Source organism: Rhinichthys klamathensis, unplaced genomic scaffold (assembly GCF_029890125.1).
Source record: "Rhinichthys klamathensis goyatoka isolate OS25496 unplaced genomic scaffold, OSU_Roscu_1.1 h1tg000040l_1, whole genome shotgun sequence".
In the NCBI taxonomy this organism is placed as follows: Eukaryota; Metazoa; Chordata; class Actinopteri; order Cypriniformes; family Leuciscidae; genus Rhinichthys; species Rhinichthys klamathensis.
Window position 1 is genome coordinate 9,400,105 of NW_026606587.1, and position 144,179 is coordinate 9,544,283.

The following is a 144,179-nucleotide window of genomic DNA, read 5'->3' on the forward strand; positions in this document are numbered from 1 at the left end:
GCTTATAAAACAATAAATATCTTACTTGTTGTAACTTGTACCTGTAATTTTGAGTTCAGCTGAATGGATAGAATTGAATGCGTTTTCGAGCCCATGTACTGTGTTTAAATTGAGATCAAGAGAATTATCTGGAGGTTGGGCCGTGAAATATGTATGGTGACTGTCATCACTGTAAATTTTTTTGCCAATTGTCACTGTGTGTTATGCAGGAGTGAGGATCTGTATAGGTTCCGTCTGCGGTTGCGCTGTCTTAGAATGTGGTCAAAAAGACTCCGGTTACTCTCTCAAGCCTGCTGTCATGACAGAAGACGGATTTTGAACAAAGCTCTGTTTGTTCTGAGATGGGCCGCAAAGATGCATTGTGCTCATACAGATGCAGTGGAGAGGAGAAGAAGTAATTTCATACTCTATCAGAGTTTTTACCAGGTGAGAAATGTGTACAACAGCCTAATACTCTATAATACACTATACCCTTGTGATAATGTATTTTATAAACAATGGCAGAGTTTCCTGAGAATATCCCTCAGAAATTTACAACAAAGTTGACTATGATAACTATGATGAACTACAGTGTTTGGATGGTCAAAAGGCATAATTCCTCGTGGGGCCCTATCATACACTCCGGTACACTGCAGCCCCAGGCGCGACGCAAGTGTCTTTTGATAGTTTCAGCCCGACGCAGTTATCATTTTCACGTCCTGCGCCACATTGTTTAAATAGCAAATGCAGTTGCGCCTATTTGTGCGCCCATGGGTGCGCTGGTCTGAAAACGAGGTGTGTTCAGGCTCATTGTTGGCGCGTTGCTATTTTGAGGCAACTGAATTAGACTGCGCCATTGACCAACTGAAACCTGGTCTAAAGTCAATGGCGCTTGGCGCAATATATATATATTTTTATTTAAAGGGTGCATTAGTAATATGCGCATATAGGCGGGTCCACAACGCGTCTACACTCTGCTTATTACACACACAGGGATGTGCAGCAGCACACAAACAAGCCAAATATTAGGATATATAAGGATTACAATGTAAAAGATTTATATTGTGTAGATAAAGATATGGTGGAATCCGGCTTGTCCCGTAGATGGTCTGCTTGCGCACTTTAACCTCGTGCACAAGCAGATCCGTTTCCTCGCTAGAGAAGCGTTAATTTTTTCCCCTTGCAAATTCCGCCATGTAAATAGCAATCCGCCATGGCGCTAATGCTACTGGCTTTTAAAGGGAATGGGATATGAGACTCTTATTGGTTTATTGCACATTACACTCAAAACACACCCATTAATCATTAAGAGAATAGGGACAACCCTTTTAGACCATGCGCCGGGCGCGCAGACTAGCAAAATTGGTTCACTTGCACCATGCGCTTTAGACCATGCGCTTAGATCGATAAAATATGGCCCATGGTGTTAGACAGTATTTTAAACGAACCATTTCAACTTCATATCTTAAAGTTAATAGCACATTCTGTTACAGTGGAAGAATCACTATGAGAGCAACACAGATGCTTTAAGAAAACGACTCATTCAGCCCAGCAGAACTATGTTTCTGATGACCACATGTTCCACCTGGAGGAACCCACGTTTGCTCAGAACAGCTGTGATTCATTATCAGTAAGAATCATCCCATAATCTGGGTCATATCTACAGTTACCTCACTATGAATAAGAGTTAATAGGGATGCCTGAGTTACCATCTTGGACAGGAATAAGGGTTTCTCTTTGCTAGCTATCATGAGTTTCATCTAAGTTGTGCATAACGTAGGTCCTGGCTGGTTTCTTACCTCTTTTTAGAAGCACCACTCTCCTTTTCTTAAGCACATGTAAGTATCTAGTTGTGTATTTAAGTGTGTCTGTATGTGCTTTACACCCTGCAGTCTATCTGTACTGTATAAGCACTGGCTGCTGTGGAGGCAGGTGTGTTTAAAACGGTTCTCTAGGAGACAGCAGGAGTGGTGGGCATGTGTGTGTTGGGTCAGACGACTCCGGAGCAAAGTCTGGACCCTGTGGATATTAACCTGGCAGAGAAAACAGCTGGCCACAGATCAGTACAGGTACAGATATTCTCTCAATGCTATATCCATGTCTGTGTCATGCTAGTGCAGTATATATTTTTTCAGTCTCCCGAATGTTTCAGTCTCTTTTTAGAATTTGCTATAACTTATCTAAATATCTCATAATGTTTCCCCTAGATATCAATGAGATCTCTGTCTTTCTTTAGAATGCATTTGTTAGCATCAGCATGGAAGAAATGGAAGATCCGTTACCATCAGAAGAAGCTGGAGAAGTTGAAGCAGTCCACTCAGATAAGCAACCTTCTTCACTCCTTCCATCGTTGGCAGAAAAGAGCAGAATCCCATCAAAGAGAGAGAGAAAAACAGTTAGTTTTGAGCCGGTAAGGGTCAATCTGCCTCTCACATCATCACCCTCATGTCATTCACTGCATGACTGATTTTCTGCCATGGAACACCAAAAACAAATGTGCTTTTAGGGGTACAAAAGTTTGTCACTGGGACAATACACTTAGTACACTTGTAGTTCGGTTCGCTTGGTTCATTTGGTCCCAACCAAAAAAATATATATATATATATATTCCTGGTCCATTTAGCGTTCACATTGGCATTTTTAACACCAAACCTTAATGCATAGGGATACATTCACAACCTGATTGGTCTGCTTTTATGGCGTATATCTTGAGACGGAACTTACCGAACATCCAAAACAATGCAGTGTGCCGGGCTAAATGCGTTCACTGTATGTGCGTAGCATACATATGATGGTATTTTGACCAGCTGAGCAACATCATGACTGTGACGAGAAAAAACAGGTATGCTTGAGGATTCTGTCCTTTTTAGCGTCGCATCTTGTGACATCATGTCCTGTTTTTGGTTCATTTGCATGTCTTTGTTATTGTTGCGTTTATATTTAATTCAAACTGCACCACAGGCTCCACAAACAGCAACAAAAACAAACTGGGCTAACCCGCTCCACGAAACATGACAAACAGTTCCAGCCAATCACCAACAAGAAGGACTTGGGGGCGGGGTTTGGGGGTTTAGTGCGCGGATGAGGAGGAGGGAGGGTCTAGCTAGCCTCCGTTTTGTTTGACAATACTTTAAACGTCAACAAGAAGTGACGTCACCCGACATCGCTTAGAGAACCTTTAAATAACAAAAAAAATATTGCGCCATGGACTTTAGACCAGGTTTCAGTTGGTCAATGGCACAGTTTATTTCAGTTGCCTCAAAATAGCAACGCGACAACAATGCGCCTGAACACACCTCGTTTTCAGACCAGCATGCCCATGGGCGCACAAATAGGCGCAAATGCATTTGCTATTTAAACAACGTGGCGCAGGACGTGAAAATGATAACTGCGTCGGGCTGAAACTAGTAAAAAAACACTTGCTGCATTGCGCCGGTGTATGATAGTGCCCCTATTGTTTATCCTGGAAAGCTCTCTGTGGGAGATTCCGACCAGGAGGGACTTTTTGTCTCAGGTGTAGGGATCTTTCACCCCCGACCGGAGATTTGGAACCGGTGGGTCTGGCCCCTGAGGGTGATCAGCTCCCAGAATCTGGTCTCTCAACTGAGGTTGTTGAGGCCATTTTTAATGCTAGAGCTCCCTCTACAAGGAAATTGTATTGGTAATTGCCTGGTTGGTTCACTCCTTGAGTTCCTACAGGAGCATCTTTCAGCAGGGTTGGCCCTGGCTACACTTACATTTTACATGGCTGCTATTTCGGCTTGGCACATTCACGTTGATGGAGATTCCCCTGGTATCTCATTTCTTGCACCTGAGGACCGCGAGTTCCTTCCTGGGAACTTGCTATAGTCTTAGAAGGCTCATCACCAAAAAAAAAAAAAAAATACTTACCCCAAACTTTTGAACACTAGTTTCTTTATAGGGTGTTGCTATGTGGTTGCTAAACTGTTCCATGTTGTGGCACTGATTCTCTGTGTGCTTATGGCAGGTGTTTATCAGCGTGGAGAACACTGGTTCACCGCAGTGCGTTGCTTCTGCATTACTGTTATCACAGAAAGGCTCTGACACTCAAGACATGCTTACAGCAGTGGAGCAGATCTCTACAGCTACACTGTCTTCAAAAGGAGTTCCTCATCCACCAGTTTCATACAAGACAGAAAAACACAGGTTAGATCATTTTACGAGTATGATTATGTGTTTAAGATCTGTGCTATCAGCTATCTGTGATATACATATCTTTCAAAAGTTGAAGGTTAGTTAGATTTGAAAGAAATCCACTTATGCTCACCAAGGCTGCATTTATTTGATAAAAATACAGTAAACAGTAATATTGTGATATATTATTACAACTTAAAATAACTGTTTGAATATATTTTAAAAATGATTATCCACCAGCCTTCAGTGTTACATGATAATGATTCTTCAGAGATCATCCTAATATGCTGATTTGGTCCTCAAGAAACAGTTCTTATTATTACCAATGTTGAAAATCTGTTTGGATTTTAGGTTGTACGATGAAAGTGTTCAAATGGAAAACACGATTTTCAGCGCTAGAACTATCATCCATGCTACTTCTCCACAACACTCTTCATAAGTGGACAGAGATATTAGTGAAACAACAGTTGGCACAGTATGCTAAACTCCTCTTTTTCTCTTTCTCTGTAGCTATATTTCTCTCTCTACCTTTCCCTGCTCAATTCTTAAATTTCTCTTTGAGATCTCACAGATCAGCTCAAGATAGAGCTGTTCAGCGGGCTGTTCTTGTGGAGTGGTACAGACACACTCAGGCTGTTTTCTCTGATGCAGTTCTGCTCTTCACAGCCAAACTGGCTCATCTTCATCCATCCTCATCTTCCTCACCCTGTTCTGTATCCACTGCATTACCTCAGGTACAAGACTCAGAGCTAGCTAGCTGCCCATTGCGTGGATTTTGTTTGTTTTGTTTAAATTAGCATTTTTCCAGCTAGCAGACCCAGACCATAGCAGAACTCTTAAAACTTAGACCAAGACTTTTTAAATCAGACTGGAGGTCTCAAAAGCACCATAATACTGCTAATATTGTAGTATCATTGACAAAAAAGGTGATTTGATTTATTGTCAAACGTTTTGCTCTTTAGCTGAGTAATTCCTAGGGAACATGCTGTAAGTAATCAGTTGGAAAAGTATAGGTTTTGTATTCTCAGTAAGCATATTGTGATTTATTTTTTCTTTTCATCATAAATGTTTAATCGTTCAAAAAGGGTTCTCTGGTAGAATGTAAAAACTGCACAGCAGAAGATGATAGTTTGGAGCGAAGTGTGTTGACACCTAGAGAGCAACACTGCCCTCTACAGGCCACAGAATCACAGCACAGCCACATGTCATGGACCGCATCAGAGGAGCACAGATCATTTATCAGGTTAGCTACACAATTTAATTTTAATTTTTAAAATAATTTTAGTACAAAGTTTAAATTAAAGACAAAAGACCATTCTACTTTGGTTCTTTTTTTCCCCGCAGTAAAATCTCTGAGGAATATAAAGACCCAGGAGATGAGAGAATGGCTCATAGTTGTTTCTGGAGCTCCTATGATCACTGCAGACTTTGCAGATCAAAGGTGGTATTGTTCAATCAATCAATCAATTGCAATTTATATTGTTTATACATAAATCTTTTGTTTATAACATTTCCCTGATATTTAACATGCACTTTGTATTAAATCTAGTAATATTTATTTATTTTGCGGTTTAGCAAAATAAATCGGTTTTGCGGTTTAGCAAACCGCTAAATTTACTTGAGAAACTAAATATTAGGAGTTTAGATTTTTATGGCTTTTTATTCTTTGTTATAACTTGAGTATTGATTCTTTCCACCAAAATGTTAATAATTTTACAGGATCCCATAATATGAATCATGTTTTTGGATCATTCTGGTGGTAAATTTACATTTAATACTTCATAGTATAACAGTTCTGATCCAGAGTCAGCTTTGCTTCTGCTGTTGTATTAGTATGGGACCAAACTGAGTAAATTCAGCAGTCAGTTCTATTCATATTAAATCTGCTACTTTTTCATTCTTCCTTAGGTTGTGCTACTAAGAGCCCTCGGCAGGATGATGCATCCTGATCTGAGTCTGCCTTTTTCCCAGTGGAGGAGTCTAGTGCACACTAACAGAGAGATGAGGCTACGGGGGGATCTCTGTAGAAAAAGCAGGAGATGTAAAGACCTGACTGTGGCATTCAGGGTGTGGAGAGCTCATACACAAATACACTGCAGGGCTGTCCGGCACTGGGTAAATTAAATCTTAATCAACAAAATCATTTATATTGGTCCACTGGCAGGAATGCTGTTCCATAGTAACTATGCCAACTTTGAAAAAATGGCTTCACAATGGTAAAAATTGGTATTTTATGTTTTCACACATTGTTCCCTTTCGAAGTGGAACTTTAACACGGCGTCATGGAGTTATGGGTAATGCCCTCTGCCCCACTGGTGTCTGAACACATCTACACAGCAACACGCCAATTTAATTGGGTGACGGCAGTCTATGACGTCATGAGCAGAGCAGCCATGATGAGTATAAGAGGGCGCCTGCAAAATACATCAGCAGCTTTTTTGTCTTCAGGAGCTGTTTGTTTATGAGCACATGGAGAATAATGGCAAGTGGGAGCAAGAGTTTTCGACAGTGTGTTCCTTCGTGTATACGCTTTCTTACACTCGAGGACTCTCAAGGGAGCTGGATGTGCACTGTGACAAGTTCACAGTAAGAAGGCTCCTTTCACGTTTGTCAATCTTTTTGAGGGGAGGGGGACAATCGCCTGCGCCTCGTGGGTCAGGGCCTGCAGCTGCTAAGGCAGCGTTCATAGGTTGAACCGGCTGAGGAGTTTGGGGAAGCAGGAACTATTAGTATTTTCCAGACCCCTCAAGCTTGTTCAAGCGATCTGCTGGAACCAGAGGCTGTGCGGATTCCTCCTGATCCAGCAGAAAGCATGTTGCTGGCAACCTCCAGTTCTGAGGAACTGAATGTGGTTGGGGAAGAACATGTTGATGTTTCAGTTGAATCTGCTCCACCCACCAGCCCTGCAAACATGAAATTATTGGATGTGATGGCACAGGTTAAACGCACAGGTTAAACTTGGCCTGGTCACGTGAGAAATGGCAAGTTGCTTGTGGTTGTTTGGACAAGCGCTTTCTAGTGGGCCATGAGCGACCCTTAGCAAGGGTGCGCAAGCTTCCAATAGTTCCAAAAGGTTTGAACCGAGGTAATCAGTGCATTGGATAGCTGAATGCATGTCTCGTCCTTGCATACCTCTTTCACGTAAGAAGGTTCTTTGTCTGGTATTAGGAGCAGCCCTGAAGGTTGTAGCCTGTGAGGCTGGTTTGGGAAGTCAGCATTTTGCATGCTACCTTTGAGGAACTGCTCTAATGTTCCTTAGGATAGAGCAAACGGGATGGGTTTACTATAATATCATTTTCCCCTCCTCTTCATTACCTCCCTCAACTTGTGGTGACTGTGTTGGTGTTGCTCTCTTTGGAATGTGTTATCAAGACGCATTGACAAGCTTGCTCCCTGGTGGCACCCTCGGGTTGGAGCCCTGGTGATAATACATTTTTGTGCCCACTATATTATGCTCTGCTTTCAGTTTCATTTTTTCCCACTACAGCGAATTAAAGGAATAGGCTTCCCCTTGAAGGAAGAGCAAGTTGAACGGAACTGTGGCATTCACATCTCCCTATCTACCTCCCTAACTATTACTGCGTTCTGAAGTAGGTTTTTTGCTTTCCTTTGGATAGGTGCTCTAATAAAACTAATTGATAGCTATAATGGGGTGTGTGCTACGCTCCCCAATGACATTGGGGTTTTTAAGTAGGGACTGAGCTCCCCTGTGGCAGAGTGGTAGGAGTTATTGGGCACATTGCATTATGCCCTGCTTTATTTCCCTCCCTTTTTGGCAAAGTACAGAAGTAGGCTTCCCTCTCGGAGGAGCAGCAGCTCTAAGCAGCCTTTCTTGCTCTTTGTGACAGTTGCTTTTAAGTACCATTAAGGTAGAGCAGGGTGAATAGAACCATGCTTCAATTACCAACCTCCCCAACTATTATTGGGTTCTGAAGCAAGGATATCGCTCCTCTTTGAATGGGTGTTCGACCATGGCGACAGTACTAATGAGTAGAGGTGTTTTGCTTGTAGGCATCCCTCCCTGTTATCTGCCATGAAATACATGTTGTGTACCTTTATTAAAGGAAGGGTTCAGCTGTTCTTCTTAGAGTCTGGGTGATAGGATTAGTGGGCACACTCCATTATGCCCTGCTCTCATTCTCCCTCCTTTCCTAAGCAGAAGCAAGGACCCTGAAAGGGCAACAATAGGGAAGGTTGTAGCCTGGAAGGTTCATTACGAAAGTTTTAGCACTTGGCAGGCTCCTTTTCTTAATCTGCTCTTAAGATTCACCTTAGGGTAGAGCAGGGTGGACAGAACTATGGACAGTTCTCGAGATTCCCAATGTTTCGTGGATCCCCCTCTCCAATTAATGTTGGACCCATCAGGTAGGGATATCAATCCCCTTTTTGGAGGATGCTCTACTATGGTCATTAGCATCAATGCTAATGATGGGAGGACGTTTGCCTGAGGGTGTCCCTCCTTGTTATCTGTCACATACTATGGCCTGGTGCCAAATAGACTTGAGGCGCTAGCTGTAGCTGACCTCAGAGTACCTTTACTCAAGGCATGGTATGAGCTGCTCTTCCCCTGTTGCATTGTTGTCGTTAAGTAAGGCCTAGCTCCCCTTCAAATTCCTTGGGTCTAGAGTCTATGTAATGAGGATTACTGGGCTCACTGCATTATGTCTTACTTCATTTCCCTCCATCCTGAGTATAGGGGACTCTCCCCTGTAGGGGCAGTTGTAGTAAAATAGTCATTAAGACTAATTACTAAGGGTTTTGAGCACATTCCATGTTCCCTTTCTTCAGCTGCCCTCGTGATACCAATGAGGTAGAGTAGAGAGTATAAAGGATGGAGTTTTGATAGGTATTCCCAGATTCCTCAGTTTTGTTTATTCCCTCTCCAACTATTTTGTTATGGCAGCACTCTGATCAGATGAGTTCATAGAAGTGTTTTCTGGAGAAAATCTTTGCTCTCCCATGTGACTGTAGAGCTTAAGCTCCCCTGCGGTTTCCCTATATGTTGAGTTGAGATGGCGAGAGCCTTTGCACTATGTCCCTCGTGTTATGATTCTTTCTGATGAAGAGAGGGTTATAGTCTCCACCTTGGAAGTAGTGGTAGACCGAAGGTAGGTCGTAGTTGAGTACTCAGTTTGGTAAACTACTCCCTAGCGGCTTTAAGCATTGACATAACTAGCAATTATTAGAGCTTTTGTTTGCTCTTGTGGCATTTAAGTTTTTTTTTTTACCTGCCCTGCAAGGAAGGGAGGGAGGTTGTAAAGGCCAGGACTGCCCTTGCAATAGAGCACAGAAGCTGATATACCTTCTCTTGCTATAAGAGAAATTGAGCTGAGGGAATGGCTCCATTAAGCAGTCTATGAGTCGCATTTGTGCCCTGGGGGTTGAACCCCTTGACTCCAGCTAGGTGATCTGTAGTGTCAATCTATTCTATGCCCTCTATGGATTGCATCGGGTTGCCTGCATGTCTCCTTCAGACAAAAGAGTAGATGACGTATTTTGCAGGCACCCTCTTATACTCATGGGCGCTCTGCTCATGATTTCATAGACTGCCGTCAGCCAATAAAAAGACATGTTTGGTACATGTTCAGACACCAGTGACGCTGAGGGCGTTTCCCATAGCGTCAAAACTCCAGAACAACAAGTCTCGTAACCCTTCTTAGAGAACCATGGTTACATATGTAACCTGAGACGTTTTCTTTAAGCCAAAGCCATAGTCCATATATACATAAAATAGTTCACCCAAAAATGAGTATTGAGTATGAGTATACCTCCATGTTGTTCCAATTATGTATAACTGTCTTTCTTCTGTGGAAACCAAAGTAGATATTATGCAATATATAGTCTTGGTTCTTTTTCATGCAGTGACCAGAAAAGGGTGTCAAGATCCAAAACTGAAATGTATATAATATAAAGTGGTCCATACATATATTTGACGTCTTCAGAAGCCATACAATAGCTAAAAAATTATATGTGATGCAGTGGAGGAAAATTTTTTAACAACAACCTTTTGACTTGTTCCTGACACAAAGCGATATTGTATGACATCAGAAGAATAAAAATGTAACTTATGAGTCATATAGCCTACTTTTATGATACTTGTATGATGTTTTTATTATAGTTTGAACTTAACAGCCCCAGTTTCCACCCTCTTTAAATGTATCATACAAAAACACCTTTTGCACGGAAGAGAAAAGTCATTTAGGTTTGGTACAAAATGAACAAAATTTAAATTTTGGGTGAACTAAGTATTAAACTATGTTGATGAGCAATGAGAAAAGTAGGTTTGTTGATTTTTGTACACATTTTTTTTTTTTACAGGAGAGGAGGGTGATTTTTCACACTGTCATTCAATGGAAATTAATGGTTTCGCAGAGATGCAGGAAACGCATGTTGGAACAACACGCAACGCTTACCCATGACACCAATCTACTCAGACACTGCTTCTGTACATGGACCAGAATGGTAAAAAATTAAGTAGAAAATGTATGTTATGAATCTGCCCCAGACTCTAAATATCAATATAGTAAAAAAAAACTCCATCTGCATTGGGAGGATTGTTATTTTATTTCCTTTTATATTTAAAGCAGTGGTTCTCAACCTGTTTTACCCCAGGCCCCGAGAAAGAAAAAAACATTCTTAATATAAAACACCATAAACAATTCTCCAATAATGGGAAAATTTTTCCATTTTAGCTTCTCTTTAAAACCTTCTATTTTATCAATAAAATCATAATATGCGCATATTAAAGCTATTCTATCTCTGACTAAACACTTAAAAACACAATATCATCAATCTTTTTGTCCTTTTCAATTGTCCTCTTTCTTGATATACAAATTGCCATTTTACCTTTTCATAATTACCCAAATTGGTTCAAAATTGTACTTATATTTAAGTTTTCTACAAAAAAAACTATTGAAAAGTTTCAAAAAACTCTTTCAGCATGTTTAGTAAAGAAAGTAGCAGCAAAAGGCTAAGTAGCAAAAATAAATGTACTATTAAAAAAATTATAGATATTGGCTTCCTCATATATCCAGATTTTCCAAGACCTTGGGAACCCCAGTTCTTTAAAGGAAACAAACTTGATGAAGGGGTAAATAATATGTATGTATAAAAAGAATTTTAATAAAAATGGTCATTGTTTTACCAAGTTAAAATATACCATTATTACTCATAATGGATCCTTTTTACTTGCTTGTGCTGCTATCACGTGCTATCGGAAATTTCCTACTTCCCACTTCTGAAGTTGTAATTACGAGCTTTGTTGTCAGAAAGAACAGGAATCATGGAGGACACCAGGTTTATTCTAGCCTATTTATTGAGAATCTTATTTAAGCCAAAATGATATTTTGCGTCCCGTTAATTGACAACCATATAAACATTGACCACACTATCTAGATAGTCAGCTTGCTAACAATTCTGGAATTTCAGTCAAAAACAGGCTGTTTTCGTGGTGAATAAAACATACAATATTCTTCAAATGTGTATTAACATATGTAAATATGCACTACTTTAAATACAAGACAAGGATGATGTATAGTAGCTGTTGTGGAAAAAAACGAATAAAGAATAACAGTCACAGCAGCAATTTTTTTTAGCAAAAGATTGCTAAAGTTTATGGCATGCCCAACTCGGGAACTTGTGTATCAATATTATCCCAGAGTTCCCCAGTGGTAAATACAAATTTAGAGTTCATGTCCAATTTTTAACTAGGAAACTCGTATTTATGATAATTCTGATAGCATGTGATGGCAGCATTAATACATGTTCTTATTCAAGTCCCTTTGAGGCAAATCAGTTCACTTCATGGCCACCATGGTAATGAGCCCTGGCTTATTTTTTGTATAGGTATAGCCAAACTAGTACAGCTCATCTACTTGATTGATTCAAATTAATGATAGATTACATTTTAAGAAATATTTCTCAAATTAGAAACAAAATTTGGCAAAAGAATATCAGATAAGTTTGTTTCTTTAGCTTAAATCATTCTAACAACTTGTTAGAATGTCAATATTGTCAATATTAGAGAAGTATAAAGAGTTGTGAATGTTTCATGTTGATAAATCATATTTAAATCTTTGACTGTGGACAAATGCAGCTTATATCTGCGAGCTGTTTTTCTATGCGTGTTATAGGTCGTGGGGCCGCACTGCGAGCAGCAGAAGTGTGCTGTTGAACAGATGGAGAGACACAGACTGAACTTGAGCTTCTCCACGTGGGTAACATGTGTAAGCCAGCAGCAGACTGCCAGAGCCGTTTATATCCGCACATTACAGAACAGGTACACGTCATATCTCTGACAGCCTGAATGTATTTTTGGCTGTTTTATGGTGGTTATCAGATATCACTATGATATTTTAAAGCAGTTGTGTTTAATTTATGCACCACTACCATTGCAAATATTGGTGATACATCGTTGTATCAGTCAGACTGATAAATCAACCAATATTTTACTTTTACAATATCAACAACCATGGCTGTATTAAAAAAAAAGTATAAAAATAATGTAATAGGGAAATTTCAGTAAATATTGTATAAAACAAGCAGGGTTATTGTTGACTACAACTAAAGCAGTAAAAAAACCAACATACCCATTGCCTGAAATAAATAAACAGTAAAAAAAAATAAAAAAACTTAAACCCTTACTTAAAAATAAGTTTATTTAATAAAATTCGGGAGGAGCACGTTCAGGTAATCCAACCAATCAGCGCAAGAGATACCTGACAAAACAACAATAATTATTACAACTTTATCTGAAATAAAAATGAAAACAAAATGTAGAAATAAAAGATAATTCAAAATATTAACAAAAACTACATTAGTATGTTAATGATATACTAAACAAGTGTTCATTGTATTTTTATATTATTATTATTATTATTATTTATTAATATACTATTAATTATATATGAATGACAGCATTGGTCATTGAAATGGTCAACCACTTGTTTTAACCTTAAATTATATATTTTGCTTTGTTTTATCTATCTGCAACATGGAAGGTGATGTGAAGCTCAATGTGAAGTGCATGTTAATGATAGTGTGTGTCTGTTTCTGTGCGTTTAAGAGTGTTTGGGGCATGGCTGAGGTGTGTGCAGGTCTGTAAGCAGAGGCAGGCGTCAGCTCTGTTCTTTTCACACTACAGACTCTTGCGTGTCTGTTTCTGTCAGTGGAGAATCATCTGTGCTCAGCAGCAGCTCTCCAACAGCATACGACAACACAGACTCCACCTTAGAGTCAAAGTCATCTTACAGCAGTGGAGAAAACATGAAAACTGTGAGTCTAAACCATCATTGAATTAAGCCATATTTCTATCAATGATTTTTTTTCTTGCTTTTCTGTTATACTGTAGTTAATTATTTCACTTAAAAGGCCTGTATATATTTAATATGTATACATAATGCAAAAAAGTATGCATATTGCCTTATAATGAGCATTGAAATGCAATATATGTTGAGTGTATGCATTATAACATAACAAATAACTATTAATAAACCAATAAAAGCACATGCATGTTCTTTTGATTTAGATCGGGCCCATCGACAGGCTCTTCTGTGTGAGTATGATGAGAGGAGGAAGATTGTCATGAAGAGAAGAACATTTCTCATGTGGAGCCAGGCAGAAAAATATTTCAGAAGATCTCAGCATTATCACCAAAGAGTCTTAAAACACAGGTTTGTGTGTGTGGAAATGGAAAAAAGAACAGTATATCATAAGGATTTTTCATCGGCTGATTCTATAACTATATATACTGTATATATGAGCTATGAGTGTGATATACATATACATATTTTTGAACTTTCTATTCATCAAATAATCCTGAAAAAAGTATCCTAGTTTTCAAAAATAAATTACTAAAATATATAATATATATAATATATATATATATATATATATATATATATATATATATATATATAAAAAGAAGCACAACTGTTTTCAACATTGATAATAATAAGAAATATTTCTTGAGCAGCAAATTAGCATATAAGAATGATTTATGAAGTCAAGTCAAGTCATCTTCATTTATATAGCGCTTTTAACAATGGAGATTGTTTCAAAGCAGCTTTACAGAGATAAACATACAATTTACGGTAACAGAGATTATGAAGGATCATGTGACACTGAAGACTGGAGTAATGATGCTAAAAATTCAACTTTGCATCACAGGAATAAATTATATTTTAAAACACATTAAAATAGAAAACAGTTATTTAAATTTTGAATTGTATTTCACAATATTACTGTTCTTACTGTATTTTTTCGGATCAAATACTGTAAATGCAGAATTGGTCGGCATAAGATATATATAAACCAATAATGAGTGATTATTATCCAAATGTGTCACAACAGGTCAGAGGAGATGAAGAGCAGGGGATCTATTTGTAGCAATATTACTTAATTTTACACAGAAACAAAGGAGATAATTCAAACTCAAGGAATTTGACAGCTTTGTAAAACAAAGACAACACAAAACAAAGAGAGAACCAAACTGAGGGTTTAAGCGGGCGTTTACGCGACACCACTTTCTAAAAACTCAAAACTGTTTATGCGTTTTGGCCGTTCATTTGCACGACAACGCCATTTTGGGGGCCTGAAAAAGCAAAGGTTTCAAAGCAGTTTAAAGTGCAACTTTTTGAAAACAAATACATTAATTGTCTCAGTGTAAACTACAAAAAAGAACATTTGTGAAAACAGTGACATCATGCGCATGCCTATTACGTGTTTAGTCTATGCGCGTAGTCGTGTTTCTTTACAAAGTGACATCGCCAACAACTGGCCTGGCGTGAATAATACAGCGTTTTGTATTGTTTTCACGGATCCATGGGAACGGTGATCGTTTTGACAACAGTGTCGTCTGTACACGAATAACACAAAGGAAAAACGTTGATGTGTAAACGTACCCTAAATACACAAGACAAAGAGAACTGAACAAGAAACAGGTGGTGAACATAATCAGTAACTAAGGGAACAAATGAGAACTAAACAGGAAATGGAAAACCAGGAAAAACAGAACAAAATCACCTTAAAGCTAAGAATCTCTGAACACAAACAACCAAAACCATGACAGTATGTTTATTATTATCTATAATAATCATAATAATAATTGCCAAATGTTTTTGGGCTGAATGTCAGTAAGGAAGTAAAAAAATAAACAAATAAATTAACAATTTTGATGGGGATTTTTGGGGAAGTTGTTTTTCCCCAATAGTTGAATTGAACTATTGAGGTTGATTATGCCAATATAAGCGCAAACATTGTTAAATGCTGCTAAAAACCTTTCTATGGTGAAGTCATTAAAGATTTTGTTCTCTTCTACCTCCAGATATTTCTCTCAGTGGCTTCATGAGTTCAGCATGCTGTGCATAAGCAGAGAACTGGAGGAGGTCAGGACGCAGAGAATACAGCAGAGAGCTTTCTGTCTCTGGCAGCTCAAAGAGGGGAAGCTCAAAGAGGCTCAACTGGTGATGCATCGGTGGAGACAGCACATCTCACGAGCCAGAAAGCAGAGAAACATCATGCAGACCATGAAGAACATGTTCCTGTGTTGGAAAGCAGCTTTCAGACAGAGTGTCAGGAGCAGAGAACACTGTACACAGAGACAGCAGAGGAGGTGAGATTGGGACACCAAAGGTGAATACAGAAAAAAATATAATCTAATAGATAATAGTTGATTAGCCTGTTGATTAGCTACTTAATATAAGAATTGCAAAATGGTTTTGTATTACAAGGTTTCTGAAATGTTATGTTTAAATATGTAAGTGCTACATAAGTGGAGATTTGTGGCTCTGAAAGAAGGCTTGTGGAAGCAAAATATCCCAAAATAACCAGTGCATGAAAAAACAAAACAGATTTTGTCTATATAGTGTCTTGCCTTAAAGAGGTAGTTCACCCAAACATGAATACTCATCATTTACCCTCGTGTTATTCAATCCCATATGACTTTCTTTCTTCCATGAAACACAAAATGAAATATTTAGCAGAATGTCAAAGCTGCTGGTTTACAGATGAGAAAACACACACACACACACACACACACACACACACACACACACACACACACACACACACAAGCAGTCAATGTGACGTGTGCTGGAGAAAGTCCAAAAATGAAACAAGACGCATTAGAGGCAATTACTTTTTTTTTATGGTCGTTTTGTGATGTACATACATACAGTCATTTTTGAAGCTTGACAGACCCAAGTTACATCATTCTTTTTGTAAAACTGTTTGCAAAAACGTTTTTTTTTTTTTTTTTAAACCTGCTAGCTAACAATGCATGTGATATCAACCTCTGCCTCAACAAACCGGCAAAAGCACCCCAAAATAATAATAAAAATACCGAAAAGCATTTCTGTGCTGTCATTTGCATTGCATTTGTATGCGCATGCCAGGCTTTTGGCTTTATCAGGACTTGTTCTCCATGTAGGGTTCTGCTGGCATGGTCCAGACACACAGTATCAGAGCAAAGACTGAGGTACAGAGAGGCCTGGTTCCAGTACAGCAGTGAGATGAGACTGTTGGCTGCTGTATTCATGCAGTGGAGAAGAGCTCTGATCCAGGGTCAGCAGAAGAAGTGTACAATGGAGAGCCAGCTCATCATCTATCAGAGAAGAGCTTTTCATCGCTGGAGAACTGCTGCCACAGAATGTAGAGCGATTCAAACATTGAACAACAGATTACTTCACAAGGTTTGATTCAGTTCTTTAATTCGTTTTCTATATTTTATCAGTCATTTGGCTGATTGATCTCATGTAATTTAAAAAATGAGGTCTAGGAAATTGCAGTATTGGCCTATTTTTTTTATTTATTTTTTATTTCATCACCTAAAATAAAGCTAATATTAAATAAAATAAAATGTAAAAGTTTTTACATTTTTTTTGAAAAATAAGAAACCCTTGGCAACTAGCTAAAAAAAATTTAATATAATTTTTTTTTAGCTAGTTGCCAAGGATTTCTTATTTTCATTTAGCTTAAGTTGAAGTGCTAACATAACTAAAAAAAAAAAAAAAAAAAAAAAAAAAAAAAATCTAATTCAAAATAATAACAAAAAATATAATAGTATATAAATTATAATACAATAACACTGCATTCAAATGGCAAAAAAGGGTATCTAATTAAAAATAATTTATTATAAATTATATTACAAATATTTATTACAAATATTTGAAAAAATGAAGTTACAATTAATTAATTTATTATTATTATTTAAATAAAACATTTTAAAAGAAGTCTAGACACCTTTATTTATATAGTGCTTTATACAATACAGATTGTTTCAAAGCAATTTTACAGTGATAAACATGGAATTAATGAGCAGTGATGCTAACTAAATTCAATTCTGCTGTGAAGCAGCTCTAAAAAGACAATAGTGTCATTATTCAGTTGAAATCAGTTCAGTGTTAATTCAGTTTGGTTCAATATCCGTGTAAAGTTTATCAATTATGGAATGAGTTCGACTCAGCTATAAAGAAGCCCTGGAGAAAACAGTGATGACATCATCCAGCTCAATTCAGCTCTCGTCCAATAGTGTCAGTGCAGTCAAATTAATGATATTGCTGAATATTAAGTGCTTTCATTTATTTTAATTTTGTGTATTTACTTCTCTTTACAGTGGTTCAAGCATTGGACACATAGCAGGGATTTGTTGAAAGTTGCAGACATGTTTTGTGTGAAGAAGGAAAGAAGTGAAGCCCGGTTAGCTCTAAGGACATGGTCACTGTGGGCCAAAGGTAAACTGTTAGGCCTATTTCTACACCTTTGCCTTCCAGATACTATTAAATAATATAGAAATCTTGAAGTGATACAAGCGATTAAATAAGCTGTTTGGGTCAGTCACCTCATGCAAATATAATGTGAACTTCAATATAATTGTAATAATATTTTTTTGGACACTTAAAGGGGTAGTTTACTTTAAAATGAAAATTAGCCCATGATTTACTCACCCTCAAGCCATCCTAGGTGTATATGACATTCTTCTTTCAGACGATTACAATCAGAGTTTTATTAATAAACACCCTGACGCTTCCGAGCTTTATAATGGCAGTGAATTGCAAACAACAGATTGAAGCTCAAAAAAGTGCATCTATCCATCATAAAAGTGCTCCACACGGCTCAGAGGGGTTAATAAAGGCCTTCTGAAGCAAAACGATGAGTTTGATTACGAAAAATATTCATATTTAGAACTTTATTACCCCTCCCCTCCCCCACCCCGGAGCCCTGTGAAGTTTGTTTATGATGGATAGATGCACTTTTTTGAACTTCGTACTGATGGTTGCAATTCACTGCCATTATCAAGCTTGGAAGAGCCAGGATATTTTTTAATATAACGTCTGAAAGAAGAATGTCATATACACCTAGGATGGCTTGAGGGTGAGTAAATCATGGGCTAATTTTCATTTTAAAGTGAACTACCCCTTTAAGCCACACTTAAATATGTCTGAATGTCACAATATCAAACAATGTGACAATTTTTTTGTAAAGAAGAAACATTATATTTGAAATAATAAAACAATAGAACTTATCAAAAATGTTGTGACACTTTGTGGTTGTCAAGTGGTAGTGGAAGTGTTTATAGTTAATGTGATGAACTTCACCTATGGTTTCTATGATAGGACGTTTGTGTGAATATAGCCACTAAAAATCACCAAAACAACAGTAAAGTCATTGTAAAAATTACACAGAAATGAGTTAGTGCTGAGAAAAGTTCCTGTAGCTCTTGTTTTATGTTTTGTATTTAATGCAATAACATTAACAAGTGTCAAAATGCGTTTCCCCCCACCAGATCATAAAGCTCGGAGGCAGATGGGGGAGGCTGTGAGTCTCTGGCTAGAGGGAAGAGGAGTATCTAGAAGTTTCCATCATTGGGTCAGAGTGTACCAACAATATCAGAAAGCTTCTCAACACAGACAGACACAGCTTTCACACAGGTAAAAACTATATTGGTTTTAAGTAAAAGATAAATAAAACAGACTCACACAACAATAACAAGTTCACATTGGCTACACAAAATCCTAAAAACTCAAGCCACAGTAATATGATACATTTAGAGCTAGATTGTGAAACATTGTGTGAAGACAAACAAAGCGTTTTATGTTTGTATTTTTTTGAGAAATGAGCTGCGACTGTTTTTGAATGTTGGTAATGAATATCTGGCTAATAATTAGTGATATTTTCATGAGCCATATCAGAGCTGTGGAGAGAAGAGTTCATGGACTGACCCATCTGTACTGGACCTGTTGGAAAAACCAAACTGAAGCATCATTGCTGTATACACAACAAGTTAGTGATCAACATGAATGAACATTAATTATTATGATTGCTTGACAAAATCTGTCTGTTATTGAACTGCCAAGCAACCAGGGCCAGACCGTCCTATAGGCGACACAGTTGGCTGTCTGGGGCCCCAACTTTTAATCACCAAACAACAAATAACTGACAAAAAAATCCAAGTGACAATCAATACAGTATAAATAAACAACAAAAAAGTAGAGGTAATCTGTATAATTTATTCATGTTGCGTGTGGCATCTCTGGTATATCGTGTATGGGTACTGTTTTATTATCCTCAATTTCCAAAGCTTCCTCATAAGTGGTCAAGTTATTGGAAATGTACAAAATACTGTAGGTCACAGAAAGGATTGCTTTGCAGCTATTACAGATTCTTTTTGTGTTTCAAGCACGTTTGGATGGCAGAGGCAGCACTTCTGGTGCCAAAGATCTGCAAAAATGTGGGCAATTAACCCTGTAAAGCCTGACATTTAAATTATAATCAGAAAAAAAAAAATCTCTTTTTGAAATGGAACAGTGTAACAATGTTCAAAGCTCAGGGAAGGAGGCTGGAACCGGCAAATGATCAACGTAACTTTAATAATAATAAACATAAACATAAACAACAAAAGGAAAGTAAAGCACGTCCCCACGCTGTCTCATGTTAAAGTATGGTAGTTGTGTTATCGTTTATCCTATGGTAGTTGTGTTATTGTTATCGTATTCTTTCTGCGTCTTGCATCGTCTCACCATTACATTAGTAAAATACTATATTTAATATAATTAAATGTTTAGTTTTATGATTAAATCTCTGTAGTTTTTATTGTGGGGGGTGGGCAAAACATATAATGCAATAAAATGTAATGATGATTGCGAGATTCCTAAAAAGTTTTATGTATCATATTTGAATTTTTACATTTGACATCATTTTAACAAATGAATGAAAAAAAAAAAAAATCATAATAATCAAGTAAACGTAAGTTGCTTCAGATCAGTCGGTGTTCATCTTGAAATATTGCTAAAAATATAACAGTTATTCTTATGTTTACTTCATAAAAATCTGTAAAACATGAACCCAGAAAAGACGCATTTACCTCAACCTGAAGAGAGACATTTTTAGCATTACTAAAAGGCCTTGCTGCAGTGAGGCTATGAAAGCGACTAGTGAGTAGATGGTGTGATGATATTTAACGTCCCTGACAACTTCTGTAGTCCCATTTAGCCACTTGTTAGCAACCACCTTTTTCAAGCGAAGTAAAGACGTTTTAAAAAATCACAAGGCTTTTCGCTGTGTTATAACATAGAATAAATGTGAACATATCTTGAGGTATCTAAATATCTTAGACATTTAACCAAAAACCCATAGAAAAGGCTAAAATGCCAGAAACCGGAGATGCTAAAATGCTAACTCATGCAGGAATTTAGCCTAAAATACGCCATCCCTGCAGCAAAAAGTGGACATGTTATTTGTCAACAAACTATGTACTGTGTGCTTAGTTTTAGTGATTTCTTTTTCAGTGTAATTGTAACGTTTGTAGTGGCTATGTTCTAATATTGTCAGTATTGGTGGGGCCCATGTTCTTGCCCAGGGCCCACAAGCCCGTGCAAGCAACCAGCAAGAACACAAGCCTCCAACAACCAGAGTCTCTTTGTTTTTACTTTAATTTGAGAACATTACCATGACAAAATATTTTTTTTAACTTTCTCCTTATCTTTATGGTGCAGAATGAGCACTCTGTGCTGCAAAAAGCCTGGCTTACCTGGAGAAAGAGACGCATCAGGAACAGAGTGTCAGCTGATCACTCAGCCACCTTTAACAGCATGCTATTAGCCCAGGTAAAGCAGACACAGTCCACAACCCTTTGAAATCTCACCATATTTGCACAAGATAAACAGGGTCACTATACACTTAGTATCTCTAATAGCTAATAGGTCACTGTAATCTGGTCTGTGCTTAATCAACCCAGTGTGCCTATGAATAAACGCATAAACATTGACTTTCACCCTTATCGTTCACACTGTCTTATCAGTGTGTAGCAATGTGGAGCAAAATTTGAGCTTTTAGATGGAGAAATGGGTCATAGAGACTCAATGCAGAGCTTATCATCTAAGGCTCCCTTGAGGAAAAGTAGTGCGTTTAATTGTATTGAATATCCACGAGTAGTGTACTTTAAATCTTAAAAAATATTTTTTTTTTTTAAGATCTGTACTTACATATAATATTATTTTACTGAAATAAAAGACCACTGAAATGACTGTTTCGTAACACACATAAGCACACTTTTAAAAAGTGCACTTTGTAATAATGTCAAATGAAAGGTCCTTAAAGTACATTTTAAATTGTATTTTAATCATCTTTTTGTCTTGCTTTAAAGAAGTACACTTATGTTGATGTGTTGACTAACATACTAAAGCACATGTAATTCCTTAATTTTAATTTTTACCAGTGTGCTGTTCAAAATTACATTCAAGTAAATCAGTGAAGGGAACACGTGGCACACAAATGACACCATTACCTAAGATTAACCCATACAAACAACTCAGATTGATAATAATGTTTTTTTTTCCTACTCTGTTTTATTGGAAGGTTTTGCAAGTGTGGTGGCAGCGAGCCCATGGATCAGCCTTTGAGCCCTAACCAGTTCTGTTTGTTTACAAGCAGAGTATTAAAAGATGGAAACCAGCCAATGCGGATCATAGCAGACTGCAGTAACTCCAGACATCACAACAACACCTCCAAAATAATTCAGTAACACTTTAACAACACATTTACATTTCTATCATTTCATTCTGTGATGTAAAATTCTCCTAAATATTTATTAACCACCCCCATCCACATTTGAATAAAAAAAGATGTTATTGTATTGATCAACCCTAGTGAAACCTATAGCAAAATGTATTTAAAATACATTTATTTCATACTAAGTATACTACAAATCCATTAACATATTTACTGACATAGCGCTTGAGACTTACTGATATAAATATTATAATTAAACTTTATTTGGAGTAGTTTATTGCACAATGCACATTTCTTAATATTAAGCCTACAATGTGTTTTAATATCACTATTAGTAAGGATAGTATGATCTCTGTATAATGTCAGTTTTTAAATGCAAGATATTTGAAGTGTACCTAAAGTATACTAGCAATATACTTGAAGTTCCCCTGTGGTGAAAATTGAGATTTTGTCGTTGTTTATATGTCTATGTGGTGTTTTTAATATGATTTAAAACAAACCATGTGCAAATTCATGTCAACACCATTGCTGAGTATTTTCTCTTTAAAACTGCAGTGAACCAAAGAAAGTCTCAAAAACCTGGTTTGAGATCGCTGGTGTTTCTGACGTCACAAACTACCTTGTTGTAACCAATCACGAGTCGACAACGTGATCATGATCAAGTGGATCTCTGAGCCGGTCTGAGTTAGTGGAGGCAGGGCTCATTTGCATATTCATAGAACTGTGTAAACTAAATGATGCTAGGGTGTAGTTACATTCAAGCTATTTTAAGGCATGAATCATTTTTTTAAGGAAAAAAACTTTTAAATATGTCTTTTTGGTGGTCAAAGATGAGTTTTAAGGGTCAAGTCATCTGCATTTATATAGCGCTTTTAACAATGTAGATTTTTCCAAAGCTGCTTTACAGTGATAATAGGAAATTAAAGTAACAGAGATTGTTTGGGCTTTATGACAGCTCTAGAATAAAGTTATTTTCCAGCTAAAGTTAGTTTTAATTGATTCACTTCCGTCACAAACGATCATTAGTTATTAGCTTAGGGGCCGCTAACACAACACCGTTTTAACAGAAAACTCTTAAAGGGATACTCCACTTTTTTTGGAAGTAGGCTCATTTTACAACTCCCCCAGAGTTAAAATGTTGAGTTTTACCGTTTTTGAATCCATTCAGCCAATCTCCGGTTCTGGCGGTACCACTTTTAGCATAGCTTAGCATACATCATTGAAGTGGACAAGACCATTAGCATTTCTAAAAAAAAAATGACCAAAAAGTTTCGATATTTTTCCTGCCGTACCATGAGAGCAGCAGGGCGTAATGATTTGACGCAGCGCCTGAAAATAGTATTTTCAGCCTAGAAAATCGCAACTTTACATTTTCCGTCGGTCTTAGTGCACGATGTAACTACAGAAGAGTCAAGTTTTAAATAGGAATAATATCGAAACTCTTTGGTCATTTTTTTTTTGAGAAATGCTAATGGTCTTGTCCACTTCAATGATGTATGCTAAGCTATGCTAAAAGTGGTACCGCCAGAACCGGAGATCGGCTGAATGGATTCAAAAACTGTAAAACTCAACAGTTTAACTCTGGGGGAGTTTTAAAATGAGCCTATTTGCAAAAAAAGTAGAGTATCCCTTTAAGTTCTCTCTACGCAAACTTTAAAAACTCAAACCTGTGAGAACGCTGATGGCGTGCACATGCGTTATTAAGAGTTCATTCTATAGGTATGTGTGTTTGAATATATGTGCGCAGGCATGTAGTCCTTGCCTAAAAAAACAACCCTCAACAAACCACCTGTCTGGCCTTGAAATTTATTATACAAAATTGTATCGCTTCGGCGTAGCCACGTGAACCGGAATTATCCCGACAACGATTATCTGTACAGAGGTAAAAGGAGGGAGGCCTTCGCAGGGGAGGGACTAGTTAACACTTCAGGACTGCGTTGTCGTCGTGTCCAGACGCAGGTCCTTCATCAGATCTGGATACGGCCTGGATACGGCGGACTGCGGTAAACCTTGGGATAAACAGAGAGACTAATATTAGCGTAGACGCCATCCTTCTTATGATGTAACAAGTACATCAGGATTTATGGGAAGTGTTCCCGGTTCTCGGTAGCCTAACATTGAATTATAGAAGTCTATAGTGACCTTATTGACTATAGGCTATAGGTTAATTAAATTATTGACTATAGATGGACTTTAAGTATATACACTACTTCCGGATAACTGAAGTGTATTAAAGGTGCTGTATGTAAGTTTTTGACTGTACTAAAGCAACAAAAATACCATAATTTGTTTACAGATATTTAGGAAACATGCTGAGTTCACATACTCTTTTCTCTGGAAAACACTTCCGCAGCCAGTTATTTTACTTTGAAATGTGCGTTCCGTGTCGGAATGTCTGTTTTTGTTTTGGTCTGTGTGATCTCCCCCACTGCCAGTTTACCCAATAGTATTTCGACACCCCAGGATGCCAGTTGGCAGGAAGCACGGCATATTACAGCCAGCAAACAAACTGGGTCAGAGATCGCAGATTCTACCCGACCTAAAAAGCCTCCCCAACCGCTAGCTGTCAATCTCACATACAAAATGAGTTGTTCCAATTTAGCAGACTTTAAGTAAAAAGTACAATTGCATTTATAATTAGCTTAAAATAAATGTATTTCAAATACATTTTAGTATATTTATTTTTTACTAGGGTATACTTTGATCTAAAGCCAAACAGGGTATTTCCCCCCAGACCTATTGCATTATCCACCAAGTCCACAGCATCTAAAAGTAACATCCTCCTTAAAAAAAACTGCATGATTTGAGATTTCATTCATCTCTGTAGCACAAACGGTGCGTAAAAAAAATTCAAATTGGTTTGTTAGTGACTCCAAGAACCCCTATAGCATATTAGTCACTCTTTCAGCTACTGTTAGACATTTAAAACGTTCTAAAAAAAAATACTAATTGGGACACAGTTCACTAAACGTTCTCATTTTCTACTAGATAAAACACTTTCAAGTACTTTGACATTCTGCCTGGTCAGTGCGCTTCACTCTGTTTCTTCTGGAAATATCTATCAACACCTGCGCACTAATATCAGAGTTCCCAGAAGTTTCACGAGAAGTGCCAGCGGTTCAGAGGGTTCACTTATGTAACGGCCCTATAGTGAGCATATAGAATGAGTGTCAGGTTACTGACTCCTCCTCCTCTCCTCATGTGGAATGAGCACTCAGTGGAAGAACAGTCTTTCATTTTCTCAGTGGTTTTTAGAAAATGGCACTTAGCTTGCCAAGGTACTATACCTTCTTTGTCCAATAAAACTTTTACTAAACTTAAAAGGAGTAACCATTTTCCATGATTACTGGATTTAAAAAAAAAAAAAAAAAAAATTTATAGAGATATTTCAAACCTTTTAAAAGGATAGTTCGCACAAAATTAAAAAATTCTGTCGTCATTTACTCACCCAAGTTGTTCTAAACCAGTATGAGTTTCTGTGTTTCGAAGATATATGGAAGAATGTGGTTAACCTTTCTTGTCCCCATCGACTTCCATAGCATTTTTATTTTCATACTGTGGAAATCAATGGGATCCATCAACTGTTTGGTTAACCACATTCTTCAAAACATCTTATTTTGTGTTCAATGGAACAAAGAAACTCATACTGGTTTAGAACAAATTGAGGGTGAGTAAATGATGACAGAATTCTTATTTTTTGGTGATCTAGCCATTAAAATACAAATATAACTAAAGAATATATATATATATATATATATATATATATATTTGGGTAACAATTTATTTTTGTGTTTTTGTTATACATGTTACATTATTAACCCTTGTCCTTGTTACATTGTATTAAAATATTAACAGTAAATTGTGCATACTGTAACTTACAAGCAACTAACTCTAAATCAAATCCTAACCCGTTCGTTCATTAATATCACTCAGTACTTAATTGCAGAATTACAATGTATAGGACACCGATATTTGCTTTAGAATTTTCCATGATTTTATTTACTTTATTATTTTTCATGATATTTACAGGCCTGCAAATCACTTTAAAAATAACCTGATGTTTTCAGGTTTTCTACGAAAGTGGAAAACCTGTTGCAAAACATAACACTGTAATTAGTCATGACTCATTACTCATGCTTGATTGTTCATTTTAAAATATGAGGACGTTTTTTAGAAGGAATTTTTTTTTTATTGGAAATATTTATTGCAGAATACAAGTGTAACAGCTATAGAAAAACTCTATCAATGTGTTTAAAACTTAAAAAATGTCTGAATTTGGATACTAACTTAAAAACACCACAAGGTTTAATTGATTTTTCCTCATAGACAGAGAAAACAAGACATTCAAAATGCAAACTGCACCAATGAGAAATGCTAAAAATAAAATGCACATAAAAAATGAACATGTCTAATGTTTAAAGCTGCAGTCCGTAGCTTTTCCTCTTTGTCGCCATCTCTCTGTTTGAAATCTGTAACTGCAGTGATTCGCGGAATTATCATCTTTACGTGCGTTGTAAATCGTCATGAAACAGCGCGGATGAACACAGTGCTTTGAGGCGAGTGCTGCTGTCAGTCACCGCGCTGTGTGGATACTGGCATAGAATCACAGATTCACTTTTTGAAAGTTTGACCAACAATTTTCATAAGAAAATGTCTTCTGAACAAGTAAGTAACATCCATTTTTGTTCTGACCAACTAAGGGGGAAAAAGCATTCGACATGATAAGCTTCGTTAGATTTAATCAACGCGATTTACAGCAACCGTGCAAATTATAGCCTACTTTGTTCTCAAATTGTTCATGTTAACAACATCAGCATTGCGTGACTAATGTTAAATTTAATGTTTTATGGTTACCTGTGTAGTTCAGAATTCATATTCTCCATAATAGCAAAACGAGAAAGGCACAACAAAGGAAACTCCATAACTGTGTGAATTAAGAAAACGTACTGTTACACGATTGAACTATTGAAATGTCTTACTTGTTCAGCAGAAAAAAGCCGTCTCTTCTTCCGTTTTGAATCCCTTCAAAACACGGAGTTCACACACTTTTCAAAAGCCCCGCCGATGTTTAAATCCTTGTGTTCGCATGAGACGGTTTCTTTCTCTTTCTCTAGCCACCTTAAATCCGAAGTACGAAGTCTTTTGGGTTTTATAACTGCTGAATCTCCAGTTGACACTGATGATTGTTGTTTGGATCTTTCTGGATGCCATAAGTTTAATTATGTAAAGTGCTGCGAGAAAAGCCTATACATCTAAACATCTCGTCACGCGCAGTATAGCCGGCTAGCCGAAACTCCTTCTTTATGTGTACGGGTGTGACGTAATGACGCAAAGACATGCTCGAATTTCCCGCGGAAACCCACCAGTACCACTGGAATTAAAATCATTATTACAAGCTAACCGTTTTGAATCTAGCTATGGCAAGCAGATAGTTTTGACCACTGGCAGAATAAGTTTTTTTTAATATAATTATTTTGGATTATCTTTAACTTAAAAAAGCTACGGACTGGAGCTTTAAGCAATGACATTTCCGCATGCCTACTCAAGCAAAAGCGAGGTCAAGTTCATGCTGTTGGCTTCCTTCCAACAACTGTCATGTTTCAACAACTGTCATGTTTGATCATCTGAATATGAGATAAGACAATGCACGTGGATTCGAATGTGTGCATGCCTTCATGTTTAACATAACATCTGCTGATGGCAGCGCACCCAATCCTTTATCCTCTTCTAAATCTTCACCTTTATCAATAATCCAACAGTGGCATGGACTTTGAGATATAGGTGAACTCCAAAAATAAAACATGTGAATCATAGGCAAACAAATCAAGTGATAATGATAATGTCAAACTTGGACAAGTTTGCACAGGGGGAAGAGCGCAAGTTTATTGAGTTTTCTTTTGGCAGCACAGAAATGATCATACTTCTCAAATGGTAAAAAAAAGGCCAAATAGGGGGGAAAAATATTCAAAAGTGATTCACAAATCACTACTGTCACAAACCAATTACTCCACTAGTATTAATTCACACATGATAGAAGACTAAAAGAGGGAATTATATTCATTACAACTATACGGAGACCTGCATATGACATGTAGACAAAAATATAGGTCTATATATTGTGGCCACGAATTAAGAACTCATCCTCTCATTTTAGGAAATCGTGGCCCCAAGTTTTAAGTATATTGTGCATACGATATAATAACCCGTTCCCTCGTTTTACTAAAATGTGCGCCTGGTATAATAATTTGTTCCCTCGATTTAGTAAATTGTGGCCATGTTGTAAAAATTTGTTCCCTCAAGGGAACGAATTAGTAAAACATGCTGACACATTAGTAAGTTCTAGGAACAAATTGTACATTCGTGGCCATGATATATGTATATTTTTTGTCCACATGTCTATGGCTCTGTACATTTAAACGTTCACTCCCAATTCTCATTATCGTAACATGGCAAAAATTGTATACAATTTAAATTGTAAATTATTTGTATATCATGGTTGTAATTGTTTTTGTACTACAGTAATGAACATCAAAAGAATAACATCCAAATGCAATACGATGATTATTTAGACTGAATTGTCATTGAAAAAAAGAAGACAAAAAAATTCAAAATCTTTAGGTATAGTTCACCTAAAAATGATTGATCAGTGACCAAAATGTTCAAATTTAAAAAAGTACTGTACATAAAGACATCAAAGTTTTAATCTGAGTCTTATGAAGAGGCACGACCGCTTTATATGATGAACAGATTTAACTTAGGCATTTATTTAGACAAAAACATTGATCAACTTATATACATATAGCACATCAAATTTGGTCAATGGCCATACTTGATGCATGAGAACAAACCTCATTGTTTTGCTGAAGGTCAAATGTGCAAACAAACTTCACTGGTTCTTGTACATCAAACATACACATTTGAGCTTCTGTTGGCCATATTTGATGTGCTTAGTGTATGCATGTTGCTCAAATGCTTATATGTGGATAAAAGCCTAAATTAGATCTGTTTAAAATATAAAGTGATTGTATCTCATATAATATACTTTGCATCTTAATGTACATTTCAAAGCTTGAAAATGATGGTTGCTTGGACTTTTAATGGGTGCAAAAAAGATGAGCTAAAATCTTATGGTTGGGTTTTTTGGGATTAGTTTTTTCTCTTGAATTCAGAGAGACAAATCACCTGTTTGACATAGGATCCACCTAAGTGAAATACAGTAGCCAAATACTGTATTTGTGTCCACATATTTGACCTGACTTACAAGAGTTCATTTCATATATTGAACACATGCAGTTTCCAAAACAATTTATAAATAGTTAAAAATATAAGAAAATGGCACTCAAAACAGCCAACTCTAGTCCCTTTAAAGATTAAGGCAAATCATCTTGTGTAGTGCTACGTTTGCAAAAAAAAAACAATTCCTATATATTGACTGTGATGACAAATTAAACTCTGAAAATGACTAAAAGTACTGTGTCGTCACAGTTAAGTACTCGGTGTGTGCGTTGTGAGGTCTCTGGATCAGATAGCAGCGCATGCAGACTTTTTGAGTTCTGTGGTGCTACAATTCCCTTCCCTCATCCTGAGTTACTTGAGGAGAGTCCAGAAGCACAAACATGTCTTCAATCACTTGCCACAGGCAGCTGTCTAGCGGGAAGTCGTTGTCCACGAGGTTGACGAGGTAATAGTTGTCGTGGATGTACTTAATGATCATGCGTGAGGGCGATTCGTCCTCGTACAACTTCGCCCATTGTTCGATCCACAGTGCGAAAGCCTCGTCCTGCGGGAACAGAAAGAATTGAGCTCGGTTCTAATCTATTTTATCTTTTACTACAGCACATAATCACTCTTATCATTGAGACAATAGCGGTGAGTGTGCCTGTAAGCGTGCCAAGGTTGTCTAAACTGGGACAGTGAGAATGTAAGGTCAATTTCCGAAGTGTCACACATGGATGAGCAAGCCGTTTAAACACCTCATTCAGGACATAATCGGTTTAAAAGCAAAGTAAAATTTGCATTGTTAGGTGGTTGCTAGGGTGTTCAAGATGATTACTAGGTTGATAAATCATCACCTTCCAAGACATAAAGCTGACTGGATCCACCACGGTGGGCTGAACGATCTCTCTGCCTGGGAATATCCCCCATGTCACAGCGTTGGGCTGCATGTCAGGGGCATTTGTGATATTCCTACCCTAAAAAGAGGAGAAGACATTTCAAATTGCCAATATTAAAACCTGGAGATTATATAATGTAATCTGGCTCTTGTAGTTGTACAGGTGTTTTACCTGAACGTTGACAATATGGTAGTTCACACGAGGTTCATATTTCTTCAGCACTTGCAGAAGTGCAGTAACATTTTCACTTGATGTGAAAAACTCCAAATATGCCTGTTGATTGCAAGAGGTAAAAATAAACACGCTGAAAGAACTATTTCCAAAAGTCAGCCAATTAACGAATGAAAAAAACAACAAAATAAACCCACAAATCACCAAGTGCACAGTTCCCACAGCATAACTAGACCTGGTAAACTATGAATTTGTACTTGGAATATATTTAATTGATTTTACTTTGATATTTACTGTTATCATTTTAATTTTATTTTAGTAATTTTGTTGTGTTTTTATCTTTTTTTTTAATATGCATAACTTTTATCAAGGTTTAATTAATTATTATATTTTTAGGTCTGTCAATGTTAACGCGTAAATGCATGCGAATCAAAATCCTTAACACATTAAATTAATGTATAATTTTAATATATAACAAAAATTAATAAGTACAAGCCTTCTTTATATATATATATATATATATATACACAATTGCTCTTTCATGGTTATTATCATTAACTTAAACTAAAATATGTATGTAAAAAAAGTGTTACTTGAAATAAAGTAAATGTTAACTGAAGTAAACTAATGTACAGTGTATTTATACAGTATATATATATATACTGTATATATAAATATTTATACACTGTATATTATTTTACTTCAGTTAATATTTACTTTTATATATATTTTAGTTTTAGTTAACGATAATAACCATGAAAGAGCAATTGTAATGAAACATGTTTTGATGTTTTGAATTAAATTTAAATGAGATTGTATAGTTTGTTCCTCACACAACGTCACTGTTAAGGCCTGTTCACACCGGGACGAATTTCGCACGCGATATTCGCCGGCGTTTAACGCCTCGTGACTAAACAAAGGGCGCCAATGTGCACACCGACACGAAAAACGCCACGCGTAAAAGCGTCATTTTTTAAAAAACGCCTCTGGTTCGTTTTTTTAGTTTGACGCGCCGCGTCAAAAACTATCCGACCAATGAGATTGGCGCTTTTGCTCACGTGTCTGGAGCGTCTGAAGTTACAGTAAAACACAACTTGGGGGCGCTCAAACACAAAACGGTCTTGCCGAGCACACATACGTAACGGCGAAGAAGATATACGCCAAGTAGCGTCTACACTGCCGGGAAGAAATAAGACGAGGAAGATGCAAGGCAAGATGAATGTAGAGCTGCTGGTCTCGTTGGTGTCGGAACATAAAGAACTATATGACAAACGCGACAGTGACTACAACAATCTTGATAAAAGAGAATGTTATGGAGTGGTATTGCAGAGCAAATGGGCGCCATCTAATGTCAGGGAATGAATTGGCATGTTCACTCGGCTCATCGTTAGCGAAAATCGCTTGGGTGTGAACACAAAAAACGCGTTGAAAAACACTGCCGAATAACACGCGCCGATATTCGTCCCGGTGTGTACGAGCCTTTATGGTCAGTTAATTTCAGTTTTCATGAACTTCTAGTTTTTCATGTGTTCCTTTGTTTAGATTCCCGCCACTCTTTTGGTTACCGTTATTAGCTAGTTTGTGTTCACCTCGTTATCTTTAGTATACAAGTTTCTATGTGTTCCCTTTGAGTTGGTCCGGTCACATTTCGGTTAAGTGTGTGTCTCCTGCTACCTGTTTGGATTTGTATCTATTTGGATTCGTATATTAAACCTTGTATTGGAACTTTATTCGTCTTTGTCTTCATCAATCTGCCGACACACACGCGTTACATGTGATAGGACCGCAAATGGATTTTACAGTGAAGTTTGCTGCGGTGGCTCAAATGAGTCGACTTTTTTGTGTTTGCCGATCAGTTCTTTCGTCTTGCCATCACCTGCCCCTACGACGACGAGACCCTGAAGTCGTTGTTCTGGATCGGGGCAAATTACCACAATCCTGTTGACCTCCCAGACACCACCGGATTAAACTGGAGAGAAGCCATCATCCGGTGTCTTTGAGAGCGTCTATCCCCAGTCCAGAACACAGATGGACCCAGACCCTAAATCACCACATGCGGCCACGGAAATATCGCGCCGCCGGATTGCGTCAACCAGAACCCGAGGACAAGTGGACAGCCTTGACCCTCGCCCCGGAAGAGGAGTTCCCCAGTGAGTATGACCAGGGGTGTGAGCCCACGACATCGGTGGCTGAGGGTATACTGGTGGAATTAGAAACTGAGGACTGGCAGATGGATTTCCATACGGAGAAATCGTCGCCCACCCTATCCCACCTCATCCCACCTCTTTTCTCATTCTTCACTGCTGTTTTTAGACAGCAGAATAGTCTGTTTAGACTGGGACTTATCAGTATTCTCAGAGCCCCCATCGCCGTTTCTAAACAGCGCAGAGATTTGCATGGACTATACATTACCTTTAACCCTTCTAAGTCTCCATCAGCCTCCATCGCCAACCTTCTCAGCCAGTCCTGCAGCCCGACTTCTGCTGGAGGTTTGCAGCCCCTCGCCATCTCCTGGAACGCCTAGCCAGGACGTTGAGCCTCAGGTCCAACAACTTGTCAACTCGGTGGCTCCGCCCTGGCTCCTCCCACCTTCGGCTCCACCAGACCCCCTCGGCCTCTCGCCTCAACCGGGTTCCCTCGTCCCAGTAGCTCCCCCTTGGTCAGTCGTCACACCACCATGGACTTGCGGATATCCAGCTATGCTCCGTTCCTCCACCCCTACGGCTACAGCCGCTGCTCCTTCCCTTTGGACTTGCTTCGGTCCGCGGTCACACGGCATCGTCTCAGTCCTCGGGTACTCTGGCTTCTCCTCCAACTGTCATCGCCACAACTTCGCCTAGGCCAGCGATGTCACTTTGCTATATCGGCTCTCCATCTGCGTCCTGGGATCCATCGGCTCCGCCACCGTTGGCCGTTTCCCAGATGTCAAAAGTCAGATGACCTCGTCTCCACCGTGGGCTGTCGTCACTGCCAGGCTCTGAGTCCGCGCCATCAGCCGTCCACCAACGCTGCCTGGGGATTGTCGTCTTCCCATCAGCACTCCTCTGGCGACGCCTCCTGTCACCACACCTTTGTCCACCTCCAAAACCCCCTCCATCCCTCCCTCACCTCATCTGCTTTCACGGAGCAAGGTCGCGCCTTGTCGGAGGGGGGTGTAGTGTCACTGTTATGTCCAGTTAATTTCAGTTTTCATGGACTTTTTCATGTCACATGTGTTCTATTGTTTAGATTCCCGCCACTCTTTAGTTTCTATGGTTGCTGTTAGTTAGTTTGGTTTAGTGGTGTTCACCTCGTTATCTTTAGTATATAAGTTCCTATGTGTTCCCTTTGAGTTGGTCCGGCCACGTTTCGGTTAAGTGTGTGTCTCCTGCTACCTGTTTGGATTTGTATATTAAACCTTGTATTGGAACTTTGTCTTCGTCTTCATCAGTCTGCCGACGCACAGGAGTTACACACAAGTCACACAGACTACATTTATGGTAATTTCTTCGAGCTCAACAAATCTATTACCTTTTCCCCTTTCATTTTATGGAAAAGAGCAGTTTGCTCATTCTTGAAAATATCTTATTTTACATTCCACACTGTTAAATAGTGTTTTGCTGACCTTTTGAAAGACGTATCCCCCTGGAGGGCCCCAGCCTACAATGGGGTCGGATGAGGCTTTACCGTTAATGTTGGGTTGAGAGTTAATGGTGAGAACACCCCTGCGGTTCACCTTCTCCAACTCATCCTTCAACAGGTTGGTCTCTGTAGCCAGAGGGTCGTCGTTCCAAGGCAGACACATGATCTACAAAAAACATTAAGATATAAATATTACATGCAATATTGTAGTAGTATTTATTTATAACTTGCAGCATATTTATGACACATACATAACTCAATTGATAACATGAGGAAATGCCTTTATTTTTTGATAATCCAGTGAATTAAATGTAACAGAATAATTTAGATTATTTTCACTTTTGATTTGGAACTTGACCACAAACCAAAGTCTGGTTAGTGACAAAATACTCGTATAAATTAAAATCGTAAAACCAATTAACCAATATTACAAAACAGATGTTCTGTCTGTAACTTTGTTTGCTGATAAGTACTTGTTGAATTCTATATTCATAAGAAAAGTGTACCTAGTTGTGACATTGTTTGGCAACCACAATTAACTTTCCTTTGTGTTGTTCCAATCAAAAACAAGTTCTTGCTTATCTTGACTTGTTCAGAACACACTGTGCTCTGCATTTGTGTACTACTCTGTGTTCCTTCACATAAACCAGTCATACCCACACAAATACATCTACCACAGTATAGCAGAACTCTACTGGTACTTTTACCATCATACTGCCCAGCCGAACATGGTTGTATACTGATCCTGGCTGTACCACTCTACCTTGTGTCCATTGCAATTGGTTTGCCCCGTGATGTAGTTGGTGAAGACTTCATAAACACTCTCCTCGCTCATTAGTTCCTCACCCCACATCTGCAGCAGGGCCTCTTTAGGAGACTTACTCTTCAGGTAGAACAGGTAGTAGTCTGTCAGCTCGCCAAAGGCTGGTGAGGAGGAGTTACCCCTGATGGCGACACGTTAATTAACATTTTTGGTCTCTACATCTTGGACGATCCACATAAAGCCCAGAAATGAGGGAGGAAACATGTTATGTACCATCTTCCGTTGGGGAAATCATCCCAGTCCTGTGTTCTGTAGATGTAGCTTTTGGGTCGGGAAGCCCAGAATATCGGCCTGACGTCTTCTTCCTTACGCTTTGGATGGGCGCTGATGGCCCAGGGCAGAGGTCGCCTAAAGTTCACATAATATCAGTGTAAATAGGTGAACCTCAGTCAGAAACAAGTCTTTATTTTACCCCCAAATTAAAAAAAGAAAAGAAAAAAGAATTAGAAATGATATATAGTATATGAGTCTCTTTACATTGAGTCTCTTCTAAAGTGAAGGTTTTTTTTCCATGTTTTTGTCCTAACCAGCCGTGCCGGCAATACATGACAATTCTATGTGAATGTGCACATTTTTCTTCCTGGGTAATCATGATTGAATCATGATTTTTTTTGGTTTCAAACAGCGATCACGATCCTCCCACGATTCTGTACTGACAACTAAACAAAATAACATGTAATTTACTCTGAAAATATATTAATTGCTGCAGTTTATTTAAAATGTTTAATGAATCTGAATGAATTATTTAAAAAAACAATTGGTTTGAATGAATGATTCAATGACTCATAAGTACATCACTTTCATTACTCGATGAATCAGCATTTTTGGAACTAATCTCTTGAATGAATGATTCAAAGACAAATCACTGAATCATGTAATCATGTAATCACATGGAAGCGCCATGTTGCTTTCAAAAGGTGATTTACTCTATTTTGATTGCCTCAGTAGACATCAGTGTTTATATCCGAACTATAAACTATTATCCCATTTCTTCTGTTATAGGCCTAATATGAATATTTGTAGCACAGAAATAACAATACTGTGTGGTTGAAAAGGACTGTTTGTGAAGCTGTTTCATACATGACAACTGCTTTCTCTGGGTCAACGGCAGCGGCGATGCAGATTTGATTGTTCCTGTGTGATTTTGTCAAAGGTTTAATACACACAGGCAAATTGTTGTCATTAAGGAATGAGATTGCATGGGTGTTTGATTTGAGATTTCAATCTTTTAATAATTAATCGTTCAGCTCTATGCCAAATACAGTTTAACTTCCAGGAAAAAACGATTATGCATAATGCAGGACTTTTTATTATAAGCAAACCGTCACACACTGGGACTCTTATTTTGAAATGTTTATTCTTTACTACTTTTAGCTGCTCTTGTAAAAAGATTTAGATAGAATATGCAATCTATGTAAAGTTAACGCTTTGCATAAATGTGCAGTATTTATTGAATGAGGGCCTTATCACAATTCCTATTTTTCTGTCCCCATATAAAACCTAAAATGATACTTTAGTTATACCATTTAAGATATTTAAGACTTTTTATGACCTTGAATATGATTAAACTGGACCCTGATTACACCTGCTGCTGTTATATAAAATCAATACAGCACTCAAGTCCATCACAATCCATAATCACCTGAGAGCCATTATCACCTTCAGCATTTGCTGTAATATCACCAAAGCACAATGGGTTGGAAAGGAATGAAAAAACCCCCAAAACAAACAGGAGCAGTTTCTTAGAATTAAGGTACATTTCAAAGCCACTCACCGTGGATCCTCTACCCATAAGCCTAGCTGTCTGAGAACTTCCATGGTGGCCACCTCTCTGTTGAGTGTGTAAAAGTGCAGGCCTGGGACCTCTCCACTGGCCAGCAGAACCTTACACATCTCCACCGCCTGCTGGATGCCATAGTTCCGAATGGCGGCGTCGTTTTCTTTGATGGGCTCAATCACCTGCTTGATCTCCTCTGGCACTTCAAGTTTGGAGAGTTTGACCAGCTGACGGAGTGAGTGGTACCCCTGTGCAAACAACGGAAATTCCAATTTTAAAGAATGCACAAAAAAGCACAATAAAAGTCTGTACAAAATCTTCTGAAAACATATGATAGTTTTGTGTGTTAGAAATTTGACACTGAAATCGAATATGTTATACCCTCCACAACATTTTATAGAAATCTGGTGATGTGACGAGTCTGAATAATTGCTTGTGTGAAGATTCTTCAAAACATCTATTATTAAACATTTATTATTTTACGTGACAGGTGGTTAGAGATGAATGTAAACAGTGCGTCGCATTCAACGCATTTTCGTAAACGATTACATCGAGGCATCCCTAGTTCACACCTTGTCAAAATTACTAGAAGACAACCCAGACATTGTACTTTAAGCTGTTCACATCCTCTGACTCAAAATTAAGCATTTCTATGGCAACATTATTAATGCCAATAATGAATCTGTGTAATTTGAGTAATCCATAGACAAAACCATACAAACAAGTAACTGTCGTTAAGCAAATGCCTTATTAATAAACTCATAAATACTTAAAAAATAGTTTATTAAGCAGGACATTAGATAGTTGTTCAACTCTTTTCTAGTTGCATTGGGCTGGATTGTATGTCTATTGTTTATTTTCAGATCATTCTCTTAACAAAAGTTAACAATTAACAAAAGTCTCTTATAGGAATCATTAAACAGAAATATTACAAAATAACTACTTAACTACATTTCACTGCTGAAGCTGCTGCCATTTTGAGTTTTGACATTACAGAGTAAAAGTCAGAGCTCTCCAATAATTCAGAGTTTACGATTTGTGATTACAAGTAACGTGACCATTTTTTCCTGACATGGCATGCACACACCTCAACATAAGAATGAATAAATGACAGAAATTAGATTTTTAAGAGTCAAATGAGCTAAGTGAAGTACTGTAAAACATACAGAAAACATTTCACAGTGGTGCTGCTGGCCTGATAACTTTTTTTTTTAATTGTACAAAAATGTGGTGCAATAAATACATTAATCACATCATTGCATAAATTAAATTGGTCTTTTGCAATGATATGACATCATATGGCAGTTTATGCAGCAGCGTTTGGCTGGTGCAGTGGTTGGTCAGTTTATGTGTTTATGTACCTGAATAGGGAAGATTCCTGGGAGAATGGGGCAGGTGATGCCAATGGCCCGACAGTCTTTGGTAAATTTAAGGAAGGTTTCTGCCCTGAAAAAAAGCTGGGTGACGATGAAGTGAGCACCAGCATCAACCTTCTCCTTCAAGTGCCTGAGGTCATCTTCATAGCTCTCAGCCTCTGGGTGACCCGTGGGGTAACCTATCATTACATTTGAGAGGGGTTTGAGCTGGTGAATTTTAGAGTTCCATGCAAAAATCACAATGTACAAATGTACACAACTAGAACCAGAAATCTAGAAAATTGCTGCACGAAAACCATGTGTTGTTGTAAAGTATTCTGAGTGGTTGCAAGCTAGGTGGTTACTGGCTCAGGACCCTACTTCAATGTAAGCATATGGTACTTTATCATCAACCAGGAGAAAATCTGGGAACAATGGTAATTTGCCTTAGCAAACACCATTAATTGCTTGTCTGTCTAAAGCTCACCTGCAACACAGATATCAAAATAGTCATCGAATTCACAGCGAATGTGCTTGACCAGATCTGTAGCATAGTTGAAACCTCCATTTTCCTCCACCCAATCCTCCCCAATAGGATCTGCAAAAGACAATTCGGGTCAAATCGGGTTCACTCTACCGAACATCCAAAACAAGCCTGTGTGCAGGGCTAAATGTGCTCGCTGTATGTGTGTAGTGTGTAGACAGCAGTCTTGGTCCGCTGGTTTGGTGCACACCAGTGTTCGAATGGCAGCGTTCACACTTATTCAAGTGAACTGCGCAAAAAGAGCAATCGCACCAGGGTTCGTTTTAATCGGAAAAAAATATGGCAAGTGTGAAGGCACCCAAAATACCTAATTTTGGCCAAATTCTACAGCAGTACTGCATGTATCCTTCATCGGGAAGGCAAACCTAGTTTCACAGACAAACACAGTGGGGGAAAAAGAATCCAAGATGGCAGACGGACTAGAGAGAAAAGATTATTATAAGCTATATACTTAAATCTCATTCAGTATTGAAAAGTTCACTAGTTTTAACATAGGTAGGACATAAATTTAATTAAAAATTGTCTATTTTACCAAATATCGTACATACATTACTGTAAAACTGATGCTGCCATTCAAAAGTAAATTAAGTCACTCACTTATGAGGATCCGTAACAGTTACGATGCTACTTTAGAGAGCAGTTGAATATGTAGACAGCATGACCTTTTACTAGGTTTTGAAACTTTTTTGGGGGGGTGGAATCAAAATGTGTTGTTTGAACCTATAAATAAGTAACTCATAGATTTCAAATGAGTCAGTGTTCATACCTCCTCTGAGGGCCATGATATTCTTTAGGCCTAGCCGCTTGGCTTTATTTAAATGGGCTGATATTTTCTCTTTCGTCTGATTACAGCATGTCAAATGCAGGACACTCTCCAGGCCGCAATAATTGACTGCTGTGCTTGCTATCATCATGGAAGACGTTTCTTTATCTGAGCCCGGATCTCCAGCGGGATGCCAAGTGATGTCAATGAAGAGAGGACCTCCAGAACCCATTCGGTCAAATCTAAGACACAAAGAACAGAAATATAAGAAATATCATGAAAATTTGGAAGGAAAATATGATTGATTTTCAAATGTGTCACAATGGTGTATATATATGTAATGATATATATATATATATATGGACCTGTTTTTTTTGGAGATTCACCCAATTACAAAAACATAAAAAGTAGATCAGCATTTTTTTGCTTTCCTACCTAGAGATAAGATTGACTGCTCCAGAAGTTGTGCGGGGTGGGAAGAACTCTAGTGAGAACCAGTGGTCCCCAGACTCGATCCGCCGTTTCATCTTGTCCCGCAGCCGGTCAGTGCGGTCGGCGTCCAGAACAGGGGTTGAGCACCTGGAGCTCTCTTTGGAGCTCTCTCCACTGTTACTGGCCCCGCTAGAGTCGCTCTTAGAGGACTGCCAACCTATGTCAGCTCTTTGGTTCACCATGTTTCCTGTACTAAGTGCTGAACGTCACCCCAAAAAAAACAGAAAACACGATCACTGACTATGTTCAGAATGGAATACTAGGTGCACAAAATTACTGTATTCTACTAATGAAAAAAATAATAAGTGAAAAGGTATTCACTATATTATAAAAAAAATCTTTAAACGGTATTATACATCATCCTGCAAATAAAAAAAATGGGTATTTTGTATTTTTTTTATTACATTTTGTAAAAATGTCTTAACATTCGGCAGTCCGATCATATGAGTTAAAGGAGAACTCCGGCGCAAAATGAACCTTTGGTCTTAATAAAACATTGGTACTTAGTCAACCGTTCTCTGAGATTTGTTTTCATGATAATCGAATGTAAAGAGTTTTATCTCTAAAAACTGTTTAGCGTATAACGCTAGTAATGGGGGCATATAATTAGTAAAACGAAAACGCTAGTTTATACCACTAACAAGGCTCAAAATAGCCCCACACGAACACAGTAACATAGTGAGGGTCTCTACATGCAAAACGAAGCATTGAGAACTTTGTAAGTGTACAGACCGTTTAATAAGAAGATAAAGATAAAGACAGTCCACTTCGTGTATACAGACAGGAGCCATCTTTGGAAAACAGTCTCGACTAATCAAACCACGAACGACGTGCTAAGTGAGCTGAACTGTATGAATGGCGTTCGTGGTTTGATTAGTCGAGACTGTTTTCCAAAGATGGCTCCTGTCTGTATACACGAAGTGGACTGTCTTTATCTTCTTATTAAACGGTCTGTACACTTACAAAATTCTCAATGCTTCGTTTTGCATGTAGAGACCCTCATTATGTTACTGTGTTCGTGTGGGGCTATTTTGAGCCTTGTTAGTGGTATAAACTAGCGATTTCTTTTTACTAATTATATGCCCCCATTACCAGCGTTATACGCTAAACAGTTTTTAGAGATACAACTCTTTACATTCGATTATCATGAAAACAAATCTCAGAGAACGGTTGACTAAGTACCAATGTTTTATTAGACCAAAGGTTCATTTTGCGCCGGAGTTCTCCTTTAAGAGAGAGATGTGTAAAAAATTGCATATGTAATGACTTCACAGTGGAAATGAAAAGTCGGGCCCACTGTATTGTGGGATATACAGTATCCAGAACACTGTTACTGTGCACATGACTCTTGAATCTTTAAATTGTGTAAAATTATGTAACATTATTTCAGTAACATGTACGTAGTTGAAGAGATAAAAAGCACATTATCATTATAATATAAACTTTTAATTTAAAGTTTACTACTCAAACATGTATTACTGACAGCTAAAATACTTAGTACCATATGAAGGTGATGCGTTACGTTCATGTCTTTCTCAAATATTTATGGCATACACGACTCATGACAGCAGGCATATTTGTAGTAATTGCTCACGATCTTTCCTTTATCATAAACATGAATGGATAGCAGTACGTTAAGTTTAATAAAAAAGATATGATGATCCTAATAGCTAACTTCAATGGATTAAATTTTGCCCATAACGGGTCTCATTTGACATAATAATGAAGACATGCTTATGCAAAAAGTTGTGTTTCAAGGCATGGTTTTAAAGCAGGCAATCAATGCATGCAGCAAACATCGTTTTATATGACATAACTCATTTCAGAAATTATTTGTGCATCTTTTGGTATTGTGCGAAAGGGTGGTCTAGACATGCGGGTCCGCGCGACTGCAGCCTATAAATAGCCTAACCGAAAGCGAAACATTCATGCCGGCTCTGTAAACGTGTAAAGAAGTCTTTGCTTCATTACCTTCAACCTTTTCCCGATCCCCTAGGAGTTATGAGTGGATAGTACAGTTCCAGTGCTCTGGCTCAACAGCGTGTGCGAACACAGCATGGACGACAAAGAGGATGGTGTTATGGTGGACCACGCCCATTTCACACTAGTCACGCCCACTTCTGTCCACAGGATCGTCCTATTGGCTGCAGTGTCTGTCATCGTTTATGATGTAAACACACCACTTGTACTCATTAATAATTAAATGAGCTATATAACAAAATTAAGGAAGTGTCTTACAAAATACTTCACAGAATGTACCCTGCTAAGCATGTTTCGAAAAGATTTAAGCCTAATATTCCATATACCTGTGAATTTTGTGCACTAGAAAAAGAAACTGTTTTTTCACTGTATTTATTTTGGAAAGACTTAGAAACCTTTATTAGTAGAAAACTGAAGTGCATGATAGACATTTGTGTATTTGATGGGCTTTTTTATACTCAGAATGACATTTTGGAATGTAAAGAACCACATATTATACAGTTATTTATTTTGTTAGGAAAATACCATATACACAAAAAAGTGGGCTCAATGCAAACCAAATTTTTCACATTTTAGAAATGACTTTAAATTATATGTAAATCTTTTGGAACAAAAAAAAAAGCGCTGAAAACATGTAATGCTTTGAAAGCACTGGATTTTATGTAATTTTTCTATTTCTTTTTTCTCTATTTTTATTTATTTATTGTCTTTCATTTCCTGGCAGCGAATGTAATGTGAATATGTAATACCTCTTGTTCTCATGGCATTGAATAATAAAACAAATACATTTTAAATTAAAAAGAGCTATGTGTATGTGCAGGATAAAGGCAGATAAGCAGCACACGCCCACACTGAAAAAAGAAAATAAAAGTCAACAATCAACCTATTTATTTAAACTGTTCTTTAATCTTTGAAGTCTTTTGTTTAATTTTTCCTGTAATATTATAATGCACATGGACCTAGTGCGTTTTGTACACGTAAAGCTGGGTAGCTGGCGCGCGCTTGACTAAAAAACGATTGAATCCAGCTTGTCTGCGTTAAAGTTACGCAGCTGGTGCGCGCTTGAATGCCTCAGCTCTCGTGTGATGGTCATGTGATCAGGTGCGCTCTAGTAGCGGTGTGTTGCTGAAGATGGCGTGTTGTGGAGGCTGTTTGTGTTGTCATTGCTGCTGCAATGAAGGCGATATAAGAACACCAGAGGAGCTGGTATGAGTGAATTTATGTGTATTATCTGTTTCATAACGGAAAGCGCCTTGTTGAATGTTATGCGCGTCCTTTCTAATGCGCAAAATGATGCTTCATCTGTTATTCTCCACCCACATTCACTGTAAACAGCACCATGTAAATCAAGTGTACACTAACAATGAGTTTAGCAATCAAACTGAGTGTACTGAGAGCAGTAAAACTCAACAAACTACTGAATTCATAGGCATTATCACTGAACGTGAAAGTGTAACGTTAACTGTTTCTGAATTTAGTGTGCTCCCTATCTAGACGACATTGGGCATATTGGCCAGTGCAGCAGTTTTGGATAATATGTCATTAGGGCATCATGTCATTTGGACGTCTTGTAATTTGGGAATTATATCACCAAAATATTATCTAAATAGTCAGCTCATCAGGTTATGAGACACAACTTGTAATTCTTGATTTTATGATGATTAACCTGATTTAATAATTATGTTAATGAGTTTCTTATTGTTGTAAAGACAAATAAAGACAAAAAAAAAGAGATTGTAGACAAATCTTCTGCTTCAGTCATTATTCTAGGTATAATAAAATGAAATGTCAGAAATGTACTGACTGAGAAAGAGTCCCTCCATTGTTTAGAGTCGTCACATGCCATCTGTTCATTTTAAAGACTGAGATCATCCCAGTCTGGGAAACCTTAGAACCACCAAAAGGAAACCATCGGGGATTTACTTTCTAAAGCATCTGATCTCATTTTCTGAATGTGTTAATCTGATTATATGATTTTATTCTGGCTTTTGCTTGTTAGACAATACTGGGTGAAACCAGAGAAGATGATGATGATGATGAAATATTGCCAAGAAAAGACTATGAGGTCAGTGAATAATGGACATAAAGTAATTCTAAGACTTGAAACATACTTGATATTTTGTCTTTACCTGTGATGTCTGAACAATATGAATGCTGCATGTAATGTCTTCATTAATATTTTACATTTCAGAGTTTGGATTATGACCGATGCATAAATGAGCCATTCTTGGAGGTTTTAGAGGGGTTGGATAATAAGGTAAAATGTGTTATGTCATCATTTATCATATTCGATGATGTCAGGTCCTTGTTTACCAAGCTAATTATCTAATTTCTCTTACAGAAAGCCAGAAAGTATGAAGCGATAAAGTGGATTTTGGTCTTTGCAATTGGAGTATCAACAGGCCTGGTATGTTTCGGGGTGGTTTATGCATCTAAAATAATTTTGATCAATTGCAAAAGCTGTTTTTATACTGTCTTGATATTTCTACTATAGAGTTTGAAACTTATAGAGGATTGTAGATCCTGTGGGAGTAAAATATGCAATATAAAATTATAACTACAATATAAAATGAGAACTAATGTCTTTGTTGTGGTCAGTAGCCTAGTTGGTATAATATTTGACATTTCATCTCAGTACAGTTTCTATGGTTATAAAAAAATTGTGATTTTTCTCTTTTTTCAGACTGGCCTGTTTGTGGATTTCTTTGTGCGGCTCTTCACTCAGCTAAAGTTCAGCTTGGTTGGAAAATGTATCTTTTCTGCTCAATGCTGCTTTGTGTTTTGGCTTGTTACTTTGCCCCATTTGCTGATTGGAGTCCTTGACCTGTTGTTTAGCTGTGGAGGATTGCAGTGAGAATGGCTGTTTAGCTCTCTCATTACTGGAGCTGCTGGCTCTCAATATGATGTTCATATTCATCTCCAGTGTTCTGGTGCTCATTGAGGTAAGAACATCTGAATATACATTAAAGTTAGGGTAGGGAATTTCAGAGAGGCTAGCAATAGCAACCTAGCTTTGAAAGCATGAGATCCTACCCTCCCTTCACAGTGCTTTCCAAAGCCACGTCTCCATCAAAGCACATGAACACGCACAGCAGAGTCTACAAAGCATCCCGGCATGAAAGACTGCGTTAAATTACCCCTTAACTTGATAGTGTTGACATCAAGAAACGCATAAATCCGAGTCCGACAGCTCCGGGTAAATCGTCACAGGTTGCCATCTTGTAATTATTGTTATGACATGGCATGAACGCAGCATAAGCTCCTTGTTTTGGTTCAGGAGGAACTGTAAAAGGTGGCTGCTGTTTGTTTTTTGGCGCTCTGTGGCTGTCTGTCTGCAACTCTGCATAACATGAAACATGCTAATGATGTGTGATGTCTGAGCGAGTAGGGTGTGCGGAGTAATGAAAATACATGTGTTGACAGGCAGGTAGGACATTCAGAACCGAATTCGGACCTAATGCAATGATTGGACGAACATTTTTTGATCCTGAGACTTCCACAGAAGATATATATACATGTTTTAATATTTAGACCACTTCTATTATTGATTGCTATCAGGATGTGAACACACACACACACACACATATATATATATATATAATTTAGATATAAATTACATAAATATATATATCATTTATAGAAATTATAAAATCTTAATTGCATGCTATTCTTAAAAAAAAGCTAATTTAATAATTGTATAGTGTTTGTGTGTATAATGAATCTGTTTTTTTCCTGTATAAAGCCTGTTGCAGCTGGGTCTGGTATCCCAGAAATTAAAAGTTACCTTAACGGAGTAAAGATTCCAGGGATTGTGCGGCTGCGGACCTTCATTTGTAAAGTCACTGGTGTCCTGTTTGCTGTTGCTGGAGGTAATTATGAGAAAATTGCCTATATCAGCGGTACAAAGATTATAATAAAGCCTGGCTCTGTGCTCTATATGACTTAATGGTGATTGCCAATTAAAACTATTTTTGGTTAAAGGTGGGGTATGTGATTTTCTTTATTGACCATTTTTTCAATATCACTTGAAATCCTATTCCTAACCCACTTACAGCCACTGAGTTAGAAGCACTGAAATGAAAATTTAGCAATTTAATCATCTGTGGAACGGGCAGGACTCGGAAAAACTCCAGCCAATCATTTCCAAGACCGCCTAGAATCATTGTACAGTCAGTGCGTCAATCAAACGGTTGTACCATGCCCCCCTCCCCATCCCCCTCACGCGCGTGTCCCCTTCGTGCTCATACTCAAAGCTCGTGACCCAGTCACAGTAAGTGCAAGTCGCCCCGGTACAGAGAGAGAGAGAGTAAGTGCAATCTCGCGCATCTGAGTTTTGCAGATGCATGATTGCGCGTCCATGTTCTTTGAATGGGTGGAGTCAGGGCCAGCGTTGGAGGAAAGAAGGTAGGACCTTTTGAGTTTGTATTTTCAAAATCTGCCGGCCGTTTTGCAAATCCCATACCCTACCTTTAAGATTTTCAAGAAACATATGTGTAAACTGGCCTGATGATGGTAATATGTCAATAAATTACTTGATGTTTTCCAGAGCCTTGCAGACCAATGACAGTGGTAGGTCTTTTAAAAGTTGTTCCAGGCTGACTCAGTATTGTTTTTTGTTTCAGGGTTGTTTGTGGGTAAAGAGGGACCGATGATCCACAGTGGAGCGATAGTAGGGGCAGGACTTCCTCAGGTACTCCTCCATATGCTGATATTTCCAACGTGAGCTGAGTAATACACATATTGATTTCACTAATCTTTAACCTTTCTGCCATAGAAAGAAGTTAAGCTTGACAGTATGTCATACTGTCTTGTAGTATGAGGTTACGCACCCATGCACGGGAGTGGCAGGGTTAAAGCTTTTCTCCCAGATCAACAGTTACCTTTTCTTCTTATACCCTGAGCAAAGCATTGTTAAAGGGGTGGTTGATTATGATTTCACTTTTCTAACTTTAGTTAGTGTGTAATTTTGCTGTTTGAGCATAAACAACATCTGCAAAGTTACAACGCTCAAAGTTCAAAGCAAAGCCTATTTAAGCCTTTAAAACCACCTATTTGCTTTTAAAGAAATCGTTTTTTAAAGACTACTACTAACGGCTGGTAGGGACTACACGACATTCCTTCTGGGTTAGTGACATCACCAACCTTAAAATTACATAAACCCCGCCCCCGGGAACACGCCGTCCATGTTGAGAAGAGGAAGAGTTGTTGTAGTAGAGCACATTTGTGAGTCTGCTTAAGCTGTCGCATCCGTCTTTTCACATGCAATACAGTACGTAACACAAATGCAATAGCATGTCACTCTGTAGGCATCTTACAACAGTTCCCACACAAGCGTTTTTATAGATTATCATGACAGAATATGATAATTTGAGATAGTTAACTCCACATCAGCAACATAAATTCATCAACTAACCATTCGGAAATGTCCTGTTGCATTTTACATATAATCATGTCACTTCTTCTTGAGTCTCTCCATCATTGTTTGACTCTAGTTTAAACATAAAAGGCAGAACAGTTTCTGACATTTTAGTGCTTGTCTGTGTGAGGTAATCAGAGCTACACACACACACACACAAGCTCTTGAAGCTCCGCCCTCTGCAGCAGCTCATTTGCATTTATTACGAAACTACGTGTTTTTACTGACCCTCAAAAGGGGACAATTTTAACATGGTGTAAAAAATGATCTGTGGGATATTTTGAGCTAAAACTTCACATACACACATAGACTTATTTTACATATTGTAAAAAGGGGCATGTTTATACCACCTCTTTAAACATGAGTGGAATATCAACACCAAAACGTAGGTACCAAATAGTACTTTATTGTACATTAGGATACTTTAATATCTCTATTAAGTTCACCACCTTTCAGTTCAGTTTATAAGCTGTCAAATGAGATCAAACATAACATGGCATAGTTACATGTTAGAACACACTAGTAGATAAATAGTCTGTAGTGGAAAGCACATGTGTTTTGTGAAGCAAATGGTACAGATGTGTCATTGAGGTGCAATCGATTCTTGTCTCCCCAGAGACCATCCAGTGCCTGGAGTCTCTCAACAGTCCTCGATCCGCATATTGATGAATCCTTTGCATTAGATAAGCATTAGCATACTGTGATGATGAAGGCTATTGTGCCACGTATAATTCACATGTATACTTTTAAAGGGATTTCTGAAGTACTAGGGCAGCCGCAGTAAAGAGTTCTACCCATATTCGCTCACCCCTACAATACTTTAGATGGTTGATGATTTTGTGATCTGAATGTTACCTGGTAAGTAATTTATGCATCATCTTAACCGGCAACATTCAAAGTTAAATCTTTTGAACGCATGTTTGTATGTCTGCTTAGTTTCAGAGCATCACCTTCAAGAAGATTCGCTTTCACTTCCCATATTTCCGCAGTGACAGGTGATGTATCACACCACGCACTAAATAATTTATTACATAGTGCAAAATGAATGTAAAACAGCATTTACCTCCACTGGCTGCAACCCTTTACCTTTGTAATGTGGTATATTTCTATGTGAAAATGTGCAGTATAGAACATTTTATCCAGTGATAATTGACTGAAATGGAAAATGTATCGATGTTTAAAGCTAATTACAGAAATAGTTTTTTTGGTTAACATGATCCAATATCATGTGTAGCTTTTAAAAAAATAAACTTTTTGGTTACTCTTTACAATAAGGTTTCATTTGTTAACATGAAGTAAGAATGAGAATTATTATTGTATTAACTAATATTAACAATGTTAGCGCAGGTTAGTTAATACATTAACTAATGTTAATTAGGCCTTATTGTAAAGTGTTAGCCTTTTATCTTTAGAATATTACTGTTGTATGATATTATTTTATTATAATTAATAAATAATATTTTTTATAAATAATATATATATATTTTTTTTTTGCATCTTTAGAATGTGCTCAATAAGACTGACTGTGTATTAATAACTGGGATATCAAAAGTGCCCTCATTTTTTTATTTATGTTATGTTGTGTTAAGGGACAAAAGGGATTTTGTGTCAGCGGGTGCAGCAGCCGGAGTTGCGGCTGCCTTCGGGGCACCCATAGGGGGCACACTCTTTAGTCTGGAGGAGGGGTCATCCTTCTGGAACCAGGCTCTCACATGGAAAGTGGTATGTTGATGTTTGTTGGGTTTTGGTCATGTATTTTTGGTATGTGCTCAAAGTGCTACTTGACCTTAATCCATTATAATTCCCTGTCTCTGTCTCTCTTCTGTCTTTTAGTTGTTCTGCTCCATGTCTGCCACTTTTACACTCAACTTCTTTCGTTCTGGGATCAACTTCAATAAATGGGGATCATTCCAGCTCCCTGGCCTGCTCAACTTTGGAGAGTTCAAGGTGAAGAACTACAGAATGAAAACATTAAGTTCCCTTTATTATATGCATTTTTATTGTGTTGATGTAAGTCAGGTGATAATATGGTAGTAACATTTAAAAGAACCAAATCCTTTCCTGTCCTCTTTTACATTTAAATATTTATTTGGCCTATTACATTCTTAACCCTTCAGAATAAACGGTGAATTGCACTTAATGAGTCATTAGAGATTCAATTACTGTTGCGCAGAAAAACATATACTTACACTATGACATACCTCGGGTCACTAGCAGAAATCCTATACACTTTTCACAAACAAATTAATTTGCAAAAAGATATTCTTATATATTTTTATTATACTTTAAAAAGACCCGAGTTATGCATTTAAGAGTTATTGCCCATTCTTACTGTGAATAATTAATTAGTGCACAGTATTAAAAAATATATTTTTATAATATTTTATAAAATTGTAATGTCCTTTTCACCTGACGTCACCTGATGTTTAGTTTAAAAAAAGTTAGAAGCCAGAATGCTATTTGATTAAGCCTAATGTTATAGGTAATGCAGCTTTTTTTTTTTTTTAAGATAAATAATAGTTAATGCAATTATTTTAATATTAAGTCATAAATGCTAAGATGCTATTGAGGGTAAATTTGACCTTAAGCTTGCTGATTATTTGTGAATGCTGTTTCCTGTTGACTTAAAATGATCAATGAATCAATGAAAGCAAACTCAAGCAGGTTTGTGGTGTTGCCTTATTTGTTTTTCTTTGCTATCTTTAGTGCACAGATGGAGATAAGTCATGTCATTTGTGGACGGCAGTAGATTTGGCGTTTTTTGTATTAATGGGGGTGGCAGGAGGTCTGCTCGGCGCGCTGTTCAACTGCATCAACAAACGGCTGGCAAAATACCGGATGAGAAACGTTCATCCCAAAGCAAGATTCATCAGGTGACCGAGAGATATCTTACTTATTTGGATTTAGTATTGAATGAAACTTTAGAATTTAACTACCCAGATATAAAGAGAGTAGCTTTCTGAGTTGTACATATGACAATATTTTATATTTCTTTTATTGGCAGGGTGTTGGAGAGTCTATTGGTGTGTATGGTGACCACACTAGTGATCTTCATGGCTTCAGTGACTCTTGGGGAGTGCCGAGATTTAGTCTCCACCATAAATAACAACACATCAACACAGGTCAGACTGAGACCAGCTTCTTTTCTCTCTTATAACTTCACTATTTTTCTCTCTTATTATAACTACTCTATTTTTCTTAGCTTCTTTGGTCCCACTTTATATTAAATGGCTTTAACTACTTTGTAATAACATTTAAATTAATCATTTGACACAATGTTCTTACTGTGTACATACTAGAGCTGCACGATTAATCCTTAAATGATTGCAATCATGATTCATATACCCACACAATCTTTCTCCTAGTCAAGTCACCTTTATTTATATAGCGTTTTATACAATACAGATTGTTTCAAAGCAGCTTTACAGTGATCACAGGAAAATCATGCATTTCGTCTGTTGTTCAGCTGAACTCATTTCAGTGTTGATTCAGTTCTGTTGTAAAGATCATCAATTATTCAATTAGTTTATTTCATCTATAAAGCAGTTTTGCAAAAAATAAAATAAAGTCATCCAGCTCAGTTCATTTATCATACAACAGCGTCAGTACAGTCAGATCAATAATATTGTTGAATATTAAGTGTCCCTAACTAAGCAAGCCAGAGGCGACAGTGGCAAGGAACTCAAACTCCATCAGGTGACAGGATGGAGAAAAAAAAACCTTGGGAGAAACCAGGCTCAGTCGGGGTGTCAGTTCTCTTCTGGCCAACGAACGAACATGGTGGGATTATGATTCAAGCAGCATCATAAGTCAGAATTCAGATTGGGATCTGTAGCATTCAAATATGCTTTTAAAAAAAGTAACTTAACTTGGCACTTCAAATAACAATTGTATCGATTACATTGTTATGCCACCAGTTGTGGCTGTTAAGAAATGTATTCGTCATTAAATAATTCATTCAAGAGATTCGGTCAAAAACGCTGATTCATCCAGTAATGAAGCAAGTGAAGTCTTTATGAGTGAGTCATTGAATCATTCATTCAAACCACTTTTTTAAAATATGAATTCTAATCAATTAAACAGTTTTAAATAGACTGCAGCAATTTATATTTTGTCAGAACCTCTAGTAAATTGCATTATTTTATTTAGTTGTCTGTAATCGTGGGAGGGTCATGATCTCTTTTTGAAACAAAAAAAGGTGATTCTCAGTTTATCCAGAACTCTAGTACATGGATGTTTTTACATTGTACCAATATTTAAAAATACCTTTGTTGTAATTACATCTGTAATTAATTTCTGTGGTTACATCTACAATTACACTGTTGACCCTTCCATTACCCCTTAAGCCACCCTGAAACCTAATCATACCACCAAACCTGTCCTTAACCTTACCCATATCCCAACTCAGTAGCAGCACAAGTGTTTTGCAATACAAAATGAACAGTAAGTTATGATGAAAGTAATGATTACTTGCTGAGCTGAAATAACAGCAGCAAGATATTGAACTGTTGGTATACAACCTGGGGTGTGTTTCCCGCACAACGACATAACTCACTGCTTACCACCAAAGTATGATGCATCGTTGTAGAAACTAACTAGCTAGTCACGACTATTTCCCTAAAAATATTTTGCTTTATTTAATGTTTGATTTCCTTGTGCATTTACCCACATGCACACTCCTCAAAAACAGGGCTGATTGTTGACATGCTAAAATGTATGATTAAAATGTATATTTAAATGGGATGAAAGATATAGAATGTATTGAATGCCATCAGGTCACAGGTTCGCGTTTAAAGTCTGTTTAGAGAGAACGCCGTCGTCTTAGTGGCCCCTAATGTAATAAAAAATGATAATTTTGCTGGAAGTGAATCAATCAAAACCAACTTTAGCCGGAAATAACATTATTCAAAATCGCTATAAAGCCAAAACAATCTCTGTTACCGTAAATTGTATGTTTATCTCTGTAAAGCTGCTTTGAAACAATCTCCATTGTTAAAAGCGCTATATAAATGAAGATGACTTGACTTGACTTGACTTGACTTGAATGTTAGCTTGATGCTGTGCCCAATAGCATTTTCTATCTATATAGTCCACATGTCATTTTAACAGGAAACTCTGCTTCTAACCACAGCTCGATAGCTATAGTTCCAACCACGCACGTTTGCGATGCTGTTTGCGAATGTTCGATGGAACTATGGTTTCGGGAAACACCAAGTTGTTTAGCTTTGTTGGTAATGACAAGTTGCAACCATAGTTGGCTAACGATGATTTTGGGAAACACACCCCAGGTCCACACTTCAGTTTATTTTTATGAGATTATAACTTCTAATTTCTAAAAAGCTGTCCTTTTTCGTGTGCAGTATGAATCGGACTGTAGGTGAAGTTATGGTTTGTGTTTTGTAGGGTTCTGTAAATGAGGAGGTGAACTCAACCATACGACGATTCTTCTGCTACAACAACACATATAATGACATGGCGACTCTGTTCTTCAACCCTCAAGAGGTGGCAATCCATCAGCTCTTCCACCAGAATGGTAAGAAACGTATTTGCAGCAATGTACTGTGTTTAGGTTAGCATGGTTTGCTATTTTGAATGTACTACCCCAATTTACCCAAAATGTGATATATATGTCATTTACTCCACCTCAACCTGTTTTAGGACTGCACATTTGCATAAATAATCTTTTGGTCAATATTACGATTACTCAATGACTTATTAATAATCCACTACAGATCAAAAGTTTGGAATAATTATGATTTTTTTTTTTTTTATGTTTTTGAAAACTCTTTTGCTCACCAAGGATTAATTTATTTGGTAAAAAAAAAATACAGCACAAACAGTAATATTGTGAAATATTGTAAAAAAAAAAAATGTTTTAACATATTTTCAAATGTAATTTATTCCTTTGATGCCAAGCCATTACTCCAGTCTTCAATTTAATAAAGACCAATTTATTGATCAATTGAATGCCTCCTTGCTCAATAAAAGTAATAATATATTTATCTTTAATCCTATTTACCCCAAACTTTTGAGTTGTAATTTGAATTTGTTTCCTCCACCACGATGAGACTAGTGGAGGTGGAGACTAATCTGCATATTAGAATGATTTCTAAAGGATCATGTGACACTGAAGACTGGAGTAATGATGCTGAAAATTCAGCTTTGCCTCACAGGAATAAATTACATTTTTAAATGTATTCAAATATAAAAGTTATTTTAAATTGTCAAAACATTTCATATATTACTGTTTTTGCTGTATTTTGGATCAAATAAATGCAGCCTTGGTTAGCAGAAGAGACTTAACGATCTAAAACCTTTCAACGGTAGTGAATATTTCAAATAAATTATATTAAAATAAATGAGACCAAAATAATTAACTGTAGTGCACTTCCACACCTACTAAAAACTACTAAACATTTAGCGAGGGTGAAATCACACTGCTGTAAAGTAAAAAAAAAAAAAATGATTAGAGCCTCATTGTGAAACGGAATGTGGCACAATAAAAGTTTTATCTTGATTTCATAATTGTTATAATCCAAATTTTCATTAAACATCCAACCCTCACCTCTTTGATATTGTAATCCGTAGAAATCAAGTTGAAGTTTCCTGAGATGTATAAATGACTATACAACTCTATTTTCTAACCCTCTCTGTCTTTCTTTCTCACTTGTTCTGGCTTTGTTCACAGCTACCTTCAGTCCGGTCACCCTCTCGCTTTTCTTCGTGCTGTATTTTTTTCTGAGCTGTTGGACATATGGTGTGTCCATCCCCAGTGGTCTGTTTGTCGCATCTCTTCTCTGTGGAGCTTCACTTGGACGCCTGGTGGCCAATGTCCTCAAAATGTAAGATTTATTTCTGTTTATAGTGTCCTAAGAACTACCAAGGTCACCCTTTTGGAACAGGACACATGTATTTAACGCATCTTATTCATCATCATCTTTTTGCATAAATGTAAAATTTTGTTTTACTGTGTAATTGCAGTAACTTCCATATGCAAATCTATTCGGGGACCTTTGCCTTGATTGGAGCAGCTGCCTTCCTAGGAGGCGTGGTTAGAATGACCATCAGCCTGACAGTAATCTTAATTGAATCGACCAATGAGATCACCTACGGACTTCCCATTATGATTACACTGATGGTAGGAAAACAAAAATCAGAATTTGGTGGGGTTTTTTTGTCTTATAGGAAATCATCATCCAGGAAATTTGTGTGATGATAAATACTATTATTTGGACAGTTTGTGTGACTTTTCAACTATCAGACTACACCCTTAATAAATGTCTTCCCAGTATATCAGAATTAAAATGTAATATGGTAAAAAAAAAAAAAAGAATCTACATAACTAACTACCATTGTTTTTGTCAGGTGGCCAAATGGACAGGAGATTTCTTTAATAAGGGAATATATGATATTCACATTCACCTGAAAGGAGTCCCGCTGCTGGAGTGGGAAACAGAAGTCGAGATGGACAAGTGAGACCTTTGTATTACACGTGTCACAGTGGCTTTTTATTATTGAGGATCACAGAGGTTCCAAGAATTTGAACTTTTAAGACACACTTAAAAATCTCTGCATTTCATAACATTATTTGTCAAATAATCCAAGTTCTAGGAAAAATATGCTATTTTGTAATGCAATGATGTTCGTACATGATGTGTCTAAATGCCTTTGGGGCCACTTCATTCATTCATTGCACTCATTAAATGCTTAAAATCCTTATCTCATCTCTTAAAATTAATTCATTCAGTCATTGCTTAAAATCTTAAGTTAGGGTGTTCTTGTGGTTATGAGGTTGAGTTCATGTAAAAAAAAAGAAGAAAAAAAAGTCTAATCACTAAGAAAAGTAAAATCTTAAGTTTATCTCTTAAAAAATATTAATTCATTCACTGCTTAAAATCCTTATCTTATCTCTTAAAATTCATTAATTAATTCAGTTATTCATTCAAATCTTTAGTTTATCTCTTTCATTCATTCATTCTTTGCTTAAAATCCTTGGTTGGTTCGTTCATTCATTCAAATACTACGTTTATTTCTCAAACGTCGTTTAAATCCTTAGTTCGTATGAATTAATATGTCCCTTCATAATTTGTCTTGTACAAATTTGTCTTGTTTGTTTTTAATTGATCCCCATCTCCCTGTTAGATTGACAGCCAGTGACATCATGGAGCCCAACCTGACATACGTGTATCCTCACACCCGTATTCAGTCTCTGGTCAGCATCCTGAGGACCACAGTCTATCACGCCTTCCCCGTCGTCACCGAGAACAGAGATAACGAGAAGGAGTTTATGAAGGGAAATATCCTCATAAGCAACAATATCAAATTCAAGGTACATCACACCATTTGTACCAGTATTTATCTTTATCCACAGTGTTTTGACCACAAGATGGTGCAAATGGTCTACTGGTTTTACGTCTCGCTCAGTAACACACAAATTAGCTTTATTTGATAGAGTTGAAGTGACTTTTTGCCTGCCGGATGATAAAATAGACTATATTGAAGGAAGGACCTGAACCATAATTAGGGATCGAATTATTACAGAGACTAGGGGGTGTTTTTTTGTGTTTTTTTTTACTTTAACTGATACAGTTTTTCTCAGATGCTTTGGCACATTTCTTAAATCATCCTTAGCATTTGCAAACCAGTAAGTGCATTTCTCGAAACTATTCATACAAACCACACAACACAATGCTAAAATCCTTGGTTCATCTCTCAAAAGTAAATATTTTCTTTGCAAAATATACAAATATAAAGTTCTTTGCAATAAGTGCAAATAGTTGTTAGATGCTATTAACTTATAAATAGTGGCAGATACTATTTGAACCTCAGTATTGTTGTACATTAACAGGATGCAGTAATAACATATTTATTAAATTAAATTACTATATTTATTAAAATTATTAAATTGATGCCGCAAACAATGCTTAGCCATGTTGTCGATATAACCGTGTACTCAGTCAGTATTTCCTGATGTAAACTATGCCTACGGTTTTGATGACAATGACTGAAAATCCACAAGGATGCATTATGTATAGCATAGCATATATCAATTTCAATGGTACAAAATGTACACATTAATGTATGTGGAATATTGATTGCAAGAAATTGGACAGGTTTTTCAACAAATTACAGTACAATGTCATTGTGATACAAAAGAAAAGAAAAAAGACAACCATTTTACAGTACATCTTTATTCATTAATTCATCATCACTTATATGGTTAAAATTTACTGACAAGCATTTATGGTAAAATAAGATACACTTTAATGTAATTTCTATTGAAACACATGTCATTAGACAACTATTTCACAGAACACTATTTTCACGTGACTGAGGAAACTCTGCTTTGACTCGGAGCATGACTTCATTATGAAACTAATCAATGCTATTGTGTACTATTCATTATTGTTGTTATTACTAGGAACTGGATAATATTCTGATTGTTCCAATCCAATCTGACTTCTGACCTATAATGCTGGCTGAATCATAATCATACACTGTTCGGTCATTGGCCCCCTGACTGAGCCTGGTTTCTCCCAAGGTTTTTTTCTCCATTTTGTCATCTGATGGAGTTTTGGTTCCTTGCCACTGTTGCCTTTTCACCTTTTTTTCACCTTTGTTGCTATTGTCTTTTGGATTGCTTAGTTGGAGACATTAAATTGAACATTTCATTTAATTTTCAACAATATTATTGATCTGCCTGCATTGACACCATTATATGAGAACTGAACTGAGCTGGACGATGACATCAGCGGCAATATATATAAATGAACTAAATTAATAACTTTTTTACATCAAAAATGAAACATCACTGAATTTACTTAAGCTGGACTGTGACGCTTTTTTCTTCTGGAAACAAATTTTGTTGCATATTTTCCTGTTACCTCTGTAAAGCTGCTTTGAAACAACCAGTATTGTAAAAAGTGCTATATAAATAAATGTGACTTGACTACTATATGTAATTCTAAAAAAAAATTTTTTTATAATCTTTCATTAATATATTTTAACTTTATCCACATCTAAAATATGTATCCACTCAAAATCTAACTTAAATCCGATGGGTAGATCAAGCCCTACAATATATATCATCATTTGTTTTAAAATAAAATAAAAAGTTGTGTAAAAATGTATTAGCAATAAGCATGATGATTAACATGAACCAAAATTAATAAATGCTGTATTGTTAATTTATGATTACTAATTAATTTTGTTTCTATGTCCAAAAAACAAAACCCTGTTTACTCTTGTTGTTTCTGCTCCTTCAGAAAACCAGTGTGTTGACGCGTGCGGGGGAGCAGAGACGGAGGTGTCAGTCGATGAAATCATACCCGTCGAGTGAGCTACGCAATGTGTGTGATGAGCAGGTTGTTGTGGAGCCGGCGGAGGAAGGGCAGGACATGCTTCAGCAGATGCTGGAGAGGAGGTCAGTAGGATGAACTTTGACCTTTTACCTCCAGAACTATTATCACCCTGTTCCAATTGAAAAGCATCTTATATTATGAGAACATTGAGCATTGAGACAAGATGAATTCATATAACAGTACTTTGCATGCATATATTGTCACAGAAATATTTAAACACTGCATATTCTCCACTTTTGAGCATTTATAGCTCCCAGAAGTCCTCTTATAACTTTTTTCTTACACCAAAAACAGGCATTTGGTGACATTAAAGGTGAACTAAGTAACTTTTTTACTGCTTTGGAGTCATTGTAATTACTTTATATTACTGATTTCGTGTTGAATGGTGGTCGTCTCGCACCCCCCTGGTGCCTGTGAGCCGCAAAACCACCCTTGCAACTTTGGGCCGGCGAGCCGCCGGCCTCAGTGTTAGGAAGTATCGTGTGATATCAGGTCTCGCGAGGTAACGAATTGCTTTATGGCAAAAAACAGATCTGATAAAATTCTGATAAAATGAGCATCAAACAGAAATAACCCGGCGCCGTATACATGTGGTGTCCGAGGCGCACATACAATATAGATTGCCGACAGTTAAACAGGGCGTGCGCAGCTCTTAAAGGGGCCATACCTTATTTCCACTCGTTACAGCGTCCATCCTACTGAACAGGTACCGGTGTACACAAGGGGGTAATCCATCGACCGGAAGTTGAAGCCGGCTGGGTGCCGCCATCTTGTAGCAGAACTTCACTTGCGTTAGCATTTCCATTGACTCCCATTCATGTTGGCGTCACTTTGACAGCGAATAACTTTACATCTGAGGCGTTTAAAGACTCCATTTGTCCATTATTTATTTCTAAAGAAACATGACAATGTATAAAGGGCTCCATTACCTTCTATGTTACATTATGGCCCCGTAGAAACAGTTTTTGTAAAAATAGGCTAACGATTGCGTCATAACCACTCGACTCTCTGTCGCGCTGTACAGAAATTACCGTACAGACAGGAGGAGAAGCTCGCAGGCAATCGGGGGGACGTCCCGTCAAGGGAGAAGCCCGTAGATAATGAGTCCATAAAAGCAACAGAATACTTACTCCTGCTCACTCACGCCAAAGAACTCTTTGCTCAAGTTCCCCGTCTCTGCAAGATTAACGTTGGCAATTTTCACGCACAGCTACTAGAAGATTTACGTCTGTCAGACAGCTTGCTCACGTCATCAAGCTTAGTTTGAGTCGGTTTGAGTCTGCGCTTCAGGAACGGAAGTGCTCAAAAATCGCTAAAAATGGGCTTCAACTGTCTCAACTGAGTTCCAATGAGATGGCTCTGTCCACTTCTTATACTGTCTATGGGTGTACAGGGGGAGGGGATCCGGCCATGAGTGCAAGCCATCTCTGCATAAGTGCTGTTCATGACAGTACAAGTACTCCACAGCGACTCTAGGGGTCGCTGTTTGACAAAAACGGAATTCCTACTTAGTGCTGCTTTAACACTTCCATCCTCTCTTTTACTCTTAGATTTTAACAGTTTTTTTTGCTCTTGTACTTTTAAATCCTCTATATGTAATCCAGGGCAGACCAGTTAAATATTGAATAATATTGAAAATATAAGAGATCATATACTAATATGCTGATATTTTTCAATGAATGGTTTTGCTGTTTATTTTTAATAAATGATGTCGGTGTACTGGGGAGGAGCTGTGACAGTATTGTGCCTTTTATTTAAAAAGAGCAAAGGAAATCTATTTTCCCACGTGAGCCCTTAACACGAGACCGCTGTGTGGTGTTGATGTTGGCAGGCATGTGCCGTACCCAAACCTTTACCCGGACCAGTCTCCCAGTGAGGAGTGGACCATGGAGGAGAGGTTCCGCCCGCTCACCTTTCACGGGCTCATCCTGCGTTCACAGCTCGTCAACTTGCTGATCCGCGGAGTCTGCTATGCTGAAAACCAGTCGGTCAGTGTCATTCAATTGCCTCCTCTTGTTTCCCTTCTCCTTGATTCTTCGCTCTTCTTCTCTTCCTGTCTCATCACCTTTTCTCTTGCCTTCATTGTCCACCTCGATTTTCTGCATATTACTCTCATCATTCTTTGAGGCGGTCAAATCATCCCTGTAGTCCCCTTATGTGTATGCCTTATAATTACTTGAAAGTGCACATTAAAATTCAATTATAAGTTATGGAATTTATTAATAATTGTTCCTGTTTTTTTAATAATATTTTATTAAAACTTTATAGCTTTCTCCACCATTTGGCTAATCAAGGCAGCATGATCAGGGAAGAATATTATTATTAACCACTCTCATTAAAGGGGTCTTGTGTTTTTTTTTTTTTTTACATTTTCAACTTTTTCTTAGTGTGTGTAATGTTGCTGTTTGAGCATTAAAAAGGTCTGCAAAGTTAGAAAGCACAAATCCAATCCAAAGGGAGTTATTCTCTATATCAATAAGCACAGTTTCTGAACTCCCTGAAATGGCTCCATTGTAGTCTTGAGGTTTCTTCTGGGAACAAAAACATCACAATGTTCCTCATTTAAAGGGGTCCTATAATGCTCTTTTACAATGTTTTATGATGTTGTTTTTGGTGTGTACTTGCATATGCTTTCATTCTTGGTTGTTCAAAAAGCACATTATTTTTCACATATTTTACATTATTATAGCTCCTCTCTCCCTAGTCTGGCTCGAACGTGCCGTATATTTCCGGTTTAGATGAAGCCCCTCCTTCCTAAATACGAAATGTGCTGTTATTGGTTAGCTGGCCCAGTGTGTTGTGATCGGGGTTAACAGTGTTTAAAATGTATCCACTCAGCCTTAACCAAGTTGGTCAGCCTTAGGAAACAGGGTGGAAAAAACAGCATCTCTTTAACATAGCGACAGCACTGTCTTCAATAATGGAGCTCAACCAGGCCTCGTCCCCCCTTTTTTGTGTATTCAGAGGGCGGAGATTGTTTAAACATTTGACTTAAAGGAGAACTCCGGCGCAAAATGAACATTTGGTCTAATTACACATTGTTACCTAGTCAACCGTTATCTGAGATTTGTTTTCATGATTATCGAATGTAAATAGTTTTATCTCTACAAACAGTTTAGCCTATAAAGCTAGTATAACGCTAGTATATTGGGCATAGTGTAATGACAAATAAAAATCGCTTGTTAATACCACTAACAAGGCTCAAAATAGCCCCACACTAATACGGTAGCATAATGAGGGTCCCTACCTTCAAACCGAAGCATTGAGAACTTTGTCAGTGTCCAGACAGTTTAATAAGAAGATATTTTAAACATACAGTCAACTTCGCATATACAGGCAGGAGCCATCTTTGAAATACAGCCTTTACCAGTCGATCTACCAAGCCCCGCTCACCTTACTTTAATTTGCCCTTGTTTAACTTGTTCATAGCACTACACGAATCAACCAGATACATGTCAACCAACCTATCTCTCTCTCTTCCTCCACTCTGTAGAGCGCCTCACAGCCACGGCTCTCTCATTCAGAGATGACTGAGGACTACCCACGATTCCCTGACATCCACGATCTCGACCTGGCCCTTCTCAATCCACGCATGATTGTGGCAAGTCCTCTGACCTATAAAACTCATCAGGGAATGCTGTGACTCTCCATAAACTGCTGTATATCAGTTATACATGATGTGTGTTGGTGTGCATAATGACTATTAATTGGTGTTAATTGGAAACGTTGAAGAGCTCTTGTTGTAAAGTGAGCCATGCAGTGATGACAGTTTGTTCAGTGGTCTCTCTCAGACATAATTAGCCTAATTTTGTTTTTCTTTGTTCGTTTTTTTTGCAGGATGTGACTCCTTACATGAACCCCTGTCCGAATACAGTCTCTCCAAATACACGCGTCTCCCAAGTATTCAATCTGTTCAGGACCATGGGGCTTCGACACTTACCTGTAGTCAATGCCGTGGGAGAGGTACGTCGTAGACTGAGGGGATGTTTGCACTACACTGTTTTCAACTAAACCTCTTTATGTGTTTTGACCGTTCATTTACACAACAATGGAGTTTTGGGGGCCTGAATATGCGAACTTTTAAAGACAGGTTTCAAAGTGCAAGTTTTTGAAAACGATACCATTATCGCCTCCATGTAAACTGTGAAAACGGTGACGTCATACGCATGCGTATTGTGTGTTCCGTCTACAGCGTAGTGCTTCTTTACAAAGTGACTTCGCCAACTACTGGCCTGGAATGCATAACGCAGCGTTTTTAGTCATTTTCGCGGACCCGTGTGAACAGGGATCGTTTTCAGAAAGGCAAAAGAAAAACGTTTCCGTTTTTAGTTGTTGTGTAAACACCTTTAATAAGCACAAACATCTAAACACGTCGTTGGAAACAAAGTGGCAAATAAATATAGAAGAAACCACCTGTGTCTTCGGGGTCCTTCGGCCCAAATGGACCCGAAGCATTTAAATATATATATTTTTTAAATCATAGCTTTATCGGAATGGTCCGAAATTTAGTGACTTTGTTGGTACTAGGTATATGAACACCCAAAAAAATTGGGGACAGGATTTGAATAGTCTAAGTGGTTATAAAAAAATAGTCACACTCAGGACCTTCGGGTCCAAATGGACCCGCATAGGAAATTAATGGGAAATTGGCAAAAATGTGAAAATACAGAGTTTTTTTGTGCATACCATCTACAAATCAGCCACGATCCATAAAAAAAGCACACAACAGTGAAGGGGTGAATCTATAAAACATCAAGAGTGCAAAACAGACACATCCACACACACACAAACACACTTTTATACACATACACACTAATAAATTCAGATTACATATAGGTTTTGAATTTTTAAAATGCTAAATTTGTCCACCAGATGGCATCCATCTCATTTCAAAAATTGCTTTCATGAGGCCTAGGCTTGACTCTAAAATGAAATACAGCTTTAAAAAAAAAAAAAAAAAAATTTATATTATATTCAATGGGGAAAAAATGGGTCATAATTATTGCATTAATATTAATTATAAATCATTTTAATTTTTGAAATTATCTCAAAAAAACAAAAAAGAAAAGAAAAAATATTATAAAAACAAGTAAAAAAAAAAAGATGATTTTTTGTTTATAAATATTAATCCCACCCGTCCGGCCCATTTGGACCCGAAGGTCCTGAGTGTGTCTCTGAAATGAAGGACCCCAGAGGGTTAATTTGAACTTAAAGGGGTCATATGATGTGATTTCTTGTTTTCCTTTTTCTTTAGTGTGTTATGTAGCTGTTTGTGCATGTATTAGATCTGCAGAGTTACAAAGCTCAAAGTCTCAAACCTAAAGAGATATTCTTTGTAAAAGTTAGGGCTCAGCCACGCTTCGTTCTCACAGGCCCTCACAAATCTACGTCAGTGTGTGTGGGCAGAGTTTCATAATACCGGCCAAATGTATACGCAAAGAAAGAAGGCGTGACTTGTATTCTCACTGTACTATTGTTGCCGCCATGTCGTGGAGACGATGTGGTTTTTGTTGCGAAAGCCAAGCTACTTTGTCTGGCCTTCCAAAAGAGGACACAATTAGAAAACAGTGGTTAAGCTTTATTTACAACACAGAACAGTACAACCGAAATATTCGTCTGTGTGCTGCGCATTTTTCAGAGGACTGTTTCCAGAACCTGGGAGAGTACAAGGCCGGCTGTGCACAAAGGCTGATTCTAGAAAGTGGGGCAATTCTATCTTTGCATTCTGGCACTTATGACTCACAGACACAGTAGCAAATTCTTAAAATATGAAAACATACTTACAGGCTCAACATTCAAACACGAGATTTGAGCAGTAGAGAGTACCGCTTGTTTGTCATTTCTACGATCACAAATGCAGACATGGTTTTTATGTTTACATGGTGTGTGTCCCCCAACCCACCCCCCCGGTAACAGTAATTCGGCGCAAAGCTTAAAAAGACAGTATAAGTCATTATAATCAGTAATTATCCCCCCAATGAAATAGAACCTTACCAATCTGATAAGTTCTGGTCCAGTCGCGCTGGCAAAGTTGATCGATCAGCTTGGTCATCTGCATCAGATTCGGGCTCGAATTGATAAGGTAGTACCGACATTATCACCTGTCATTATTGCTTTGGGAGCTGATGTTCCAAATATGGTAAGGGGCGTGACGTTTCCGTCACACGCTTCAGGTTTTCAGGCCAATCACAATGCACTGAATTGCCAATCAGAGCACACCGCGCTTTTCAGAATGATGAGCTTTGTAAAAATCAACGCGTTTCAGAAAGGTGGGGCATAGAGGAGCAACAATAATGTAGGGTATGTGTAAAATAGTGACTTTTTGTAACTTAAAACCGCATTAAACCAAATACACAAAATAATGTTCTTTTTAGAACCATCAAATGACCCTTTTAAAGGAATAATTCACCAAAAAATTAAAATTCTATCATCACTTACTGGCCTTTATGGTGTCGTGTGGAACACGAGGTGAAATTTTGTACAATGTTCATGCTGCTTTTTTCCCATTCAGTGAAAGTATATAGTGACCAGGGGCTCTAAAGCTCCAAAATGAACAAAAAAAGCAAAATGACAACAGAATTTACATTTTTTTTCTCAGAATATATTTTCTTGGATGAAGCTTAGTAAACTGTGCAAGAATGGTTTCATACATTTGTGTTTTGCTGTTTGTGTCTCTTGCAGATTGTGGGAATAATCACCAGACATAATCTTACCCATGAGTTTTTAGTTGCTAAACTTCGACAGCATTACATCACAATCTAAGACTCCTCTGGCGCCGTCTGTGATCAATCAGCCATACTCGAGTAGTGGCTCGCTTGAGATGAGACGAGATGAGCCGAACGCTCCAGGGACCTGAGACCAGATCGCCTCCGGACCTGAACCTCTGCTTCAGGTCGACCCTTAAGCCATTCCTAGAGTTCGGTATCTGACCCGTCCAGGCACAAACACACACAAACACGCACTAATGCAGGTGAGATACCATTAATCAACACATTTCAGGAAAGCATCCTGATTTCCTCATACTGACGATGTTCTCTGCCCGTGCTTTACCAACCTCACTGTAGCACTTTTAATTTAGTCTCTTTAAGTTCTGAATGTTTTAAATTGTGCCGACCATTTCTGTGTATTTATGAATGTTTGCTTTTGCACAAAGGGTGAGATAAACCACTGACCACAGTCCCTGGTCGAAATCTTTTAACTTATAGGGTAAATATTATGAAACCAAGAACAGGTCTGTGTCATTATTCACCCCAGAATCAAAAGAAAGATTTGTGTGTGTATAAAGACATTTCTTTTAGACCATTAGATTTTTTTTTTTTTGCATTATGGCATTATGATAATGAAGCACATTTCCCCCAAATGAAAAATGATTCTCGTTACTGTTCTGTTAAAGTAATATTTCAATTATATTGCCATCATTTATTCTGATTTCGATCAAATTATTGTATTAGAATAATACAGAGATTTGTTTTAAAATTCACTGTATTTGTTAATGTAAAGAGAGTCATCAAAATATAAATAATTGGAATTGCTTAATTCATATATGGCACATATATTGTTAAACACATTGTTAAATAAGGCTTAATTTACTCTATAAACAAATGAACTTTTTCCTTTTCTTTGATTTTGGGTGCAATTTGACATATTTTCATGAGACCTTTGTCATTTTTGGCGTTTATAACAAGTGGAAAATTGTAATTGTGGCATTAACAATATTTTTACTGTTATTAGCGCATCTTCAAATAATCATTATGCCCATTCCATTGAAATTTCCTGACATTCTTGATGTTTTTTTTTTGTCAGGGAAGAAAGTGCTCAGGGTGTGTTTGTATTAATGAACCAATCAAACCACCATCAAGGCACTAAATTACAGGGATTTATGTATTTATGTAATATTCTTGTTTTTGTAATCTGACATCCACTGTAATGTACAGTCATGATATCAGTATCATAATGCGACTGTGGTTTGATTTCAAGGGACTTATAAGAGCAGACTAAATAGTATTAGAAGAAATGATGGCACATTTGTATACTACACATTCCTTCTCTTTTTTTTTCTTTGATTTATTTAAGAGGAATTCCACTGTGGAGATTTATCACATACAGTTTATGCTGCAAATAATGTTTTAAATTATGCTTTAAAATGTCATTTATCTATTGCAGTTTTTTATTGTGAGGTGAAACCATCACAGTTTTATTTGATGTGTCTTTTCAGAAGTATGTTTTATAACCATACAGATTATTTGTTGACTAAATATGTGCTGCAGGTATAAACAGTTGACTGAACACCATCCGTCTGTTATAAGAGCTTCATAAAGTGACATGCAAATGTTATGTGAAAATCATCTGTAATCTCAATACTCCATTCTAGTGTCATGTATTCTATCATTATGGTTTTTCAGGTGAATGATACAATGCAGTATAGTCAAAATAAAATTCTCTTGTAAGCTTGCTTGGTAGAATGAGTTCAGTTTTTGGTCAGAATTTCTACAGCATTCCTAATAGGATTTCTAAAACTGTTCTTATAGCATAAAATGGTTAAGTTAGAAGAACTGTATAAAACGTGCCAATCAGCTTTCATAACCAGATGCTGGTCATTGTCTTAAAAAATCAATTATTACAGTATATGAATCAGAGTATAGTTTCACACATAATGGTGGACCTCACACAGCTATAACACAACCTTATATGCTTTTTGTATGTGTGTGCAATTAAAGGAAGTTCTTGTACAAAGAGTTTTCAAAAATAGGCCCTGATAAACGTCACCATGAAATCAAAATTGACAGGTTTCTTCAAGCGTCTTGGAGATGTTGCCACACTTCTGGATTTCGTCGGTCTCATTTTTTTTCTGTTTCTTCATGTAATCATAGAAGGACTCAGTGATGGTGAGATCAGATCTCTGTGTGGATCATACACTCTTGTCACACTCCTTGTGCATACTAAAATCGCACTAGATTTTTACAATTAATGGCAATAGGAATGTTTGGAAATGTAAACTGATACTTCCTTCTGACACACTACAGCAAAAGATATAAATAACTGGCTTAAAACCATTTTTTTGGTGTGCAAATACTAATGTGCCAAAGACTTTTGCACAGTACTTTTAAATGGTAGTGTATTTGTATATGCCGTTCTAGATGTAAGCCATATACACACACGTGTGTGTGTGTGTGTATATATATATATATATATATATAATACACTATGTATTTGTACACAAATGTACAAATACACTACCATTTAAAAGTTCTTGGTCGTTAAGATTTATTTCTCACCAAGGCTGCATTTATTTAATCAAAATACAGTAAAAACAGCAATAATGTTTATATATATATATATATATATATATATATATAACTTTTCCATTTTTATATATTTTCAATTGATCACTAATGCAACACTGTCACATTCTGGAGGATGATGGCATTAAGGAAATTACTTTTAGTGAAATGAATAATACTATAAAAGTGATATTGAGGAGTGACAAAGGCAAAAGTTGACGCTAAATTGACTATTAGTAAAAAAGTATGCATATTTTCTTTGAAATATATTTACATTAGAGGGAGATAGAAATGAAGAAACGCATGGACTGGACATGGCAACATCTGCTCAAAGCAATGTAGTGAAATTATTTAAAATGCACTTAATTGTGATATAGCAATAAATCGCATGATTTCCATCTATGTACATTGTGAGTTTTATGTACTATCCAGTATTAAGACGTGTATGACGAGTACATGAAAAAGCACTTTCTAGCAGGAATGAGCAGTTTGACATGAATAAAGAGTCCCTGCACCTGCTTTTCAGTCAGTCATATTCACAGTCCAGCTCAGTGGCGGATTCATTAAGTTCTTCACGGCCGAGTGTGTGGAGTTAAACACACTCTGACACATGCATCAAACCTCCTAATTTAGGCTGATGTGTCGGACATGGACTATTTCAGCAAAGATACGATTTCCACCAAGGAAACAAGGCTCATAAAATGTTGAGAGCTAATTGTGGCTTTCCTCAATGGCAAATTAGGACGTTGTCATTGTGCTTTCATTCCAGTTCACAGCCTTTTGTACTAAGAAACACGAGTTCACACTTACATACAATTAAAAGGAATAAAGTATAATGCGTATTTGGCGTGCTGTCCGAGGGGAGGGCTCCGAGCTCGGAATTCGGCCCGAACCCAGAGTACACCCCCCTGTATGTAAAGTGGTTAAGGACTAGAAGAGTGGAGAAGGACGGACGCTGCTAAACTGTCAGAGAAATGAGGTGAGACTGCTGAGTCTATATACACGTTTTAATCATGATTGCTGAGTGCTCTCCACCCGTGTTAATTATCTGAACGTGCTTAATAAAACATCAATTTATAAGGGAGGCAACATGTTCGTGGAATTTTCAATTCTTTTACAGGTTTCCAATCTTTCACAAAGATGTTTTTTGATATGTCACTAACACAGACTTTTAATAAGCCTATTATATGTTTAAAACTATATGATGATCTCAAAAGCTGCCCTGCATTTGTGGCATCATTTCCATCAACAATTTTACCACAACCTTTTTCAAAAGTTTGTGTACTTTTTACCAAAGTGCCAAGATTGTCAGTGAACATGCTTGAAATTAAATATAAAGTGCGATTTGTGAGGAAGGCAATTTTTGTCAAATTATGTAAAAGGAGTGAAAATTAGCTATATGCAGATAAAGTAAATAAGAGTAGCTAATACATAATTTGCTACTGACTAAAATCTCAATTAAACCTAACCTTATTATTATTATTATTTGCAAGATATAAAATTCTAGCCATGACATTTTATTCCCAAAAGAATCATATTGTCATTTCCATCACTGTCATTAACATAATTGATATATATATACAGAATTCTCTCATGCTGAATCTGTGATTATTATAGATCAGTATCCACTGACATTGTTAGTGGACACATGCAATAAACTAGTGAAGTGTGAAAAGTGTGTTTACATTTTATAAAAGTCAACAGATCCAAAAGTGCCCATAAGCTGAAGACACTACAGCATATGGTGGAATTGAGTCACTTTTTGACAGTCATCTCAATGTACCTGAATTGACCATATACATACTCATGTCAATCCCTTCATTCCTTTTCAGGTCAGTGGGTAAAAAATCCTATCCTGACAGAGGTCCACCCATTACAAGCACAAGAAAGTATAAAAATGATTGTCCATCAGTGGGTGTAAAACCCTGTCCTGACAGCTCTACCCAGTGAGTGTATATGAAAGTATAAAAATGATTGTCCGCTGCCTGGAGGACATTTTGCCTGTGGTCATGCATCCATATCTGCCACTTTATCTCCGTGTAGTGGATTAACCCGCTGGCTAACACCAATCCTCACCTTCAGGAATGACATGAGATTTCCAAGAGGAGCGCTCGTCTAATTGGAGGATATGAAGGTCTGGACTCGCTCGTTCTCTTGTCATTGCTATCTAACTGTATTCACACTAGACCAGAGAAATCAGGCTCTGACAGTCTGTTAGCAGGCCTGTGTGACGCACTCACGGAGGAGATCTGAAGTTTCTAATGAGAGCCGTCCACTGCTGAAATGGAGGCATTATTCATGCAATCAGCAGAGACCCCGGCGAGCTTGTGTAATAGGATTAAAGCTGACATGGCTGTAGTTTTTAAGGCTTAGGGCAGGTGTTGATAAGCTCAGGAGTAATAACCACCTGCAGCTGTTCCACTCATTAAAGTGAGTCCTGTAATGAGTCCGATAATGGCCATTAGAAGAGATGGTGTGGGTGTTTGAATGAGGGAAAGGGGTTGATTGATGGCGAGCTTCTCTGTTTCTATGTTAGCCATCGAGTTTGTTTGCTTCAACTGTTAAAGAAATACTAGAGTTGAAATGTTTTTAAACAAGGATTTTATTAGCATTCAATTACTACACCTCAAAAACCTTACAACCTGGGATCTAAACATCCCGTTCTTGAAACAGAAACGACATTTTATTTCCAAGTACAGTTTCAGCTGTAGAAATGCGTGACACACAAAAAAGAATAAACAGAAGTGCTACTTGGATAAAGCCAGCAGGGATATTAAAACACCAGTAGGAGTATTCAAATCTCATAAACCTCATAAATGAATGCAGAATGAGTAAAGCATTAATAACGCACATAATTATACCATTTACTTTATGTATTTCAACACTCCGATTAGCGCTCATCTACTTGTACATAATAAATATATCAACCACCAGATAATATAAAGCAGATGTCATAACGGGGATTGCAAAATATGGAAGGGTGTTTGCAACAAAGTCTTGTTGGTTTCATTTCCACATTTTACATTCGTTTTCATGTTTAAATATCTCACACAGTGTCAGTTTAACATACACTTTGCTTTCATTTTTCCACTCCTACAAATTACATTTCCATGTTAACCATAATTACTACTCATGCCGTTTTTATGAGCTCAGAAACATTGGGGCAATGCAGAAAAGGTCAGATACATTGGGCAATGTAATGTCATTTTCCGTTTTAATTTTCCACAGGTGTTTTACATGGTTAAAGGAAATGTCTGGAAAATGTCCTAGCAGAAAATAACCAGTATCTTTTTTTTTTCAACAGACATTTTTTCTTACAGTGCACATGAAATAGCCTAATTGTACTTTTCTTTGTCACACCACAGAACCATTAAAATGACTCATTGAAGGCAAAGGTAATTGGAAATAGGGGGAAATTGTGTCAGTTAGAGAACCTTAGATTTAAATATACTTTCCCCCCCTTCTACATGTAAATTTTAATCTAGAAACCTTATTTTAAATGAAAAAGAGAAAGTTCATGGACAACTATCCACATGTAAAATAACTTATATACCATAAAAATATATTGTAATTTTAATGTCACTGTATTCAGTCGTCGTAGCTAACCTTTTTTAGAGTTGCACCCGAGGGTGCTGGATGACCCTATGCGATCCAGCCTTCCCCCAAAACAGCCAGACAGGCTCTTGCTCCGGGTGGACATGAGAAGATCTATAAGGCGGTTTCTCGGTGTCTCGAATCCATCTGGGAGGTTGGTGTCCTCCGCTGGAGCTGCTTCGTCCTCTCTGTCTCTGTCCCAGGACGTGGAAGCGGGGCTCTGCTCCAGCATGGTGTTGCTGTCTTCATAATCTACGGCTCTGTCTTCTGTGGCCAGGGCTTCCTCAAACTGCTGCAATAAGCTCTGGTAGAGCAGCACAGGGTAAACGGAGTTGAATATAATAGACTTTCCATTGAAACATTTTCTTCTCGTAAAATCTGTATAACTGATTCAGTGCCTTTAATATTATTTGTACGCTTAAGCTGATAATATACACTCTTAAAAAAATAAAGGTTCCAAGGGGGTTTTCGCAGTTTTTGCATATTAACCATTTTGGTTACTTTATTTCGATGGTCCACTTCCTACATTCTACTACATGTCAACTAACTCTCAGTAGAGTATTAGTAGACTGTCTGCTTAATATCTGCTAACACTTTATTTTGATGCTCCACAACAGACATTCCACTGACTATTAGTAACTCTGAAACTACATGTCAATTTATTCTCGAACCCTAACCACTAACCCTAACATAACGGTTTACTAACAGTCTACTAATACTCTAATGAGAGTTAGTTGACTTGTAGTTCAAATGTCTAAAGTGGACCATCGAAATTAAGCATAACCCAGTTCATTTTTTTTTGTTTCACTTTATTTTGATGGTCCCTTTAACACATTCTGTTGTCTATAAGTAACTTTGCAACTAGATGTCTACTAACTCTCATTAGAGTGTTAGTAGAGTGTTAGTAGACTGGTAGGGTTAGGGGTTATAGTCAGTGGAATGTCTGTTGGAGGAGCATCAAAATAAAGTGTTAGCAGATATTAAGCAGACGGTCTACTAATACTCTAATGAGAGGTAGTTGACATGTTGCAACGTTACTTCTAGTCAACAGAATGTTCAAAAGGGACCATTAAAATAAAGTGTTACCGTTTTTTTTTTTCTTAGAACATTTTAATAATCTAAAGAGCCTTTTCCCCCCAATTTTAAAGAACCTTTTGTGCAATGGAAAGGTTCAGTGGATGTTAAAGGTTCTTCACGGAACCAAAGATACCAATAAAGAACCTTTATTTTTAAGAATGCAGTTTCTTGCCTGTTTAGCTCACAATAAATCTCATTTAATTCAAGGCCTTGATGAGTAAACAGATCCAAACGATCTGCTTTCACAGCAAGTTCTCTAGGTTTTTAAGAAAAGGGATTCAAAGCAGAAATACCTTCAGCTTGGCCATGTTGCTGGCAGAACTGTGTCTGCTCAATGTATGCGCCTGTACATCCATCTGGTGCCAAAGCAGGACCAGTAGTCCTGTAAGAATGAGTTCTCTGATCATCTCTGGGTTCCTCTGGATGCTGTTTCTTGCCCTCTGAACTGGCCGTCTGCCTGCTTCACTCTTATATAGGGACAGTTGTCTGTCAGGAGCTCATCTTTGTAAACTGTGTGAAGTGCATTCCAACACCTCATCTCTGATAACGTTCCTGGACTAGATTTCCTTTTAAGTGGCTGTTTGGTGCAGTGTGAGGTGCCTTGCCGGAGAACTCCTGATCTGTGTTGGGTCTGGTAACTCGGACACAAACAGTGACTTCAGGCATCATCGGGAATGCATCCGCTACACGAGTGTCTCACATGGTTCCGCATCACCTCAGAACTGATACAAAAGTATACCATAGGGGGTTAAAGCAGACGATGGTCTATATATAGCCCAATGATGTTGACTGAGATGGAAAAACAGTAAATAAAAATACACCTTTACTTTTACCCCTGTTGTGCAAGCTAAACTAAACTCAATTAATTTATCTTAACTAGACACATTTTAAAGGGATACTTCACCTCTGGAAAGATGAATGTGTATTTAAAATGGGTCATTTATGTAAAAGAGAAATGTGAAATTATTTTTTAATTTGGAGCTTTCTAGACTGAGAAAAGCCAGAAAATGTACTTTTTGCTTATGTGGATGAAAGACAACAACTCCCAGAATGCACTTGCTTCGCTGCCCTAGGAAGCCACCGTAGCCACGCCTACCGGTAACGGAGCGCAGTAGTTAAACAACAAGTCTAGGCTACTTGTGAGTCTCCGTGATGAGTCTGCCCGGGATTTCGAGACATAGACAGTATAAGAAATGGACAGAGCCATCTCATTGGAACTCAGTTGAGACAGTTGAAGCCCATTTTTTGCGATTTCTGAGCACTTCCGTTCCTGACGCGCAGACTCAAACCGACTCAAACTAAGCTTGATGACGTGAGCAACCTGTCTGACAGACGTTACTCTTCTAGTAGCTGTGCGTGAAAATTGCCAACGTTAATCTTGCAGAGACGGGGAACTTGAGCAAAGAGTTCTTCGGCGTGAGTGAGCAGGAGTAAGTATTCCGTTGCTTTTATGGACTCATTATCTATGGGCTTCTACCTTGACGGGGCGTCCCCCCGATTGCCTGCGAGCTTCTCTTCCTGTCTATACGGTAATTTCTGTACAGCGCGACAGAGAGTCGAGTGGTTATGACGCAATCGTTAGCCTATTTTTACTAAAACTGTTTCTACGGGACCATAATGTAACATAGAAGGTAATGGAGCACTTTATACATTGTCGTGTTTCTTTAGAAATAAATAATGGACAAATGGAGTCTTTAAACGCCTCAGATGTAAAGTTATTCGCTGTCAAAGTGACGCCAAAATGAATGGGAGTCAATGGAAATGCTAACCCAAGTGAAGTTCTGCTACAACATGGCGGCACCTGGCCGGCTTCAACTTCCGGTCGATGGATTACCCCCTTGTTTCGAGATCGCCCAAAATGTCCGGGATTCGGCTTTTGCGTTCTACAGTCGTCATTCCTTATTTTTTTTTAATACCTTGAATATAACTCCACACCCTTGCTTCATTTCGCCTTTGTCACCATTGGCTTTTGGCTTGCTTAGTTGGGGACATTTCATTTAATATTCCACAATATTATTGATCTGCCTTCACGGACTCAATTATATGAGAACTAAACTGAGCTGGACGATGACATCGCGGTTTTCTCCAGAGCGGCTATATATATAAATTAACTAAATTAATAACTTTTTTACAACAAAAATTAACCATTGCTGAATTTACTTAAGCTGGACTGTGATGCTATTTTCTTCTGGAAACAAACTTTGTAGCATTATTTTCCTGTTATCTTTGTAAAGCTGCTTTGAAACAATCTGTATTGTAAAAAGCGCTATATAAATAAAGGTGACTTGACTTGACATGACTTGACTATACGCTGAGCCATGTATATGCAAAGTAGCCCTGCCTCCACTCAATCACTCAAGCTCAGAATACCTAATCCACTCGGTCAACTTTACTGTACTGCTGCACAATGGCCAGTGGAAGAGTGCATTTTTTTAGGCTAATCTACAAGTCGATATTCAGAATAGTAATCCGTTTTATGTATAGCTCTCTACAACATCGAACACATTTCGGCGGTAATTAATATGATTAGCCTTTTGCCCGACTACTTTATTAAACATCTAATAATGTGTTGCTAATGCATGTTTCCGTTCGCCATCTCAGTCTACCTTCTAAAACGAAGTATTTCCCCCCCGAGTCTCGATTTCTGTTGAGACAGTCAGATGGTAGAGTCAGAATTTGGCGCAAACAGAATGAGAACATGGATCCATCATGCCTTGTTACCACTGTGCAGGCTGGTGGTGGTGGTGTAATGGTGTGGGGGATGTTTTCTTGGCACACTTTAGGCCCCTTAGTGCCAATTGGGCATCGTTTAAATGCCACGGCCTACCTGAGCATTGTTTCTGACCATGTCCATCCCTTTATGGCCACCATGTACCCATCCTCTGATGGCTACTTCCAGCAGGATAATGCACCATGTCACAAAGCTCGAATCATTTCAAATTGGTTTCTTGAACATGACAATGAGTTCACTGTACTAAAATGGCCCCCACAGTCACCAGATCTCAACCCCAATAGAGCCTCTTTGGGATGTGGTGGAACGGGAGCTTCGTGCCCTGGATATGCATCCCACAAATCTCCATCAACTGCAAGATGCTATTCTATCAATATGGGCCAACATTTCTAAAGAATGCTTTCAGCACCTTGTTGAATCAATGCCACCTAGAATTAAGGCAGTTCTGAAGGCGAAAGGGGGTCAAACACAGTATTAGTATGGTGTTCCTAATAATCATTTAGGTGAGTGTATAAACAACATTAGAATCTTGATTTTCACCACAGGGGGACATAAGTCATTTTTAAATTTAAACCAATCCATTGTTTTATGTGAATGATAAGCCAGGATGATTTTCAGATCATTTTGAAGAAAAAACTCTAGGCAACAACATCCATTAGTCAAAAGTCTTGTGGACAGATATTTAGTATGTGTTTTGTGGCCTTATTTCAGAAACTTTAAGTTTTAGTTTTTTCAATAACCACGCATAAACAATATTCTCTCAAAAATACAAAAATGTACATACATGTTGATAACACATTATGGTAGCCCTGTGTGTGCTAAATAGAGTGTAATTACACCTTTGCCAGTAATATGTTTATAAGCAACTGAAAAAAGCACAAATGTCAGAGTATGTCAAAACATCTCAAGGACCCCAAAAACACCTTGGACCCCAGAGGGTTAACAACTTCAACTGCGAGACTCTTTGTTCTCAATTTCACCGACAAACCTTGTGACAACATACAGTAGGTCTAAATTATAGTAGTCAGGATTATGATCTTGAGTATTGTGAGGCGATGTCGCTCTCCATGGTGCTAAAACAGGTTGCATTGATAATGATGGCCCGAGGGTGGACTCCATAGTTTGATCACTGTATTTTTGTTGTTGTCAGGCAAAGAACATTATCAATCCCCTGAACCTATAGTGTTCTCAAATAACTATATTTTTCAGTGACCTTGAGCTTGGGAAAAGTGCTTTATAAATAAAAATCATTATTATAATTAGCCTATTAAAGAAAGCAGACCAGAGTTCAATATAACCTATTCACATTATGATGTAAATCTTCATTACGTATTGTGAAAACTCTTTCTACCATCATATGCATGGGTTCTTAAAGAAAAATAAATAAAATTGAATAAGAATGAAAGATGTCCAAAACCAAGGCATGTGTAAACATTTATTGTATATTAAAGAGGGCATGTACAACTGATTTGACTGATAATTAAATTAAAGATGCATACAAATATATAACTCCACAATTTAAATAATTTAATTAATAAATATGCATAGTTAAGAACATTTTTGGAGTCTTACAGATAAAAACACTATAAAAATTCAGGTAACCTAAGACGTGCTTCAAATGGTAACATCTAAATTTAAGTTTTTTTGTTCAAGTCAACATAATTATTCATTATGACTGAATCAACCTGAATGCACTAGGTTACACCAAAAAAAGTCATTGTAAGGTCAGATCAAGTAAGTAACAACTGCACAGTTTCAATGTTTACAGTGTAGAAGCTGCTAATCATTAAGACTTCACTTCTTCTTAGGACCTGAAAAAAGAGAAAAATAGAGAAAAGTGCAAGTTAGAGAACCATCATACCATTATATTGAGTATTTTAAGGGGTTGAGAAAATGCACGCATTTGTCCAAAAACTGTTCATTAATTTTTATTCAACGTATTCTATGTTCCTATTAACTGTAGCTGTGCGATATAGAAATGAAGTCGTTACCTGACCGCCGGACAGTGTTACATCCCAGGGACGACATGGAACCGATTCTGTCTAGTCTGCTCCCGAAACACCCAGAGGATCTCTTGGAGTCCTGTCGGACTGTCCTCAAGTCCCGAGCAGACAGATAGTATCTCATGTCAGTCTTGGGATAAGTTTCAGCGATGGTTTCTTCTCGTGCCGCTTCTTCTTCCACTTTCGCCAGTATTTGGTCTTGAGAAGACGCAGGAATGGACTCTTCCAGTCTCTGTAGAAGAAACTGAAAGCGTGGCTCATTAGTCACTGTTAGTGCGAGCATTATTAAGCAAGTTTTCACCCTCTCTCTCTCTTATTCCTGATTTTGTTCTTACCTTTAATACATCCATGTCCTCTGTGGTTAAGGCTGAGTTTTGTAGCGGGTGTGCGCCTGTGAGCTGAACGCTGAAGAGTAAGATAAGGCAGACTAGAGGAATGTCAAACGATTTCATGTTTCCTGACTTTTTTTGCTGTTCTTCTGTCTTCTCTGTGTCGTTGTCTGTATACTTTCAGTTGAGCCTCAAGCTCTTTTATACCGAAAAGTTTGACACGCCAGTAATGTGAAGAATGGCTGCTGCATTCCAACACCTCAGTCTGATAAAGGCTGCTGTCGGAAATGACTCCTTTAAAGCTAATAGATGAGTCCAGACGGAAACTCCTAAATGATTACATTGTACTCTCTTCCCTGAAATCATTCACGTCAAGTGTCTTGCATTGCACTTTAAAGCAAGTTACAGTAGGCTACTAGGTTTTATGATAACACTTTATCTAACTTAATAGGCTAATTAGTCTGTCAGTAACAAACACTACAGGCCTAACAGTTTAACAGTTTAGGCTGAAAATATATTAATTGAAGTTGCAACTAATAAATTGTGAACATTAACCACCAACTCTCTGACAAATCATTTCGTACGATCGAGGACGGAGTTTGTGCTTTTTTAATCGAGAGTTTCTGTCTACGAATCAAATCGTACGATTTCATATGAAATTGGCAGATAAAAAAAAAATGTTTTCTCATGAGGTCATGAGAACTTTTAATGAACTTTTTAAATGGATACTTATCTTGTCTAATAGAAAGATCTAATTAAGACATTTGTAGGGGATATCAGAGTAGGGGAGGAAAACATATAAATAATGTTTATAAAAAAACAGCTATTATGGGTGTAATGTGTGTTCTGTAAGGGAGAATGTACATCCAGCCGGTTGTTATCTCAGAATAAATGGAGGGGTCTTGCATCAGCCTGAAGGGGGTTTATTCTGAGATAACAACCGGCAGGATGTACATAATCCCGCTTATTACACGTGGACTTGCCACATAAGTAAATAATTAGACACGAAATATTGATCTGAGTTGAAATTTTTATTTTATTAGGTCTTTAAACTCAAAGCTTACGCGGAGAGAGCAGTTGCTAGCGTGCCAGGTTCAAACTAGACAGACATTTAAGGGATACGATATAGTCACACCACTTATTACACAGAATTTCGCCACATAAATAATTATGGAGATAAGAGATATTGATCTGAGATTAAACCGTTTTAAAATCATACCTGTTTGTTATCCTATAATAGTCACAAAATGGCAGCAGATGCGTTTGTATTAAACAAGAGAGAGTGAGTCAACGATACTGGGTGGCATAATAATAATAATTAATCACATTTATATAGCGCTTTTCTGGACACTCAAAGCGCTTCACATAGAAGGGGGAATCTCCTCAACCATAATTAAATAACAGTATGCAAAGTAATGTATGTAAATAACAGTATGCAAAATATTGATTCGACTGAGTTTTAATTTTTTCTTAGCTTACCAAAAGCAAAACTTGACAAGAAGAAAAAACGTTAGCAAGTGTATAGCGCTGCTGACTTCAGTAACCCGGATGAGCCTGTGTTATCTGTTTTCAGCGGTTGTTATCGAAGAAGAAAATTCCACTGGATGGCACGATTGGCTAATCAGAATCAAGCATTTTATGAACTGTATAGGCATATACAGGGTTTGGACTATGAAACTGAAACACCTGGTTTTAGACCACAATCATTTATTTTAATTAATTTATATGCGGCCTTTTGTGGCCAAAACAGCATCAATTCATCTTGGGGACGACTGATACAAGTCATTCACAGTGACCAGAGGGATTCTGAGCCAGTGGCTGCATGGGTCACTATGTGATGCTGTTGGAGGAAAACGTTTGCCTCCAAAATACCCCAAAGTGGTTCAAAAATATTTAGATCTGGTACTGTGCAAGCCATGGGAGATGTTCAACTTCACTTTCATGTTCATCAAAGCATTCGGACACGAGTCTTGCTGTGTGTATTGGTGCATTATCATGCTGATACACTGCACCCCATTCAGGGTACAATGTTTGAACTATAGGAAAGGATTATTAGTCCTTGGCAGTGATGGGTCCATCAAGCACAGAATACCATATTGCAGCCCAATATCACTGATCAACCCTGTGCTTCACTCTGGACTCATCAGAGAACAATTCATGTTTCACATTGTCCACAGCCCAAAATTTGCACTGCTGGCACCATTGAAACTAACATTTCAGTGGCTGTGGCTGAGTGACCACAGGTTTGTCCATAGCAGCCCGACCGTGAACATTGACTCTGTGGAGCTCCCGATGAACAGTTTTGGTTGAAATAGAAGAGTCAAGGTGTGCATTTAATTCCGCGGTGAGTTGGGCCGCTTTGGTTTTATGCTTTTTGGACACAATCCGGGTTAGTACCAGAACATCTCTTTCAGACAGCTTCCTCTTGCGTCAACAGATGTGGTTGTGGTTCATCCTACACTATAAAGATGAATACGCTATATCTAATCAATAAAATTGTGGCAACAGATTACAAGCAATATTATTAATTAAATTTAACAAATTAGAATTGAGTAATAATTAATCAAATTAATTCCTTAAAAGTTAACCATTTAAAATGAATAAAATTGACACAAAAAATTAAACAAAAATATATGAATAACAGACATAAGTAAAAAATGAATTAAGAACTCTTTATTTTATATTGCCAACATTGAAGACACCTGATGTTAACAAGCAGAATCACTGGATGGAGAAAACCATAATTGTAAGTCACCATTATGGTGATCAGCGTTTGTTTTAGTTGGGCTCTTGACCCTTAAGTCATTAACTTAAAGCTTTGTTTGGCTGCTGTACCTGAGTTATAACAGCCAGATGAACAAATAGAAAGGTGATCTAATGGTGTTGGTTATGTTTTAACATAATCATTATTTCACAATCAGTTGACCTGAATCACTGAACTCATATAGAGCCCAATTTCTGAGTTAGGTTTACTTCATTAATTATAGCAGCACTGTCCTTATACAGCATAATATTTGTAACTTTTACTTTAACTCTGGAATAGTCTTCCTAGCCTTGTTAGATAAGCAGACACACTCTGTCAGTTGAAATCTAGATTAAAAACATCTCTTTAACCTGGCATACACATAGAACATTATCAATTTCTATTATTCATTTCAGTTAAATGATTGTTAGGCTGCATAAACTAGGTCAGCCGAAACTGGGAACACTTCCCATAACACCCGATGTACTTGATACGTCGTAAGAAGAATGGCATCTATGCTAATATTAGTCTGTCTGTCTCATCCTTATCCCGAGGTTACCGTAGTCAGCGGGATCTGGTCCGTATCCAGATCAGATGGTGGACCCGCACCTAGACACGACCACAACACAGCCCTGAATGTCAGCAGAGACTGTGTCTACTAGACAAGCCCCTGTGAAGGCCTTGTTGGCACAGATCCACAACAGAGACCAAAAGAACCAGACAGGTCCTTCACACAGACCCTATGGTCAGCTTCAGCTTAGCGTGATGAATCATAATGACACTATGTTCGTTCGTGAGCCAGAGGAGAACTGAACTCCTGTCACCTGATGGAGTTTGAGTTCCTTGCTACTGTTGCTCAGTTGGGGAAACTTAATATTCAGCAATATTATTGATCTGACGTAGGTTTTTTGCAGAACTGCTTTATTAAATGAATTAATTTAATAAGTAATGATCTTTACAACGGATCTGAATCAACACTGCTGAATCGACTTCAGCTGACTGCTTTGAAACAATCTGTATTGTATAAATAAAGGTGATTTGACTTGATTTGAAGATTGGCCACCGGTCGCGCATCTAAAGGTGTGAAACTATTGGCCAGTGTTTCAGTTTTATTGTCAACCCCCTGGAGGCCTACAATATATCTCATATCAGTTCTGTTTGAAAGGTCTCAGCCTTCACTTCCAAATGTTTCATTTCATTTGAGGTTTATAAAGGAAAACAGATCGACAGAAAGATGGTTAGGTTTATTACTTAATATGAATGAATGTCACGTAAAACAGCCCATATATGCTTTTACAGTTAAAATATAATAATAAAATAAAATATACTATTGATAATAATAATAAGGTCAAGTTTAAGTGCAAAAGAAGATTACATTTCATAAATGCTTTGTATTTTAGTTAGTAGCAAATTATGTATTAGCTACTCTAATTAACTTTTTCTGTAGCTAGAATTTTGTTTGTCTATAAATCACGCATAAATTCAACAGGCTACACAAATTCTCACTAGGACAATAGGATAATAACTTTATTCTAGAGCTGCTGCAAAGCCAAAACAATCTCTGTTACTTTAATTTCCTATCACTGTAAAGCTGCTTTGAAACAATCTATTTTGTTAAAAGCGCTATATAAATGAAGGTGACTTGACTAGATATTTACTTAATTGATTATGTCAATAAATTAATCATAATAAAGTGGACATTAGTTCCAGCATACACTGTAAAAAAGGTTTATCATGTAACCCAAATGTTTTAGTCATGCAACAGCTAAAAAATATTTTATTTGTCAAAAATCGACTGATTAAATTAGATAGAAATTTAACCTTTTAGTCACATTTGCATTTTTGAATCACTGGTTCGTTATGAAAATCAATAGTAAAAAGTATACTGAAACACCTTTCTGGGAGAGAGAGAAAAAAAAAGCTCTTTGAGTTTAGTTTTTTTTGTTTTCTTTCAATAAAGCAACGACGACATGAACATACGCAGTAATTTACAGTCTAAGTTCATTGCCAAATTTACTCAGTTTTAGACCACACTGACACACATGTTATGCAAAACATTTATTTTGCAGCAATATACATTATCTATACGAGTGAATTTAGAGAGGACATAAATAATAAAAATAAATAAATAAAAACAGATGCAACAGTACAAATCAGCAGTCTTCAAATACAAACTATTTACAAGTCTGAATCTTTAATAAATAATGACCAACACATACAGCATCACTTGAACACAAATCTACGGTAAACTTGCAGTCAACACTTGTTTTTTTCAATAGAAGATATGCCTGCCCAGGTGTGTCAAGTAGCCTATCTCAAGTCCCAACCTGCAAGAAGGGACATGACATTAAGTAATAAGACATGACTTGGTTTATTTCTAATACGCGTTTGAACAATTTCCAATGTTTAGCCTAAATCTCATCAAGATGACCAAACATCTCCTAAAATACCTTAACACCCGAGCCCGCTAAAAGACCCGATTCTTTCGAGTCTGACCCCAAAGCAGCTCCTCAGTCCGCCTTTCTTGAATCGAGTCCACGAGCGCTTGGAAGTGGACAGTAAGTCACCCAGGAGACGCTCGAAAGCTCTGTCTTTTCCCGCCAGCGCGGAGTTGCGCGCGTCTGATTCCCACAGTTCCGCGCGCTCGTCCCGTGCGCTCTTCTCCTCTCTCGCATCCTTCTGCTCCATCGTCGACTCATCAGACTCCACAAACGGCGTGTTGACTCCTTCATCTAACAACTGCTTAAGACTCTGCTGTAAAAAATGTATATGATTAGTCAGGGTCTAATAATAAACGTTTAAGAATAGTGAGCTAAGACTGAAAAACTCACCTGTAAACTGGAAACTGGTTTGGCACCGACCAAGTTTAAAAGTAGAAGTGAAGACACGCAGAAAATAGAGATGTTGGCGATCATTGTTGTATTGTGGAGAGCAGCTCAGTATCTGTGCGCGGCTCTGTTTAGTCTTCGCTCGTACCCAAGCACCGTGTCCAGGTGCGCTCTTTTATTTCGCTGGTTTCGTCACGGTCACCCAGGAAAATCCAGCCGACCCTACGGGGAGGGCTTTTCATTTTCATCAAGATCCCACCTTGTTCACCACCGATCATTAAAATGGTGACGTGTGCCGGAGCCTCCTTCAAATTACACTGTATGTCAAGCGCAAAGAACATCATCTCGTGTATTGTCATGGAGGTGCACTCTATATAGCCTCATTTGCGCGCACACGCTTAAAAATAAAGGTTCCAAAAGGGTTTTTTTTTTCTCACAGTGATGCCATAGAAGATGACACATTTTTGGTTCCCCAAAGAACCTTTCAGTGGACAGCACCAGTTTTCTTATATTTTAGTAATTATTAGTAGTTATTTTTCCTATTTAAAGAGCCTTTTGTGCTTTGAAAAGGTTAAATGTTCTTCATGGAACCATGATGCCAGTAAAGAACTTTTATTTTACCACACAAAAAAGATCAGTGGGGTTCTGTGTATAACCCAAGAATTATTGACTCAATTTTAAAGAACAATTTTTATGCCAAATTGGTTCAATCACTCTTAAAATAAAGCTTCCAAAAGGGGTTCTTCCATGTCATCGGTGTGGAAACCACCTTTTGGAAGCTTTAATTTAAGAGTGATCGATAACTCTTGGGTTCCATACAGAAAGCTAAACCCAATTCAGTCTTACTATCCAATACCTGGTGCATTTAGTTCAAGACTGTATACAAATTGCCAGAGCAAGAAATAAGTGAGGGCATGTTCTACCTAGAAGCTGTGTTGGTCTTGATATGTTCAATTGCAATATTTATGTTAATTAGACATGAAGTCAAACATCTATAAACTGGCTAGCTAACCCCATTTTGACTTTACGAACACAACGAACATGTTTCATGAAAGCTGAAAACACTGACAGGGTTTGGAAGCAGCATGTATCCTTCATTTATGAAATCCCATAGTCCTGTGTGTGTTGTTTGGTGGTGGTGGTGGAAAGAATAAAAATGGTTATGTAATTTTTAAATCAACTTATAATTAAATTTCTACAGAAAAAAAATCATTATAGTTGAATTTGTTCTAAATCATAAGAGGCAACATTATGAAAAGCTTGTCTGAGTTTCATTACGAGGTATTTTCTGTCAGTTCAGTTTCCAGGTTTTCATGCAGTGTGTGGTTAACTCTTGCTCTAAAGTCTTCTCAAAAGAGATTCATTGCTTGGACTCAATGTGATGTGAATGCATAGCAGTAGGGTTTTGATGTGGTGGTGGGGCAAAAAGTCAGAGGTTTCTTTACACCTAAAGATGATCCAAAAGACCTTATTCACAGCAGCACCATCTTTGATTTTTAACGGGAATGAAAGCGAGGCTGTGAGGGATGGACACATTTCTTCAGTGAGTTGTATTGTTATTCAATGTGTTTTTGGATTGCTCTGCTGACGAAACTGCAAAAATATCACTCAAATTTGTAAAGCCTTTTTAAGATGAATGCAATTGAATAGTAGAATTTCATCAAATTGAATTGAATAATCCTTACGTATTTTAATTGACTAATTGAACAATACTCAATCAATTATTCAATTAAAATATGTAAGCATTATTCAATTCAATTTGACGTCTTTCCAAGAGATTTCAGTAGACAAAAAACACCAGACAATATGAGCTGTGGAAAACTAAAAGTGATCTAAGAGCTTTTTACAACGGATACCATTGAAAACACGGTAAGTCTATCCCTCACAGCCTTGCTTTCATACCTGTCACGGCACTGCTCTGAATGGTCTATATAACTGTAGAAATATGTTTTCAAAAGGCTTCAAACAATAGAAAGGAACACACAATAGAAGTCTTCAGCTGAATTTTCCCATGTGGGTGGATTTGTGACCACCTTTATTTGGTAGATGTTTGAATCACATTGAAATAAACATAATTCTAACCACTAACACAATTAATACACAATAGAAAGCAATTTCTCAACACTAGCTGAAATATATAATTTTTCAATCAATGTTACTTTCTCCTATTCCTTGTAGAGACAACTTTAAGTAAGCCGTTTGGAGGTTTATTTTCATCAAAACATTGCTCTGTGTATTTGGGCCTGGCATAGCAACATTGTCTCAGCCAATGGCGAGAGCTTGGGGTGAGACTAAGTGACCAATGGTAGACAGGAGAATTGTTTAGGAAACCTATTTGAAAACAATCATTGTTCTTACAGTTGCTTTTGGTGACGCCAGTGGCTCCGAAATTACACACTTCAGCTTTAACCCATCTTTGTCTCTCATTACCATCATATTGTCTATTGGCTGCGTTTATTACATTCTCTCATATTTCATTTGGGAAGCTCTTAACTTCAAGCACAGTTCACTGAGCACTGCTCTTTCCCTGATGAGAAGCCGATGGGGCTAATTAAGATTTTAATGACAGGCTTGCACAGCAGTCTGTTTCAAATGTCATTTATTAGCTAAAGAAATCATATTCGTGATGTATAATAAATGTGTTACAAATAAAACAACTACACTGCAAATCATGATTAGATAAATCAGTGTTTAGATATTTGCTTTTATTGTCCTTTTAAAAACTTGTAATTTCAAAATCAGACATTTCAACACAACAATTAGTGTTAAATATTTTTATGGCCACATGTCATTAGACTTGCAGAGGGAAAGATATCTTCCAGATGGCCTCCGACCTGTTTTCCTAATAGCTGCTCTAGATGCCGATGGCCGCTAAAATGCTAATCAGTCCCTGTTTGCCTTCATACTGTGCTCCAGTGGAAAGCTTGCAAGAGATCATCAGTCAAGCCCTTGCCACCTGTCCTCCTCATGCTGCGTGGAAACTAGCCTCAGGGCTTTATTGGTTTGAGCCAGGCCTCTCTTGGGGTTCAACCCAAACCTGAATAGCCAGCGGTCATGTTAAAAGGATGAGATACATTTATCTTAAAGTTTCTTGCCCTACCTTGATCTTGGCATGATACACACACAGGCTTCCTGTTTGAGATCACCATTCACAAAAGTGGCCTAATTTAATAGAATATTCTAAGTTAAACTTAATCAACAGTATTTTTTCTTATACAATAATTGTGACTCGTCATCCCTTGTTTAGGTCAGTCAGTTATTTTTTTCCACACTAAGACCATGTCAATGCTAATATTGTTTAGAAGCAGCACTAAAGCAATGAGCATTTTAATGTTTATGGATTGGCCTCATAAAAAACAAAAACCTGTTTTTACAAAAATCAAAACAGCTGTGCTTGCCAGAATAATTCTGTAAAAATACAGTAAAAATGTAAACATCTTTACAAGTCAAGTCAAGTCACATTTATTTATATAGCGCTTTTTACAATACAGATTGTTTCAAAGCAGCTTTACAGAGATAACAGGAAAATAATGCAACAAAGTTTGTTTCCAGAAGAAAATAGCCTCACAGTCCAGCTTAAGTAAGTTCAGTGATGTTTCATTTTTGATGTAAAAAAGTTATTAATTTAGTTCATTTACATATATAGCCGCTCTGGAGAAAACCATGATGTCATCGTCCAGCTCAGTTCAGTTCTCATAATGGTGTCAAGGCAGGCAGATAAATAATATCAGAGGTTAAAGTGAAAAAAAATTCCTGAACCTGAACTTTCTTTTGGTGTGTGTGGGGGGGCGGGGGGGTGTGGGGGTGTGTGTGTGGGGGGGCGGGGGGGTGTGGGGGGGGGGGGTCTGGTTCTGCACATATGGACTTATCTTCAATGGCACCATATATTTTCAAGTATTACAGCTGTATCTTAATGTCATCTTTTTTTATGAATGAAGGCCAGTATCACGGAAAGTCTGAAATACGATGTGTTCATCGCTCTCACCTCAATGGCTGGGTGAAGTCCCAGCCGCATATTTGAGGTGATGGCCAACACTCGCGCATTACAAGTTCAACCTACTGAACTTTGTGGTGTGGGCCCAAGGTGCTTTCTTCGGGTCATCAGGTGGGTACCCTCCTTCAACAGTGTTTCATCAATTAACCCACAACACCTCCAGAGGGCTTGACAGCTAACCCCAGCATCCTGGGGCAGCCCCCTCGGCCCCTTGGGCTCCACTGCCAGTGCTCTTTTATGTTCCCTCCCTACCCTGTGGGTTGTTCCATCGCTCACAGCGCTTCAGCCACAGCCATCTCGATGCTGTCTCTGCTCTTCTTGTGATATTCGCCATAAGCCATCTCCTGCTGGGACCTCTTATTCCAAGTCTGGACAGGGCGCTCCAAAGTGACTGCCCAGGAAATCCTCGGCAGCCTACTTCCACTGGCAAGTTCCATGCCCGCCATCCCACCTGTTGGCACTGTTGGGTGAGTGGTTGGTACTTCCCACGCTTTCTCTCATGGGCCTCTTCTATCCTCTCCTCCCATGGCACAGTCAGTTCAAGCAGCACCACCTGTTTTGTTGCTCTGGACCAGAGAACTATGTCTGGTCTGAGAGTTGAAGTAGTGATCTCCTCTGGAAACTTGAGCTGTGTCCGGAGGTCAACTCTCATGTCCCAGTCAGTAGCCGATGTCAGAATTCCTGCGCCAGAGGATGTCCTACTAGAGCTCTCCCCCGCTCTAACAAACCTAATCAAACAGGGTCCTGTCGTCCTCGTGCTTTTGTGGGTCTTCCTTCTCTCTTCCTCCAGGCCTGTAGCTAGCACGGCAAGTATCTGGTCATGCCTCCATCTAAACTTGCCATCAGCCAGGCTAGCCTGACATGAAGACAACACATGTTCAAGGCTTGCCGGTTTCCCACACAGCGTGCAGTCTGGGCTCTCAACCAGCCTCCAACGATGGAGATTCACTGGTGTTGGTAGCACATCATATGTGGAGCACAGAAGGAATTTTATCCTCTTATCCTCCATGCCCCACATATCCCTCCACCCCAATGGTCTTCCTTGGACACCGCCCCAACATGTCCACCTCCCCTGATTTTTCATGGCTGCTGCCCTCGCTTGCCTATCCTCCTCCTCTACCATACGGAGCTCTTCCTGGAACTAGGCTGCGGCGACCTTTGGCATTAGCATCCTTCCACCTGGCTCTGGTTATAACTCCTAGGCCCAGCCTGCCTTGGTTGACCATCCCCACGATGTCTTTGTGGCGTAGCCTTGCCTCTGCGTCTGCCACAGCCCTGGCGGCTGACCATTTCCGTCCTGTGCGGATGGTGATATCTGCCTGGCGGACCAATTGGTCGCTACTGTCACGAAGCATTATCACCTGCCGGGATTTGGCCACCTTAAACTCTTCAACCACAGATGTTAATGGCAACTGTAACTTGCTACCCGAGCTGTACAGGACAATTGAGGAAAGGCATTTAGGGACTGACAACCATCTGCGAAGGAAGGTGTTGATCCTCCTTTCCAAGGCTTCAACTGTTGTTAACGGCACTTCATACATGAGCAGTGGCCACAGAAGTCTTGGGAGCACACCATGCTGGTAGTCCCAGAGCTTGAATCTTCCAGGTAGCCCACTCCTATCCAAGGCTCGCATCCAAGCTTCCGCCTGCCCGAGCATTTCCTTCACACTCTCTCGGTCATTCAGTTCAGCTCTAAACCATTTTCCCAAGCTCTTAATAGGTCTCTCACTGACAGTGGGGATGAGGTCTTTTCTAATCCTGAAGCGAAACTGGTCCTGCACGCGTCCTTTCCTCAACACAATGCTCCTCGACTTTGCTGGCTTGAACTCCATCCTGGCACCTGCAATGATCTTGCATAGATCTTCCAGAATCCACCGACCTTCTGGGAATGATCTTGCCGTTATGGTCAGGTCATCCATGAATGCCTTAACTGGAGCCTGCTGAATCCCATTTGCCAAAACTGCACCTCTTCTAGGCTTCTCCACTGTCTTTACCAAGAGGTTCATTGCAGCTGACCGAGATGGTGCATCCAGTTACAATGCCTTTTTCCAACCACTGCCAGCTGGTGGTAAAGTTCCCACAGGTGAATCGCATCCTGAAACGGTTGAAATACTCCTGCAGGAGGTGCTGGACTTTCCCTGGGACATGGTACGCATGCAGAGTGAGATCCACCAGCTTGTGAGGGACCGTTCCATATGCATTGGATATATCGAGCCACACGACTGCAAGATCTCCATGGTTGCGTTATGCATCCTCAATTATCTTTGAGATGACGCTTGTATGCTTGATGCACCCTGGAACTCCTGGAACTCCCCCCTTCTGTACTGAGGTGTCGATATACTTGTTGCTCAGCAGAAAGGTGGTGAGTCTGCTCGCTAATATTCCAAAGAATATCTTACCCTCCACATTCAGAAGGGAGATGGTACGAAACTGCTTTATACACGATGAGTTTTCCTCTTTGGGGATAAAACACCCCTCTGCAATGAGCCACTCATCTGGAAGACGATTCACCCTCCACACCGCCTTCAACAGCTTCCAGAGTCTCCTTCTCAGCCGCTCGCATTGTTTAAACACTTTGTATGGAATCCCATTGGGTCCTGGTGCTGAGCCAGCCCTTGCCCTTTTGAGAAAGTCATTAACCTCCTTCCATGAGGGTTCTTGGTCAGCAAACTTGGTAGTTGGTTCCCCAAGTTTCATCAAGGTCTCTCTGATCTCAAGTTCGGTGCCCCTTCCTGGATCGCTGTGTGTGCTTGAGAGATACTTCTCTACCTCTTCCCTTGATGCCTAAAGTTGACCCGATCTTTTGTCCCCCAGGAGCTTAGACAGGTAGGCGAACGGGTTCTTAGTGAACTGCTCTGTTACGATCCTCGGTATTTGTTTTGTGTGGGTTGTTGGTGTTCTGTCTGTGTCCAGGAGTGATTGCAGCTGGAGGGCCCTGATTGGTGGATCTACTGATGCACCGCATTTAAAAGGGCGGTGCTCACTGAAGAAGGGGAGCTCATTCTGGCGTTGGCCTCGTGGCGTTAGGAGCTCCGGATTCCTCCTCCCGTCGACAGATCCCAAACCCTTCGACTTATTATGATTATTTGTTACTGATGATTTACTTCGACTTTGTTTGTATGATTTAGGAGTGTAGGGGTGTCCTGCCATTTAATTTGACTTCGTTTGCGATTTGTTTACTTATAGGGAGTTAGGGAAGTTATTTTTGTATTTTGATTTACTCCCTGATTAGGTAATTTATGTATGTTTGTTTATAAGTTTATTTTGTTTATTATTTTGGTCTTGGGGCACCCTGAAGCTATTACTCCTTAATTTAATCATTTCTTTCTACTATAAAAATAAATCATATTTTTATTGGAACCTAGATTTTGTGTCTTTGGTGATCTGTCGGCCGGGGCTGGTTTCCTTTTAACATCAAACTCCACGTCCAACCGTCCTTATAATAACAAACGTAACAAATGGGGGTTCATCCGTTCGTAACGAATTGGGACACGTTATGGTAACAGGTTCGTCTTATGGTAATGTATAAATCTTTTTTTCTCCTTTGGCTGGTGCAAACATTTTATTGGCAGTTTTGTTTTGGAAATCGGGAAAAAGGATATAGAATGGATTTTAGTATTGAGGCGTTTCGACAAAAGCCTTCGTGTGAAGGATTAGATTAATGTCGTAAAACGGATTTGTATTTGATTGCTGATTATTATGACATTTCAGTAGTGAAATCAGCTCGTAAAAGAGAAGTGCGGGATCTAATACAGGCTGCTTTATTGCAACAGGGTGTCTTATCAGTTACAATTCCGGAAACTGAGGGTGGGGAGATAGGCGAAAGCGCAGATGAAGGTTCAAGCACTAAACCGGTGTTTCTTTCTCCTAGTGGGGTAGATACGGAAGAATTAAAACTCGCTGTCCAGTTGAAACAACTTGATTTGGAAAATTAAACGTCAAGAACATACTACACAACTCTTGCGTTTTAGACAATGTGAATTGGAGACACAAGCTGGCCGACCGCTCGGTGAGTCTAAACCAACGCTACCTGCTGTTGTTCGAACTAGTTGGAGTTTACATCATGTGTCTGATTCATCGTTGCCTATGCCTTCTGTAAATTCGGATTTTGACATTAGTAGACAAATCAACCTCGTGCCACCGTTTCGGGAAGCCGAGGTTGATTCATATTTTGGTGCGCTTGAACGCGTTGCCGCTGTTTTGAATTGGCCGACAGAAGTCTGGCCTCTTTTGTTGCAATGTCGTTTAACTGGAAAGGCTCAGGAAGTCTGTTCCGCCTGGTCCCACAACGACAGTCTAGATTATGCAATAGTAAAAACCGCTGTGTTGAGAGCATATGAGCTTGTCCCCGAGGCTTATCGCCAAAAGTTCCGTTTGCATGTGAAAACTGCCAATCAAACGTTTGTTGAGTATGCGCGTGAAAAAGCGTACTTTTTGATAAATGGTGTCAGGCAACCAAAACGATAGATTTTGAGCAGCTTCGTGAGCTTGTTTTGATTGAAGAGTTTAAAAATTCGTTACCCGATAAAATTGTGGTGTATCTGAATGAGCAAAAAGTTATGACTCTTTCGGAGGCCGCTGTGTGTGCTGACAAATTTGTATTAACCCATAAGAACATATTCGTGGCACCTGCTCGTCGAGAAAAGTCAAATTTCGTGAGTTCTGAGAGAACTTTTAAACCTTCGAAACTCTGGAATCCAGTAGTGCAACCTGACGATCGTGAGTGTTTTTATTGTCACAAAGTGGGTCATTTGATTGCTGTATGTCCCGTTTTGAAAAAGAAAAATAAGGCTAAACAGCCTAAGGGAGTTGGTTTCAAACGGTCTGTTACTAAACCGTCGAAGCCAGAAATTGATGCAATTTTTTAACCTTTTATTGGTCGAGGAATGATTTTCTTAAGTGATCTGGAAAATGACCAAGTGCCTGTTGCTATGTTGCGTGATACAGGGACAGCGCAGTCGTTTATTTTGAAAAGTTCGTTGCCATTTTCGGAGAAAACGTACTGTGGTTCCGATGTATTAGTGCAGGAAATTGCAATGCAGGTGGAAAAGGTTCCCCAGATAGCACAAGTCTATTTGATGTGATGTTTACATCTGGAAGACGTATTTTTAAGAGTGTTTGCTCATCTGCAATACGTCTATATGGCCGTTTCCTGTCAGATATCAAATAGACGTTTAGAAGATGTCAGTTTAACATGCATTCTAAATCATTACATCTTAAAGACATCTTCTAAACGTCTATTTGACATCTGACAGGAAACGTCCTATAGACGTATTGCAGATGAGCAAACACTCTTAAAAATACGTCTTCCAGATGTAAACATCACATCAAATAGACTTGTGCTATCTGGGTCCCTTGCATAAAATATATATTCGATCTGAGTGGGTAACTGGTTTCGTAAAGGTGGCTGTTCGTGCTCAATTACCTATAAATGGCGTAATTCTGATAATTGGAAATGACTTGGCAGGTGGAAAAGTTTTCCCTCTCCCTGAAGTCATTGAGAATCCGCTGGATGAAACATTCGTTGTATGCAAACCAGAGGTGGTAGATTTGTCTGTGTTTCCTGCCTGTGTGATTACTCGGGCTCAATCACAAAAATTTCCCACTGTAGTTGATCTTTCTGATACTTTTCTTGTTGATGAAAACGTGAGTGATTCTGGTCCATTACTGTCTGAGTCCGCGTTGAAACCGCTGTCCATTAGCAGTGGTGCTGAATTTGGTTCCGCTGACCTGTTGCTTTCAGTAGATCTGGCATTATTAGCTGCCGAGCAAAAACAAGATCAGTCGCTCGAAGTTTGCCGAGATGCTGCTGTAAGTTCAGAACAAATTGTGAAAAAGCAAATTGGTTATTACGATATGGATGGAGTATTAATGCGGAAATGGACACCTTCCGTGTCTGATAATTCAGGTTGGGACACATTGTATCAGCTAGTAGTTCCCAAATGTTTTCGCGAACAAGTGTTAAGTGTGGCACATGATGGTGTGGCTGGACATTTAGGTGTGGCTAAAACGCTTTATCGAGTTTTGCGTTATTTCTTTTGGCCTAAGATTAAGTCGGATGTCACAAAATATTCTAGATCATGTCATACTTGTCAAATGGTTGGGAAGCCTTACCAGGTTATATCCCCAGCACCTCTTAAGCCAATTCCTGCCATCGGAGAACCATTTGAGCGCATAATATTAGATTGTGTCGGGCCGCTGCCAAAAACAAAAGCAGGTCACACTTACTTGCTTACGCTTATGTGCACAGCAACTCGTTATCCTGAGGCGATACCACTTCGTTCGTTGAGAGCTAAAGCCATTGTGAAAGCTTTAATTGTGTTCTTTTCTACTTTTGGACTTCCGAGAATTGTTCAGACGGACCAAGGAACAAATTTTATGTCCCGGTAGTTTAATCAAGTTTTGTCTCAGTTGAAGGTTAAACACATCGTTTCCAGTGCTTATCATCCTGAGTCTCAGGGGGCACTGGAACGATTCCATCAAACTTTGAAAACTATCTTAAGCACTTATTGTGTTGACTCAGAAAAAGAATGGGACGAAGGATTACCGTTGCTGTTGTTCTCTGTACGTGAGACCGTACAGGAATCTTTGGGGTTTAGTCCCGCAGAGTTAGTTTTTGGGCATACGGTGCGTGGTCCCCTTAAACTGCTTAAAGAAAACTGGTTGTCTGAAACAAAGCCATCTTGCAATCTTTTGGATTATGTAAGCTCGTTTCAAGAACGTCTGCATAAAGCTCGAGATTTGGTTCGGTCAGCTTTGATAAAGACTCAAATCAAGATGGAGTGTTTTGACAAGAAGGCAGTCGTTCGTTCTTTTGTGAAAGGTGACAAGCTTCTTGTTTTGTTACCACTTCCTGGCTCTTCGCTGCAAGCAAAATTTTCAGGACCTTACATCGTGGAGCGAAAGCTAAGTGATACTGACTATATTATCTGTACCCATGATCGACAGAGGAAAACCCGTGTGTGCCACATTAACATGTTGAAGCATTATGTTGTCCGTGGTGAATCAAGGGAGTTAAAGAGCTCTCCTGTTCCAGTTGCTTCATTGTCTGTGGTACCACCTTCCTGTGGAGATGAAGACGGGTTAAATCTACGGAGTATGCCAGTGTCGGGTGTCAGATTGAATAACTCTGAAATTTTGTCCGATCTTAATTCTCACTTATGTCATTTAACAGTGAATCAACGATCTGATTTTATGAATTGGATCCAGTCGTTTCTAGGACTGTTTTCAGATGTAATGCTTGGTTCGCATTGCCGGTAGTAAGTCAGACTTCTTCCCGGTGCATGTTGGACTCCGGCAGGGCTGCCCTTTGTCGCCGGTTCTGTTCATAATTTTTATGGACAGAATTTCTAGGCGCAGCCAGGGGCCGGAGGGTGTCAGGTTTGGGGACCACGCGATTTCGTCTCTGCTCTTTGCGGATGATGTTGTCGTGTTGGCCCCCTCACACCAGGACCTTCAGCATGCACTGGGACGGTTTGCAGCCGAGTGTGAAGCGGCTGGGATGAGAATCAGCACCTCCAAATCCGAGGCCATGGTCCTCAGTCGGAAAAGGGCGGCTTGCTCACTTCAGGTTGGTGGAGAGATCCTTCCTCAAGTGGAGGAGTTTAAGTATCTTAGGGTTTTGTTCACGAGTGAGGGAAGGATGGAACGGGAGATTGACAGACGGATCGGTGCAGCTTCTGCAGTAATGCGGTCGATGTACCGGTCTGTTGTGGTGAAGAAAGAGCTGAGCCGTAAGGCAAAGCTCTCGATTTACCGGTCAATCTACGTTCCTACTCTTACCTATGGTCATGAGCTTTGGGTCATGACCGAAAAGGACAAGATCCCGGATACAGGCGGCCGAAATGAGCTTTCTCCGCAGGGTGGCTGGGCGATCCCTTAGAGATAGGGTGAGAAGCTCGGTCACTCGAGAGGAGCTCAGAGTAGAGCCGCTGCTCCTCCACATCGAGAGGGGTCAGCTGAGGTGGTTCGGGCATCTGTTTCGGATGCCTCCTGGACGCCTTCCCGGGGAGGTGTTCCGGGCACGTCCCACTGGGAGGAGACCCCGGGGAAGACCTAGGACACGCTGGAGAGACTATGTCTCCCGGCTGGCCTGGGAACGCCTCGGTGTCACCCCGGAAGAGCTGGAGGAAGTGTCCAGGGAGAGGGAAGTCTGGGCATCTCTGCTTAGACTGCTGCCCCCGCGACCCGGCCCCGGATAAGCGGAAGAAGATGGATGGATGGATGGATGGTGATCTGTCGGCCGGGGCTGGTTTCCTTTTAACATCAAACTCCACGTCCAACTGTCCTTATAATACGGGACGTAACATGCTCCCTCTGCTTTGCCCGCCGTCTTCTGTCTCTCCTGTAGTACTCTGCTCGGCTTAAGGTTTTTATGCGCTCTCTCAGGTTTTCCCGGATTTCCTTCAAAGCTGGTTTTTCCTCCTCCTCAGCTTGCCTGAAAGCTTTCCTGAGCCTCCGGAGATCAGCGTGAAGTTGTTTGATCTCCTTAATCCTGCGATTCTCCCTCGGCTGCACAGGTGTTTTTTGGCAAGATCTCATTTGTTTTACTCCAAACCATTCAGCATCAATGTTCCAGATAATACTTGCCATTGCCTTCATTTTCCGGTTCAGCTCCCCTGCCAGAACGTGCTCCAACACCTCGTCCACTTCCCGGTCAAATCGGTCCCAATCCCTCCTTGCATGCGCTGCCGGCCAGCTGATTGCTTGCTTCCCTCCCTTTTGGCTGTGCTGCAAGCGCTGCTGGCTGCTCCCACTCTGCCCTGGTGTTGCCCTCAGAGGTACATCCGAAATGGTATTGCCCGTGCTCTCTCTGCTGTGTGCCTGAAGATTCTGGGTACTGTGGTTGGCCACCTGTCCCAGCCTCTCCTCCGTCTCACCAGGTTGCCCTGTGCGTTGCACACTACTAGGACGCAGGCAACCCATCTTTGCCTGATGGATCTTGAGGCCTTTCGTATTCTTGCAAACTTTCCCACATGTGCAAACCACAGCTGTACCGTCCTGCTGTGTCAAAGTCCGATTTATACTTTCGGAGGTTGTTGTCATGGTCCGTCCTGTAGGTCGGTATCTTATCACATACTTGTTCATAGCGAGGGTTTTGGGTTCCTCCTCACGGAAGATGTGTTTTGGCCTGCCAAGCCGCCACACCCCTAACTGGTCTTCCCCAGATGCCAGCAGTCTTTCCTTGCTGTCACCATCCTTTCATGGTTGCCAACTAGTCTTTCCTAGTAGTCACTAGGTTGCCAGATGGGAAAGTCTGAAATACGATGGGTTCATCGCTCTCACCTCAATGGCTGGGTGAAGTCCCAGCCATTAATATTATAGCTACTGATGTCTCGATGAAAATGATTTCCCCCAAAATTTTAAACATTAGGCTTAAAAAAATACAAAAAAACTTTTAATTTAAATGAACTTAAAACAATCCTCTTTTTAACCCATAATAAATGTCATATTTACCTGTACCATACAGAAATTGAAGAAGGTTATAAAACAGTCCGCACTGCATAAATTATAAATGAAATGGGCCTATAGATTAATCCTTATCAAAGCTACAAGCGTTCTTTAGTCAAGTGCAGTTAGTAATTTTCTCTGTTCCCTCTGTTCTTTAGGTTAACTAGCCTGGTTAAAACCAGACCATTCTCATTAGTAACTGAGTTATGGTCTGGCAAAGCTTCATAGACAAATCATTTCCAAAGGGGTGTCACCAACGGACGTCGCTCAATTGCCTCTGGGCGCAATTGGATAGACCTAAAACTAATCAAAGCGATGAAGGAGATGATGTATGTATGCAGAGCGACGGAGAAACATCTCCGAGTGTTGTTCTTTGCTCGGGTTTTAACAAAAAGGAAACGTTCAAATCGCTTAAAACAGACGCGATAGCTGCTTCGAACGAGTTATGTTCCACGGCGGCATCCATCTTTGTAATGTAGGCTACAAAATCTGCTTCACCGTCGCTGTGCTGTCGTCATCGTGTAAAGCCCGCCCCAACGTTTCTGATTGGTGCCCTGATTTCGACGAAATGGGCTTGAATGAGCTCTTTGCCAGACTAACTTGCAGGGCAAATCTAAATTTGTTGGAAGTTGTCTGGGTTTTCCCAGGCTATAGGTCAACTTTACTGACAGACAGAATTAATGGCTCCTGTCACTTTAAGATCTGCCGCTGCTGACAGGATCTCACGCATCTCATTCTCTCACTACTATTTACTTCCATTTAAGATTGTATTTAACTCATTTAAGACTGTTCTTTTGAGGATACTCGATAAAACGGACATTTTGGCATACATGTGTGTTATTGTTCATTCAAGCGCGAAAGAGAACTCGATACTGGCGCGCATCTTTCTGTGCATCTTTCTGTGCGTCGTGTGTGTGCGCGTGTGTGTGTCAGGAGGACATTCAATGACAGCGCGTTCTCTTTTGTCTTGTCGCGCATGAATGGTTTAAAGCATTTGCGTGAATAAGAGCGTGTGTGGAAATTGTAGTAAATCGCAAGAGACAACTTCTCACATTGAGCACACGAATGCGTGTGTCGTTTATTATTGAAAACAAAAACACTCAACTCCAAAATGGCGCTGACTAGCGTCTCACGTCATCACGCATACAGAACATTTTAAAGGGACCACGATCCCTGAACAACAGTGAGGAACAATGCCAAGAACAAAGGTGAATTATGTATGTCAAAGTCACTACACACGTCCCCCCAGAATTCACCATATCAGGAGAACCAAACAGTCAACGGGGAGGTGGGCGTATCAACCTGCCACAACGGCTGCGCTGCACGGAAGGAGGAGGAGACCGCACTGCAGCCGGCAACCCGCCCTGGCACGGGTGTGGGACATGGAGTGTGGGAGGCTTGGGAGGGAGGGGAGCAAGGGGTGGGGGCAGAGCAGGAGGCCGTCCGCGCCGTGGGACCTGGGGCAGGTCAATGGGCCTGGCCACGTCCAAGTGAGCCGGTTTGAGGCGGTCAATGGAGAGTCGCTCCGGTTTCCCGCCCCTGTCCACCACAAAATGTTTGTCCCCCTTCTCCAGAACCTGAAATGGGCCCTCGTAGGGCGGACGTAGAGGTCCCCTGTGGGCATCGTGGCGAATGAGAACGTAGTCAGCCGTCTGAAGTCCAGCGGGTATGTGTGACTGAGGAAGGCCGTGATGGGAAGTAGGGACAGGTGCGAAAAGCCTCGCATTGTCCAGTAGAGTGGACCGCTGAAAAGTAGCAGACCAGGGAACCGTGGTGCTAAGGACAAAATCCCCTGGTACCCGCAGTGGCTGTCCATAAACCAACTCCGCGGATGAGGACTGAAGGTCCTCCTTTGGCGCGGTCCTGATGCCCAGCATCACCCACGGGAGCTTGTCGACCCAGTTGCTGTCTTTGAGGCCAGCGCGCAGGGCAGCCTTCATTGACCTATGAAAACGTTCACAGAGTCCGTTAGCTTGCGGGTGATATGCGGTCGTACGGTGGAGTTTCACTCCGAGGCTCTGTGTGACAGCGGCCCACAGCTCAGAAGTAAACTGTGCGCCTCGGTCAGAGGAAATGTCAAATGTCAAAGGCACAGCCTCGGGCCAGCGGGTGGTCCTGTCAACCATGGTGAACAAATATGTGAAACCGTGAGAGGAGGGCAGAGGACCAACCAGGTCCACGTTTACATGGTCAAAACGTCTTTCCGGAACCGAGAAAGACCCTAACGGGGCTTTAGTGTGGCGATGGACTTTGGCCCGTTGGCATTCAACACAGGTGTTAGACCAATCCCTAACGTCCTTCTTGAGGCCGTGCCAAACAAACTTCCCTGCCACCAGTCTCTGTGACGCTTTCGTACCCGGGTGGGAGAGACCATGGACGGCATCAAAAACTTGTCGCCGCCATCCCGAGGGAACGACCGGCCGAGGACTACCTGTGGAGATGTCACACAGGAGCTTGGTGCCGGCATCGCCAAAAACCACGTCCTCGAGCTGCAACCCTGTAGCCGAGGTCCTCAGGAGTTGCACATCTGGGTCTGTTGCCTGAGTCGCTGCCATGCGGTCGTAATCCAAACCCATGTGGACTGCCCCAGCCACACCCCATGATAGGCAGTCCGCCACTCGGTTGGTCTTACCGGCGACGTGCTGCAAGTCCGTGGTGAACTCAGAAATGTAGGACAGATGACGTTGCTGGCGGGCGGACCACGATTCAGCCACCTTGGCCATGGCAAAAGTCAACGGCTTGTGGTCCACAAAAGCGGTGAAATGTCGGCCCTCCAGCAGGGAACGAAAGTGTCGGATAGCGAGGTAGAGACCCAGCAACTCCCGGTCGAATGTGCTGTACTTCCGCTCACAGGGGCGCAGCTGACGGCTAAAGAAAGCCAGCGGCTGCCAGGCCCCGTCTACCCACTGCTCATATACAGCACCAACAGCATAGTCCGAGGCATCCGAGGAGATGGAGATGGGGGCTGTTGGAGAAGGATGTGCCAACATGGCGGCGTTAGCTAGGGCTGTCTTAGTGGCAGCAAAAGCCCTGTCTCTACTCTCATTCCAGGATACAGCGTGCTTGGGTTTACCCTTCAAGGCCTCATGCAAAGGCTGCATGAGCTGAGCGGCTCGAGGGATGAAACGGTGGTAAAAATTTACCATGCCGAGGAACTCCTGCAGGGATTTGACAGTGAGAGGGCGCGGGAACTGTGCGACCGCCTCCACCTTTGACGGGAGGGGGACTGCCCCGTCCTTAGTGACTCTGTGTCCTAGGAAGTCGATGGTGGTCAAGCCGAACTGGCATTTGGCGGGGTTGACAATCAGTCCATGCTGGCTAAGCCGCTCAAAAAGGGTTTGGAGGTGCGCGAGGTGCTGAGACTTGGACATGCTCGGTACTAGGATGTCATCCAAATACACAAAAAGGAAAGGCAGGTCCCGCAACACAGAGTCCATGAGTCGTTGAAAAGATTGGGCGGCGTTTTTAAGGCCGAACGGCATGCGCAGGAACTCAAACAAACCAAACGGTGTGATCACTGCCGTTTTGGGAATGTCCAGTGGATGTACCGGAACCTGATGATAACCTCTAACAAGGTCCACCTTCAAAAAAATCACTTTGCCAGACAGGTGTGCTGAAAAATCCTGTATGTTCGGGACTGGGTATCGGTCAGGTGGCGTTGCCTCATTAAGCCGCCGGTAGTCGCCACATGGACGCCAACCGCCACCAGGTTTGGGGACGATATGAAGAGGCGATGCCCATGGGCTGTCGGATCTGCGGACTATTCCCAGGCGCTCCATGTTCGCAAACTCAGCCTTTGCTACGGCAAGCTTGGTCGGGTCGAGGCGCCGAGCACGGGCATACACGGGCGGACCAGTAGTGGCGAGATGATGCTCCACACCATGCTTCATGGCAGATGCAGAGAAAGTGGGCTGAGTGAGAGCTGGGAACCTGGCAAGCAGACGGTGGAAATCATCAGAAACTGAAAGCATGCTAGACAGTCGTATGGAGTCGGGCCCGCTGAGCGTGCATGTATAAGAGCAAAACGTGACGGCGTCAATCAGGCGGCGGTTCTTTACATCTACCAACAGTCCATGTGCACACAAAAAATCAGCACCGAGGAGGGGAACGGCCACCTTTGCTGTAACAAAGTTCCAGCCGAAGCGCTGTCCTCCGAAACACAATTCGACGTACCTTTGTCCATAAGTGCGGATGGGGCTTCCATTGGCAGCTTCCATAGGGGGGCCGTGGCTGTCAGTCACCATGTCCAAACGGGATGCAGGCAGGACGCTCCTCTGTGCTCCTGTGTCGCACAGAAAACGCCGTCCGGAGATGCTGTCATGGATGAAAAGCAGCCTGCCTACGCGGCCGACACTCATGGCCACTACTGAGCGCCGGCCCCTGCGTTTCCCGACCCGCCGAAACTGCATGGTAGGCGACATTTGTTAGCCTTAGTTCCAAACTTCGCATGGTAAAAACACAAGCCTGAAGGTTGTTGGGGGCCAGAAGACTGCTGCCGCCAAGAAGTGGTAGCCGCGATAAAGGTGGAGTCGTCCCGTGTCACGGAAGCGATGTGCGCGGGAAAAAGCGCGGCCGCGCAATGTCCCTGACTCGCCAGGAAAAATTTATCAGCCTCCTCGGCCAGTCTCCGACAGTCAGTGATTGTGGTGTTGGCTAATGCAGCTCTCACTTGTGAAGGCAGCTGACGCAGGAAAAACTGTATAAAAAGAAAATCGGGTCTGTGCTCACCCAAAAGATCCAGCATATGATCCATGAGCTCGGACGGTTTGCTGTCACCCAATCCTTGAAGGGAGAAAAGCCTACCGGCTCTCTCAGCGTCCGTCAGTCCGAACGTTTTTAACAGGTGGGCTTTGAGTGCTGCATACTTCTCAGTTTCCGGAGGGTTTGTAAGAAGGCTCACCACTCTCGATGCTGTTGCATTACCGAGAGCCGACACAACGTAGTAATACTTTGTTGTATCCGCGGTGATCTCTCGTAACGCAAACTGCGCTTCAGTCTGGGCAAACCAAGCCAATGCCGACGATTCCCAGAATTCGGGGAGTTTGAGGGTGACAGCGTTCGTGGCCATGGTCGTGTTGGGTCACTGGATACGTCCAGCAGACTAATGTGGGGGTCACCAGTGTGGAAATTGTAGTAAATCGCAAGAGACAACTTCTCACATTGAGCACACGAATGCGTGTGTCATTTATTATTGAAAACAAAAACACTCAACTCCAAAATGGCGCTGACTAGCGTCTCACGTCATCACGCATACAGAACATTTTAAAGGGACCACGATCCCTGAACAACAGTGAGGAACAATGCCAAGAACAAAGGTGAATTATGTATGTCAAAGTCACTACACGTGATCATAACCCTAGCTAAAGGATGACAGAAAGAACGGATGCTGCGTTAATTGCGTTACCCTAAATATTTAACACGTTAAAGCTGGACAAAAATGAATCGCATGCGTAATGTTGACAGCACTTGACATACATTGTTGACAGAAAATGCTGTGGACTCGTTTTCATGGTAGGCCAACACAGAATGTTTTTTAGTAAGCTACACAGAATGTTCTAAATATTTAGCTAACAGTCTGAAGTTACCTGACCTGAGCTAATTTCCTGAATCAACCAACTTACATCTCCTTTCTTTCTTTTCATCCATGATGACATTAGTCACCTGTTGTTGCTTCTGGTGTGTCATCACTGACTGTGTCGCAATCTTTTTTTTTACAGTCTATGATCGCAACCGCTATACCTGCTCATTAGAACTTTCAGTGAGGTATTTTACACAGGCTCGGTCCTGCTCCTCCGTGGCAATGACGGCGGCGTGCGGTTAAAAATCATAACAAACGAATTTGAAAGTTATGGTTATTTAAAAAGTACATGCTCCATTAAAACACAATGTTACGAGTGAGCGAGCTGCCTGTGACAAGATGGCCGCCAGGTGCGGACGTCGACCTCCATTGGCCAGCAGCGCGGACGAGACATCTAGCCTTTATTATGGATATCTATGATCCCCACGCTAAACCGCATGCAAGTTCACAATTTTTTTTTTTTCCTCACGGACGCACGCCGGAGATCCGGCACGGTGCCGGAATAGCCTACTTTAAGCCCTGTAATATTGTTGAATATTAACTTAAATGTCCCCAACTAAGCAAGCCAAAAGCCAATAGCAACAAAGGTGAAAAAAACCTTGGGAGAAACCAGGCTCAGTCGGGGGGCCAGTTCTCCTCTGGCCAATGAACGAACAGTGTATGATTATGATTCAGCCAGCATTATAGGTCAGAAGTCAGTTTGGTTTGGAACAATCAGAATATTATCCAGTTCCATCTGGTTGAAGATCGGAGTCACGCCGGTATGGAGACGGGTTTGTTGAGGATCAGTGCCGATGGCAGCCGTGTCGATGATGTCTTCACAGGGGAGAGTCTAGTTGTCACAATCTCTGCTGACACTTCAGGGATGCGTTGTGGTCATGTCTAGGCGCAGGTCCACCATCTGATCTGGATACGGCCAGGATCCGGCTGATTACAGTAAACCTCGGAATAAACAGAAAGACTTAACATTAGCATAGATGCCATTCTTCTTATGATGTAACAAGTACATTACAAAACACAGTAAATTTACTAATTTACAAACAAGAAAACAGTAAATCCTACAACGCACTCTAAGATCCTTTAACATATACTGGCAACCACCATGATAATGCAGGTGGTAAAAGAGGAAGCCACATGAAGAATCAAAAGTTCATCACAAGCTTTTTCCCAAGAGAGTCATTCACACAAATACAAAACACCATAATAATAACATGGCAAGTCAAGTCACATTTATTTATATAGCACTTTTTACAATACAGATTGTTTCAAAGCAGCTTTACAGAGATACTAGGAAAATAATACAATAAACAAAATAAACAAATGACACTTATGCAATAAACATTCATTGAACAGTTTGTGCTAAGAACATGACTGATATCTTAAATTGTTACTTCTTTACAATAGACTAGGGCTGGGTGATATAGCCAAAAATATTATCACAATATTTTTTTCCATATCATACGGTATTGATATTTTGTCACGATATTCCAGCCTTAATAGAGAAGGGAATGTTTTCCACGTTAGACTTTGAGAATGAATTTAAACATAACTTGTTTGTTCACAATTAAACTCCACAGAGTAAGCTATCTTTGAATTTAGGGCCCCATTAAATCCATTTTATTTTCCCCTAAATTTTGTGTTTTCCATCAATTTTTTTCTGTATTCTGTTTTTTTATTATTTAATACAAATTTATTATAAAAATGTATTAATAAGTGAATTAATAAAACTTTAACAATCTATTCAATCTTTTAAAATGTAATCAAATTAACATATATAACAATTAGCCTAATTTACAACAAAACATTGCGTTTTTTTAATCAAATAAGATTCTGCACAACAGAACTCTATAAATTAAAACATGGGTGAAAAAATATATTGGTTATATGATCAATTTTTTACTATATTATTATAATAATACTATTATTATTATCATTACTTTAAGAATTACATTTTTGTATACTAAAGTATTTTATTTCTGTCAATTTCTTCAAGTTAAACCGGACTTTTATTTTGACGTTTTGTTATAAAGATCTTTTTAGTTCCCCATCAGTCAGCCACTGTCGACTCTACATCAGAACGACTAACAAATTGGGATCTCACCTTCGAGTGAGCTTTGGAGCTGAGAGTTTCATTGATTCTGCACTGCAATCATCTGCATGTGTATTCTACAAACCCTGAAGTAGCTCTCCAGAGAGTGTTGGTGTGACGGCGCGTCAGCGGTGGTTGCCATTTAAAGAGCATTTCCTCTGCATTCACTGGAGTCTAAAAGAGTATTTTCGCTGCATCCATTGCAGTTGAAAACTAAAAGAGCTTTGTGCACACTGCAGGCTTTTAATTGTCCCCTTCACTATGCCCCGACCTAGTTCCTCTGCCCAGCAGAGGGCTACTTCAGTGAATACACAGGGTGACATGAGGATTACAGTGGGGACTACGCTACTGAGTCAGCAATGGTATCTTGGGGCAGTGTATGCTGAACAGCAGCGTTCCGCCCCAGTGCCTTTCTTACCGGTGGTGCATGAGGAGGTTGCGAAGTCGTGGAAGGCACTTTTTTCTGCCTGAAACCACTCTGGCGCCTCCTCCGCTCTCACTACCCTCAATGGTGGGGTGGCCAAGGGGTAGGTGGAGATCCCCCTGGTGGACCGCGTGGTTGTAATTCAATCGTGTCCACGAAGTGCTGCCAGTAATCCGCGTCTCCCATCTGAGGTCTGTAAGTTCTCGTCTGTCCTTTCAACCAAGGCTTACAGAGCCGCTGGACAGGCCGCCTTCGCCCTGATGCCATGGCCCTCCTGCAAGTCTATCAGGCCAAGGCATTCAAAGAGCTGCACAAGGCTAGTTCTTGCCCAGGGTTGATGCAGGAACCGCACACAGCGACATACCTCGCCCGACATGCGACGAAAGTGCGCGGTCCCTTGGGCAGACGATGTCTACACTTGTGGTCAAGGAACGCCATCTCTGGCTGAACCTGGCAGACATGAAGGAGATCGACAAATACGGTTTTCTCGACTCCCCGATCTCCTTGGCCGGCCTCTTCGGCGACCTGCATGTCTTGAATCGGGCCCTTCACAAGCTCCCGTTCAAGATGTTAACACAGAGACGCATCTATGAATGCATTCGTCCCCAAGATTGGTTTGCAGCAATCGAGGACACGCACTGTCATGTCTTGGTTCTCTCTCGACACAGCCTGTTTCTACGCCTTGCATTTGAGGATCAGGCATATCAGCACAAGGTCCTTTCCTTCGGGCTGTCCTTGTCTCCTCACGTCTTCACGAAGGTCGCGGAGGCAGCCCTTGCCCCTCTGAGGGAGCACGTTGTTCGCATTCTCAACTACCTTGACAACTGGCTCATACTGGCCTTGCATACATCAACCATCAGGGTGATCTACACTCCCGTTGCATGTCACAACTCGCCCGCCATCTCCTCCGCTGGAGTAGGAAGAATCTGAGGTTTCTTCATGCCATTCACATTCCGGGTAAGCTCAATCGTGCAGACAACGAGCTCTCACGACAGCCCACGGGTGAGAGAATGGAGACTAAACCCCCACATGGTCCAGCTGATTTGGAGATGCTTTGGAGCTAAACAGGTAGACCTATTTGCCTCTCCGGACACGTCCCACTGCCAGTTGTTCTACTCTCTCTGACCGAGGGGACCCTTGGCATGGATGCGCTGGCACACAGCTGGCCTTGGGGCCTACGCAAGTATCTACGCTAATTTCCCCCAGTGAGCCTACTCGCCCAGACACTGTGCAAGGTTAGGGATGACGAGGAGCAGGTCTCGCTAGTTGCGCCGTACTGGCCGAACTAGACCTGGTTTCCAGAACTGATGCTCCTCGTGACAGCCCCTCCCTGACTAATTCCTCTGAGGAAGGACCTGCTTTCTATAATATTCTGAATGTTCCAATCCAATCTGAGTTCTGACCTATAATGCTGCCTGAATCATAATCATACACTGTTCGTTCATTGGGCAAATGAGAACTGCCCCCCCGACTGAGCCTGGTTTCTCCCAAGATTTTTTCTCCATTCTGTCACCTGATGGAGTTTTGGTTCCTTGCCACTGTCACCTTTTTCGCCTTTGTCGCCATTGGCTTTTTGCTTGCTTAGTTGGGGATATTTATTTTAATATTCAACAATATTATTTATCTGCCTGCCTTGACACCATTATATGAGAACTGAACTGAACTGGACGATGACATCACGGTTTTCTTCAGAGCGGCTATATATATAAATGAACTAAATTAATAACTTTTTTACAACAAAAATGAAACATCACTGAATTTACTTAAGCTGGACTGTGACGCTATTTTCTTCTGGAAACAAACTTTGTTGCATTATTTTCCTGTTATCTCTGTAAAGCTGCTTTGAAACCTGTAATGTAAAATCTGTATTGTAAAAAGTGCTATATAAATAAAGGTAACTTGATTTTCTCAGAGACGGGAAAACTTATGGCCGCGGAGGACTTAAATGATCTACCCCCAGCGGTGGAAGACACTATCACTTCAGCGAGAGTGCCCTCTACGAGCCCGCTCTGCCATCTCTGCTCTGTATTGACTTCACCCTAGCTAGGCTGGATCTACCACAGAGACCTTCCATATGTAGTACTGCCCTGATGGTCAGTCCATATATATATATAACTCCACGTTACCTCCCTGCAGCCAGGATGTTGTCTCCATAGCATCCCTTTCCTTTAGAATAGGCACACTTTCCCAGTATTATCCACATAGTCTCACTGTGTGGGTAAGAGGGAGCAGCAGTGATCGACTCTCTCTCTGGGTTAAAACCCTGTCCATTCTCCTGTCTCTGTTCCTTCTCAGGTGCTGGGGGATTAGGCAGCTTATGCGAGGCGCTGGAAGTGGCAGCAATTGCTGCATTTTGGTAGGGATCCCAATTCGTCAGTATTTCTGACGTAACGTTGAATTTGACTGATTGATAGGTAATATCTAGGTTACTAATGTAACTCCTGTTCCCTGAAGGAGGGAACAGAGACGTTATGTCCGGTCGCCACAATTGCTGTACCGCTCAAAGGTGATTGGAATCTCAGCAGGCGAGATCCCAATTCGTCAGTCGTTCTGACGTAACATCAAGGAACATCTCAATTCCCTCCTTCAGAGGACGGGGGTTTCATTAGTAACCTAGACATTTCAGTTTCAGCATGTATTCGACGGTAGTTTATCTCAAATTAAACGGTAAAAAGCTAGTGAAGTTACTCTTAAAAGCAGGTCTGGAGATGAATTTCATGAATGTGTTCCGTCGATAAGTGCAGATACAGTTTTATCGCCCAGGCCTAGGAAAGACAGTAGTTTTCATAGTATCAGGTACACCATGCAACTTTTGGACCTCTAGCAATTAAAAAACAAGGTAACACTTTATTTTGATGGTCCCTTTTGAACATTCTGTTGACTATAAGGTTACTTTGCAACTACATGTCAACTAACTCTCATTAAAGTATTAGTGGACTGTCTTCTTAATATCTGCAAACTCTTGATTGTGATGGTCCTCCAACAGACACCCTGTGACTATAAGTAACTTTGCAACCACGTCAACTTATTCTAACCCTAACCCTACCAGTCTACCAATACTCTAATGAGAGTTAGTAGACATGTAGGTGCAATGTTACTTATACATAATATGTTAAAGGGACAATCAAAATAAAGTGAAACAAAAAACAAAACTGCATGCATTTTGCAGAAGAACATTGTTTTGGTTGTGCTTTGGCTTTGCATGACTGTGAGGATGAATATGGTTATCCTACTGCTCATAAATCATTCACTACTGTGGGCTTAAGAGATATAGGCCTGGTTTCACAGACAGGACTTATATTAATTCATGATTAGGCATTAGTTAAATTAGGACATTTAAGTAGCTTTTATAGACATGCCTTAGAAAGAAAATAACATTACTGGTGTGCATTTTGAGACAAAACATGACACAGACATATTTTAAGATATGTCAGTGCAAGTTGCTTTCAGTTAAAAAAGCTCAAAAATGCATTTTAGTCTAGGACTAGGCTTAAGCCTTGTTTGTGAAACCAGGGGATAACCAGTTTAGGAAAGGATCTCAAGCTGACTAAATTCCAGCACAGTACTACAACAACCATAATGAAATAACCCTTCACAAAAGATAATGCTTTACAATGAACTCTGTTAGAGAGCTACATGGCAGTTTATCTGTTCAATAAAATACCTCATCCCCATCTCCGCATCGCTTTTACATTTCAATTCCCTCAGTTCTCGCCATGTCCGAAAAGTCATTGTTCATTCTCGTTTTATTACGAGCTCCATCACGTTTTCTTTTAAACAGCAGACTTCCCTCTGTTTCTTTTTTTTTAAATGGATGATTCCCCTGAGGTTTGAGATTAAAGGTGCTTTATGTAACTTTTTAACTCTACTAAAGCATAAAAATTTCATAATATAATATTTACCCAATAGTATTTCGACACCCCGGGATGCCAGTTGGCAGGAAACACGGCTATTGTAGCCAGCAAACAAACTGGGTCAGAGATGGCAGATTCTACTCAACCTAAAAAGCCTCGGTATCCATCTAAAAGACTCTATGAACGAGAGCATATTAAAACGCGGATAAATCAACTCATCAACTTACGATGAGTAAGAAGTATTTCTCCTCGGGTTTCATTGTCAATTGCTCTTGTTCCTGTTGCATGTCCTCAAACTGGCAACCCACGTGAGCGTTGAGTCTGAGGAGGAGGGGGGCAGGAGAAACAACGATTTCCGATATTTTGAATTTTGACAGCAGTACCTGTTTCGACCACTAGCTGTCCTTCTTACAGACTGCACATTTAAGCTGGTCCATGTCAACATTTCTTGCTCTGTGACAATTAACCTATGCCACTTTCACACCATACGCGTCATAGTAGCCGGAGCAACTTTTCTCTATTTACGGATATGACGGTATGTACACAATTTCCTGCAACAACCATCCCGATAGGTCTAAAATATAAACACTTATAATAGGCTTACCATAGTGAATCAGGGTAAGACAAAAACACATTTTGGAAGAAGGATTGAGGATGTCTTTGTATGAAATGTATGAAATTTTGTTAATATTGAACAGAAAAAAGTTACATATAGTGTCCCTTTAAGATGTTAACCTTGGGGTAATAAAATAGAAAACCCCTCATAGTTTCACTGTACTTTGGCCCAGTAAGCAACCACCTAGCAACATGCAACATTTTTTTGCTATTATTATTACTGGTACTGTATTTATGTTTAAACTATAGTTTTTTTAATAATTTATATTTAATATTCTTAAGTCTAAACAAAGAATTAACAATCCCATACCAATATATCCAAGCAATATAACCATGCAAAGGGGTAAGAGAGTTAAGAACTCTGACACTCTTAGTTAGTCACACATATCCATGTCCGCTAAAGGAATCTCAGAGCTGATAAAACACAGGATGGTCTGTCGGACATTCAGCCTGTCAGCAACATCCTCAAACTCTCTGGAATGACACTCTTGAGTTTTATCTTGAGACCTAGTGGCAACAAAGCAAGTATATTACCGTAAATGAACACTTGACTCAACAATGATTCCATTTCACTAAATAATTGATAACGGCAGAACTTGCTTCAAAAACAAAAACAAAAACAAAAACAGTAAATGCCACTTGTTTTGCTATTTTATTATCTTATGCAATGACATTCACACATTCTTTTGTTGCATTCTTATTTTTCCTAATAATTTTGGGGCCAATATTTATTGGTCAGTAACAAGAAATATGCATTAAAAATATGCACATAAACTCTGGTTGACTTTGAACCATCCAGAGGAATGTATTTCAGTGAAAGCTCTGAGCCATATATATTTATCTATAAGGAACTTGGGTTTTCAGATCATTGAACTGATTGATAGATCATTGGCTTTCAAATGCATTAACATCTCACACCTCTCTTCAAATTTTGGTATCTTCCTCAACATCCTTCCCACATCCCTTAAATTACATCATAGTTCACCCATTTCAGCGTTTATCCAGCCCACTGCATTCCAAACTACTGACAGCGCTCCACACTACATGAGTATTGTCACCTCGGCACCATCAACTATGGTGCTATTTTAGTAAAGATAAGGCCAAGCTAAGGCCTAGTTTGATATATTTAGCCTTGCCCTTGCTATATTTAACTTACATGCGAATAGGATTATTAAGTTTTGCTTGACAATGCTATAAAGTCAAAACAGAAAGAAATATCTTGTTACACCTCCAATTGTGCCTGTAGACAGGTATTCAGTGTTCTGGTTGGTTAAAAAGGCGTTGCTGCGCAGTTCCAAGGGTTATCTCTGTGGTTGCTAAGGCATTTATAGGTGGTTCCTAGGGTATTCTGAGGTTTGCTAGGTTTTTGTGACTACGTCAAAAGAGCTCACCACTTGTTTCAGTGATATTCTAGATATCACCCAGGTCTTTCCTTCAATGTACAGTAAGTAATAACACACCTCTCTGAAGTAGAATCCACAAGTGGTGCAAGAACAGGTTAAGTGCTTAAGTTTAAGTATGAATAATAGTAATACTGATATTTGCCTTCTCAAACACAATAAATGAATCTAGGTCTGTGGGTAAGGTACATCCTATATCTATCCGTTACCTTGCTTTAGCTTAATGAATTCCATTGGGAATCAACTGTTTCCATTTTCACACCACAGTAATGTGGGAAATATTCTGCCCTGAAGCTGGAACAAGCGTGTTACTTATTGGCCTTTAATGGGTAAAAGGGTTGTTTCTCTTAAAGGACCCTGTCTTTGGTGCTGAGGTGTTTTGGGAAATGTAACCATAGATTAAAGACATGATCAAATCGCCCAAGATCCTTTTACATAATGACATAACATTTTGTTTAGTTTGAAACTGTTTATTAGAATAAAATTGTACTTTAAATCCATTTCACCTTTAAGATAACATCTCAAAGGATTTTCCTTTCCCACAAGGTTTAAATGAACAGCTACATGTAGGTGTAAAGACTTTCAGCCAGCCAAATGATGTCTGAATGTTGTATATTATTGACTATTAGACAACATACCTACACAATATAGGCAATGAGGTACCCAACTGAACACAGAGATATGTACAATATGGTATACAATATACATATAGAGTATGAATGGGTCATTTTGAATAGTAAATTAACTCTAAATGGTCACAGAACGTGCTGTTCCTATCCTAAACCTAACAACAAAAGCATCGATAGAACAGTGTAAATACAACTAGAAAACTATGTAAACTATGAATGCAACCTGTCAGGGTTATGTTAAGTTTCATTGTGTTTTGGTTTCGTCTTCATTATTTTCCCTGTAAGTTCCCATGGTTTCTGATTTGAGTTACACACCTGTTCCATGTTATGTATTTAAGGACTTGTTTTTTTATAAGTATTATTCCTGTGATCTCCTGCATGTTCCTATTGGATTTGTGATTAAAGACTTTTTTTTTAATTCTCCATTATTGTGCGATTATACCAAAGCCACGTCATGATAGAACAAACCAAACACCAAAAAGAAATGTTTATACGCTTAATATTATGGACTTAACAGCTGTCAGCCTGCTTTGCTTAGAATAAGAGAATCATGCCCTGGAGGAACACACAGGGAATTTTTTTGACCTGGCGAGCCTTACTCATTTCCCGGATGTGCGTGTTTTTCCAGACTAGCCTGGATGAGCAAACTAAGGCACAACTACCCGACGACGATCCTCGAGGGACATTCGCTCACTGTGGAGTAGGTGCTGGTCCAGTATGGATCCTCTTTTACCATCTACATCGAGGAAGAGGACAACACCAGCCCCACTCCAGACCAAGAGCACAGCAAGACTTTAATGACATCCACCACGGACCAAGAGCCTGAGCCCACTGCAGACAAGGAGACCGAGCCCATCACGAAAACAGTGCCAGAGACTACTGAGGCCATCTGAGTCCTTGAGCCCAAGCCACACAGAGAGTCGGACCAGGAGTGTGAACCGGCAACCATATTAGTTGAGTACGAGGGCATGGAGTGGAGCCCTGCCCAAACTCCTGCTGCTGAGGGTGAGTTGTGTCAGGTTTATACATTATTAATTGATGGATTGGAAAATATGATTCCCCAAAGTCCACTGCTGCCGTTGGTCCCACCAAGCTCCAAGTTTCTTTCGTATTCTGCTGGTCCCGCACATCTCCAAGTCTGCTTAGCCATCCAGTTCCTCGGCCCCACCTCTGCTGGCTCCTTCAGTCCTTCAGCTCCTCCTTTGTTGGCTCCGCTCTGCTGCCTGGCTCCGCTTGGGCCGCTGAACCCCTCACTTCACCTTGGTCCGTCGACCAGTTGGCTCCACCCGGCTCCTCCTTCCCTCCGGTTCCACCTTTGATTCTCACTCCCACCGGCTCTGCTTCAGTCCTCTGGCTCCACCGCGGCCGCACGTCACGGCGGCTCCGCCTTGGCCTCCAGGTCCTACGGTGTTGCCTGGTCCTTTCATCACCTCAGCTCCTCCTGAGTGTCCAGCTCTCCTGCCTCCATCACTGTCAGTCGATTTTCTGGCTCCACCCAAGTACCTCCCTCCATCATCTCCACAATGGGGTTTCCCTCTGCAAGCTTATCCCAGATTCCTTCAGTCTCCAGTTCTGTATCCACCTCGAGAGCCCCTAACCTCCCTCCTCAGTTGGACTTTGTTTTTATATGTTAAACTATTGTGATCTGTGCTGGGTCACCACTTGATGTCCAAAGTAAAAAATGGGTCATAAAGCAAAACCAAAATCTCAGCTGTAAATCAATTGACTTTTAATTTAAATATGGGACCATTTATAAAATAATTTGCTCAAACATGATATTATATATTCTTGTCTACAGTAAAAGATAAAAAGATAGATAGATAGATAGATCTGCCTAGATATAAAATGTGTTATTTTTTCCCCACTGTCTTGTACATGCCATTCAAATAAATGAAGTAAAGACATAAGACCGCTTCAGTTCCTTTTTTATATATATAAATATGTCACATTAGCCCTTCCAGGCATAGATTCTATCCCACCATGCCAGTAATAATGAATATTAGCCGTCCTTTCAGCTTCATTAAACTGTCTTTGCTAACTTACTGACAGATATCAATGACTATCTGTAGGGCTTGGGTTCCCTGTGGAGGCTACTGTTGGCAAAACAATAAGAAAAAAGGAAAAATGAAGCTGTTCTAGCCAGGGTAAAAGATACATCGCCTTACAAGTGTTTATTTTTTTGACGATTTAATTTTAGGGACAATAGGGTAAATTCAGTTAGTCTGGGACATTTCTTTATTCTCTGTGCTGTTTCAGCCACTACGCTTTTGCCATGTCAATAACCAGGAGCTAAAAAATAACCTTGTGTAATTAGTCTAATAATTAATCCTTTTTGTAATGAACATATTTTAAGGATTTTATAAAGCAACATGCTGGTGAAACCTTAATCAATCACAGCTCCATTATTATTCTGTAAATGTATGAGGTATGACTACCTTTGAAATCTGTCCAAATACCCAAAAGCACTAGCTGTGCCATTCAAACCTGCAAAGCCACTGAATCACATTAACACGAGCAAAAGTTGTAAGAAGTGATCTACATATTTGGTTGTTGTGTTGTCAACTCATGCTGGAGCTGCTGGCTCTATCTGCCCCACGGCACTGCCTTTTTTGGGGTGGAATGTGGCAGGCCCCTTGGTAGCCACAACCCCCCACCTGCCACAAAATATGAAAGCTGATCAGAGATTGTTTCCCAGATAGATTTTTGTCAAGTCAAGTCAAGTCAAATATATTTATATAGCGCTTTTCACAATACAGATTGCATCAAAGCTGCTTCACAGTCTCAATCAAAACAACTTAACAGTGTTTGTTTATTACTGGAAAAGACATCCAAGTTTGGTAGAGCTGATCATGGTATGATGGGTCATTTAATTTGAATATCCCCAACTGAGCAAGCCAAAGGCACTGTGTCTGGTTTATCTAAATACTTGAAAATGTTCCTCCTATGTTCTTTTGAATTACAGTCAAAATTTATTCAGACACCTTCAAAATTTCTTACATTATCACATTATTCGCTATAGTTTGGAAAATGGTAATAAAATATGACAAGAACTCAGAGTTCTGTCAGGACCACTATCGTCAAATACGATTGACAATTAGCATACAGTTTTGGATTGGCGGTATGGTTCCGTTCTGGGCGAGAACTCCCTGCGCATCCATGCAGCCTAGCATGGATAAGAGCAGGGAGAGCAGCAATAACCCCCCTTAGGGGAAACAGAACAGAACCAACTTGAATGTATTGCAGATATCATTAATTAATTTTAATGACAACATAATTAGAGAATTTTAGTCTGATTCAGGGGTAATCAGAATGCCAAATCCTGACTGACGAGAGGAGGAGCTGGGGATAGAGGAGGGTAATTCGCTCCTGAGAAACACGACAGCTGATGATAATACTGAAGGAGCTTATATAAACTCACCTAAAGGATTATTAGGAACACCTGTTCAATTTCTCATTAATGCAATTATCTAATCAACCAATCACATGGCAGTTGCTTCAATGCATTTAGGGGTGTGGTCCTGGTCAAGACAATCTCCTCAACTCCAAACTGAATGTCAGAATGGGAAAGAAAGGTGATTTAAGCAATTTTGAGCGTGGCATGGTTGTTGGTGCCAGACGGGCCGGTCTGAGTATTTCACAATCTGCTCAGTTACTGGGATTTTTTACGCACAACCATTTCTAGGGTTTACAAAGAATGGTGTGAAAAGGGAAAAACATCCAGTATGCGGCAGTCCTGTGGGCGAAAATGCCTTGTTGATGCTAGTGGTCAGAGGAGAATGGGCCGACTGATTCAAGCTGATAGAAGAGCAACTTTGACTGAAATAACCACTCGTTAAGCTTTATTCTATAGAAAATAAGTCATCACATTACTGTAATTATATTACTATTGATAATATTATTACTATTATTAGTAGTATTGCATTCTCTAATAAAGAGAGATTTACCGCTGGTTAGTAGGCTAAGCTCCAGCTGGAGAACACTCACTTCTCACCGGCTCCTCTTTTGCCGGGATGTTTCCTCTTGCACTCCAACATGCATGTTGTGCTCCCGTGAAAATTGCACACGACAGCATTCTTGATTTGAAGCTATTTCGGATTCGTTTGCACTGTCATAATTCGCGCTGTTTTCTCTTCTACCGCAATAGCATTTGTAAGGGCTGCACTACACTCTAGCGCTACAGCGCCGTAGCGGTCAAATCGCGGGATTGCAGGCCCTTACATTAGGTCACGTGAGATCAAACGACTACTCGACAACAAAGATATTTGTCGACAAATTTTTATTGTCGACGTTGTCGACAACGTCGACTAATCGTTGCAGCCCTACTCGTTACAACCGAGGTATGCTGCAAAGCATTTGTGAAGCCACAACACGCACAACCTTGAGGCGGATGGGCTACAACAGCAGAAGACCCCACCGGGTACCACTCATCTGCACTACAAATAGGAAAAAGAGGCTACAATTTGCAAGAGCTCCCCAAAACTGGTCAGTTGAAGACTGGAAAAATGTTGCCTGGTCTGATGAGTCTCGATTTCTGTTGAGACATTTAGATGGTAGAGTCAGAATTTGGCGTAAACAGAATGAGAACATGGATCCATCATGCCTTGTTACCACTGTGCAGGCTGGTGGTGGTGGTGTAATGGTGTGGGGGATGTTTTCTTGGCACACTTTAGGCCCCTTAGTGGCAATTGGGCATCGTTTAAATGTCACGGCCTACCCGAGCATTGTTTCTGACCATGTCCATCCCTTTATGGCCACCATGTACCCATCCTCTGATGGCTACTTCCAGCAGGATAATGCACCATGTCACAAAGCTCTAATCATTTCAAATTGGTTTCTTGAACATGACAATGAGTTCACTGTACTAAAATGGCCCCCACAGTCACCAGATCTCAACCCAATAGAGCATCTTTGGGATGTGGTGGAACGGGAGCTTCGTGCCCTGGATGTGCATCCCACAAATCTCCATCAACTGCAAGATGCTATCCTATCAATATGGGCCAACATTTCTAAAGAATGCTTTCTGCACCTTGTTGAATCAATGCCACGTAGAATTAAGGCAGTTCTGAAGGTGAAAGGGGGTCAAACACAGTATTAGTATGGTGTTCCTAATAATCCTTTAGGTGAGTGTATGTATACAGTGATAGGCGTCATATTCCTATAGGTAGACGTGGATCAGCTGAGAGTCAGCTGATGCAAGCTTGACTAACCTGACCTGCCAGAACTAACGCTACGCTTGATCAGTTGATATTTCACTGGTTTTGGCCATCCTTCTGTTAGACTGTCTCACAAATGAATTATGTTGAAAAGATGTCAGCTGTTAAATTTAAGTACACAATTAGATAAAACCAATGTAGTTCAACCAACTACCAAGCAATGCTTAATTTTGTTCAGTCTGTGGTGTAAAAAAGGTCACATTAGCAATTAAAGAAAAAACGCTTAAGCAATTTTTTTTTGCTATCCTCACTTACACAAATGAACTATAGTGTCCTGCTCCCACTAGTAAAAAAAAAAAAAAAAAAAATCTGGTGTCTGAATAATTTTTGGTTTGACTGTATATTATATTATATTATATTAAATAATATTACTTCTATTGTCTTTTGAAATTTGGTTAAAGTGTTCTGCAAAAAAAAAAGCATTTATGGTAAAACTAAAATATAATTTAATGTCATTTCTATTGAAACTTACTTATTTAAATATTTGTAATTAAAAACGTTTCATTTGACATTATTACGTCACACTTTTTAGAAGTGTATTAAGTGTGGTTTCTTCGGTTTCACAAGAGTTGTGAATTCTTGTTTCATAAATATTTTCAAAATTTCATTTAAAATAATGGAAGATAAACATGCATTATGTGTTTATTGATCTACTTGTTACTTTGTTTTTCTTGGTATTTGGTACCTAAAGACGTTTGAAAGTGATATGTATATTGTATTATAAAGTGTACTGTATATTCCTAATACTGCTTTGCTTATGTTCTTAAAAAGTAGAGCAGTGATTATCATTTTTCTGTAGGCAGAAAAAATAAACGGTTGTGAGGTCATGGCTTACTGACCAACCTAATATTAATGCCTGAAGTATAATTTGAAATAATTTCCCCAGTGGATCGAAGGTACACTTGGACAGATGAACTGATATTTACTAAGCGTACTTTTGCTTCCAAAGCAATATTTGGACAGAGGTACTAAACAGCACCATCACTGAACGGTTACCATGGTGACGCTGCTTCATATTCCTAGAAAAAGGTTGCCTGGTTTATTGCGCTCTTCTGAGTATGGCTTAACTTTTTGTCCTCAGGTTGGTAACCAAACAGCACTGCAATGCTTGACTGTAGATTAGCATATAAATGGTTTGTTCAGAGGAGAAAAAAGGGTTACACTTTATATTGATGGTCGCCTTTACACATTCTGTTGACTATGAGTAACGTTGTACTTGCATACTCTCATGACAGTATTAGTAGACTTTTAGGGGCAGGGTTAGGGTTGGTAGAATAAGTTGACATGTAGTTGCAAAGTTACTTATAGTGAGTAGAATGTCTTTTGGGGAGCATTGAAATAAAAGTGTTAGAAGATATTAGTCTACTAATACTGTGAGTTAGTTGACATGTTGACTGTCTGTTGGGAAACTATCAAAATAAAGGGTTAGCAGATATTAAGCAGACAGTCTCAAGAACGGGTATTGTTGTATAACTTTGATGAAAGGTTTTGATCCACTTCCAATGTTGACTACTGTATATGCAAGGCAAGCTGTAAGTTCCACGGTGCATTGTTTAATTATTCCCCAGCGTTACGCACTTCTTCATAACTTCACTTCAAAACAGACACTTGATTGTTGAATGGGATGCAGTTACTGGGTGGGAGCTGTGGATTATGACTGTCAGCGTGGGGAGAAAAGAGGCTCTCTTTCTGATCTCAGAGGTGGCAGGTCTGGCCATGAAGCGTTCCTGGTGGCGTCTACACCCGTGACGACCACATTATCTGCAGGAATGTGAGCAGAGTCATTTCCAATAATGATTCCGCCAGCTTCCACACCTCCAGACAAGTGAGTGTGGGTGACATGGGGCTGGAGAGGGAGGGAGTTTGAAATGCTTGTCAACTTGACTTCCAAGCCCCTCATTCACTGTAATGTGATGCAGAGGTTAATTGTGGAGCTGTGTAATAAGTGTTAATGTTGTTGTCTCTGACGTCAGTAAAGAGGTTCAGGGGACATTTGATGAATCCCTTTCTGTACTGGACAATTAGTCACTTTTATTTTTATTGTTTTAGAACACTGTAACATGTTTAGCCAATAAAGATATTGGAAATGTATACGGAATAGCTTCCTTACAATCTCTGCAGTCAAAATGTATGGTTATGATCACACAGTTGTCTAAATTCAGATATAACTGGACTATGACATGCATTTTCCAAAATGCGCAGTGTGAGATAACCCTTTTTTTTAAGAAAGAAGAAGTGCCATTAATTCCATTAAATGTGCACTTGTAGTATACTTCAAATCTTATTGGTATATTTTCTGTACCTGCAGATAATTTAATAATAATGAAAGAGAATAGTATACTTTTATGACATCTTTCATGTTTCTTAACACATTTTTAAAAAGTGCACTTTGTAATAATGTCACATAAAATGTTTTACTTTAAAGAAATCATGCTTTAATGATCTTTTTTTGTACTTTAAAATGGTACACTTAATTTGATGTGCACTAAATTAATGCACATGTAAAGAACTTGATTATAATTTTAACTGTTGTGCGTTATTAGATCTTACAGTACATTTAAAGTTCATATATTTTAAATGTACTAAACTGCAACTTCAATACACATGTGCGATTAATTTAATACATGGCATAAGTTTCAATAGAAATGACATTAAAGTAGACCTATATTAGTTTACAATAAATGCTTGTCAGAAGACGCAGTAAACTTGGCAGAACATTTTAACCATTTATAAGATAACAGAATAAATAATGAAATTACATTAATGTAATACTTAATTCCTACTTAAGTGGCTAAAAAATATTCTAAAATTCAACTAACTGCATTTAATAAATTGAAACATTAATTCACTCGCAATTAACATGCATTTAGTGCCTGTGAAAACATTACATTCAGCCAGGTTGCACCGGACCTCTACCGATATGTAACTTTTGGCCCTCTAGCAATTAAAAAACAAAAACAGAACCGCATGCATTTAGCGGAAGAACATTATTTTGGTTGTGCTTCGGCTCTACGTTACTGTGCGGAATAATATGACCCTTCACAATAGCTACATGTGGCAATTTATCTTCAATAAAATACCTCACTCACCTGTTGAGTATTAGACATTTCAAATACATCTCTTCTGCGGGTTTTTTAAAGGATGATTCAACCTTTCTTGCTCGTTGTAACTCACCAATGCCACACACACACACACACACACACACACACACACACACACACACACACACACACACACACACACACATACAGGCGTCAAAGTAGCTGGAGCAACTAACGGATGACGAGACATGCACAGGTGAGTGGCGTATGTATGCAATTTTCCGCAAAAAAAAAAAACTGTAGTCCTTTAACTCACTGCTGAACCCTGAATATAACAAAAACCAACCCGATAGGTCTAAAATATTTGGGAAGTAGTCCTAAAATTTCCGACAGCACGTGAACGTACTCAAGGCAGTATAAACCCACACTGAAATCGCGAGATGTCGAGGGAAACATTCCACTGTAAGTTAAATTAATTCGATATTAATTCAATATAATTTGGTTGTAAAATATAAATGACCAGTTTTACAGACAAGGCTTTAATCCTAGTCCCAGACTAAAATGTAATATATTGAGTTGTTTAAACATATCTGGCAAGACTGGCTAATCTTAAAATATGTCAGTACCATTGTTTTGTCTCAAGATGTAATTAATTTTGTCTCAAGATGTAAAAACTATATATTTTTTTTATTTTATTTTTTTATAAAAGCTACTTAAATGTCCTAATTGAACTAAAGCATACCTGGCTTGTTTGTGAAACCAGGCCAAAGTGTTGTACATTTTATTGGTGCAAACTAAGATGAGTGTATTTTGTACATTTGCAACTAACTGGAAAGATCTACACTCACCATACAGTCTTCATGCCCGTTTGAACCAAAACTAGGAAATACGTCTTTTAAGTAGGCCTAGACAAGTGGTCAAGTGCAAAGATCAGCATTTGGACAGGTCCATAAACACAAATCAGGGTAAGACAAAAACACTTCTTTATTTATTTGAAAAAATACTTTTACAAAGTTAAGACATTTTACACAAAACTGATTTGTGTGTGGGTAATATGTAAATATGTATTAGCCATTATTTTAATCTAAGTAGATTGGGGTCATGTGTGCAACAACAGATTTACCATTGTTTGAAATGTTTATTGTGGAAAAAATCTAAATTTAACAGCAGTATGTTCTGCATATTATTCAGTATATTTTAACAATAATCAGTAATCTAGTATCCATTTTGAACAACCAACAATAGCAACATATGCAGCAATACGGTAACATGCAGTAAAAAATAAAAGTCAGCTGTTTTCTTCCCTTGTTATCATATTTTTTTAATTTTTTTGTGTTCTTGTGCTAGATAAAGTTCCAGACAGATTTCTCTCTCCAAAATGCCTTTTTCTCTCAATTTCAAGGTTATGCCCTCATTCAGTGAAAGCTCATTTTCTGTAGTGCTTGAAATACTTGACAAACACCGGTGCAACTAGACTCCACTTTTGTGTGAAGTGCATTAAAGAAGCACGGTTCAACTGGCTGCTACATCTCACTGAGGGTTGTACAGAATTTTCCATGTGGGACTGTTCAATTAATCACCCGAGTTTTATGACAATTGTGAATAAGACATGTTTAACCAGTTTACCCATTCATAAACATAACAAATGTTTACTGCTGTCAAGATGCTGCAAAAATGCAAGATCCAAATTGATATTATGTAACACTATCCCACTAGAGCCCAGAAATAGAGCCCAAATGACTGCTTGAGGAACGCACCTGTTGGCACATTTGCATTATTTCCCCATGTCTGGTGCTGACTGGATTGATCTGGTTGAGGATGACAACATCAGTCACAACCTGAGCTCAGCTGAGTTCTTTTTTTTTTTTTCACTTCTCGTTGACGATTTATTCTTACATAATCATATTTCAGTGTAATTGTCATGTCATCTGTTGTCTGACATGATTGAGTCTATATGCACAGAATTATACACATAACTGGCTAATGTTATGGATAATTTAGTCAGATAATCAATATAGGTTCAATTAATTACAGTCAGATGATTCCTTTAGGAAAGGTAGATTAAAGCATGTGTTTAAATTGCACAGCTTGTAGTTTACAGTAAGCTGCATTGTAGTCTTTATATTTTCAATGTCCAGTTCCAGTTTATTTATATATATATTTTTTACATTTTTGATTGATCCTTTGTTGTTAGACTTTTATTTTTAAAAAGAAGTTAGAACTCTTAATGCATACAGTAGTAGCTTAAAGTGATGTCCGGCCTATAGGATATTTGACATCTTCACTCCTTTATCCATATATTATTATAAAATTGTTAAAGATTTTATAAGCAAATTTTGTAGTTGTGCTTGGAGTCATTTGTTTTATTTGAGATAACGCAATGAAACATGGCAAATTGTGCGGAACGAAGTTTTGGCCAAGTTGTGATTATGAAAGAGAGAAAAATAAATATTAATAAGTGATTATGTTGTAGTCAATAAATGCTTTCTTTTTTTCTTTGAGCCTTTTGTTTTTCTATGTATTTTTTATTTGGATAGTACAATTAAACCTGTAGCTGTAGTTTGCCTTATTCGCCAAATAATTTTGTCAGATAAATAACTTAAGTCAAGTCACCTTCCTTTATATAGCACTATTAACAATACAGATTGTTTCAAAGCAGCTTTACAGTGATAATAGAAAATTAAAGTAACACAGATAGTTTTGGCTTTACAGCAGCTGTGGAATAAAGTTATTGTCCAGCTAAAGTTAGTTTTGATTGATTCACTTCCGTTGCAACGATCATTAGTTATTAACTTAATACAACACAGAAGCGCTGCGCCTACACTACATGAACTGACTCGAGGCCCACAGAGAAGGAAATTAATAGTTGAATAAAGTCATTATTTTTGTGTGTTTTTTTGCACACAAAAAGTATTCTCGTCGCTTGATAAACTTAAGATTGAGCCACTGTAGTCACTTGGACTATTTTAACGATGTCTTTACTAATTTTTCTGGGCCGGCAAGTTTCAATCCCTTAGAAGCCTATGGAGGAGTGATCCAGCTCTCAGATTTAATCAAAAATATCTTAATTTGTATTCCGAAGATGAACGAAAGTCTTACGGGGTTGGAACAACATGAGGGTGAGTAATTACTGACAGAATCATTTTAATTTTTGGGTGAACTATCCCTTTAATGCAATCCGGCCGCTCATTTGCACAAAACAGTGCCTGGTGGCTCGAGAACGCAAACCTTGAAATAGGTTCCAAGGAACAAGCCTTGAAAAATGTATAATACTGAATTTTTTATCGCTTCCGTGTAGATTCCGTGTGAACCGGAATTGTCCCGACAACGATTATCTGTGCAGAGGTAAAAGGAGGGAGGCCTTCACAGGGGAGGGACTAACACTTCAGGGCTGCGTTGTCGTCGTGTCCAGGCGCATGTCCTTCATCAGATCTGGATCCGGCGGACTGCGGTAAACCTCGGGATAAACAGAGAGACTAATATTAGCGTAGACGCCATCCTTCTTATTGTAACGAGTACATCAGGGTTTATGGGAAGTGTTCCCGGTTCCGGCTGACCTAATCTATGCAGCCTAACATTGAATTATAGAAGTCTATAATGTGTTTTATAAATTTACCCGTTCAGTGTTTTGTTCTTATTTCATATTTAAAATATATATAAAAAGACAAACATTTTCCTCATATTTTGATGGTTTAATCAACCTTTTAGGGCCATGAAAAACAAATATCCTCTCACAGTCTCACTACTCTATACCATCCGTATGATGTAGCCTACTTATACACCAAATGCAATGTGTTTGTGTGTGAAATATGGTATAATGTCTCCCCCCTGTGGTCAGATTCTAAAACATGAATCTGAGTCTTTGATGTTGGGAAAATGTAACTCATGGTATTTGACCGATTAAAAAAACCTATAAAATGTTGACAAGTGTGAGTAAATATAAATCTATCTTTGCCAAATTATTTCTGAGCCTAAGGTTGTGATCTAAAACCGATGATAAAATGTTTTCTTTTGTTTCATTATATTAACCTGAAAGTCAAAAAGATTTGTTGTTCCTTTGCTGTTTTGGCACTGCTTTTACTTTCTATAGAAGAAGGGTTTGTTGTTGTTGTTGTTGTTGTGTGTGTGTTGTTGTTGTTGTTGTTGTGTGTGTGTGTGTGTGTGTGTGTGTGTGTGTGTGTGTGTGTGTGTGTGTGTGTGTGTGTGTGTGTGTGTGTGTGTGTGTGTGTATCATTGTACCCTGAGTAGCTTGTGCCTCAGCCAAAGTAATTACCCCAACCTTCATTTAACTGGAACACAATGGCGCTGGGCGCAAGCCTTTGTCATTTTAAAGCCTCTAAATAAGAGCTTCTCCATCCCTAATCATTCATCATGTGCGCTGGATTTCTCTCTCATTATCTGCCACTTCTGCTAATTGAGATGATTTGCTCCGTGTTCTTTGAGGATCTGGCTGAGGACTTGCTGCCATGAGATACTGCAGGCTGAAATGAAGGGGAAATCACCCTCACGGCTTCTGGTTATTGCATTTCACCCACAGTGATTTCCAGGTGCAGACCCTATAAGCTGACAGACTGAAGCCCTAATTAGACAATTTCTCCCTGTTGCAAAACACTAAATTGAGTCGTAAATAGTGTTAGACCAATATTGGGTTTTCAATGGCTGAAATCTATACTGTGATAAATCAAATGAAATTTACACTTTGATTTAAATTGCTGAAATGAAATGAACTTATTTCATCCCGTATTTACTCAAAATTCATAATTGTAAAAATATACATTTTTGGAAAATGTTTCTTCATAATATAAAACAAATAGTAGAATTTGGTTGAATGCACAAATTTTTATTTGGTCTATTTAACAGTTGAATACAACTCATTTTAAATTTATTGTCATCAAAAAGACCTATGATTAAAAATGTGATCAAGAAAAAGACACAGGAAAAATATATTATGGAATAAAAGATAGGACAAGATAACAGAAAAAAAAAAGTTAACAAAGAAAGAAAAAAAATTGAATACACTAGAAATATGAACAGTGGCAAAACATGAAATATAACAGAAACATTGGACTGAGATAGGAAGGCCTAACTCTGACCATACTTGGTAAATATCCTCACTTCACAAATAAAGGGCTAAAGTATTGACAAAAAAAAAATATATATATTTCTAACTATTTGCTACCTCTCCCCTAAACATGTCTGTACAGTTTTTTTTTCTGTTTATCCTTTAAACCTGTTATTTTTAAAAATAAAATACATTTATTTTTAATTAAAAGTACATTTTATTTTATGTATTTATTTTGTTATATGTGTCATTTAAGCAGTATTATTCTTGGAGTAAGAAAATAATACATATAATGGCAAATTATAACAAGTAAACCTTCCAATTTCCAAAAAAGTAAATAAAGTAGCTAACTCTGTACTGTATATAGCTAAAAAATACCTATATGAAAATGCATTTATATAAATATATTTTAAAATATATAGTATTAATATTTGAATAATTTCCTTGTTATAATTTTTTTGATGATGTATTAAAACATGAATGTGTATATGAAATATATAGTAAAGGCCCACATAGCACATTCACCTTCACACAAAAAACACTAAAATCATCCTGTGCACATTAGTTAGTTAATCTGGACAGTGCAGATCAGCTGTGAGACACTGCACCAGGAAGCAGAGAGCTTTTATCGCTGTGTTGCTCGGGTGGACGTTCCTCCGTCTCCTGCAGTGCTCCCACCATCGAGCCTAACGTGCCAAAGCTGCTGGCGCAGTTCTCCACCTGTGCAGAAACGCACAGTGTGACCTCTGACCCCTTCAGCTTGGGCAGGACTTGAGGCTGAGAGAGTGTGATACTGTCACCTATACTTTGGACAGTGATGCTGCACTGAAAAAATGTGGTGCAGAATGTTGTAGCAATGTATTCTCAGTCTAATAGCAATGTATTTTCTTGCACTACGTTCCAGCTTCTCCAATAATGTACAGTGAAATGTAAGTGTATGATGGAAGTTGAAGAGTTGCATTGTGTCCTAACCAGGCTTGACATAACAATATCCAGTATAGACTGGATTTGTTTAGACTGAATGTGAAACTGCTGTGGAACATTATCAGAACAAAAAATATTGATGTATATTACAGTAAATACATTTATGTGAAGAAGAATTTCAGAAGAATGAGTGCCCACACCAGAAATTAAAACCAAGTGATCAACAAAATGTTCTATCGATCTTTGCACAGTAGTGGCGGGTATGGACAAAAACCTACATTTACATGTCACACCTACATACAGTAGTTAGGACATAGTTTTCAGGAGGAATTTACTTAGAATTGGACAAGCTCATAGTGTTGTTTATTTTAGTCATCATCTACGAGCACCTAATCCAGTACAGGAATTAAAGGTACCGTAAGCGATTACTGACAAACGCTGCTGAAAGTGGAGTGGACCGAGCACCTCAACACAATCAGCAGTGGGAGGTGTAAACACTCATGATGGGGGAGGAGAGAGAGCAAGAGGGAGATTTGAAGAAAGATTGTAGAAAGAGAGATGGCTGAGAAACATTACAATATAGAAAAGAACAGAGGAATATCACTGGATAAAGAAGGGTTATGATCAGGCAAGCGCTTTAGAAGCCGTGTTAATATTAGAAAAGCTTTTCAGCGTTAGAGAGACCGAAGCAAGAAGGGCTGAAAACTGACGCCGGAGTTGCGCTTTTTCTGCTCCATATGCGAGTAACATTTGATTTAGCTAAATTTTTATAGAACCAAGATATGCTGTTGTTGAAATGTTAGCTATAGTAACTGGACAGTTCCGAGTGTCATTGTTTGTCTGGAGCTGGTGTGTTGAAATTGGGGTAGAGAATTGTGCATTTTCATTGGTAGCTAAAATTTTAGTGTAAATATTGCCTGTTTTTGCAAAAACAGTTTCATGGCTGGTAAAAAAAAAAATATTTATGGTTGGTAAATTTTCTTGAGTCACCGGCCATTGGCAGGTGTGGAAAAAGGTTAGTTTTAGGCCCTGTGTGTGTGTGTTTAGGTTGATTTCAAATATCATCAGTGTTTCTCAGAAATCGCTTACTGCACCTTTAAAGGGAAATCACCCCATGGTTTACTCACCCTCAAGTCATCCTAGGTGTATATGACATTCTTCTTTCAGACGAATACAATCGGAGTTATATTAAAAAAGTGCCCTGGCTCTTCCAAGCTTTATAATGGCAGTGAATGGCCGTTTCTGTTTTGAAGTCCATCAAAGTGCATCCATCCATGATAAAAGTAATCCACACGGCTCTGCTGGGGTTAATAAAGACCTTCTGAAGTGAATCGATGTGTTCGTGTAAGAAAAATATCCATATTTTAAACTGTATCCACTAAAATAACTAGCTTCCGGCAGACGGCCTACGTGAGTCGACTTACGCCACTAGAGTACCCTGTGACTCATGTATGACGCAGGATGTAGGAGTAGCGAAAGCTTTGATGCCTCTCGCGGTTCAAACTAACAGGGCTGGGCAACAAACTCAAGCTCCTTTTCTTTTTAAAATTTCAAAATTTTAATTTGTGACTGTTGTTTTGTTTTGCTCTAAGCTCTGTGCTTCCGCATTCATCAATGCATCCTGCGTCAGGTCAGGGGTCACTCTTCCACCGTAAATCGATGCGTACGGCCGTCTGCTGAAAGCTAGTTATTTTAGTCGATAAAGTTTTAAATATGGATATTTTTTTAACATAAACACATCGATTCACTTCAGAAGGCCTTTATTAACCCTCGGAGCCGTGTGGAACACTTTTATCATGGATGGATGCACTTTGATGGACTTCAAAACAGAAACCGGCCTTTCACTGCCATTATAAAGCTTGGAAGAGCCAGGACATTTTTTATATAACTCCGATTGTATTCGTCTGAAAGAAGAATGTCATATACAGCTAGGATGACTTGAGGGTGAGTAAATCATGGGGTAATTTTCATTTTTGGGAGAACTAACCCTTTAAGCAAATCAAGTCACAATACTTCCTTTTCTGAGTGCTAGGTCACAGCAGACTACTATGATCTAGTGTCATTTACTGGGGCTCTACAGAAACATTCCACTTCTATGGTCAAAGAAATTACAAAGTTTTTCTCAAATTTTTGATCATCATTTGACAAACATCTCTTTAAAACTATATTTTGACGAGCATTATATCAATCCCTGAAAAAGTTGGACTGCTGATGGATTGTATTTTTATTTATTTTTGGGCGCTGAATTAGCAAATAGTAAAGTGGCGCAAATGTTTAGTAAATGTGTCCTTGACTATTTTGTTAATCTTTTGAAAATGATCTCCAAAAAGTGTATTAATATATTGGTGCTTAATATATTCATTTTATTTTTACAAGTCTGGAGTCTGTAAGATATTTTTAAAAACAATTTGAAAGAGGTCTCGTGCTCACCAAGGATTTATTCACCAAGGATATATATTAATAAAATACAGTAAAAACAGTCATTTTGTGAAATATTATTACAATTTAAAATAAAATTTTTTTTCTATTTTATTATATTTTAAAATGTAGTTTATTTCCAGCAATATCAAAGCTGTATTTTTAGTATCATTACTCCAGTTTTCAGTCACATGACCCTTCAGAAATCATTATAATATGCTGATTTAGTGCTCAAATAACATTTGTTTTTATTATCACAATCGAAAATTTTGGTTCTGCTGTAATTATTTTTTTTAAGGATTCTATAGAAAGTCTGTACTGTCAGTTTTGAACAGTTTAATACATCCTTGCTGAATAAAAGTATTAATTTCTTTGAAAAAGTTTCACTGATCCTGAACTTTGAATGGTAGTGTATGTTCCTTGAACAAGTAGTAGTACAAGTAGAACACTTACATTCTCTATGGACACGTTGCTCCCCACAGGGGCCTTTTTCTTTCTTGAGATATTGGGGTTCCAATGGCACACCAAACTGTCATTCTGAACACTGTAGTTCTTGTGACCAATCAACCAATAGGTGTTCATTTTTCCTTTTCCCTGAAAACCCAATTCAAACACATTTATGTCATATGTTAACATCTTTGCATTTCGATTAAATATTGTAAAGACAAACATTTAATTCATATGTCATAACCTCAAATCATGTTGTAAAGAAATATATATGATCCATGTTGTGGATTTACTAAATCTGATTTTAAGCATAGTACTCTCACCTTTACTTCAATCTCACCCCGTAACTGCAGTTCATATGCATTGTCCTTCATGAGTGCCAGGTATGTAGCAGAGCTTGCATGAATCTTTTGTGCTGAAGACCAGATAAAAGAAACGTTAATGTTCACCTGTTATGCAAAACGGCCAAAGAACCGAAGCTGTATTGGTGCTGAGATGAAACTCAGATACATTAGGTTGTTAGCTAAGCCACATGCTATGTCATAGTTGAAATGGAGGCTGTTATGAGCTCAATGGAGGAATACGATGAGGTCTCTATGGTGATGTAGTGAGCAAAAATATTCATGACCTTTCAAATACAGAAGTACCAGTGGTGGTAAAATAAAAAATGGTCAGCAAAAGATAAAAAGACTTCACGTTAACTAGATAGATGAACTTACGCAGACTTGTAGATTCCATCCGAGAGGCCGTGTTGACTGTGTCTCCAAACAAGCAGTACCGGGGCATCTTGTAACCAACAATGCCAGCTACACAAGGGCCTTAAGAGGTATGAGAGGCATGACAGAAAATACTGTTAATTACTATAACATCAAATCTAATGTTATGCTGTTATTGTCGTAATCTTTATTACATTAATGCTAACTGGCATTGATCAAATATTGATTTTAGAAAGAGTTTAGGAAGGGTGCACTGAAACTAAAGCTGATGAATTATTGACAAAAATAAAATATAGTTAATTTGTTGACTTTAATTTACAGGCCTAACAGTAGGGGTGCGGTTGCAGTTGATGCGTGATCTGTATGGACCAGGCCCCACGGTTTTGTAAGCATTTGATTTGCAGATTAATTGTTAAGTTTAACCATGTGTATCTGTGCGTACAGCCGCACACACACCCGAAGTGCGCACACACAGAGGCGCAAACACGATTCCTCTTTCACTTTGATTAACGGACACATACACTCAAAATTGTCTCAAAATACCCGTCTCAGCAAGTATTCTCATAAACGCAGTCAGTTATGTCTGCACCACTATCTAACAGTAATCTAACAGGGTCGGAAGACGGGTTTTAGCGGCGTGAGTTGTGGGTTTCTCATTACTGCAGAGAGCTCGAAACCTGACACACTGTCTCCTCGTTTCTCTCCTGTGTTACAGGAGTCAATCTGTTCTCCACGGTACCTGTTACAGATTTTTGGTGGCCCGTACGGGGAGCGGCAGCAGATGCGCAGGCTACAAGCACGACCAGAATCAGCAGTTTGACATGTTCCAGGAGCTGACGCCTCTTCAGGCCCTGAAGTTAGAGGAAGATTGGGTGCTACATCCTTGATGCCAGTGTTTCCCTCATCTCCTGATCGTGAAGATACGACCTACCTTAACCATCCACCATCCCAGATGCACAGGCCCTGCTTTCACCAGACCAAGTGTCTGTGAGGTTATGACTGTGCTGCACACGTGGAACCAGACCAAAAGCTACGGGTGAAAGTGCTGCCGGGAAGAGCAACCAACTGTGAGGAAGCAGTCATGGCGGACGGTGAGAGAAAAGGCTTGGTGTGGAGCATCAAGAAGAGTCTACTCGTGCTGACGGCCGATGAACTTCTCCAACTAGCCCAGAGTGTTGGTCCTGTGCCAGGGATGGATTCATCCAAGCTTCAGGTTGGCGAGGAAGAGAGTTGCTTCGAGTACATTCTAGCTTTTATGAATAGTGACACTTTGGTGGAATCTGAGGATTCAGGTATGGCAGTGTTGTTAGAGCTTAAAGCAACACCAAGGAACTTTTCCTCTGCGGTCGCCCTATAGGTTGGAAGCGGAATTGTCCATTACCGCTGTCATAAATAATTTAGCATACTGTCGCACGCACGCTCGCTGTTTATCCAGCACCGGCTTTGGAATCAACAATGGCCACAGACAAGGTAGAGTATGACGTATGCCGCAAAGCAGTCAAATTTTGTAGTTCTTTTTGTGCTCCGGTTACTACCCGAAACCCGAAGTTACATAGTGCAAGTAAAAGCGATACAGACCACGTCAGGCTATGGCAGACGTGTCATTTAACCTGTTGTAAGTCGATGTACCATCACAAGGGTCTTGGAAATATATTATGAAGGTTGAAAAACTACATAGTGTTACTTTAATGATACTGTGAATAATGTCATTCAGATTTGTTATGCTCAACCTAAAGCAGGTGCAGGGGATAATGTGCACAATATAATGTCAATCCCAGTACTGAGTGAGAATATGACAGTAGGTCAGCCAGCGACAGTTACTGATAACCTGACAACTGATAACGTTACAGCCCAACATGACATCATGACTTTGCGTAAACATACACGCCACTTTCAAGTCAAGTGGCGTGTTATCTATACGCATTTTGAGCTATCCGCGTGTATATCCACGCCGAAATCTTTTGCGTGTATGTCTACGCCATTAAATGTCCGAGTGATTCCGCGTGTATGTGTACGCCGTTAAATGTCCGAGCGAAACGAAGCAAAATCTATATCTACATCTGTGGAGCGATATTTCTTTTCCTAGGATGGTAGGAGAAGACTCATAAATGGAATTAACCCCAGTGACGGGTAGGTTTAGGGACGGGGTTGGGGTAGGTCATATATTTATATATACATAATACAGTAATATAATGTTAAGTCAAAGGCGTTGATAAACACGCTGAAAAGCGATTATGCGTGTTGATAGCACGCCAAAAATGGAAATACGAATTGGCGTGTCATACATACGCCATTTCATGAGATCAGTCTGTACAGCCAGTGGTTCTAATACTACCCACACAGCTGCGGTCAGCATAGCTATCCCTTCACCAATCACCAATCCCCCACTCACACTTACTGATGTCAAGACCACACAGAACACTGATGTCAAAACCACACAGAACACTGACAGAGAGTTACAGAGAATGCTTTCTAGCTGCAATGAGTTTAGCAACAAAGTCCTGCAATACATAAACAACCCCACATCATCACCTACACGCACACCGACACCGGTACAATCTACTCAACAATATAACAACACCCACACACCTGAACAACATTCACACGGAAAATATGATAGAGTTGTCCCCCTTCGAGACCTTTCACTGCTTCGTCGTGAGTTCAAGATTCAAGGTGGTCAGATCGGTGATCAGAGCTCAGATTTAAGCTACAATAGCATATGCAGGCAAATCGATGAGGGTATTAAAGAACGATTCAGTGAGACTGAAATACTGAGAGGCGTTCTCAGAGTCATTAAATCGGGAAACTTTAAAGACATGCTAATGCACAAGGATGATTTGACCATAGACGAGCTGAAAGGCTTTCTGCAATCCCATTTAGGTGGGCGGAGCAACACAAAACTTTTCCAAGAGCTTATGTACACAAAACAAAATGACGGTGAGACTCCACAACAGTTCTTGTACCGGGTAATAGGCCTCAAACAAAAGATCCTGTTTGCTTCAAAATACGCTGACACAGAAGTGAAATACAATGCAAACAAAGTTCAAGACATTTTCCTTCATGCCATATATCAGGGCCTCAGCCATAAGCATAATGACATACATCGAGAACTTAAACCATTGCTCTCAGATAGCAGTGTGTCTGACAATTCTAAAGCAAATGATGAAGATAACAAATACTGAGAATGAGAGACAGAGACGTTTGGGGTCAATTGTGAAGCAGAGACAAATAAGCGTGCATAGCACAGAGCTTGAAGTTGCAGCAGTACAAGGCAGTAGCACAAAGAAAGATCCTCCAGATAAACAGCCAAAGGCTGATGCACTCCAACAGTTAATTGAGAAAGTAGAAGAGTTAATGAATAAAGTTGAACTGCTGCAACGGCCACAGCGGATTCAAAACCCAGAATCTTGCCATCATTGCCAAGTCAAAGTGGATCAAAAGAAAACCAGATCAAATAGCTGTGCTAATTGCCTCGAACAGAATCACCCAGGTTGCACTCATTGTCTTTACTGTGGTGAAGACGGCCACAGAGCAGTAGGCTGTTTGAAGAAGCCCAAGCGTCCGGAAAACTGGAGCCGGTCCCTGCCACGGGACAAGCAGTGACCGGGCTTCACGTTCAGTCCCACAGTGCTGAGTGTAACGTATGGGACTCTGAGATTCATACAAAGACAAGTTTAGTTAATCAGAGACCAAAAGAAAACAATGAACAAGTCAATCCCCAACTCCCACTTTCCCTACCCACCCAAACAAGTAGGCGTCTGGCCAAGTTTATAGGAGCCAAAGCCCTTGCGCGATGTGACCTTAATGGCTTGACAGTCAACGCTTTACTAGACACTGGAGCTCAGTTGAGCATGATCGATAAAAGCTGGAAAGAGAAGTATCTACCAGACGCACGCATTAGGCCACTCAGTGAAATATTTGATGAGAGAGAAGAGCTGGAAGTACACGCTGTGAATGCAGACATCCTCCCTTTTGATGGCTAGGTCCTCATCGCAGTCAGCTTCAGTGGAAATGGTGCTCTTAGCCAGTCTATCATGGTGCCTTTCCTCATCTGTAGCATCCCGCTTACACAGCCACTACTTAGATTGTAGAATGTGCTAGAGGAAGTGATTCAGAATCGGCCAGCAGAACTTATTCCAGCCCTCACCACGCTCCTTTCTGATGCAATATCTGTCCCTGCTGATAAAGTTGAGCTGCTGGTGAACTTCATTCAGACTGACAAACCCTCTATGTATCAGAGACTGTTAAGAATGGCAATTATGACACTTAAGTTCCAGCCGGACAAGTAGCCTGGGTTAAGTGTCAGATCCCATCTGCTACAGATCAGTCATATCCCCTTCTCTTGTTTGAACCTGATGAAAAACAGTGCCCATCTCACAGAGCTTGAGATTGAGGAGGGCCTACTAGAAATACAGACTGCAAAGAGACCTTATGTCATTATACCAGTGAAAATAGCACTAAACATTCTGTCACTATACCAAGGAAGACAGCCCTTGGTAGCGTCCAGACTGTGGCTAGGGTGATCGAGACCAATCCACTAGAGAGTTCTAAGCCCAGAGTAGTAGTAGTCAGCACCGCAACAACACCAGCTGCTCAAACTGTTTCAGCCTTGTGGCAGCCTCCTTTGGACCTCAGCCACCTTAGTGACAAGGAACGAGAGAAAGTCAAGAAAATGCTGTGGGAAGAATCAGCTATTTTTGCATGAGACAGTCATGATATTGGATGTATGGAAGAGATGTTGGGTCCCTTGAGAGATGATTGCTGTCTCCCGTATCTTGACGACGTACTTTGCTACGCAAAAACCTTTGACGAGCATGTGGAAGGGGTCCGCAAAGTACTCCAAGCTCTTCAGTGACATGGGGTGAAACTGAGACCTGAAAAAAAATCCTATTTCGAGAGGAAGTAAGATACGTGGGTCGTCTTGTGTCAGCTCAGGGAGTGAGGATCGATCCCAAAGACCTGGATGCACTGCGGTCGTTAGCCAGCAGGACACCACAGACAGTTGGAGATGTGAGAAAGCTCACCGGGTTCCTGGGCTATTATCGTTCCTACATTCAGGACTTTCAAGGATAGCAAAGCCCATTTATGAGCTACTACAAGTCCAGCCAGAACAAGCAGCTGTAGCGCGTGGTAAAAGCAAAGGTCCACAACTACTATCCAGAACATCTGTAGAGTGGGCCTCCGAACATCAGAAAGCCCTTGACCGACTCGTGTCTCTCCTTGTTAGTCTTGGAGAATGGTCTCCTGTACAGGCGTGCTAATGAAAGAAAGCAGTTGGTGCTCCCTGCCAAGTACAAAGACCTTGTCCTGAAGAAACTCCATAACGAAATGGCCCATGTTGGCATCCTTAACCTTGCCAGAGAGAGATTCTATTGGCCTTTTATGGCCAGGGAGATCGAGGACCATATCACTAATAAATGTCCATGCATAAAATCAAAGAAGCCAGTTACTCATGTTCGCAAGTTTTGCATTTTACAAGATTCGCCCAAGCTTATCCAACAAGGAATAAAAGTGAGAAGACAGCAGCTGAGCGCATCTTTAATGATTTCGTCCTCCGATTCGGATATCCATCAAAGTTACACCACGACCAAGGCCGTGAATTTGAGAATCAGCTCTTTCGTACACTTCAACAGCTGTCAGGTATTCGTCATTCGAGAACATCCCCATACCATCCCCAGGGAAACCCTGCAGAACGGTTTAATCGGACGATACTCCAGATGCTAAGAACATTGCCAGAGAAAGAAAAGGAACGATGGAAAGATCAAATCCCACAAGTTGTACATGCGTACAACTGTACTCGGGACGAGTCGACAGGCTTCTCACCCTTCTTTCATCTTTATGGCCGCCATCCTCGCCTTCCCATTGAATTACTGTTTGGGTTGGTTGAAGAGACAGAGCCTGACTCGCCAAAGGGATATGCAAAGAAGTGGGCAAAGCATATGTCTGAAGCTTATCGAATTGCCAATAAGAATAGCAAACAGGCAAAGTGCCAAAGGGCAAAGTGCTTTACGACAAGAAAGCAAGAGGAGTGGTACTACAGTCTGGCGATAGGGTCTTAGTCAGGAACCTCAGTGAGCGTGGTGGACCAGGTAAACTACGGTCATACTGGGAGAAGTCCATCTACGTTGTTAAAGAACAGTTCGCGGATAACCCAGTGTACGTAGTGTACCCTGAGTCTGGGGACAAGAGGAAGACAAGAACAGTACACCGCAATCTGCTGTTATTAGCGAATGACCTTCCAGTTGAAGCTCCTCCACGCCAGACTCGACGTACCAATGTCCCAGAACGTGCAGATCTGCAGGAAGTATCAGATTCAGACTCAGATTCTGATGATGACTCAGATGGCCATCGTTATTGGCTGAGGGTACCAGCAGAAAGGATACAGAAGATACCCGCTGTAGCCACACAACAACGACCTGCCATTACTCTGGGTCGCCCAACTCCAGTACTTGCCCAGGAAGAAGAGAGATTTAGGAAGCTCTTCTTACCTAAAGCAGACCAGATGCCTGAAAAAGACACAGAGATAGAGGAACCTGGAGAGGATGAAGACCAGTCTGTTGTTGCGGGACCTGAAGAACAAGATGGATATGACGAGGCCCCAGAGCCCATCCAGGAGGAACAGCCTCCAGCCAATACGGTGCCAGACAACCAGACCGAGGTCGAATCGGGACCGACGACCTAGACAGATTTTTACATACGAGAACCTCGGGCAGCCCACACTGACAACACAAACCACAGTTAATATGGCTAACACACACTACAATCACCTGCTTACACTGTACCTCATACCACCCAACCCGTGCACTCATTTATCCCCTATCCAACACCAACATATACACTTTACCCCTATTCTACCCTTTACCCCCTATTTACATACATGCCTTACACCGTAACATCACCACCATACATATTACCAGTTCCGGTTGCCTGTTAGAAAGAGAAAAGAGAATTTTAGTTAAGAAAAGTTGAGCAGAAAATGGTGGGACCCATTTCTTTTTGACGGGAAGTGTGTGACGACCACAAAAGTGTGTCATATTTGTGTTATAAGAATATTCCGAATTATTGTCTTTTATTTGAATACAAGTTATTGTATTTTTTTTGGGGGGGGAAAAAGTATCCCAAGGGTTTTTATTTTAATGTGATTTTCCTTCTTCAAAAAGTGAATTGCGTAGTGTTTGTTCCGGGCCAGCAGGGGCAGGGTCGGAAGACGGGTTTTAGCTGCGTGAGTTGTGGGTTTCTCATTACTGCAGAGAGCTCGAACCTGACACACTGTCTCCTCGTTTCTCTCCTGTGTTACAGGAGTCAATCTGTTCACCACTGTGCCGTTGCCACGGTACCCGTTACACATACAAAAAGTCATTAAAAGATTTTTGATTGACCAAACTGTTCTTGAAGAATGCATCAATTAAACAAATTGATTCTGTAGTTGTAACTGACATCCAACTATGTATGTATCATTGCCACCTCACACTGACCACACAACATCAGTATGGTTTAACTACTTAACTCTTTTGGCCAATAGGCGGTGCTGACAATTGGCCAAAAGTGATAATCAGGTAAATCATATTACTAGTGGTTGTGTTGGTAATATTTCAGCCGTTTTGCCTAAAATAATCTAAAAATGTCTTTAATTACTCATTGTTGAAGTCTGATAACTCCTGATTATGCCTCATTTGCGCTTGGCCCCTTAATTGCTGCTTGCAGCTATATTTATTAATAAATCTGTAATCATCAGTTTTTGTGCAAAGAGAGAATACACACACCTGTGTGTATGCCGGCTCTGAGTTGAAGGCGTTTGTTTGGCATGTGGGGTATCGGCACCTGTCTGACCGCAGCCACCAGATCCAGAGACATTTTAGCGATCTCATCAGCATGTTTATCTTCGTTTTTCTCCGGCAGTCCACTGACCACCATGTATGCATCTCCTATAGTCTCCACCTGTTTCATTTAAACACACAAGCTTGTCAACTAACGATTGTGATGGACATTTAAAGATGTATTTGATGAAATCTAGCAGCATAAGAATACTTCTTTAAACTTAAGATAAAAATATATATATTTTTTTAAATCCAAATATTTTGCATATACAGTATATATATATTTCTGGAATTGTGACAATTCTCGTTACCGTAGAGCACCTTTTAAGCATCTTTTTGGTTTGAATTATTATTCTCTATTATTCTATTATTATTGGGGCGGCAGTGGCTCAGTGGTTCATGTAGGTTGTCTATAAACCGGAAGGATGGTGGTTCAATCCCAGTTTGCACCTGACCAAGTGTCGAGGTGTCCATGAGCAAGACACCTAATCCCAGCTGCTCCCGACGAGCTGGATGGCGCCTTGCATGGCTTACACCGCCGTCGGTGTATGAATAAATGAGTGAGTGAATGGGTGAATGTGAGGCAATTATGTAAAGCACTTTGGTGGCCATTGGGTCTGTGAAAACGCTATATAAATGCAGTCCATTTACCATTTGTCATTTAATTCACATTACTATAATACACAATTTTCTTTTGAATTGCACTTTTTTAAATTACCACAAATTAAATACAGTATACTAAATACTACACTACCGTTCAAAAGTTTGGGGTCGGTAAGATTTTTTTTTAATCTTTCTGAGTATCTTATGTTCACTAAGGCTGCATTTATTTGATCAAAAATACAGTAAAAGCACAGTTACATGGTGAGATACTTCTACAATTTAAAATAACAGTTACGGTTTTAATATGTTTTAAAATGTAATTTATTCTTGTGATGGCAAAGCTGAATTTTCAGCAGTCATTACTCAAGTCTTCAGTGTCACATGATGCTTCAGAAATATTTATTTTTACTATCAATGTTGAAACCAATTGTGATGCTTAATATTTCTGTGTTCTTTACAATTTCAGTAATGCATTATTGTCCTAATTTATTAATTTATTTAGCATTATGATCATGGAAATTTAGAGTCACAATGTAAAAACAAATCCTAAAATGGGAATCTTTTTATTTTTTTAAATAAAATTCTTTGGGTAAAAAAATTACTAAGACACGTTCTAAACCTAAACACGATAAGCATAAATGTTGCATAATCCAGACATGTTATGATTATATGCTGTATGATAATTCATATAGATTATATGTGATTGTGTTTCAGAATATGTTCATACCTTGTAGACATCATAGGAGTCAATGCGTGTGTCGAAGCACATGTAGAGGTTATTTAGCATCTCAACAACTTGTAGTGGAGTGCAGGAGGCTGATATAGTAGTAAAACCCACAATGTCAGAGAAGAAAATAGTCACCTGCAAGAGAATAAATGTATCAGTTGCTTCTTAGAAGAAATAATCAATCAAGTATATCAATGTCTACATGTCATAGCTAATCGAGAAAAGCACGATTAACTAGATTACATTTTCTGAAAAAGAGTGGTGCTTGCCCATTTGAATCAATGCTATGGTGTTAGTTTCAATGTAGTTTCTATTGCATTGCTAAGGGGTCTAAAGAGAACAACCACAAGTTTATATTGATATGATATTCATGATTATATTGAGATGATATCCATCAGCAGGTAAAAATCCACATAACAAGCTGTACGATTTGCAGCATTTGGAGCATGAAATGTGCATGAAAAGTTAAGCACCAAAGTTTAATACTTAGCATTATTGGTTTGTTCAGATCACTAACCTTAATTATGAGAAGAAATAATAATATTAATAATAATAATAATAGCAATAATTAAATGTAATAAACAAGTAATAAGCCACTAATAAATGTAATCTGCTCATATGAGTAATGTTTATTTACCTTACACATACTGTACCTGACACATAATGTGTTGTTATTTTAAAATGTAATATTAAATACTTATCCTGCTACATGTGAAACTATATGTCCAGTTCTTCGAAAAATCTATTTGCTTTAAGTGCTCTAAATCTAAGGGGACGAGCTTCAGGTGCACAAATTTGCCCATATACAGACGTGTAATTTACCCCACTCCCTCATGAGCTGTTTTATCTCCTGATGAATATGGAATACCATAATTACAGGCAATTACTACAACAAAAAGAACAAACAGAATGGAACCATGTGCGCTTTCCTGACACTGCCATCTTGCCAACATCCCTAATGAATATGCTTGCCTTTTTTAGACTTGAGTTTGATTTGTTAAAGGGAATGTTGGAAGAAAGGAAGATTTCTTCTGTTTTAGCAGATATGGCAATATACAGAACATATCTAATAACCATTTACCTTCTCATAACTCTCAGCCTTCACGTGTTTGTTTTGGCGTAGCTGCTTGGCCACAGTTTTGGGCAACATCTGATGAAGAAGATCTTCTGCAAGACATCTTTCTCTCTTCAGGGCTTCTGTCTTCTCCCTGAGGGTCTGAGCGTAGTCCTGGATCCATTCCGTCATTTGCTTGAAGGAGAGCAGCACTATGGGATAAATGAGACAGGCAATGGCAAGCAGGCAGATCTTCAGACTGATGTTGGAAGAGATGTCTCTGGATTTCAGTTTCAGAGCCCATGCAGCTCTAGAATGAAAACATCTCAGAGTGTTCTCCAAGGCTAATGCCAACTCTGTGGATCCTTCGTAAGTTGTGGCAGTAGAGTAGATTAAATATTTTATATTAGTCAAGTTTAGCTCAATATCAGGGTTTTCCATCCAGCAGTGATGAAGGTTTTCAGACATGTCTTTTATGACTGAAATGATTGTTGTTGCATGCCATATTTCATCCTGAATATCTTCCTTCTTTTCACCTGTTATCAACCGATAGTTCAACTCATGGACTGTTAAGAGCAGTTTCAGAGCAAGGACATCTGTCCACTCTGGGTTGTGCTTGAGGACACCAATGTCAACATCTTTAATGTCCCACATGTTTAATATATTCTCAATTGCAAGAGTAAAAACTGTGGTACCATTAGCATCCATTAACTCACCTCTCCCTGTAGTATTGAGAAACTCTGAGAGGTTGGATTGAAGATGCTCACAAAACTCAGGTAACTCAACACCACATGGCTGGCCCAAACTGTCCATATCAGTACTAGTACAACAACGGTTAACTGTGAGCATTATCAAGGACCAGGAGTTCAGGATCTGTTCTTTATTGATATTATGAACTGTTCTCTCTCTTGTTGAACTGAGGTTTCTTAATGTTTGGAGCTCCATAATAAGTCTGAGAGTGGCGTTTGTTCTGCAGGACGTTAGCTTTTTAAGTGAAGCTTCAGTGGCTTGCCATTGAGCCAAAGATGAGTTGAAGTCCATGGTCACAGCAGAAAGCAGAGCCAGGAAAGATATTACACAAGCAATCAGTATTCTGCGAACAGTACGACTGCGACTGCCACAACTGAGTAAAGACAACCTGTGAACAGAGCGTAAACAAAACTCAGTCATACATGGTAAAGTATGTCACTTTGTGGTTGTAAAAACCTTAGTGTAACATGCTGTCAAGTCACCCTTATTTATGGTCTAACGTGATCTAACCAAGTAGAACATGTTCCTGGAACAACATTGCAATCAACCAATCAGATTTGAGGGATATTTTTTGTGGTTAATGTCAAGTTTAGGCTTACAACAAGGGTTAGGGCTTCTACACCATTCTTAGTGACCTATCATTCCCTTTCAGTGTGCCATGTTAGACGTCATGTCGGAACGTACCGATGAATTGGGATCTCGCCTGAGAGCCCAATCATCTTCTACTGTAACTAAACGAGCCAATGCACATTGGCAGGCGAGATTTGCATTGCGAACCACACGCCGCAAAGCTGGTATACAAGGAAGCCTGCAAATCTAGCCCATTCACCTTTTCGCTTCGGAGCCGAGCATTTCTCCTTATCGTTTGAAGTGTCTACGAGTCTGGGAAGCTCTTCATTGGTGTTGGTGTGACGGTGCTGCAGCGGTGGTCGCTTAAAAGAGGGCAAATTTTCTATCTAAAAGAGCATTTCTCAATCGCAGCTGCAGGCTTCACTTTAAATTCCTGCTTAGTCTGTGTGGTGGCCGGTTCCCCTGTGCGCTTCAGCTCTTTATTAAAAAGAGCAATTTCCCTAAAAGAGCAGTATGGGTGTGACACTGTCTCTTATTAAAGATGTCTGTCATTCCGTCCGTGTGTTTCCCGATGAGGTCGTTACCTGGCTCCGTCTGACAGTCACGATCACTGCCTCACGTGTTTGGGCTTAAAGCACGCTGAGGTAGTGTTTTTGGTTGAGTAATGCACCCACTGCGGGAAGATGACCATCGTGATGCTTCATGAAGAGATTTCCAGATCGTGGCAGGCCCCATTGTCCCATCGTAACCCATCATAACCAATCTGGAGTAACACCGCTCGGATTGCTTCATAAGAGCGGACAACACTGCGACCGTTGCGTACATCATCAAGAGGTACATCATCTTCTCCTCTGGAGCCAAAAGCATCTGAGGTTGCTTCATGCCATGTATATTCCAGGCCAGCTCAATCGTGTAGGAGACCCTGGCACACAGCTGGACCGGGGGCCTACGCAAGTATAAGTTTCTCCCAGTTAACCTTCTTGCACAGACACTGGACACAGGACGAGGAGCAGGTCCTGGCCAAGGTATTGGCCCAACTGGACCTGGTTCCCAGAACTCATGCTCCTCGTGACGGCCCTCGCTGCCGCATTCCTCTGAGGAAGGACCTACTTTTTCAGAGACGGGGCACCTTATGGTACCCGTGTCCGGACCTCTGAAACATCCACGTGTGGTCTCTGGACGGGACGAGGAGGACTAAGACGACCTTCCCCCTGGGGTAGTAGACACCATCACTTCAGCACGAGCGCCCTTTACGAGGCACGCTTATGCTCTGAAGTGGAACCTGTTCGTCGAGTTTTGCTCTTCCCACTAAGAAAACCCCCGGGGATGCCTGGTCAGAGCTGTGCTTTCCTTCCTACTAGAAGGGCTGGAGCGAAGGCTGTCTCGCTTTATCCTGAAAGTATATGTTGCCGCTATCGCCGCACATCATGGTACAATGGATGGCAAGTCCCTGGGAAAGCACGTACTGATCACGGGTTCCTAAGGGGCGGGAGAAGACTAAATCCTCCTCGCACTCTTGGGACTTCTAGCTGGTCTTAATGGCCCTGCAACAAGCTCCGTTTGAGCCGCTGTAGTCTGTCAAGCTTAAAAATTCTATCTTTTAAGACAGTGCTCCTGACTGCGCTGGCTTCAGTCAAGAGGTTAGGGGACCTGCAGGAATCTTCGGTCGACGAATCGTGCCTGGATATGTGCCCAAGGTTTCCCCCCGCCTTTCAGGGACCCGTTGGTGAACCTACAAGTGCTGCCCTTCAGAACCTCAGACCAGCTTTTTGTCTGTTTCGGACGCCAGCAGAAGGGAAAGGCTGTCTCCAAGCAGAGGTTGGCTCACTGGATGCCATCATCTTGGCTTGTCAGTCCCAAGGCGAGCCGTGCCTCCTATGGCTGAGAGTCCACTCTATGGAGTGTTGTTTCCTCCTGGGCACTGGCACATGGCACCTCGCAGACTGGGATAAATTACGGGTACGGATAGGATTAGGACTATGTTTTTGGACATGAATGTTGTTAAATTTAAAGGAAAGAACTTAATGTGTACAGGTGGAAGGTATTCAGTCAGATCCTATGGAGGTTGTTAAGGGAGTCCCTCAAGGATCTGTGTTGGGGCCGCTATTTTCCGGTACATATAAATGTCCTTGACTTTAATATTGATAATGCAAATTTAATATTTAAGCAGATGATACTGTTATTTACTGTCCAGTTCCCACTTAGCAGCAATCTGCTTTTGATATCATCCAAAAGCTTTAAAGCTGGTCTTAAATATTTAAAAAAATCCATGTTATTCTCAAACTAAAATTTCTTCAGAAAATTCCATTACTCTTTTGACTTCTCTGGGGAGTCAGATTGCACCAGTGTCAGAGCACACTATCGATAACACGTTTTGGTTCACATATTAATTATTTGAGGCAAAAACTCTTAGGGTTTTACTGTAGAAATAAGTTTTGCTTTTCATTTGATGTGAGGAAGAAATTAGTGTTCGCTACTTTTTCACTGGTTTTTGATCATGGGGATGTAATGTATCAGCATGCTCCCTCTCTCTGGATGCTCTGAACAATGGTGGTCTGTGATTTATAACTGATTGTAAATTTTCAACACACCATTGTGGTCAGTAATTACTATACAATTGGCCTTCGTTGAATATTCAAAGAAAAATGCACTGGTATTTATTGATATATAAAGCCATATTGGGTTATTTGCCCTCTTAATTTTGTTGGTTTATTCAACGGAAATTGCCTGGAAATTACTCATTACGTTCTCAAACAAGTTACAATCTTTGTGTGCCCCTTGTTAGAACGGAGCTTGGTCAAACTTCCTTCAATTATGCTGCCACCTCGGATTGGAATCTTCTTCAGACTGAGATTAAGCTAAACTTGGTGTTTTATAGTAATTTAAAAAATGTACTACATAACCTGAATTAATGGTGTGTAAATATTTTTAACTTGTTTTGTGTTGGAATTAGTATTGTATATTGAAACTTTTTGTATAATTGTGTATGCAAACTCGACTGCCTATCTTGGCCTGGACACTCATGTAAAATACATTTTTAATTAGACTTTTCTCCTGGTTAAATAAAGGTAAATAATAATAATAAAAAAATTATGTCTTACTTGGCAAAATCACGGCGACCCAGGTTATTTATTCAGTGTATATTGTTATATATATTGTTTCAAAGTGCTTCACGGTAATAGGAAAATAAAATCATCAATGATGCAAACTTAAAAAAATATGAAACCAATTCAAATTCTGCTGTAAAGCAGCTCTCAAAAGGCAATACTGTAATCATCTCAAAACAGTTCAATATTGGTTCAATTCAGTTCAATAAAGTTCAATTTTAAAATTCCATTTTAATGCCAGTTAAACTCCAATTCTATGTCCATTGGTATATTGACTACAGTCTTTACTCTGCAAGGACACCTGCAGAGGACTTAACATCATCAACACACCAACTCATTAAATGTAAATCACAAATAAAGGCTCAGAAGGTGCATGGTGGTAGTTCTACGAAAAGCTCTAGCAGTATTTTATTTTATCATCTCTAAAAATAAATTCATACATTTTAAATGTAAATTAAGTGTCCAATATCAACCACTTGAAATACAATTAAGCCAGATAATACATATGAACCCCGTGTGTTAATGTGTTATAAGGTAATTCGATAAATAATTTATTTGGTTGCTTTAAATTCAAAGGGTAGGCTATTTGTTTTATGTAATAAAAATAAAACAACATGATACAAACCATATTAATATGAACTATCATCGTTAAATTGACAACACATATATCCATTAAATACATATTAATTATTTAACTAAATTACCACTTAAAACAAATTTACAAAGCCTATTCTTTGTAAATACATACTGAAATTGTGCATTACCTGCAAAAGTCACATTCTGCTTCTGGCTCCTCTTTCTTCTGGGGTGAGATCTTCTTTCGAGCTTTATGTCTCCGGCTGTTGATTTTAGTTAAAGTCCCTTTCAGAGAGGCCGATGACAGAGTCCCAGACGCAAAACAATCCTTTTTCGTGTACTCCAGAGATGACATGAGATTACACTTGTATTCTAAACCACTGGAACTGAAGTTTCTTGGGTGAAAATCCAAATCAAACGCTATAACATCATATTTGACTGTCTTCTTTTCCTGAGAATAATCTCATCGTGTCCGTGTCTCTGCTCTTCTTTGATGTGCAATATGTGACGTAGTTTTTTAATGACAGGGTTAAAGAGAAATGGTGAAGGTACCGAGACAGAATATTCGAGTCATTGCATGTATTTTGTTTGTGTATCGTGTGATTTTATTATTCTTTCGAGCGCACTGTTGTTTTTCTTGCGCTCTTCACGATTTTATTCAACCGTTTTTATTCGTTTAAACAAACCATTTATAAACATCATTAATTAAAAAAAAAAAAAAAAAAAAACTTTAGGCCTACGCATGTTTTTGAACGGAAATGTTACCGATTGTACTGTATAGGCTACTACGTTTCCAACACGATTTCATACTCTTTTCTGGACTAAAATAAATATAGACAGTATCCATGTGTTAATAATAATAAAACGGTGACACTTTAACACTTGTTAAGACATTAGCAATTACTGCTAAACTAGGGCTTAGAGACAAACATATATTTGCTTGTTAATGTTATTAATCTGGTTAGAAAGAGATACCAA

The 144,179-nt window shown here is 39.4% G+C and overlaps 8 protein-coding genes and 1 pseudogene across 9 annotated transcripts in view; 3 read left to right on the forward strand and 6 right to left on the reverse strand.

The window, feature by feature from the left end:
• Positions 1–2,431, forward strand: part of LOC130082032 (uncharacterized) — a 4,745-nt gene extending 2,314 nt beyond the window's left edge. Inside the window, exons 3-6 of the mRNA XM_056246780.1 lie at positions 210–426; positions 1,473–1,609; positions 1,872–2,048; positions 2,216–2,431. Coding sequence (XP_056102755.1) covers positions 210–426; positions 1,473–1,609; positions 1,872–2,048; positions 2,216–2,393 — 709 coding nt within the window. The 3' untranslated portion in view covers positions 2,394–2,431. The remainder of the gene's footprint in view (positions 1–209; positions 427–1,472; positions 1,610–1,871; positions 2,049–2,215) is intronic.
• A 1,508-nt stretch (positions 2,432–3,939) lies between these two features.
• LOC130082030 (protein SFI1 homolog) lies at positions 3,940–22,986 on the forward strand. The gene is made up of 17 exons (XM_056246778.1): positions 3,940–4,146; positions 4,486–4,609; positions 4,697–4,868; positions 5,220–5,377; positions 5,479–5,575; positions 6,043–6,249; positions 10,453–10,596; positions 12,267–12,412; positions 13,199–13,407; positions 13,661–13,805; positions 15,458–15,745; positions 16,562–16,823; positions 17,747–17,864; positions 18,917–19,061; positions 19,323–19,413; positions 21,126–21,236; positions 21,988–22,986. Exons 2-17 carry the CDS (start codon positions 4,494–4,496, stop codon positions 22,036–22,038), a joined length of 2,460 nt encoding a protein of 819 aa, XP_056102753.1. The 5' UTR covers positions 3,940–4,146; positions 4,486–4,493; the 3' UTR covers positions 22,039–22,986.
• A 6,270-nt stretch (positions 22,987–29,256) lies between these two features.
• On the reverse strand, positions 29,257–41,880 carry mthfr (methylenetetrahydrofolate reductase (NAD(P)H)). Its single transcript, XM_056246779.1, has 12 exons — positions 41,772–41,880; positions 39,744–39,999; positions 39,312–39,550; positions 38,489–38,599; positions 38,008–38,201; positions 36,644–36,894; positions 35,083–35,217; positions 34,810–34,990; positions 34,030–34,212; positions 30,426–30,527; positions 30,213–30,332; positions 29,257–29,920 (listed from the first exon to the last, which is right to left on the reverse strand). Exons 2-12 carry the CDS (start codon positions 39,980–39,982, stop codon positions 29,702–29,704), a joined length of 1,974 nt encoding a protein of 657 aa, XP_056102754.1. The 5' UTR covers positions 39,983–39,999; positions 41,772–41,880; the 3' UTR covers positions 29,257–29,701.
• A 991-nt stretch (positions 41,881–42,871) lies between these two features.
• Positions 42,872–64,870, forward strand: clcn6 (chloride channel 6). The gene is made up of 23 exons (XM_056246783.1): positions 42,872–42,986; positions 43,780–43,845; positions 43,972–44,037; positions 44,122–44,187; positions 44,464–44,530; positions 44,616–44,722; positions 45,523–45,649; positions 46,403–46,470; positions 48,133–48,191; positions 48,786–48,918; positions 49,030–49,143; positions 49,903–50,069; positions 50,201–50,318; positions 52,600–52,729; positions 53,885–54,038; positions 54,178–54,334; positions 54,562–54,668; positions 55,339–55,525; positions 57,462–57,619; positions 59,389–59,545; positions 61,051–61,158; positions 61,395–61,520; positions 64,239–64,870. Exons 1-23 carry the CDS (start codon positions 42,912–42,914, stop codon positions 64,317–64,319), a joined length of 2,598 nt encoding a protein of 865 aa, XP_056102758.1. The 5' UTR covers positions 42,872–42,911; the 3' UTR covers positions 64,320–64,870.
• A 5,456-nt stretch (positions 64,871–70,326) lies between these two features.
• nppa (natriuretic peptide A) lies at positions 70,327–71,963 on the reverse strand. Its single transcript, XM_056246518.1, has 2 exons — positions 71,803–71,963; positions 70,327–70,736 (listed from the first exon to the last, which is right to left on the reverse strand). The coding sequence occupies exons 1-2, from the start codon at positions 71,914–71,916 to the stop codon at positions 70,440–70,442; spliced, it is 411 nt and encodes a 136-aa protein (XP_056102493.1). The 5' UTR covers positions 71,917–71,963; the 3' UTR covers positions 70,327–70,439.
• Positions 71,964–76,171: 4,208 nt separating this feature from the next.
• Positions 76,172–76,845, reverse strand: nppb (natriuretic peptide B). Its single transcript, XM_056246519.1, has 2 exons — positions 76,579–76,845; positions 76,172–76,487 (listed from the first exon to the last, which is right to left on the reverse strand). The coding sequence occupies exons 1-2, from the start codon at positions 76,693–76,695 to the stop codon at positions 76,194–76,196; spliced, it is 411 nt and encodes a 136-aa protein (XP_056102494.1). The 5' UTR covers positions 76,696–76,845; the 3' UTR covers positions 76,172–76,193.
• A 4,909-nt stretch (positions 76,846–81,754) lies between these two features.
• Positions 81,755–82,406, reverse strand: nppal (natriuretic peptide A-like). Of its 2 annotated transcripts, none has more exons than XM_056246520.1 (2): positions 82,147–82,406; positions 81,755–82,069 (listed from the first exon to the last, which is right to left on the reverse strand). In XM_056246520.1, the coding sequence occupies exons 1-2, from the start codon at positions 82,228–82,230 to the stop codon at positions 81,767–81,769; spliced, it is 387 nt and encodes a 128-aa protein (XP_056102495.1). In that variant the 5' UTR covers positions 82,231–82,406; the 3' UTR covers positions 81,755–81,766. The 2 variants fall into 2 exon arrangements, with proteins under 2 accessions (XP_056102495.1, XP_056102496.1); XM_056246521.1 differs by having other exon boundaries at positions 81,755–82,066; positions 82,147–82,403.
• A 3,944-nt stretch (positions 82,407–86,350) lies between these two features.
• On the reverse strand, positions 86,351–95,194 carry LOC130082037 (uncharacterized; annotated as a pseudogene).
• A 28,763-nt stretch (positions 95,195–123,957) lies between these two features.
• On the reverse strand, positions 123,958–143,680 carry LOC130082038 (uncharacterized). The gene is made up of 8 exons (XM_056246784.1): positions 143,390–143,680; positions 138,226–139,336; positions 137,145–137,279; positions 135,761–135,935; positions 128,001–128,099; positions 127,605–127,696; positions 127,288–127,428; positions 123,958–124,212 (listed from the first exon to the last, which is right to left on the reverse strand). The coding sequence occupies exons 1-8, from the start codon at positions 143,554–143,556 to the stop codon at positions 124,081–124,083; spliced, it is 2,052 nt and encodes a 683-aa protein (XP_056102759.1). The 5' UTR covers positions 143,557–143,680; the 3' UTR covers positions 123,958–124,080.
• Between the last annotated feature and the right edge of the window lie 499 nt (positions 143,681–144,179).

What these genes read in the sequence shown, in the direction of transcription:
- LOC130082030 (XM_056246778.1), top strand. Translation starts at nt 4,494, where the DNA reads ATGAAAGTGTTCAAATGGAAAACACGATTTTCAGCGCTAGAACTATCA. An exon ending in GCAGACTTTGCAGATCAAAG is followed by an intron (nt 5,576 to 6,042) that starts GTGGTATTGTTC and finishes ATTCTTCCTTAG; the next exon opens with GTTGTGCTACTAAGAGCCCT. An exon ending in GCAGGGCTGTCCGGCACTGG is followed by an intron (nt 6,250 to 10,452) that starts GTAAATTAAATC and finishes TTTTTTTTACAG; the next exon opens with GAGAGGAGGGTGATTTTTCA.
- mthfr (XM_056246779.1), bottom strand. Translation starts at nt 39,982, where the DNA reads ATGGTGAACCAAAGAGCTGACATAGGTTGGCAGTCCTCTAAGAGCGAC. An exon ending in GCAGTCAATCTTATCTCTAG is followed by an intron (nt 39,551 to 39,743) that starts GTAGGAAAGCAA and finishes TTTGTGTCTTAG; the next exon opens with ATTTGACCGAATGGGTTCTG. An exon ending in CCAATTGCAATGGACACAAG is followed by an intron (nt 34,213 to 34,809) that starts GTAGAGTGGTAC and finishes TGTTTTTTGTAG; the next exon opens with ATCATGTGTCTGCCTTGGAA.
- clcn6 (XM_056246783.1), top strand. Translation starts at nt 42,912, where the DNA reads ATGGCGTGTTGTGGAGGCTGTTTGTGTTGTCATTGCTGCTGCAATGAA. An exon ending in TAAGAACACCAGAGGAGCTG is followed by an intron (nt 42,987 to 43,779) that starts GTATGAGTGAAT and finishes TTTGCTTGTTAG; the next exon opens with ACAATACTGGGTGAAACCAG. An exon ending in ACAGAAGTCGAGATGGACAA is followed by an intron (nt 54,669 to 55,338) that starts GTGAGACCTTTG and finishes TCTCCCTGTTAG; the next exon opens with ATTGACAGCCAGTGACATCA.
- nppa (XM_056246518.1), bottom strand. Translation starts at nt 71,916, where the DNA reads ATGATCAGAGAACTCATTCTTACAGGACTACTGGTCCTGCTTTGGCAC. An exon ending in GCAACATGGCCAAGCTGAAG is followed by an intron (nt 70,737 to 71,802) that starts GTATTTCTGCTT and finishes CTGCTCTACCAG; the next exon opens with AGCTTATTGCAGCAGTTTGA.
- nppb (XM_056246519.1), bottom strand. Translation starts at nt 76,695, where the DNA reads ATGAAATCGTTTGACATTCCTCTAGTCTGCCTTATCTTACTCTTCAGC. An exon ending in AGGACATGGATGTATTAAAG is followed by an intron (nt 76,488 to 76,578) that starts GTAAGAACAAAA and finishes CCACGCTTTCAG; the next exon opens with TTTCTTCTACAGAGACTGGA.
- nppal (XM_056246520.1), bottom strand. Translation starts at nt 82,230, where the DNA reads ATGATCGCCAACATCTCTATTTTCTGCGTGTCTTCACTTCTACTTTTA. An exon ending in AACCAGTTTCCAGTTTACAG is followed by an intron (nt 82,070 to 82,146) that starts GTGAGTTTTTCA and finishes CATTTTTTACAG; the next exon opens with CAGAGTCTTAAGCAGTTGTT.
- LOC130082038 (XM_056246784.1), bottom strand. Translation starts at nt 143,556, where the DNA reads ATGTCATCTCTGGAGTACACGAAAAAGGATTGTTTTGCGTCTGGGACT. An exon ending in AGGCTGAGAGTTATGAGAAG is followed by an intron (nt 137,280 to 138,225) that starts GTAAATGGTTAT and finishes ATTCTCTTGCAG; the next exon opens with GTGACTATTTTCTTCTCTGA. An exon ending in ACTCCTATGATGTCTACAAG is followed by an intron (nt 135,936 to 137,144) that starts GTATGAACATAT and finishes TAAATGAAACAG; the next exon opens with GTGGAGACTATAGGAGATGC.